General features: G+C 42.4%; 1 long non-coding RNA gene across 1 annotated transcript; it reads left to right on the top strand.

Annotated features, from left to right (window-relative positions):
• Positions 1 to 53,330: 53,330 nt before the first annotated feature.
• Positions 53,331 to 117,559, top strand: LOC140728717 (uncharacterized). Its single transcript, XR_012099163.1, has 2 exons — positions 53,331 to 53,366; positions 117,171 to 117,559. It is a non-coding gene; the product is annotated as an uncharacterized lncRNA (long non-coding RNA).
• The last annotated feature ends 26,620 nt before the right edge of the window (positions 117,560 to 144,179 follow it).

Raw genomic sequence — 144,179 nt, 5'->3', positions numbered from 1 at the left:
GGAGGATCTTCAGCATCTACCATGTTGTTTGGATCTGTTGTCACATAGAGGCCAGACTAGATAAGGATAGTGGAATATTTCCACCTCAGAAAGACTAAATGGATTTTTACAACACTGGTTGTTTTGTGGTTGATTTTACTTTACAGGAGCTTTTAAGATTTTAGCTTTTAATTAATCAGTTGAGTGCAATTTGAGTATGTCCTGAGGTGGGATCTGAACACAGGTCAATAGTCTAGACCTCTGTTAATAATCTAGTAATTTAACCACTGCACTGCTCTACCATCCTCTCTATTTTATAGTCTTCTCACCAGAGCATTGAAAGAAGTGTGACACCCAGCTGGTGCTAATCAGAAAACTATGTAGCCAAGCAAGTGGTTGAATTTTCACTGGGAGAATAATTTTAGAAATAGTGACCATAATTCTGTAAGATTTTAAGGTAAATTTGGAAATGTTTAAGCATGATTTGGAAATTAAGGTCCAGTTTCAATATCATAACATGACATCTGACAGAAGTTTGGGACAGGTCCAGAGACCTAGGTTCGATCCTGACCTATTGTCTATGTGGAGTCTGCATAGTTTCCCCACGAGTGTATAGATTTCCTCTGGGTACTCTATTCTATGTCCAAATATATGGTGACTGGACCATCACACAATGCTGCAAATGTCCTGGTAACTGACGCGTGTGTCCAATTTGGAACTGTCCTCTCTGCCATTATTTCAACTGAAACGGCAAATCAAATAATCAGCTTATTTGGCTGCTGTACCTCACCCCTAGGTGAGAGGTAGAATCTGGGGGAAGTTAATAGTAATATGGAGAGAATAAAAATTTATTAGTGTAGGGTTAATGTAAATGCACGGTTGTAGATTTCATTACTAACCTCTTTAGTGAAACACAATGTCTAAAGCTTAGTTACTGAGATCCCAGTTTGAGAATCACTCCTTTGGCAACATTTTCCACCTCCTCCCTTCCCCAGTCTCTCTTCCACATCTTTCAGTCTGGTCTTCTCCGTGTGGCTTCTCATCAGCACTGTTGTTGTGATCAATGACAAATGAAACGCTAACTGATTGGAAGCAGTGAGGTTGTGCCTCTAGCTGAGTGTAACCTTGGCCCAGACGGTGCTGATCTTGCAGTCAGTATGTCTGCTGGTCCAACAATGGGACTAAAACCTTCTCTCCTTGAGGGTTCTAGACTATTACCACAGTGACCCATCCATCTGTACCCCATGGCCCATGAATGGCAACTCAGCTGCGTACAACAAGGGCTGAAGCCCTGTCCACACATGCGTACTAGCGGCCTCATGTCAATAAATGCCTTCAAGCATCAGCATCAGGGCCTTGCTGGAGAGTGGAAGCACTTGGAAATAAATTAAAGCAATGAAAACTTAAAAATGTGTGAAATTGCTGTTAATCAAATCAAATAATAAATATACTATAAACTAAAGAAAAATAAACATTTTGCTTAAACCTACGTATATAAAAAATAAATAAATACAATAAAACTATGCCATAACTACTTATCTGATCATTACATCTCCACAAAGTGCATCGAGCTGCAGCTCCTGAGAAGCCATGTTAAGGAAATGGAGCTGCAGCTCGATCATCCTGGGCTCATATGGGAGAATGAGGAGGTGACAGGTAGGAGCTACCGGGAGGTAGTCAGGAGTCAGGTGCCTGGGTGGCTGTCAGGAGAGGGAAAGGGAATACATAGCCAGTACGGAGTACCCCTGTGGCTGTTCACATCAATGATAAGTATACTGCTTTGGGTACTGTTGGGAATGACCTACCATGGGAAGCCAGAGCAACCTGGTCTCTGGACTGAGCCTTGAAGGGGAGGGAGGAGAAGAGGAGTGTGGTAATGATAGGGCATTCCATAGCTCAAGGGGCAGACAGAATATTCTGTAGACGTGAAAAGAAAACAGACGGATGCACTGTTCCCTCTAAGCTGTGTGGGTGTGTGGCCACACACTAACTGAAATACTCCCACGCGCATAGCCTTTGTTACTGCACAGCAGGAATTTTCATAACATTAATATATAAAGTGCTGCACAGTTCTCAGGCCGTGTAAAAATGTCCTGTTCAGAGCAATGATTGGTCCATGCAGCTGTGAAAGAAGATAGAGGGAACCTTGCCCAGATTATGTTGCCTCCCAGATGCCAGGGTCAGAGCTGTTTCGGAGCCAGAAGCTATGGTACGTATTGGTACTAACAAAATAGGTAGGATAAGGGAGGAGGTCTTGAAGAGAGAATATAGGGAGTTGGGTAGAAAGTTGCAAAGCAGAACTTTACTGTGAGCCTACTCATCAGATCAAAGAATAGTAACTATAAGAGGATTGACGAAAGATCAACTAGAATGCAGAAACAACAAACTGTGTTGACTGTATTTTTTCCATAGATGCTGCCTGGCCTTCTGAGTTCCTCTAGCATTTTGTGTGTGTTGCTTGGATTTCCAGTATCTGCAAATTCTCTCTTGTTGGTGAAGCTGTGCGAATGCAAATACAAATAAATAGCAATAAATAAAGAGAACATGAAATAACAAGATCTGGAGTCTTTAAAGTGAGGTCATTGGTTGTGGGAATCTAGTGATATAGGAATAATGGTGCATAGTTCCCTGAAGGTGGAATCTCATGTGGATAGGGTGGTGAAGAAAGCTTTTGGTATGCTGGCCTTTATAAATTAGAGCATTGTGTATAGGAGTTGGGATGTAATGTTAAAATTGTAAGAGGCATTGGTGAGGCCAAATTTGGAGTATTGTGTACAGTTCTGGTCACTGAATTATTTAGATTCAGATTCAGATTCAGTTTATTGTCATTTAAAAACCACAAATGCAATGCAGTTAAAAAATGAGACAACGTTCTTCCAGAATGATATCAACAAAGCACATGACAAAATAGACTACACCAGAAAATCCACATAATGTTTGGCAATCCCCAATCCAGAGTCCGGAGAGGCTGCTGCATATTAATATTGCGCTACCGTCTAGCGCGTTCCCCGGAAAGGAGCTCCAAATCCACCAGACAAAACAAGACCAAAAACTAAAGCTACAAGACCTGCACAAAGCCACATAGTTACAACATATAATTACAACAGTGCAAACTATACCATCATTTGATAAAAAACAGACCATGGGCACAGTAAAAATAGTCCAAAGATGTTAAAAGACTATAAGTTCGAAAGAAACCACCACACAGTATCCACAAGTCCTCAGGGTCCCGATAGACTCTTCATCTCATGCCGGTGGTAGAAGGGAATAGCCCCGCTATGGACTTCCACGGCGCCACCTGACTCAGCCTCACAGACGCAGCACAGAATGAAAACTCCATCGAACCTCCGAGCCTCCAACCATCCCCTCTGGCACAGCTTCTCCGAGCACCACCCTCTGCCGAGCATATTAAGACACCACCACCAACGGCCACCGGCAACGCGACCCTGAGGACTGGGGGTCTGTTCTTCTCAGCAGAGACTCGGACCTCACAGCAGCAGCAGCAACAAAGAGAATTATAGGAAATATGTCAACAAAATAGAGAGAGTACAGGGGAGATTTACTAGAATGTTACCTGGGTTTCAGCACCTAAATTACAGAGAAAGGTTGAAAAAGTTAAGTCTTTATTCTTTGGAGTGTAGAAGGTTGATAGAGGTATTTAAAATTAAGAAGGGGATAGATAGAGTTAATGTGGATAGGCTTTTTCCATTGAGAGTAGGGGAGATTCAATCAAGAGGACATGAGTTGAGAATTACGGGGCAAAAGTTTAGGGGTAACACGAGGGGGAACTTCTTTACTCAAAGAATCATAGCTGTGTGGAACGAGCTTCCAGTGGAAGTGGTAGAGGAAGGTTTGGTGTTGTCATTTAAAAAACAATTGGATCAGTATATGGATAGGAAAGGAATGGAGGGTTATGGGCTGAGTGCAGGTCGGTGGGACTAGGTGAGAGTAAGTGTTCAGCACAGACTAGAAGGGCCAAGATGGCCTGTTTCAGTGCTGTAATTGTTATATGGTTATATAACATCACAAAGGATAGGCAAGTGAGTGTAGTTAACCCCTTTGTTCAAGAGCCTGATGATTGTGGGGTAGTAAACATTTTTGAAACTGATGATGTGAGTCCTGAGGCTCCTATACCTTCTACCTGATGGGAGCAACAAGAAAAGAGCATGGCCTGGGTGGTGAGGATCTCTGATGATGGATGTTGCTTTCCTATGACAGTATTTCAGTATTTCATGTAGATGTTCTTAATGGTTGCGAGGGCTTTACCTATGACGTAATGGGCCAAATCCACAGTCTTTTGTAGGATCTTCCATTCAAAGGCATTTGTGTTTCCATATCAGGAGGTTGAACCCACAGAAAGCATTCAGCCCAGATGGGGTACCAAGCTGGAGTTCAACTAGCTGGAGTATATAAACTGGCTTTAGATGGACACATGTATACCCAGGGAAAGAAGGGATATGCATCAAGCGAAGGGAATTTATTGAGTTTGGCATCTTACTCAGCACGGAGAGCGTGGGCCTGTCCTGAGCTGTACTTACTAGGTTCTATGTCCATCTGACAGGGATTCCATATCCAATGCTTTCATACAAATTCCTGATGACTGATGAAAGTTTAAACTATCATCAAAAGTACACAATTCAATGCAGCAATGGCCAGTTGCATTAAACTAACTACTAGACCACACTAGTTTTAAAAGTTTGATGTTCAACGTTCAAACTGAATTTATTATCAAAGTACGTATATGTTACCATATATAACCTTGAGATTCATTTTCTTCCAGGCATATACAAAAAAGAGAAAGAAATGCAACAGAAATTCATGAAAGACTGTACATGAACAAAGACTGACTAACACCAATGTGCAAGAGAAAGTGTGCAAAAAGCTGCAAATAAAATATTATTGAGGACATGAGTGTTAAAGAATCCTTGAAAGTAAGCCTGTAGAGCATACAATTACTTCAGAGTAGTTGTGAATGAAGTTATTCACAGAAGTCCATGTATTCAATGGTTCTTGCTTCTAACACATTCAATGACACAAGAGGCAGTTGAGGCTGCAACATAGACTTGCAATATAGCAGGGCTGGTGTCAGATCAGTGTAGCTCACAGACTGGCAGCATGCTTTGTCTCTTACTCTGCCTGTTGCGAGTAGACATAGGGCACATGTGCAAATATCCTTTGGGTCAGGTAGAGTTTACATTGGAAGTTTGCTGCTAAATGTCATAGGTTATTACCACTTGGGCAGCTCATACCATCCAAAAGTGGTTATCATGGTGTCAGCTCTGCCCCAGGAGGGTTCTGCATTAAATGTACAGACCAATAGATTAAACTAAACTTCAATCAAAGTTGTATTTAGATATGGTTACAACTTTATGGATTTGAGATATTGGAAAATTTTCAAAAGTTATTCAAAAATAAGACAAGTGTTAATGGAAAACCACAATAAGTCACTGTAAGGGAGAAAAACAGCTATAAACAGAGGAATGAGCCAACGAGTGTAAAAGTCAAGATCTCAATCAATAAGTACCTAGAACTCTGAACTGAGATGAGAAGTCTGGGGCCGAATCTGGCTGTCAAGCCGCTGCTGTTGGTGTTCTTTCTGACAAGTCCTGTACGACCATTGGATCTTGAGGAGAAATATACAAACCTCTGTGGCTATTCATACCTAAAGAAAGCTGTGTATGTTTGTGAAAAGATCAGACATAAATCTCTGCATCCCCGTGAATATGGTGAGTATTGATATCTGCAGTTACTTAGGGTTAAGAAATGGTTTTTTACTCTAACAAGGCAAGCATTGTTACCATTAAAATGTGAAGTTTTTTTAATCATTGAAATAAGAATACAGTAATCATAGACTGTCTCAAAAAGGCACTAAATGTCCAAGGATATAGGGTAAACAAGCCTCCTTTGTAAAGTACATTCACTCATGCTGTAGGTGGCACAGGGGCACAGCTAGTAGATCTGCTGCCTCACAGCACCGGAGATTTGGGTTGAATCCTGACTTCCGTGTGGAGTTTGCATGTTGTTTCTATCGGGTGCTCTGGTTTCCTCCTACAACTTGCAGAAGAAGATTTCACACTAAAATTACAGCACAGGAGCCGCTCTGGGAATGTTTAATGGATGTGATTAAACTAATGAAAGCGTTAACCGGATGAACGGGAAAGCTGAAGGTGGAGAGGTCAGTAGCAAGACGGCTTTGACTAAAACAGGAGGAAGTCACTGGACAGTACAGTATCTGTTGTAGGGAAGGAAAATGTTGACAGTTCGGGTTGAAACCTTTCAAAATACTCTGTCCTCCAGCATCCACAGTATATTGTGCATCCATTTTACTATGCTGGATTTTGAACTGGAATGCCCACAGCTTCTTCCTTCACCCCCACAACCAATTCTGCTCAACATGCAGATCGTTTGTCGCTGCAGATTCCAGTGCCAATAGGGTCTTGTGCTGGCATCAATTAAAGGTTAATCAAACTCAAAGTACTGCAGATGCCAAAATAATGGCTGGAAATGCTCAGCTGGTCAGGTAGCATCTGTGGAAAGAGAAATAACGCTACTGTTCTATTTTTAGATCCAGGACCTTTCATCAAAACTGGAAAAAAGAGAAGAAAACTGAAAATTGCAGAATAACAGGGGCAGGGAGGAGAGAGCAAGAGAGGTAGTCTAGGACAGCATGGAAGCTGTGAGAGACTGAAGGACACAGTGGTGGTGGCATGGGTTGGGGGAAGGTGAGACAGACCAGTGAACTATTTTTACTGAGTCTGGGGGAAGGTGAAAGTAGGAGGATCTGTTTTAAGATAACTTAATGGAAGGTTTAGAGGTGAGATGAGGGAAAAGTAATTTCACCGATAGAGGGGTTTAAGGTTGTAGAGTGCAGTGAGTGAAAGCTTCATTACAGTTAAAAGGTACGTGTTTAACCTAGAAAGCTACGGGTGAAGATCTGGGAAGTGTGATTGGTCTGGTTAGTTCTTCTGTTGATTGGGGAGGACTCTGTGGTTTAAATAGTCCTTTTCACATCTAAGTTTCCATAATTCTATGATTCCATAGGCGTGAATAACTTTTGTAAGTGCTCTGGGTGTCATTTGATTTGTTGCCCAAAATCCAAACTTATTTTGGGACCACCCAAAGCTTTCTCTAGCAATCTGAACTAGATCCATGCATCATCTATTATGTCTTTCCTAGAACATACTATGTTTTGTGGGAGTGGAGGTGGTAGAAGTAAAGTAAAGTAATTATGCCTTGGAGGCTTCAGGCTCTGGTACCTCCTGCCTGATAGTAGCTGTGAGAAGATGGCACAACCTGGATGTTTGGGGATCTTTGATGATAGATGCTACCTTTTTGAAGCTGTGCCTCCAGTAGATATTTCTGATGGTGGGGAGGGTTTTACCCATGATATATTGGGCTTTGTAAACCACTTTCTGCAGCTTCTTGCAACCCTGCTCATTTGAGTTGTACCTGGCCATGATGCAACCAGTCAGATTAGGTACATCAGGAGAAGTTTGTTAAAGTGTTTGGTGATAGACTGACCTTCCTTCAGTGAAGTGTAGATAGGCAAAAAGATCGGCGTGGACATAGTGGACAGAAGGGCCTGTTTCTGTGCTGTACAACTTATGAATTAATCACTGTTGTCATTTTATTTCTACTCCAGATAACTCTCAGACCTCAGGTGCTGAAGGCATCGTCAGGGTGGAAGATGAGAAGAATCCTCGTTCGATCATTGTGAACGATCAGATTCAGAAGCCTGAACCTCTTCACGAGTGGCAAATGCTTCACACCAAATGGCTGTCCCGGCAAATGCCAGGGAGCATCCAGAACGATAAATATAAGATGATGCAACCTACTTCTTTAAACAGTTCCAGGCGCTGGCTTTTCACTCGAGGCAGGCACGCAATTAGAAAGCGATGTTGCCGCAGCAGCTGCACTGCCAGGGAGATATCTGAGTCTTGCCGCACCGGTTGATTTCAGGCTCCTCCCTGTGAGCCGTTTGCACATGTTGATTCCAAATCAGAGCAGTTACAATTCAGTAAGTAAATTTTATGACTTCAAAGTGCTGCCCAAAATACTGGGCACTGAATTGGGGGATCAGAATTCTGAGATCAGCAACCTCACAGCATTCTTCTTAGCAACATTGAATGGATAACCCTTTGCAGTTTAACAGCCTCCACAAGCAAATTCCCACAGGTGGTGTTTGCAGGAGAATATTCTGTGCAAGTTCATCAGATATACGGTATCTCATTGTCTTCAGTCTTCATCTTGAGAATTGGTAATCTTGAATTTCTAAAATCAATAAATATATTGCAACTCTAAAGGCTTACTGTATATCTTTTCATTTCTTAAGAAAAATATTGTAGCAATCCATCTAAATGTTGGGAAAGAGAACCATTTTCTACATGCATCAGTATATCCACATTTAAGAAAGCCTCTGATGGGAGTCTAGGATCAAACTAATAGATTATTGATCACAACACCAACTGCCGCCATTATTCCTGCATACATTATTCATCCCACTGAAGTAACATAATTGCTTTAAGAAACTCCATTGATCAAAGGCAGCAAAAAATATTCTGGAGGAACACAGCAGGTTGAAAAGGGAGGAAAGGAAAGGAATGATCAAAACTCTGCAAAACACTGTTTTCCAGAATCTGCAATCTCTTAAGTCTCTATTTTGCTATGCAAGGCTGAAACATCAATGATTGCTTTCCTCCCTTAGATACTACTTGACTCACTGAGTTCCTCCAGCAGATTGTTTGCTGTTCTGCATTCCAGCATCTGCAGTCTCTTCTGTCTCAGTTATTGATTGAAACTTGATTCCCAGTCACATAGTCAGCTATTTGTACGAAGTTTGGCCATGGGATTAGGTGTGGAGAAGTATCTAAAAGGATGAAAGGGAGAGGGTTGTGTTATACAGCTAAAGTCACAGCCACTAGTGTGGAATAGAATTAGAGGAGCGCAGATGCCTTACAGAATTGTCGGCCCGCATGAGAGTGTAGGAGATGGGCAAGTGTGATGCCATGTGGGAATTTGAATTGCAGAAAGCAAGTTCTAAAATTAAAGATTTATTTATCTGAGAGCTAGTTGAAACACACAACCAATGATACAGTGAGACTTTTTTCTATATGGGGAGTATCTAAGGCATGAAGGCATTAAGATGAGTAAAACTGAAAGTCAAAGTCAAGCTTATGTAGAATCGGCTCAGGCACAGTAACAAGGCGGTAGAAGCCACCCCAGATCTAACACCTCTGTGGATTGTCTGGAGGATTGCAGGGAATAGTGCTGGAGTGTTCAAGGTGGAAGAAACTTTAACAGCAACAGAGAAACAGATACATAGAAACATAGAAACGTAGAAAATAGGTGCAGGAGTAGGCCCTTCGGCCCTTCGAGCCTGCACCGCCATTCAGTATGATCATGGCTGATCATCCAACTCAGAACCCTGTACCTGCTTTCTCTCCATATCCCCTGATCCCTTTAGCCACAAGGGCCATATCTAACTCCCTCTTAAATATAGCCAATGAACCGGCCTCAACTGTTTCCTATGGCAGAGAATTCCACAGATTCATCACTCTCTGTGTGAAGAAGTTTTTCCTCATCTTGGTCCTAAAAGGCTTCCCCTTTATCCTTAAACTGTGACCCCTCGTTCTGGACTTCCCCAGCATCGGGAACAATCTTCCTGCATCTAGCCTGTCCAATCCCTTTAGAATTTTATACGTTTCAATAAGATCCCCCCTCAATCTTCTAAATTCCAGTGAGTATAAGCCTAGTCGATCCAGTCTTTTTTCATATGAAAGTCCTGCCATCCCAGGAATCAATCTGGTGAAACTTCTCTGTACTCCCTCTATGGCAAGAATGTCTTTCCTCAGATTAGGGGACCAAAACTGCACACAATATTCTAGGTGCGGTCTCACCAAGGCCTTGTACAACTGCAGTAGAACCTCCCTGCTCCTGTACTCAAATCCTTTTGCTATGAATGCCAACATACCATTTGCCTTTTTCACCGCCTACTGTACCTGCATGCCCACCTTCAATGACTGGTGTACAATGACACCCAGGTCTCGTTGCACCTCCCCTTTTCCTAATCGGCCACCATTCAGATAATAATCTGTTTTCCTGTTCTTGCAACCAAAGTGGATAACCTCACATTTGTCCACATTAAATTGCATCTGCCATGAATTTGCCCACTCACCTAACCTATCCAAGTCACCCTGCATCCTCTTAGCATCCTCCTCACAGCTAACACCGCCGCCCAGCTTCGTGTCATCCACAAACTTGGAGATGCTGCATTTAATTCCCTCGTCTAAATCATTAATATATATTGTAAACAACTGGGGTCCCAGCACTGAGCCTTGTGGTACCTCACTAGTCACTGCCTGCCATTCTGAAAAGGTCCCGTTTACTCCCACTCTTTGCTTCCTGTCTGCCAACCAATTCTCTATCCACATCAATACCATACCCCCAATACCGTGTGCTTTAAGTTTGCACACTAATCTCCTGTGTGGGACCTTGTCAAAAGCCTTTTGAAAATCTAAATATACCACATCCACTGGCTCTCCCCTATTCACTCTACTAGTTACATCTTCAAAAAATTCTATAAGATTCGTCAGACATGATTTTCCTTTCACAAATCCATGCTGACTTTGTCCAATGATTTCACCTCTCTCCAAGTGTGCTGTTATCACATCTTTGATAACCAACTCTAGCATTTTCCCCACCACCGATGTCAGACTAACCAGTCTATAATTCCCCGGTTTCTCTCTCCCTCCTTTTTTAAAAAGTGGGGTTACATAAGCCACCTTCCAATCCTCAGGAACTAATCCAGAATTTAAGGAGTTTTGAAAAATTATCACTAATGCATCCACTATTTCTTGGGCTACTTCCTTAAGCACTCTGGGATGCAGACCATCTGGCCCTGGGGATTTATCTGCCTTTAATCCCTTCAATTTACCTAACACCACTTCCCTACTAACATGTATTTCCCTCAGTTCCTCCATCTCACTAGACCCTCGGTCCCTTACTATTTCCGGAAGATTATTTATGTCCTCCTTAGTGAAGGAGGACAGCCTCCTTACTGCTGAATGAGTTACCCACTGTCAAACATAACAAAGGTAATATGCTTTTTGACAAAATTAAGGGAGGCTCACCATCTGAGTCGATGATACGTACATCCTTTTAAAGGCTATTCACTCAGACAGGTCTGGCCATATCCAAAATAAAAATTGGATTAAAGGGAGAAACAAATCCCCAGAATACAAACTGGGCGACTTTACTGAGGCAGTTAAGGAAGAGATAGGTATAGAATAGGTGAATTAGATCATGATTACTTTAATTAAGCAAGAACTAAAGGAGAAAGTTGAGGATTATGCTCAGTGAAAATATCAGTCTTTTAAGCAACATAGTAGCCTAAGTGGGACAATGACATGTTCTTACAAGTTTTGAAAGATGGAATGAATTCACATCTGACCTGGATAATAAAATTGGGGCTACCCGTTGGCCACAGATGTATTCAAATTTTGACTTGGGCAACAAGAGCAGGAATAGAGAGGGGGTAAACAAGAGAATGTGCAGCCATAGTGGTGGGATTAACAGAGGACAGATCAGGTGATTTTCAATGTTTCAGGTGCAGAAAGAGGGGGCATGTGCCCCTGGATTGTAAGAACAGGGGGAGAAGCCAGGTTAAAAAAGCAGTAATTGTGGGACATTCCATACTTGCTCAATTAAGAGGACCCATTACAATACAGATTGAGGACACAAGTACTACGGTACATAGATACAGGTTATTGAAAATGTGGGACTACCAGGTACAGTTTGGACAGTCTGAGGTAGTGCATTTTGGACACAAGATTAGACAAGGTAAGGAAGTAACACCCAATGGAAATAAAGAAGAAATCCACTGATGTAGATGGAGAAGTGAACCGAAAGGAGGAAGCCACAGGTAAACAAGAATGGTAGAACTAAAAGCACCACTGGAGGCCCTTAAAATAGGCAAGAGACAAGGTGAACATACTCACAGACAGAAGGTACACTTTTGGAGTAATATGTGCTTGCATGGCAGCCTGGTCAAGGAGAAGGTAGCTAACCTCATCAGGAGGACTTATACAACATGAAGAAATGGGGATGGAGTTTAATGAAGTTACTGAATTGCCCTAGGAAGCAGCAGTTATAAAGAATAAGGTGCACAGAAGGGTAGACACCTCTGAGAAAAGAAATAAAGCATTTGCTGATTATGCAGTTAAGACAACTGTGGTGAAAAAAGGAAGTAGCAATAGTCAAAGAGGCAAAGGAGGAAATTTTAAGGTGAAATAAGAAAGGCTGTCATCTAAGGAAAAGCAAATTTGGGAATAAGCAGGAGCAGTGAAAAGGGAGATTGGCTAGAAAGTGAATGTTTGGTAGCCCCCGAATGCATCACACATACATTGCTAAAAACCCACCATACATAGGACAGGATAAGATGAAGATGAAGCTTAGAAAGATGCTGCTGGTGGCCAGAGAAGGGGAGAAATATTGCTAAATTCTGCTGACAGCGTATAACATGTGATCTAAGAAAAGAGATAAAATCTGACCAAGTTATCAGCCACTGCCTAAAAGCCCATGGGAGTAACTTCAGTTGGATTTCACAGGGTCATTACCCCAGTCTAGGGGTAAATAGCATTGCTTTGTGATCATTGATTGCTTCAACAAGTAGGTGGAAACATTCCCATGTCGGGATTGCTTTGCCGAGATGGTAGCCCATGTGCTAGCTGAGAAAGTAATACTCATAATGTGAAAAATATGAATTAAAAATACAAATTGTGGGTTAGTAAAAACTACAATTTTAATCTTGCTAAACCCATTCTTAATTCAAATACTACCTTATTAAAAGCATTAAAAAAATTGATTTCAACAACCCCCATTTGATTCTAAATCACACATTTAGAATCATTATATCTGAAAATATTAAGGCAGAAAAACTTAAAGTATCTACATTATAGAGTAATCAAAACTACTTCAGTTGTATAATATCAAATATACATAGTACATGTTCTTAAAAGTATTAATAGCATAATGTCATGATTGAATACATCAGGAACACCTATACAGCTTGGATTATTCTGGTGATGATTGACTTTAACCAAACACAAACTGGAAAAATGAGAAGAAAACTGAAAATTGCACAATAAGAGGGGTGGGGAGGAGAAAGCAAGTTTAAAGTAAATTTATTATCAAAGTTTGTGTGTGTGTATACACACACACACACACACACACACACACACACACACACACACACACACACACACACACACACACACACACACACACACACACACACACACACACACACACACACGTGTGAGGTGTACCCATGGTATGCCTGGGGACGTGATGTGAAATTGACATTTGAAAACTGCATAGTGCTCAGGAGATGATATCTGGTGTGGATTGGACATGTGTGAGAGGAGGATTCTATACTAATATTTGTCATGATGAGACGTGGGATCTACGGACCACTCATGCTGCATCTGGGAACTGATCTCCGTGGGATCCCCTATTACCACAAGAACATCACATTGTAGCAAGGGCTAGAGCGGCATTGGAGGAGAAATAGGGTTAGAATTAAGATGTAGCCAAAAGGATTACACCAGTACCAGGCTACAGGTAGTTTTTAACCTGAATGTTTTATGACTCCCCAGTTTTTGCAGAATCAGAACTAATTGTCTGTAGGCAAGTTACTCATAGTAAGTTTAGTACAGAAAGACAGAAAAAGAAAAGAGGTTCAATAGAGTTGTTAGGGTCAGGACGTTCAGTGGGTGCGCCCATTGTCGATATTTAGATATAGCAAAAATAAGTACACAAACTTTGACAAAATTTAAGGTGATCATCAGACAGAACTATGGTGTCTTGGGGAAAACTAGTAGCTTAGAGAAGCAAAGGGCAAAACTGGAGTTGGAAACTATCCAGTAATTGCAGCCATTAAAGGATATAACTAATGAGGTTATTGATAGAATGAATAATGGCACCCAACGCTGTGATAAAAATGCAGCCTGTACTCTAAGCTGTCTGGCTCTTACCTGCAGTAGGGACAAATTTTCTTCAGTTAGAAGGCTACAGTGTCCTGGACTGGACTGGACATCAGACAACTAGCTGAAAGCATGGGTAGGTAATGGTACCCTTGTGTGCCACACTTGAGGTCTCACTCTGATTATTCATGTCCCGAGAGACTGTGGAGAGAAGTTCACTATAAATTGCAGCAGCCCCACCCCTCCCCCACGGTGACAATCAGACGTACTCTCTTATGTGAGCGCATAATGTCAGAAAATACCATGAGGGAACTCGGATCTCTCCAAGCAACCTGCTGCCTGATGTAGTTGTGATACACAAGTTGAAAAGAGGGTGAACCTGATGCAAAGTCAGCAAAGGAGGGATCACTGGTACATCCAGAGGAGACTGCACCAAGAGCCCTACTACACATGGTAACTGTTCCCTCTTCATATTGCTTCTTAAAAATAAAACCTTCTTGAAGTTTACTTTGGTGACCAACATCTACCAACTTGTAACATCAGCAAGAGCACATTACAAGGGCCAGTTACAAAGCAATTTGACTGGATATAACGTGGCAATCAGAGACATTTCAACTGAATTAACGGATGTGGGGCAAAGCCTGCCGAACAAGGGACACTAAAGCTGGAGCTTCCTTTTTATGGACACAGACACAGACAAGTGTTTTTAGAAATATGGAGCCACAGAACTACCACCCATTCCACATTTTACTGCTGATTGATAAAAGATCATTTGGGGGATGAGGGCTGTGGGGTATAAGGAAATCATTAAGAAATGGGATGCACTGTTGAAAAAAGGATAATGGATCATTAGACTAGGGCCAAAGTAGTTCTAGGGAACCCTTCCTTTTGGGACAACATTTGGAATTAGGGTTTGAATGTACAAATCTATCCCTAGATTCGATTTTCATTGTTGTTGTACAGCTGAGTATTTTAATGATAGTTATTATTTTAGTGTGCAGCTAAAGCATTGGTGTTAGGGGAATTGTCATTTAGTAAGCCAGACAAGGGTACAGTTAGAGACCTAATCTTTAGGCCCTGTTGGCCATTCTCGGTCAAGAATCTCAATGCAAGGACTGTTGTAGGGGAAGGAATTTGGAGGGCTAATAATTAGTAAATAGAGAGGTGGACATGATAACAGGCAACTGCAGACAAAAGTGGAGACATGGAATGCAGCAGTGACAACACCCAAGATTCAGGATTTTCGCTAATTTTGTTACAGCATGCATCCATTATTGCAATAGAAAATTGGATTTACTGCTAGACCTGTGGAGATCATTTTATTCTCCAATCAGGACCTGCTCTACTTAACTAACTCTTCCTGTAGCCCCCATTGTTATTAAAACACTGCTTTATTGGTAACCTCATCTGCATATTTGTGTGATACCCGTAAGTATACATCATGAGTCATTTCAACCCAAACATTATGAGTAAGGGAAGTAGGTAAGCATATAACAACAACAAACACCTCAGGGTTGTACATGGTGACATGTATGTACTCTGATAATAAACTTTACTTTGAACTTTGAAATCCATAAAATCCAATAATTATATCTGTGTTTGAAGTCTTCCCACAACACTTAATCTGGTGTCACTTTTGCTTGCTTGCAGTGGCTGACCTGTGTCCATTTACTTTTACCTTGGTTGCCAAATTGGTAATTAACAGTACTGGGCAAGGACCTTCCTACTGAGCTCCCAGTTGTTCCTTTTGTGGTTTCTTGACCAGGACCCACTCATCAGGAAACAGACTGAACACATACCCCAGTTAATAATGCATTGTTCCAAACATAGATTAAGAGATATAAAATGATTATGTCAAGTATTAGAGTTTGCTGACAACAAAATATTTCAGGTGTTCCCAGCACTGCAACATGTTAGCTGCTATATCAGGGGTCCAACATCAGTTATCAACACTGAATGGTTAAAGCACACATTAATCAAAGGGAAGGCTTCAGCTATATCTGATTAGGTAATCAGAAATTTAAGACATTGGAAAAATGTCAAAAGTCACCAGTGAATGGGAGAAAAGTTAATGAAAAACCAATGAACCACGGTTAGGGTGAGTGCAAAACCATTTTAAAGGAAGAAGGAGCAGGTAAATGCAAAGGTTAGTGACTGGAAAGATACAGTGAAATACCCAGAATCTACCAAAGAGTCCAGACAAGTGGGAGTTTGAGACAGTAAAGTAAATTATCCTGCTGGAAAAATTCAGCAACAGTTTCTGTTGTAGAAAGGTCAGGGAGACACCCTGTAAGTTGAAACGAGGAGTCTGCTGTCCACCCTGTCAATGGGGCTGCTGCTCACCACTCTTGTCGGCTCTACAGAGGCCACAGCAGTAAACCTTGATAAGAAATTCACAAAACTCTGTGGCTGTGACTTTGTGGTGCAGGGAAACCAGCTGGATAGATCTTCTTCCCCAGCTCGACAGTAAGTGCTCACTCTCCTCTGCTCTGTATGGGAATTGTCTGTTGATCTTTTGTTTTTCATTTATTCGAGCCAGCATTTAATTGCCCATCCCTAGCTGCTCTTCAGAAAGTGCAGAGAACTTTCTTGAATCTCTGTAATCTTGAGATGTGGGTATACCAACAATGTTGTTAAGGAGAAAGTGTCGGGAATCTGACCAATGATGGTGAAGGATGTTATTTGGCTTGGAGACCAACTTCTAGGTTGTCATGTTCATATTTTTTGCTGTTTTGTTTATTTTTCGGTTTCAATTGTGTTCTTTCTTGTACAATTATTACATAATTTTGATAGAATAATCATGCTTTTCTTCTGAATTTTGTGCCTCTAATGTTTTGCACCTATGATACTGCTGCAAGTAAATGTTTCATCCACGTATTTGTGAAATGACAATATTTTGACTTGACTTGACCTAGTCCTTCTAAGTGGTAATGAGTTTGGAAGATGTTGTTCGGGTCAGGGTTTAGAAACTGTAATTAAGATTTGATGCAATTTTATTGGTCAGTAGTAGATAAATTCAACGATAAAATTGACATCAATATAATTGATGGATATGCTCCTTGTTCTATATGTGGGGCCATTCAGTTACATTAGGCGTGATAGTGAGTTAAAAAAACATTAATATTCAAAGAACAAAATTAATGATTATATTTTGCATTTTTAGGAATATTAGTGGAGAATATCATTAACTATAGCTAACCTAATGCAAAGGGAATAATTCTACATAAATCAGAAGATAGACACAATCCATATGAACTGTAGTAAAGAAAATTAATACATCAATCAAAATATTAATTGTGGAAATGAAATTGAAGAAAAACAATTAAGAAAATTTAATAAAAGATATCAAAATTTGTCCACAGTATAAATCATCTACCACAGGTAAACTAGTAGAATGGGATAATAGAAAGGATATGAATAGCATATTGTGTATGTACTGTTTCCTATTTATGTAGTGGGTACAAAATTAAATAGAAATGAACTCAGTGCCTGACCTAACAACAGCAATTGATGCAGATCAAAGACGAAAAGTAATCATTAGGAACATTGAGGCAATAACAATCACAGCATAATGTTTATTAAAATGATTGGAAAAGTTACAAGTCAGTATGGGACAAAATCAATAGGCTGGACAAAAATACTGATTTTGATGGTTTGTGAATTAAACTAGGGAAGATGATCAGGAAAAATATCATTGAAGAGGTAGATAATCTGTAGAAAATGTTTAAAAAGTGTAATCAATGAGTTCAAGAAATATTCAACTAAAAGATGGAGAGACAATAGGCATGAGTGGATATGGAAAATTCAGACTATGGAAAAAAATATATTGATTAAACAATGCCGGAAATAATGATTACAAACACATTCGGAAATATGTAAAAATGTAATTTGTAAAAGCTGGAAATGAAATTGGGAAGTTTTTAGAATTACATTAAAAAAAAGCAAACAGCTAAATGAGGAAGGCATCAGGACCACTTTATAATATACAAACTCATCTCCTAGGTGTTAACAATTCACAGCAATACAGTAAAAATACCAATATAATGTTTTTTTTCACTAGAGATGAACAAAGCGGACAATATATTGGACAAGCAGACCACATTGGTATAGGAACTTCCAAAACAGAGTGAAGGAGATGATTCTTAAAATTATAAAATATAAAAGAAGCAGGAATAATAACAGACATATAGAGATTTAAGCTATTCCCAAAGCCAGCTATGAGGGGTGATTGATAAGTTCATGGCCTAAGGTAGAAGGAGTCAATTTTAGAAAACCTAGCACATTTATTTTTCAACATAGTCCTCGCCTACATTTACACACTTAGTCCAGCGGTTGTGGAGCATACGGATCTTGGACCTCCAGAAAGTGTCCACAGCAGGGGTGATTGATAAGTTTGTGTGTGGCCTAAGGTAGAGAAGATCACTCCAAGAGTTGACCTGCATGTGCATGTAACAAGAACTCATCTCCTTCTACCTTAGACCACGAATTTATCAATCATCCCTCGTACATTCTGTTTACACTGGACAATGATATCTTAATGTGCATGATCTACATTGGGAATGTGAATACTGGGTCTCCTCATGCAATTGTGATCAAGGCACTGTTGCGTAGTGGTTAGCAGAAGGCTTTATAGTACCAACAACACGGGCTCAATTCCCATCACTGTCTGTAAGAAGTTTGTGCGTTTTCCCCATGACTGCGTGGGTTTCCTCCGGGTGTTCTGGTTTCCTCCCACAGTCCAAAGACGTACTTGGTCTTATAAATTGTCCAGTGATTACGCTAGTGTTAAATCAGGGATTGCAGGGCGGTATGGCTCCCAATAAATAAATAATAGAGGAGAAACATGTTAGAGTAAATCTGCACTCTTGAAATCTGGAGGGCTGTCCTATTATTGTTACTGCACTGCGGAAGACTGCACTCAGGTAACAGATGGGCACGGGGCATAGTAATTACAGTAGGTCAAGCAGCATCTGTGGAGGTAAGAGATTCCAGTTAAGGCCTTTCACCAAGTCCTGATGTGGCATCTCAATGCAAAACAGCTTTCTGTTTCTCTGTTCCATATTCTAGCATCAAAGTCAAAGTCAAAATCAATTTCATTGTTATATGCATAAACAAATAGTATATCAAGTTTAATTTCAAGTTTATTGCCAGTCAACCATATACATACAGTATATACCACCAAATGAAGCAACTTTCCTCTGGATAAAGGTGAACAACACAGTACATATAACATATAACTCACACTCAACACAAAGGTTTTATTACCCCCCCCAAAAATTAACAAATTATAAGGTGCATTTTGCAATGCAAGTCAGAAAGTAAGCAGTATACCTACTGACACTTCTTATATGATGACACATGGGTGGTGACAGGGGTGCAGTGGCCTCACAGCCTGAGAGAAGAAGCTGTTTCCCATCCTAACAGTTCTTGTCCGAATACTACAGTACCTTCTGCCTGATGGTTGGGGGTTCAAAAAGATTTTTAGATGGATAGGAGGCATCACTGACAATGCACTCAACACTCCTGACAAATATCTTGGATGGGTGGGAGGGAGACACTAATGATCCTCTCACCAGTCCATCCAATCCTTTGTAGGTTCTTGTGATCAGAGATCTTGCAATTCCCCTGATGTAGCCGGTAATGACACTCTCAATAGTGTTCTTGTTAAAATTGGTTAAAATGGGCCGGTGGAAGGGAGGCCTTGCCCCAATCCCCTCAAAAATTGGAGACGCTACTGTGCTTTCTTGGCTAAACATATTATGTTAACGAGCCTGGTGAGATCATCAGTTATGTGCACTCCCAGAAAATCGGTGGCCCTAACTCTCTCCAACGAGAAGCTGTTTATGTGTAGTGAGGAGTCAGTGTGCACCTTCCTAAAAGTACAGAATCATCTCTTTGTGCTTGTCTACATCGAGACTCAAGTTGTTGTGCTCACACCATTCAACCAGCCACTCTTCATCCTCTCTGTATGCCATCTCATCATTGTTGTTGATGAGGCCTGTCACTGTTGTGTCATCAGCGAACTTGCTGATTCAGTTTGAACTGGGTCTAGCAGCACTATCATGCATCAGCAATGTGACCAGTGGGTGCTGAGCACACACCCTGAGGGACGCTGGTTCTCAGCGTGATGGACAATGAAAATATATGTGTACAATGAAAAAACTTACTTACAGCAGTATCACAGGCAAATATCATCTGATACATAATGTTCACAAGAAAAAAAACATAAATTATGCACAATTATGAAAAAAGAACACAACTGGAACAGGAAAAAATACTTTGTAAAGGGATCAAAATATTGAATGTATTGCTATTGAGGTAGTGATTAACGTTGTGCATGTTGGTTCAGGATCTGAATGATTGAAGGAAAGTAACTGTTTCTAAGCCTAGTGGTGTGGGATTTCAGTTTTCTGTATCTACCTCCTGCCCAATGGTAGCTAAGAGAAGATGGGATAGCCCAAATGGTGGGAATTTTTGATGACGAGTGTTGCCTTTTTGTAGCAACGTCTCATGCCGATAGTACAAATGGTGAGAAGGGATGTGCCTGTGATGCTTTGGGATAAGCCCACTATCTCTGCTGCTTCTTATAGTTCTCCACATTTGAATTACCATACCTGATCATAATGCAACCAGCCAGGATACTTCTGTCTATAATTATAGTTACTGAATATTCAATAGAAGTTGTAGCGGTGTCAGGGGGAAGGAAAATAAAACTGATTTTAATAGTCTCTCAGTATTGATAAATTGGATTCTACTTTTGTTCCAGGTCCCTCTCAAGCTTCGGGAGATGATGACAACTTGAAAGGCGTGATGAAGGCTGGAAGGTTGCTCCCCCATAATGGGACTCAGAAACCTGACAAGTACATTAGAGACCAAGGATTGTACCAATAACTCAAGAACAATGAGCACACGACGGCAGATATTCAGGGGTTTGTTCCCAAGGGTGAGGGAGATCGCAAGGCACAACCAGCTCTTGAGAAAAGGTCAATCCATCCCAAAGTGAGCAAATGGCAGATTTCAACCAGTGATCGTTGCTGCCAGAGCAGCTGTACAGTGAAGCAGATCCATCGACTGTGTTTTCAAATGAAATGATGCTGACCGTATCTTAGTGTTCGTAGAATATTCCATGTGTGTGGATTCAGAATCACTCAGAGCTGAAGACTGAAACTTAGAACGTAGAACATAGAACTATAGAACAGCTCAGCACAGAAAGTTCAAAGTTCAAAGTAAATTTTATTATCAAAGTATATATATATCTATATATAAAACCATATACAACCCTGAGATTCATGTTCTTTTGAGCATAGTCAGCAAATTTATAGAATAGTAACTATAATGGAAGATCAACCAGAGTGCAGAAGACAACAAGCTGTGCAAATGCAAAGATAAATAAATAGCAATGAATAATGAGAATATGAGAAAATGAGATAATGAGTTTCTGAAAGTGAGATAATTGGTTGTGGGCAAGTGAAGTTGAGTGTCGTTATCCCTTTTCATTCAAGAGCCTGAAGGTTGAGGGGTAGGAATTGTTCATGAGCCTGGTGCGAGTCCTGAGGCTCTTGTACCTCCATTCTGATGGCAGCAGTGAGCAGGGAGCATTTCCTGGGTGGAGGGGATCTCTGATGATAGATGCTGCTTTCCTACGATAGCATTTCATGTAGATGTGTTCACTGGCAGAAAAGGCCTTACCTGTGATGTACTGGGCCGAATTCACTAATTATCGGATAGTGGACTACTTGACAGATAGACCTCAGTATGTGTGGTTGGGAGACTGTAGGTCTGACACGGTGGTCAGCAGCACAGGAGCGCCGCAGGGAACCGTACTCTCTCCGGTCCTGTTCACCCTGTACACATCAGACTTCCAATATAACTCGGAGTCCTGCCATGTGCAGAAGTTCGCTGATGACACGGCCATAGTGGGGTGTGTCAGGAATGGACAGGAGGAGGAGTATAGGAAACTGATACAGGACTTAGTGATATGGTGCAACTCAAACTACCTGCGTCTCAATATCACCAAGACCAAGGAGATGGTGGTGGACTTTAAGAGATCTAGGCCTCATATGGAGCCAGTGATCATTAATGGAGAACGTGTGGAGCGGTTAAGACCTACAAGTATCTGGGAGTACAATTAGACGAGAAGCTAGACTGGACTGCCAACACAGATGCCTTGTGCAGGAAGGCACAGAGTCGACTGTACTTCCTTAGAAGGTTGGCGTCATTCAATGTCTGTAGTGAGATGCTGAAGATGTTCTATAGGTCAGTTGTGGAGAGCGCCCTCTTCTTTGTGGTGGCGTGTTGGGGAGGAAGCATTAGGAAGAGGGACGCCTCACGTCTTAATAAGCTGGTAAGGAAGGCGGGCTCTGTCGTGGACAAAGTACTGGAGAGTTTAACATCGGTAGCTGAGCGAAGGGCGCTGAGTAGGCTACGGTCAATTATGGATAACTCTGAACATCCTCTACATAGCACCATCCAGAGACAGAGAAGCAGTTTCAGCCACAGGTTACTATCGATGCAATGCTCCTCAGACAGGATGAAGAGGTCAATACTCCCCAATGTCATTAGGCTTTACAATTCTACCGCCAGGACTTAAGAACTTTTTAAAAGCTATTATTAATGCTTTTTGAGATAGTGATTTAGATGCATATCATATTTTTTTACTGAGTTAAGTATTGTATGTAATTAGTTTTGCTACAACAAGTGTATGGGACATTGGAAAAAAGTTGAATTTCCCCATGGGGATGAATAAAGTATCTATCTATCTATCTATCTATCTATCTCTGCCATGCAAGGTAGCAAATTAAACTGAGCCTTTCTGCCTGTACCAAATCCATAACCCTCCATTCCCTGCATAATCATGTCACTATAGAACAGACTCTTAAATGCCACTGTGGTATTGGCTTCCACAGCTCTCCCTAGCAGCTTGTTCTTGGCAAACTCTGTGTATAAAGCTTGCCTCCAAACATCACCTTTATGCTTCTCTTTTCTCACCATAAAATTGTCCTTTAATATTTAATGTCCGCCCTATCCTCACCTCTCCTGATGAGGAGAGACTTCCATCAGGTCCTTCCCCAGACTCTGATGGTCCAGAGAAAGCAACCCAAGCTTGTTCAATCTGGCGTGTAGCTCATACCCTCTAATCCGGGAAACTTCAGTAATTCAGGGCCCTGGCAGAGAACTTGATCAATGATCAATCAAGTTCCTGCAAGATTTTCAAGCTGCAGGAGTATCTAATGAAAACCCCTTCACTGTTTGATGACCTCAGCTCCTAAATTCAAATTCCTTCAAGGACTGGAGCAATTCAATGCTGTAAACACCAGTTTTCCGCACAAGCAGTGGGTTAGGCCCAGTATATTACAGGTAAAGCCCTTTCCACTGGTGAGTAGATCTACATGAAAGGCTGTCGTAGGAAAGCAGCATCCAACGGCGAGTCTCTCCACCCAGGAAATGCTCTCTTCTCACTGCTGCCATTGGGTGGACGGTACAAGAGCCTCAGGACTTGCACCACCAGGTTCAAGAACAATTACTATCCCCCAACCATTAGGCTCCTGAATAAAAAAGGGTAACTACATTCAACTTACATAAGAACATGAGAAATAGGAGCAGGAGTAGCCCAACTGTCCAGAAAATCCAGAAAGAATCTTGTAGTCACGCTGAAGTGATATGTTTTTTATATAAATTGCCACACTCTTTATTTCATTTGAATTCAACAGCCATTTTGATAAAAATCTATTTTTGAATGATCTGATTTCTTATATGAACGTTAAAGATTTTGAAATCAATAAAGCAGATTGTCAACTGTATCAACTTGCATTGATCAAGTGCATTCAGAGTGCAGAAAACATCTCCCGCAGGTTTCAGACAAAAGACAGGGAGGCAAACATTATGTTGACTGAAAGTTTGTTAAAAATTATTTATCTTTAGTGATGTCTATGAAAATAGAGAGCTTTAATGGGACGTAGAATATTTACAGGAGATTTGAGAGGGAAAGCTTTCTCACAGAGACAATTGGTGGAATCTGGAATGTGCCAGTTGAAGATGTGATGGAAATAGAAGTATGTATAACGTACAAAGTACAAGTGCAAAATGGATTTATTATCAAAGTATGTACTGCATACCATACACAACCTTGAGTCTCATCCTCTTGCAGGCAGCCACAACATATAGAAACACAATTGAATTCACAAAACACTCCGCTCCTCAAAGACAGTCATACATCCAAAGAAAAAGAAAGAACAAAGTGTGCAAACAATTAAAAAAGAGCAAACAAACAATCCACAGAACATGAATTACAGAGTCCTGGGAAGTAAGTTTAGCGCTGCAGCCGGTCCAAGAGCCTGAGAGTCGGTTCAGTGCTGAGCTGAGTGCCGATGGTGGCAGGCCGCAGCCCCAGAGTCGGTTCGGTGCTGAGCTGAGTGCCGATGACGGCAGGCCGCAGCCCCAGAGTCGGTTCAGTGCTGAGCTGAGTGCCGATGGCAACAGGCCGCAGCCCCAGAGTCGGTTCGGTGCTGAGCTGAGTGCCGATGACGGCAGGCCGCAGCCCCAGAGTCGGTTCGGTGCTGAGCTGAGTGCCGATGGCGGCAGGCCGCAGCCCCAGAGTCGGTTCGGTGCTGAGCTGAGTGCCGATGGCAACAGGCCGCAGCCCCAGAGTCGGTTCAGTGCTGAGCTGAGTGCCGATGATGGCAGGCCGCAGCCCCAGAGTCGGTTCGGTGCTGAGCTGAGTGCCGATGGCAACAGGCCGCAGCCCCAGAGTCGGTTCAGTGCTGAGCTGAGTGCCGATGGCAACAGGCCACAGCCCCAGAGTCAGTTCAGTGCTGAGCTGAGTGCCGATGACGGCAGACCGCAGCCCCAGAGTCGGTTCAGTGCTGAGCTGAGTGCTGATGGTGGCAGGCCACAGCCCCAGAGTCGGTTCAGTGCTGAGCTGAGTGCCGATGGCAACAGGCCACAGCCCCAGAGTCGGTTCAGTGCTGAGCTGAGTGCCGATGACGGCAGGCCGCAGCCCCAGAGTCGGTTCGGTGCTGAGCTGAGTGCCGATGGCAACAGGCCGCAGCCCCAGAGTCGGTTCGGTGCTGAGCTGAGTGCCGATGGCGACAGGCCGCAGCCCCAGAGTCGATTCAGTGCTGAGCTGAGTGCCGATGACGGCAGGCTGCAGCCCCAGAGTCGGTTCAGTGCTGAGCTGAGTGCCGATGGCAACAGGCCGCAGCCCCAGAGTCGGTTCAGTGCTGAGCTGAGTGCCGATGGCAACAGGCCACAGCCCCAGAGTCGGTTCGGTGCTGAGCTGAGTGCCGATGGCAACAGGCTGCAGCCCCAGAGTCGGTTCAGTGCTGAGCTGAGTGCTGATGGTGGCAGGCCGCAGCCCCAGAGTCGGTTCAGTGCTGAGCTGAGTGCCGATGGCAACAGGCCGCAGCCCCAGAGTCGGTTCAGTGCTGAGCTGAGTGCCGATGGCAACAGGCCACAGCCCCAGAGTCGGTTCGGTGCTGAGCTGAGTGCCGATGGCAACAGGCTGCAGCCCCAGAGTCGGTTCAGTGCTGAGCTGAGTGCTGATGGTGGCAGGCCGCAGCCCCAGAGTCGGTTCAGTGCTGAGCTGAGTGCCGATGGCAACAGGCCACAGCCCCAGAGTCGGTTCGGTGCTGAGCTGAGTGCCGATGGCAACAGGCTGCAGCCCCAGAGTCGGTTCAGTGCTGAGCTGAGTGCTGATGGTGGCAGGCCGCAGCCCCAGAGTCGGTTCGGTGCTGAGCTGAGTGCCGATGGCAACAGGCCACAGCCCCAGAGTCGGTTCGGTGCTGAGATGAGTGCCGATGGCAACAGGCCGCAGCCCCAGAGTCGGTTCAGTGCTGAGCTGAGTGCCGATGACGGCAGGCTGCAGCCCCAGAGTCGGTTCAGTGCTGAGCTGAGTGCCGATGGCAACAGACCGCAGCCCCAGAGTCGGTTCAGTGCTGAACTGAGTGCTGATGGGGGCAGGCCGCAGCCCCAGAGTCGGTTCAGTGCTGAGCTGAGTGCCGAAGACGGCAGGCCGCAGCCCCAGAGTCGGTTTAGTGCTGAGCTGAGTGCCGATGGTGTCAGGCCGCAGCCCCAGAGTCGGTTCAGTGCTGAGCTGAGTGCCGATGGCTGCAGGCTGCAGCCCCAGAGTCGGTTCAGTGCTGAGCTGAGTGCCGATGGCTGCAGGCTGCAGCCCCAGAGTCGGTTCAGTGCTGAGCTGAGTGCCGATGGCAACAGGCCGCAGCCCTAGAGTCGGTTCAGTGCTGAGCTGAGTGCCGATGACGGCAGGCCGCAGCCCCAGAATCGGTTCAGTGCTGAGCTGAGTGCCGATGGCAACAGGCCGCAGCCCCAGAGTCGGTTCGGTGCTGAGCTGAGTGCCGATGGCAACAGGCCGCAGCCCCAGAGTCGGTTCAGTGCTGAGCTGAGTGCCGATGGCAACAGGCCGCAGCCCCAGAGTCGGTTCGGTGCTGAGCTGAGTGCCGATGGCAACAGGCCGCAGCCCCAGAGTCGGTTCGGTGCTGAGCTGAGTGCCGATGGCAACAGGCCGCAGCCCCAGAGTCAGTTCGGTGCTGAGCTGAGTGCCGATGGTGGCAGGCCGCAGCCCCAGAGTCAATTCAGTGCTGAGCTGAGTGCCGATGGCAACAGGCCGCAGCCCCAGAGTCGGTTCAGTGCTGAGCTGAGTGCCAATGACGGCAGGCCGCAGCCCCAGAGTCGGTTCAGTGCTGAGCTGAGTGCCGATGGCAACAGGCCGCAGCCCCAGAGTCGGTTCAGTGCTGAGCTGAGTGTCGATGGTGGCAGGCCGCAGCCCCAGAGTCGGTTCACTGCTGAGCTGAGTGCCGATGGCAACAGGCCGCAGCCCCAGAGTCGGTTCAGTGCTGAGCTGAGTGCTGATGACGGCAGGCCGCAGCCCCAGAGTCGGTTCGGTGCTGAGCTGAGTGCCGATGACGGCAGGCCGCAGCCCCAGAGTCGGTTCGGTGCTGAGCTGAGTGCTGATGACGGCAGGCCGCAGCCCCAGAGTCGGTTCGGTGCTGAGCTGAGTGCCGATGGCAACAGGCCGCAGCCCCAGAGTCGGTTCAGTGCTGAGCTGAGTGCCGATGGCGGCAGGCCGCAGCCCCAGAGTCGGTTCGGTGCTGAGCTGAGTGCCGATGACGGCAGGCCGCAGCCCCAGAGTCGGTTCGGTGCTGAGCTGAGTGCCGATGACGGCAGGCCGCAGCCCCAGAGTCGGTTCTGTGCTGAGGTAAGTAAAGCCTGCTGGAGTAGAGAGCAGGCTGTTCACCCTCTGCCAGATTAAAAAGAATAAGGGTTTAAAAATTGATTCTTTTTAATCTGGCTCAGTGCTTCAATCGGCCAAAGATCAGCTCAGAGTTTGTATTTCCCCATCTGAAATGTAACCTAATTGTGAATGTGCTAATCTATTGTGACTATCTTCTCATTTAAACTCAAAAATCTTTTTAAGTGTAATCCTATTGCAATTGTTGAAAACGTTTATTGCCTGGTATGTAATGGAGATTGTGACTTTATAACATAATAAACATAACACTGCATCAAAAAGCTGAGACACAGGTGTGCAGACTGAACTGAAATTCCTTCCCCCTTGTCCGCCTGGTTTATTCACTTAATACTCACACATTGCATCCATCTTCCTTTCCGCTACCCTCTTCTCTTCCCCATCTGGTTCTAGCTCCATTTGTGCTTTGCCTCTGATTCAGCTCCAGTAGACTTTCTGTTCCTGCCTATCTCTCTCCTAGTTGTCTCCACCTTCACCCTCCCCCTCCCTCACCTGGCTTTATCTGCCCATCATCTTTCACCCCTCCTTAGTCCACCAATCTAACATTGGCCCCTGTCTATCCACTCCCACCTCTGCTTTTCATACTGGCCATCTCCCCTCTCTTCTCTTAATCCTGATGCAGAGTTTTGACCTAAAGTGTCATCAATCCCTTTCCTCTTACAGATGCTACTTGATTTGCTGAGTTTCTCTTTGTGTGTTGCTCTAGACTCCAGCAACTCTGGTCTCTGAAGTACAATCTTCTCAGATGGAAGCATGAAACCTGGTAAAAGATTAGAAGAAAGTCTACAGTACAGCTGATAGTAGCTAGTGGGGCTCTACCTTAAAAATAAAACCTTTCAAAGATGAGACACTTCAGACAGGGTAGAGTAACCTGGGCATTCAACAGAAGTCAAGACATTGGATAGTTGGGGGATTGACTATTGAGACAGATATGAAGATATGTCACTCATCTTGGAGGAGAGGGAGAGAGATATGTGCGTGGTGTGTGCGGTGGCTTATTTAATCATGAAAAGATTTTTAATTCATTTTTGAAACATGAGCATTGTTAGCAACAATTGCCCTTCCAGAAAAGCCCTTAAAAAGAATGAGTTGAAAGGTCAATAGACAAGTTAACGACAATCGTAGTGTCGAGGGCCAGAATGGGCAATGGCTCAGAGTTCTACAGAGAAAGTGACTGGAGGTTTCAAGGTCAATTTTGCTGGTACTAACATTTTTTCTCTCTCTCTCTCTCCGTCTTGTTTTATGGCGGTTGGCACCCAGCTTAATGGTGCATTACTGCCACCTTCTGCTCCAGAGTATGCAGTAGACTGACATTCTAAATCCCTTCACCCAATCGCACACACACGCATACCATAACCTACACTTTATCCTCCCATCTTTGGCCATCCTAGTACCCTATTCCTGTTTATCCATCATATCCTATAAAAAAACCACTGTACCCCTTAAGAAAGCTAAAAATACCCTAACCTGTGTTCTCTCACCCATGCCCAGCAACCCTTTTAATGTGAATTCCTGCACCCCCAATTCCCTTAGATTAATTCTCATCATCTCTCTCTGTATCCCATACTTCCTGCAACTCAGAACTACATGTTCTACTGACTCCTCTTCCTGACATTCCTCACGCAGTCCTGTCTGGTGTTTCCCTATCAATTTCAATGTTTGGTTTAGTGCACAGTGCCCCAGCCTTAACCTAGTCCACACAATTTCCTCTCTTCTGCATCTACTACCTACCCTAGTACCTGCAACACTTTTTTGTATTTGATATAAATGCCTCCCTTTCCCCTCCCTGTCCCATCTTTCTTGCCACATTTGGTTGATTTTTTTCCCAGATTGCACACCTAACCTCTGCTTTACTGATACTAATGTGCTTTTCTATATTTTCTTTCTTTAATGCCCTCTTTGCCAACTCATCCACCCTTTCATTCCCCTTCACCCCTACATGAGCTGGAACCCATAGATATTTAACCTGACCTCCCTGATTTGCAACTCTTGTGACTGACTGAAGAACTTCATGAAGTACATCTTGCCGGCTGTTTGTGTGAGAAGACCTTAAACTTGCTGGAACTGAAGATGAATCTGAGCATATCAACGCTTTGACTAGTCTAGCTTTCTCCACCTAATGCAACGCAACCTACACTGCCATCATCTCCACTGTATACACCGCTAACTTATCAGATATTCTTCTGCTGATTGCAATTGCTTTTGTTGGTATAGCCAAACCCTGTCACTCCTGTTTCAGGTTCCTTAGCACCATCTGTATAGACCTGAGTATAATCACTATACTTTTCCATCACATGACAGTTAAATGCACTTACCAAATCAGTTTTATATTTTCCTTTCCCTTTTACCTCTAACAAATGCCAGTCTACGTCAGGCCATACAAGCTTCCATGGAGCTACAACCAGATAAACTACTGAAGGACTTACCCTTAGATCAAACATTCCACATGATCTAGCAATATCATTCCCTACCTGACTAAAGTTATCCCTCTGAAACCTCCCATTTTCCCAAGACTCCTGCAACACTCCTTTAGCAGGGTGAGAATCATTGTGTCCCTGCAAATTAGCCCAGTAGTTTGCCATCAATTGCATCCTTCTTAATTCCAAAGGCATTACTCCCATTTCTACCTGCAGGGCTGATACTGGTGATGTTTTAAAAGCCCCACTGCACACTCTCAAAACCTGAGCCTGAATCACATCCAGTTTCCTTATAAGAGACCTAGCTGCTGATCTATATGCTATATTTCCATATTCCAACACAGATCTTACTAAAGCCACATACATTCTCTTCAATGCTGAACAACTTGCTCCCCATTCCCCACCAGTCAAACATCTCATCATGTTAATTATTTTTTTACATTTCTCCTCAACTTTCCTGATATGGTCTGCCCACGTTAATCGTGAATCAAATATAACTCCCAGAAATTTAAATAATCCAATCCTTTCTAATTCAATCCCATACATCCTTAACTTCTTCCCTACCTCAATTCTTTTCCTGGTTAAAAATACAGTTTGAGTTTTTTCTACTAAAAATCTACATCCTCAATCATAACCCCACTCTACCACTTCATCAATTGCTCCTTGTAGTTTCCTGATTATATGCTCCGTGTTCCTGCCTCTTTTCCACAAGGCCCCATCATCCACAAACAGTGACCTACCTATATCCACTGGTACCTTTGTGAAGACATCATCAATCATAATGATGAAAAGTAACGGGCTAATCACACTACCCTGAGGTGTGCCATTTCCCACGATGTACTGTTTTCATCATTCTGATCCAATCCGAACTTGAATTTTTCTACCAAACAAAAAATCTTTAATCCAATTAAAAACTCTCCCCCCAACCCCCGCCTTGTGCAGTTTAATTAATAATCCTTCCTTCCACATCATATCATAGGCTTTTTCAATGTCAAAAAACACTGCAACTACTGATTCTTTATTTGCCTGGGCCTTTCTTATTTCAGTCTCTAACCTTATCACTGAGTCCATGGAATTTCTTCCCTTCCTAAAACCACTCTGATAACTTGCCAGCATTCCTCTCTTCTCAAGATCATATGATAACATTTCTGTTATCATCCTTTCCATTACCTTACATATATTTGATGTTAGTGCTATTGGCCTGTAGCTAGTGGGTTCTGACGGATCTTTGCCAGGTTTCCTTATTGGAATTGCTACTGCTTCTTTCCATGCACTTGGTAATCTTCCCTCCTCCCACACTCTGATATAAAAATGCAGTAACTTCAAGAGCGCTCCTTCTCCTAGATTTTTTAGCATAACATAGCATTTTAGATCTTTCCCTGGGGAGGTTGTTCTCAATCTCTTTATTACTCTCACCATTTCTGCCAAAGTAAATGGATCATCAATTATTTCATCTGTTTCTTCCCTCCTGTTTAACACACCTGGGTATTGATTCATTGTTCTTTCCCTTCACCTTCCCCCTTCTTCAGACAAGTTTTCTGAACTATGTATCTTTACAAATGACTTGGCCATGATCTCAGCCTTATCCCTGCTGGAGACTGCTGTTTCCTCCTCAGATATCATTACTGGATATTCCCAATCCCTTCTATCTCCCCCCCATCCTCTTAATCATTCCCCATACCTCTCCCACAGGCGTTGTTCTTCCTATTTTGTTGCAAAAACTCCTCCAACTTGCCCTTTTAGCTTGACATATAGTTCTTCTCACCACTGCCTGTGCCTTCTTATATTGAATCAAATGCTGCATATTATGGGTTCTTTTAACTAGCCTGAATGCTCTATTTCTGTTTTTTACAGCCTGACAACATTCCTCTGTCCACCATGGTACTATTTTTCTATTCATCCTATTTTTACTCCTGGGTATAGATCCTTCTGCTGCCATAATAATTGCTGAAGTCACCTGTTTAATTCATCTATACTTCCAGAAATGTCAATCTTTGTCAATGCTTCTTCACTTAACTTCTGGAACTTACCCCAATCTGCTTTTCCAAACACCCACTTTGGGATTCCACCACCTGGTCTTACTTCAACTCTTTCACCCACTGAACATAAAACTGGGTAGTGATCACTGCCTACTGTTGAAGCAGTCCAAACTCCCCAGTTACTAATGCCAGCCAAGGTATTAGACATTAACGTAATATCTAATACCGACTCAGTTCCTGTTGTTATGTTTATCCTTGTTCCTCTACCATTATTCATACATACCAAATCCCTTTCTTCCATCAAATCTTCATTTACTGTTCCATTTGAATCTGTAATTGGATCCCCCCATATTGTGCTGTGAGCATTGAAATCTGCACACCACACTACTTTATGTCTGTTTTGTCCTTGTATCCTTAATTGGCTGTCCAAATCCAACCTTTTACATGGATTGTAGTAGTTAATTATAACCACTCCCTCCCTTCTCTCCCACATTTCCACCACTATGTATTCCTGATCGTCTCCTTTTTCCAGTGCCCTATATGGTATACCTTGCTTGATTAACATAGCACAACCCCCTCCTCCCACTAGATTTCTATCTTTCCTTATCATTATATACCCATATACCACAAAGTCTAAAGCTGGTTTCAAACAAGTTTCCTGAATACACACTACATCCAGTTTTACAACAATTTCCTTAATAAAGTCCTTAAATTCCTGGCCATTGGCCAGTAAACTCCTTGCATTCCATTGCAAAAGAATCACCATACTGAGTATTAACCAACCCACGACACTTCCTGGCTTGACTGATTAGTGAGGTTCACCCTCACTTCTTCCCATGTCAGTCCTACTAACCCTAAATGGTTTACTTCTGCTTTGACCACCAGCTGAATTTTGTCACTTTTTGACTTTACCTCAGCCGTACTATTAATCACTCCTGCAATGAATGTTACTAGGGTTTTTTTTTCTACATAAATCCTGTCATTTATTCTTTGCTGCATCTCTTGCATCCCTATTGCTCCCTGTTCATTAGGAGCATTATTCTGTTCTCTTGACATTCTTACAGCTTCTGCATAAGTGATCTTTCTTTTCACTCTTATTTCTTGAATTTTATTCTCCCGTCTCATAACCTCACACCCACTATACGCCACATTATGAGCTCCTCCACAATTACAGCATTTTGGTTGCACTCCTGTTCCGCACTTTCCATATTCATGATCATCCCCACATCTAGCACATCTCCTCTGCCTTTTACAGTTTTTAGCTATGTGTCCAAACCTTTGACAATTATAGCACCTCAATGGCTTTGGCACATACACCCTTACTGGGTAACTCATGAAACCCAGGAACACTTTCCTTGGCACTCCTTCTTCTTCAGATTCAATCAATACTGATTCACTTTCCTTTTTCATTCCCTCCTTTGTTGCTTTCAGTCTTAGAACATTAATTACTTTTCCCCCTTTGATATTCCTCTTTAACTCCTCCATGTTTATACTCATTGGTACACCCGTGATCACTCCTTTACAACCACCATTTCGTGCTCCCACCCTCCCTGTATATTCCACCTTGCATTTTCCTATCTCTTTTAGCTTGAATGCTTTCTCAAGTTGTTCCTCATTCGCACATCTTACTAATAGATTGCCATCATGAAGGACTTTTGCAAATACTATTTCCCCTATCTTATTTGCCAGAGTTGTTGTTAGCACAAACGGGTTAATTTTCTTCATGTGTCCTTGTGCCTTCTCATTAAACCTAATTATGACAACACCTCCTCTCTGAACTTGTTCATCTTCCTCACTTTCAGAACTCTCTCCATTGTCATTTCTTATTCTTTTATTCCCTTTGTCTCGGTTTTCATTCATCCATCCCCTCACTATCTCCTCATTCCCTTTATTTCTCCCTTCACAATAATCCATTTCTCCCCAGCTGCCTACCTCTGATCCCAAATCCCTATCCCGCTCCTTCTCCACTCTCTTTCCCTCAGCCCCTCCTCTCGCCTTGTCTGCCATTACCAGACCAGGGCAACCCCCTCCCAGCAATTCCCACTCCTTCCCCACTCTCTTTCCCTCAACAAGTTCCAAACCACATTGACGCATGCACCAACCATCTCCATGTCTGATTCCGTACTAACATTTTGTTCTAGTTTAATTGAATTAAATGAGGTGGGACTTTGAGTCAGTTAGTACAGGCCTCTAGATAATTGGCTCTAGATCATTAGCAATGTGTCATTGCAGAACAGCTGAGGTGCATTGGGCACATAATTTAACTACTGATTGTCATTTGCCAGTTCTTAAGACATCTTTCTCCATAACAGAAAAAGAATTTGAAATATTAAAACATAGTGCTACTGGAAAAATAGATTTTAAGCGGAGAAGAATGGGAAGTTTTGGATAATGCTGTGGTTTTTAGGGGTGGAGAGGTGAAGGTCTCTTGAGGTGGATGGTTTGTTAGAGAGGGGCAGTATCTGAAGGGAGGGAAACATTTACCCTGTCAACTATCAGAGGAAACAAGAGGGCAAATTGCATGGTTGATTATGTAAGAGGAATTAGGTGACTGGAGTAGACTTCATACAAGAAAAGTGGGGAGGGTATGAAGAACAGAAGCTGGAATGAGGTGCAATACAGGGCCAAGGTGAGGATAGTCCAGCAGAAAATACAACCTTACATTTGACTTCAATCCATTTTGAGTATGACCCCTTTCTTCCTCAGCCAGCAGAGGCACATTGGAAGGGTTGAGTCATCCATTTCTACAGTTGTAATAGGGAAAGCATGGTGTTGTTATGCATTGCTGACCGACTGTCCACACAGACACATCTTCCTGCAGTCAGCATTCAATCAATGTACTCTCGACAACAGCCTTCACATTGACTATTCCTGTGCAATCAGCAGATGGCCCATCTGCAGTTCTTCTGAGATCTCATGGGAGCTCTCAGTCCATTTTATCAGTCCATTTTAATCATCCATAGTTAATGATTGACCAAACAAACCTGTGATTAAAGTTTAGTTGGACACATACCAGGTTGCTGTAATCCCTTAAACTATGTTTGTCGACCTGTTTTGCACTGAGGTCCATGAAAACTCTCTTTGGCTGTTCCTAGGAAAGCATCATTGACAAGAAACTGTGTGGAACTCAGATTGTCCCTGCTAATATCTTACCACAAGCTGGGCAGAGCTGCAGTGTTTGCACAAAACACTTCTGTCCAGTCAGTTAACATTCTTGTGAGCCAGTTTTTGCTCATCTCACACTGTAGTCAGTTATCTCAAAGGGTATTATAGTTATAATATATTATACCTGTCTTCAAAACTCTCAAATCTTGTCTTGATTATGACTGACCTTATTCTTTACAAAAGGTAAATGACCAAATTTTCCCTCCCCTTTCTTGATCCATTTCTGACACCTTCCTTCCTTTTCTCAATCTCTTTGTCTCCATCTCTGGAGACAAGCTGTTGATTGACATCTTTTATAAACCTATTGATTCCCTTGACTACACCTCTTCCCACCCTGTCATCCCTCTTCCCCACTCTCGAGTTCAGGTATAACCTATCCCATTTACACAGATCATATGTTCCCTCTTCCACAAATCTGTAACCATGCTCCCTGAACCAATTTTTCAGGTACACAATTATTTGCCATATCATCCTATTCTTACCCTCACGGGGAAGTGACACAGGCAGCACTCCAGAGATTACTACCCTGGAAATCCCACTTTTCAGCTTCCTACCTAGCTTTCTGTATTCCTTCTTCAGATAAGTACACCTGTATACCTGCTCATTAATGCCAATATCTGATCAACCAATCATGTAGCAACAACTCAATGTGTAAAATCACGTAGACATGGTCAAGACCAAACATCAGAATGGGGAAGAAATGTGATCTGTGACTTTGACCATGGAACGAATGTTACTGACGGATGTGATGGTTTGATTATAGCTGGTCTCCTGGAATATTCGTACACAGCAGTCTCTAGAATTTACAGAGAATGGTGTGAAAACTTTAAAAAAAAGATCAGTGTGTGTCAGTTACATGGGCAAAAATGTCTTGTTAATGAGAGAGATCATAGGAGAATGGCCAGAATTATTCAAGCTAATAGGAAGGTGACAATAACTTAATTAACCAATGTGTTACAACAGTGGTGTGGAGAAGAGCATCTCTGAGGCTACATCCACACTAGACGGATAATTTTGAAAACGCTAGTTTCATGTAAAAACGATAGGCGTCCACACTATGCGTTTTGAAAAATATCTCTGTCCACATTGAAATGGAGGTTTTGGCGAATCTCCTCCTACTGAGCATGCGCAGGACACGTCTACCGAAAACAAGCGACATGTTTGGTGTCAAATCTCGCTGTGAAAGTGCGCATTTGTGTAGTTACAGTCTAGAAAAACTTAAAACGACAGGCAGCTGTTGGCTGTCACGCAGGAGAATTTAAAAGTAAAAAAAAAACAAATACTGGAGCGTACGGAGGCAACCGACAGGGAGTTCACGGCTGACGATGAATGTCGAAAAACTGACTAATTCTGTTGCATTAATAAAGCACCTTGTTAAATGTATTAAAAATGTCTGCATCAGTATTATCTTGTATTTCCATACAATGTTACATTAGGCTTTTACACATCTACTGTCAGAGAAGCACTTGCATAAATAGGTAAACCACCTTCATACGAGCAAAGACAGAAAACAGGGCAAAGTGAGTATACTTATTTATTCAGTAAGTTATGGGTCAAAGTATTTGGTGAGTACATTTCTAACCCTTCTGGCTTCAGTCTCGTCGCCATCTGTTCTGAAATTGTTAGGTTGCGTTCAGGAAAACAATGAAATAGCGCACTGCCGTCTGACAGCGTTTTCAGATTTCTCCGGTTACCCCGTCCACACTGATCTGCCCAAGCAGCGTTTTCAAAATTACACACTTTGGAGAGTGTTTCCAAAAAGCTTTTTCCCCGGTTTCTGGGGATGAAAATGCCATTTTAGTGTGGACAGAGGGCAAAACGAAGAGAAAGACCTTCGGTTACAGATTTATCCAGTGTAGTGTGGATGTAGCCTGAATGCACAAGTTGAGCCTTGCAGTGGAAGCAGAAAACCATGAACATACACTCAATTGCCACTTTATTAGGTACAGGGATACCTGATACATTGTCTCCTAATGTATGTTGTTGTTACTAATACGTACTACAGCATTTGGCTGCTCAACTTTTCCCTTTAGAATGCTGAGAATTCAATCTGAATTGACCATGAGTCTGGCACCTGGGAGGCAACATGTCATCTGGGAGTCCCTTTCATGTCTACCAATGTGTCTGCTCCATTAACTATTGAATCCCCTATCACCACCTCTTCTCCCCCACTTTCCCTTCTGAGCCACAGAGCCAGACTCAGTACCAGAGACCTGGTCACTGTGGCTTTCCCCTGGTAGATTGTCCCTCCAACAATATCAAAGTGGTATGCCTGTTATTGAGGGGAATGGCCACAAGGATACTCTGGATTATCTGCCTCTTTCCTTTCTCTCTCCTGACAGTACCCAGTTACCTGCCTCCTGCAACCTAAGAGTGACCACCTCCTCATTCTCCTAAGTGAGCTGAAGGTCATCCATCTCCTGCTTCCTAGCACGGTGCTGCACCCAGATGCACTTCTATCACTAAAATCCGCAAGTAAATCTGACTGCAATTTCAATCTTCACAGAAAGGTGTCTGTGTCTCTAAAACCACTCATGTTGTTTGACTTTCCACTCATCTTAGACAGATCTGCTAGGTATCTTCTCCCCTAACATGAGAAACATATTGACAAGAATGACTGCTGATACACCTTTATCAATCACCTGTATCACTTGTTATGGTGCTTACAATAACATGTACAAGACATAGGAAGTTCAAACAAGGATATTTACCTATCCACAGGACTCTGGTCCCAGTATAGTTCAGGAGGATCCCATCTCCCCATCGGAATAGGTCCCTTCTTCTCAAATACTTGTGCCAATATCCCACAAACTCAAACCCACACCAATGATTGTGCTGCCTTAAATACAGAAAAGTGATGTAAATTGTGTATAAACTAGGTGTTGTTGTTGTTGTTGTTCGTCCTTTGGAGTCGAAGACGACCGCAACTTCTGTCAGGTGGAGGGTTTGTGACTGGTGAGGCCAATCCGGGCCCTGAAAGCTCGCCCACATGTGGGACACATGAGGGTAGGTGCTGCAGTGGAAGTGGAGGTAGCTCGAGCCTTGCGCGTGGCGCGTTTCCTCTGAGCCTCTGCGGTGCGTCTGATTTCTGCTGCATACTCTCCTTTAGTGGTCCTGCTCCACCAGGTTGGGCGGTTCAGAGCAAGCAATTCCCAGCTACTGGGATTGATGTTGAGGTCTTTGAGGGACACTTTGAGGCAGTCTTTGAAATGTTTCTTCTGTCCTCCAGCTGAGCGCTTGCCCTGGCTCAGCTCTCCATACAGCAGCTGTTTTGGTAGTCAGACATCCTGATGAGGGAGTAGGAGGGTGTAGACGCTGTGGGTGCTAGCCCGCTCCAGGACCTCCATGTCTGGGACTTTGTCCTGCCATCGTACGTGGAGAAGTCTGCGGAGGCAGCTCAAGTGGAAGTGGTTGAGCTGATTAGCGTGTCTGCTGTAGACAGTCCAGGTCTCGCTGGCATAGAGGAGGGTGGTGAGAACCACTGCTCGGTAGACCTTCAGCTTGGTGGTAAAGCTGAGTCCTCTCCGCTCCCATACATTCTCATGGAGTCTCCCAAAGGCGGCACTGGCTTTGGCAATTCTGTTGCTGATCTCTGCATCTATGTTCACCGCTTGTGATAGAGTACTGCCCAGATAAGTAAAGCTGTCGACTGCCAATAGCTTCTGCCCCTTTACTGTGATGTGTGGTTCCTGGTAGGGCTTTCCGGGTGCAGGCTGGTACATAACTTTGGTCTTTTTGGTGCTGATTGTAAGTCCAAAGTTGTCACAGGCTCGTGAGAAGCAGTCCATTTCTCGCTGCATCTTCTGCTCTGTGCTGGCGTTGAGGGCGCAATCATCAGCGAATAAGAGGTCTCTGACGACGGTCTCCTTTACCTTTGTAACAGCCTGTAGACGCCAAAGGTTGAATAGCCCACCGCCAGTCCTGTATCTGACGTGTATACCATCCTGACAATCGTGGAAGGCATCATTCAGCATAGCAGAGAAGACCATGCTAAAGAGTGTAGGGGCAAGAATGCATCCTTGCTTTCATTCGTCACTGGGAAGGCTTCTGACTCGTCACCATCATCCAAAACTTTCACCATCATGCCATCGTGGAACTGCCGAACAATCGTGATGAACCTGCTAGGGCAGCCAAACCTCTCCATTATCTTCCATAAGCCATCTCTGCTGACCGTATCAAATGCCTTGGTCAGATCGACGAAGATCATAAAGAGGTCGCTGTGCTGCTCTTGACATTTTTCCTCAAGTTGGGGTGCAGTAAATATCATGTCGACAGTTCCACGCTCTGCACGGAAGCCACACTGGCTTTCTGGGAGGAGACCTTGCTCAAGGTGTTGGAGAAGGCAATTAAGCAGGACGCGAGCCAAGATCTTCCCAGCTATGGACAGGAGGGAGATGCCTCGGTGATTGTCACAAGAATGGCGGTTGCCTTTCCTCTTGTAGATATGGACTATACTGGCATCTTTCAACTGTTGCGGGACCTTTCCTTCATTCCACATAGACTGGAAGAGCTCAGTCAGCTTCTGCATCATGAATGGGCCTCCTGCTTTGTAGACTTCAGCAGGGATTGCATCTGATCCTGGTGCTTTGCCACAAGAAAGTTGCCCGATGGCTTTTCTGACTTCTTCTTCTGTGGGGAGGTTGTCAAGGTCCAGGTTGATCTCCACCTGATGTAGGCAAGCAATAGCCTCATCATTGATTTCTGCAGGGCGGTTGAGGACCTGGTTGAAGTGTTCAGCCCATCTCTCCAAAATCTGCTTTTTCTCTGTCAGCAGCTGAGTCTCATCTGCACTGAGGAGGGGGGAGGAGCCAGAAGACTGAGGTCCATACATAGCCTTCAAAACGTCGTAGAAACGCTTGGTGTCATGACTGTCTGCGTAGCTATATATATAGCGAGATAGCTTGGGGATTGGCCTAAAGTCTAAACACGGAACCTGCTCAGCTCGGCCCTGTCATTGTCCAACATCATCTCGGCCTCCCTCACATACACCTTTTTGGAATTTTTGCTGTCATCTTTGGCCTGGGAGGGATCTGAAACAGAAGTAAAAATCCAGCTGTGAATACTGAGGGTTTATAGTGGTTGAATTGATGTTTTTTGCTTCTGCCTCAAGTGTATGTTGCTCCTTTTTCTCATGGACATCCTGGGCCTTGTCAGTAACTTCTACACCTCAGTTATGGGCTTGAAATCTGATTCAGTCCATGGGCTGGTGATCTGAATCCTAACTGATATCCAAACCAGCAAACTATGCACATCCAAGAGATCAAAAGGAGTGCCAAGATTAGGTAGTTCACAAAATTCTAGTGATTCTTGTGGAAGTAATACCTTAAAATGGAAGACATGATGTTGCATGGGACTGCAATATTTCCCAGAGGAAATGGCTTTGGGGTTTGAGGCCAGGTCACTGATGAAGGGAAGAACCACAATGGAGTACAATGGTATCTCATTCTTTAACCAAAAAAGACAGAAATGTGAATATTGTTCAGCTAAAATGTTCTTTTTAGATAGAGAACAATGTCAAGACTGAGGGACAAGGTGTCCATGACCGAACCAAACTTTAAGAGGCAGCCTGAAGCATCCATTAGATCTCTAATCAATATAGCTCTAGCTTGAAGCCTGCTTCAGGCAAGGACTCTTGTTAACATTTCTTTCTTCTTTTTTCATTATGGTAGATTGAGACCAGGGCCTAGAGTTGACTGAATGATAGAGGCATAGAGTAACATTGTGCAGAAACTGGTCATTTGGCTCAGCTAGTCCCTGTTAACTAAAATATCCAACTAAGCTAGTCTCATTTGCCTGCATTTAGCTGTTAACTCTCCAAACCCTTTCATACATGTATCTGACGAAGTTTCTTTTAAACATTTACCTGTCTGAACCACTTCTTCTATCAGCTTGTTCTATATATGTACCCTACTCTGTCCCTCATGTTCCCTTTATTAAGTGCACCTGTACACATGCTCATAATGAAAATATATAATCAGCCAATCATGTTGCAGCAACTCAGTGCATAAAAGCATGCAGACATGGTCAAGAGGTTCAATTGTTGTTTACACTAAACATCAGAATGGGGAAGTAATGTTATCAAAGTGACTTTGACCGTGGGATGATTGTCGGTGCGAGAGGGGTGGTTTAACTATGTCAGAAATAGCTGATCTCCTGGGATTTTCATGCACAACTGTGTCTCTAGAGTTTCTGAGAATTGTACAAAAAACAAAAAAAAAATCCAGTGAGCAGTAGTTCTGTGGGCAAAAGTCTGAGATCAGAGGAGAATGGCCAGACTGGTTCAATCTGACAGGAAGGCAACAGCAACTCATATAACCACATGTTCCAACAGTGGAGTGCAGGAGAGCATCTCTGAATGCACAACATGTCAAACCTTGTAAGTGGATGCGCTACAGTGGCAAAGGCATTAAACACTTAGTAGTTAACTAATAAAGTGGCCATTGAGTGAATGAGCAGTGAACGGTGACTACGTCTGGTTTGACAGAATCGTTAATGGCACTTTCCATCACTTCGCTGATGATTGAAGATAGACTCTTTCGATAGCAATTGGCTGAATTAATTTTGTCTTGCATCATGTAAACACGACACCTCTGGGCAATGTATCACATTGTCAGGTAGCTGTCAGTGTGGTAACATTAAAAGGTTCTGCTGGATCTACAAAACATACCTTCAACAGGAATCAAACAAGATGGTGTGGTTGAGGCCAACCAACAGGTCAACCATGATCTTACTGAGTGATGAAAAGACTTTGAGGGGCTGGATAATCTATTCCTTTCCATATTCCTTATTTTCTTGTTCTATATTTGTAGGCAGCATTGGCGCATGGACAAGTGGTTAAGGTGTTCATCTAGTGATCTGAAGGTCGTTAGTTCGAGCCTTGGCTGAGGCTTGCGTGTGTGTCCTTGAGCAAGGCACTTAACCACACATTGCTCTGCAACGACACCAGTGCCAAGCTGTATGAGTCATAATGCCCTTCCCTTGGACAACATCGGTGGCATGGAGAGGGGAGACTGGCAGCTTGGGCAACTGCCAGTCTTCCATAAAAAACCCTGCCCAGGCTTGTGCCCTGGAAACTTTCCAAGGCGCAAATCCACGGTCTATCGAGACTAACGGAGTCCTACTACTACTATTTGTAGGCAGAGTGAGCTATCAGGATCATTCTTTATAATCAGAATGGGCAAAAGATTTTGCACTTATCTTGTTGGAGACCAATGACTGTTTTGCAGTATAAAAGATGGTGGCAATCACTGTGTGGATTGGGAACATGAACTCACCATTATTTCTTTCTGCAGATGTGAATTATTTAAATCTGTAAATCCTTACTGCACAGTTCATATAGATGGCTTGCAGGCTTTGCAGGGGTTATAAAGCAGGAGAACAACAGCAAGAACAGCAGAATAACTGCCGGCTGCTTCATCTCAGTCGACACCCATTAGTTTCAGCCACTCCAGCACTCTACAGGACGTCAGAACCAGCAGTCCTGATTTCTCCCTCATGTTTCCAGTACACAAACTGTAGACGACTTTTGCAAAAAAATTGTCCTCCTCCAAAACTGACAGTTACAACTGAATTTCCCATTTGACTCTGATCATCTTATTATTTCTTCTCTATCCTTTAACTTTTACATTTATTTGTCTGTTCTCTCTTTATAGCCATTTTGGTCCCATTCTATGATTCACTGCTAATTCATTAACTATTGTTCCTCATAATATTGTCTTTTGCCATTTTTCAAATAACTCCAGTCCGCAGGGTTCTCACCATGTTTAACCACAAGACTTTCTTCATGTTGAATCTAACCAGTTAGTGTTCATTGGTATGGAGAAATACAACACGAATCAAGCCTTTCAGCCCATTGATCCTCTGACAACCCAATTTTAGATAGATAGATATCTTATTGATTCCAAAGGAAATTGCAGTATCACAGTAACATTACAAGTGCACAAATATACAATATTAGAAAAGAACTAGAAAGAATAAAAAATAAGTTAACACAAGCAGTCTAACAGGAGAGAGTCATCACTTCCCTGGCTATAGGTTAACTCATTATAAAGTCTAATGGCTGACGGTAAAAATTACCTCATATAGCTCTCTGGAGCAGCACAGCTGTCTTACAAAAATCCTGCTCAAATCCATTTTATTCTCCCCACATTTCCTTTAAATTCCCCTAGAATCTGCCACTCACCTACAAGCTAGGGGTAGTTTAGAGCAGCTAATTAAATTACCAACCTGGTAGTTGGGAAATGGAAAGATACCTGAGCGCCTGTGGGAAATCCATGCAGACACAGGGAAATTATGCAAACTACATACAAAGAGTACTTGAGGTAGTGCTGAATTAGGTTACTTGAGCTGTGATACAGAAGTTCTAATCACTGTGCTTCTGTGCCATCCATTTGGGGAGGAACGGTCACATAGTGCTTTATAGTACCAACCGACCTGGGTTCAATTCCCACCACTGCCTGTAAGGGGTTTGTATGTTCTCACTGTGACCACGTGTGTTCCCTTCACGTGCTCCATTTTCCTCTCACATTCCAAAAACATACCAGTTGACAGGTTAATTGGACATTGTGATTTGTCCTGTGATCAGGCTAGGTTAAATTGGGGATTGTTGGGCAGCATGGCTTGAAGGACTGTAAGGGTCTACTCCAGACTGTATGCCAAAAATAATATATCTGATGGAGACATACAAGACTCAGGTGCTGACATCTAAAGCACCACACTCAGAGGGTCAGGAAACAGACTTCAGCATTTCAGGTCGAGACCCTTCAACTGGACCAAAATGTCTCATCTTGAAACATAAACTGTTAACTTCTCTCCATAAATGCTGCCTGACCTGCTAAAGTACTTTGTGTGTTGCAATTGATGTCTAACACCTCTTAAGGAGTTGCAAGTTCTGTTATACGTTTGAAATGGCTTGGCATTGCTGCGGGCAGTTTCCAATTGAAATTATTATCTAGTTAACATACGTATTAACATGTTCCTTGAAAGTAACTTCACTGGTAGATAGGTTGGTGAAGAATGCTTTTAGCATGCTGACCTCCATCAGACAGGACTTGAGTATTAAAATTGGGATATTATGATGCAGTTGTACAAGATATTGGTGAGGCATATTGCGTTCAATTTTTGTTTCCCTGCTAGAGGAAAGCTGGAACAAGGACAGAAAAGACTTACAAATATGCTGCTAGGATTCAAGGGGCTGTGCTATAGAGAGGCGTTGGACAGGCTAGGACTTTATTCACTGGAGCATAAGGGAATGAAAAATATATAAAATCAAAAGGAACATCAAGAGGGTGAATGTGCACTATCTTTTTCTTAGAGTTGGGATTCAAGAACTAGAAGTCATTGGTAAGGGAGGAGAGATTCAATATGAACTTGGAAGGGAACTTGCTCACCAGAGGATGGTCCCTAAATAGACTGAGCTACCAGAGGAAGTGGCTGAGGTGGGTGCAATGACAACATTTAAAAAACACTTGGACAGGTACATAGATGGAAAGGATAAGGTCCAAACAAGGGGAAATGGGACCAGATCTGATGGACATCTTGGTCAGTATGCTGTATGACTATGATATATTCTATTATTTATTGGGATGCAAATGCCAAAAACTATTAAACTCCTTAATACCTCCTGAGAAGATCATGATGAAAGGTTTAGAATTGCTTTATGCTATTCACACAAGGCTGTTAGATAGTTCAAAGACTGAGATCCAGTAACAATTAAGGAACAATGATACACTTCAGGTTAGTATGATGTCTGATTTGAAAAGAATGTTGCTTCCTTGCTTTTATTGGTGTCATCCATCTTTGTGGTGGAAGTAGTCTGTTTGTGAATGCTGTCATGGTAAAACTGATGAGTGACAGCAGTAGGTTTCCCCTCAAATTGGGTGAAACTAGAACTAGAAGTCATAGGTTTAGTGTGAAATTCGAAATTGAAGTATTGAAATTGAAATTGAAAAATTGAAATATTCAAAGATAACCTGAGGGAAAATTCTTCACTCAGAGGGTGTTGCAAGAGTGGAATGAACTGCCAGCAGAATTGGTAGATGTGAGTTCAATTGTAACATTTAAGAGAAATTTGGATAGGTACATGGATGGGAGGGGTGTGGGATGACTAGGCAGATAATAAAGTCAGCATGGACTATATAGACAAAGAGCCTGTTTTCAGTGCTGTAGTAGTCTATGAATTCTGAAGATGGTGTACTTTTAAGATAAAGAATCTTGACACTGGGGGAGTGGGAAAAAAATTATTAACCATATAACAATTACAGCACGGAAACAAACCATCTCAGCCCTTTTAGCCCATGCCGAATGTTTACTCTCACCTAGTCCCACCGGCCCGCACTCAGCCCATAACCCTCCATTCCTTTCCTGTCCATATACCTATCCAATTTTACTTTAAATGACAATACCGAACCTGCCTCTACCACTTCTACTGGAAGCTCGTTCCACACAGCTATCACTCTCTGAGTAAAGAACTTCCCCCTCGTGTTACCCTTAAACTTTTGCCCCCTAACTCTCAACTCATGTCCTCTTCTTTGTTTCTCCCAATGGAAAAAGCCTATCCACGTCAACTTTATCTATCCCCCTCATAATTTTAAGTACCTCAACCTTCTACGCTCCAAAGAATAAAGACCTAACTTGTTCATATTTTCCCTGTAACTTAGTTGCTGAAACCCAGGCAACATTCTAGTAAATCTTCTCTGTACTCACTCTATTTTGTTGACATCTTTCCTATAATTCGGTGACCAGCACTGTACACAATACTCCAAATTCGGCCTTACCAATGCCTTGTACAATTTTAACATTACATCCCAACTCCTATACTCAATGCTCTGATTTATAAAGGCCAGCATACCAAAAGCTTTCTTCACCACCCTATCCACATGAGTTTCCACCTTCAGGGAACTGTGCACCATTATTCCTAGATCACTCTGTTCTGCTGCATTCTTCGATGCCCTACCATTTACCATGTATGTCCTACTTGGATTATTCCTACGAAAATGTATCACCTCAAACTTCTCAGCATTAAACTCCATCTGCCATCGTTCAGCCCATTCTTCTAACTGGCCTAAATCTCTCTGCAAGCTTTGAAAACCTACTTCATTATCCACAATGCCATCTACTTTAGTATCATCTGCATACTTACTAGTCCAATTTACCACCCCATCATCCAGGTCATTAATGTATATGACAAACAACATTGGACCCTGTACAGATCCCTGAGGCACACCACTAGTCACCGGGCCTCCAACCTGACAAACAGTTATCCACCACTACTCTCTGGCATCTCCCATCCAGCCACTGTTGAATCCATTTTACTACTTCAATATTAATACCTAACGATTGAACCTTCCTAACTAACATTCCGTGCGGAACCTTGTCAAAGGCCTTACTGAAGTCCATATAGACAACATCTACTGCTTTACCCTCGTCAACTTTCCTCGTAACCTCTTCAAAAAATTCAATAAGATTTGTCAAACATGACCCTCCACGCACAAATCCATGTTGACTGTTCCTAATCAGATCCTGTCTATCCAGATAATTATATACACCATCTCTAAGAATACTTTCCATTAATTTACCCACCACTGATATCAAACTGACAGGCCTATTATTGCTAGGTTTACTCTTAGAACTCTTTTTAAACAATGGAACCACATGAGCAATATGCCAATCCTCCGGCACCATCCCCATTTCTAATGACATTTGAAATATTTCTGTCAGAGCCCCTGCTATTTCTACACTAACTTCCCTCAAGGTCCTAGGGAATATCCTGTCGGGACCTGGAAATTTATCCACTTTTATATTCCTTAAAAGCACCAGAGCGCTCGCCAGAACAATGCCTCAGAGTCCCATCATTCTGGGTTTGATTCTGTCCTCTGTTGTGTGGAATTTGCACAATCTCTCTGTGTTTGCATAGGCCTGCACTTTGTGATCCAATTTTCCCCTGCATCCCAGTGATGTGCATGCAGTCAGATACCTGGCTACCTTAAAATACCTTTCACGTAGGTGTCTGTTGGGAGAATCAGGAGTATGTTAATGATTATGTGAAAGAGGATAGACTGAGTGAATGGGACTGATGGAATTGCCCTGTGATTCAGCATGGGTCTGATGGGCTAAATGGCCTCCTCTGCCATGTCAAAGCACAATACTGTTTAGGGTTCCTATTATCTAGGTGTTTGAACCTATCATGTCATTTATTTAGGAATGTAAAATAAGTTTTTAAAAAAATATGTTTCCAGATCTGTGTTTGTCTTCATACAATTTCAATAGTTTCAGTACAGAAGAAAATGCCAGCACCATTGGTCAGACACCTTCATCTCTCTCTCCGGTATATTGGTGGCATTGATTTGTCAGCATAAAGAAGGTCAAATCTACCTTGTGGTCTTCCTTCTGCTTTATTCTGGACTATCCCCATTAGATATAATGTTCTGACACTGCACTGAACTTTCAAACTAAATGTTAGACAGGCTTCAGGAAGAAGCTAGAACACACAAACTTAGTCTGAGCAAACTTGGAACAATTGTGTCTGAATGGAAAATGATCCCACTATCAATAATATTTCGAGGTTTAACATAAATGATAAGTACGCTATCAGTCTTATCCAAAGTATTCTTCGAATTGTGGCTACCAGAAGACTTAAGTATTCAATCAAGTAAAAAGTGTGTCTATTCAGTCATTTTCTTGGAGGGATAACACCACTTTTAACACAACACTCCCTTATTTAAGCTTATAGTATAAAATAATTCAAATAACCACCTGCAGCAATAAAGGTTATTGCCCTGATCAGCTGTACATACCATACTAAGCATGCTACAGTGAAAATATATTAACACTGGAGAAACATCATCTCTACTCTTTCAATAAGAATGTTTGAATCTAATTTAAATTTTGAAGAAAACTCTTCAGTAGCTGACAGGTGTAATTTATCAGACTTGTGGAGAACATTTTAAACTTTCACAGCACCTGAAATGGCATTGCTCAGCACCTTTGAACAAGAATAAACACTTCACCACTGAGTGAAATATGCGTATAACACCTAGTGTTATGGAATGCAACATGGAGACAGGCCCTTTAAACCACTGAGTTCACGCCAACCAACAATTAAGAATTTACACAATTCCTTTACTAAATCCCATGTTTTTATTCTCCCCATGCTCCCGTCAATTCCCACCGTATTCTGCCATTCACTTACTCACTAAGGTTAACTTACAGTGGCCAATTCGCCCACCAACCCATACATTTTTGAGCTGTGGGAGCAAACCAGAGCGTCTGGAGGAAACCCACACAATCACAGGGAGAACATGCAAACTCCCCACAGAGAGATCAAATGTTAAGATTGAACTGGGATGTCCGGTGTTATGGAGCTCTGTGCTACAGATTTTGTGAAGCATTATATAGAAAATGATTAATGGGAATGAAGTATTTTTTGTTTTCCATCCTGTTCATCACAGACATAGTTTCAGATTGAATGACCGCAAGTTGCAAAGGATTAAAACTTTGCTGTATGAAATTTCTATTTACACTGACAAAATCCAAAGCATCATCTACAAGTTCTGCTGCCATTACCAACCAAAGCACCACAGGGTACATTAAAAGATAGTCAGCGAGTCATGGAGCAATATCAGAAACAGGTTTAATATATTGGCATATGTTTTGAGATATGTTGTTTTGTGGCAGCAGTACATTGCAATACATAATTTTTTTAAAACTATAAATTATAATAAGAAATATATACAAAAATTAAATTATTTAAATAGTGCAAAAAGAGAGGAAAAGTAGTGAGGTAGTGTGCATGGCTTCTTTGTCTGTTCAGAAATCTGATGGTTTGGGGAAGAAGCTGTTCCTAAAATGTTGAGTGTGTGTCTTTAGGCTCCTGTACCTTCTTGATGGTAGCAATGAGAAGAAAGCATGTTCTGGGTAATGGGAGTCCTTAATGATGGATGCTTCCTTGTTCGAGGCATCACATTTTGAACATGTCCTCACTGGTGGGGAAGCTAATGCCCAGAATGGAGCTGGATGACTTTGCAACAAACTGCTGCTTTTTCCGACTGGCCCCATTGCGCTGACTGTGGTCTCCCAGTGTGAAAGTCAAGGATTCGGTTGCAGAGGGAGGTACAGAGGCCCAGGTTTTGGAGCTTGTTGATTAATGTAGAGGGTAAGATGGTGTTGAATGCTGAGCTGTAATTAATAAAGAGCAGACTGATGTAGATATTGCTATTATCAAGGTGAGTGGAGAGCCAGTGAAATTGCATCTGCTGTAGACATAGTGGCGAAAGACAACTTGTAGCGGGTCCAGGACTTTGCTTAGGCAGGAGCTGACTCCAGCCATGACCATCCTCTTAAGCACTTTATCAAAGTAGATGTGAATGCCACTGAGTGATAGTCATTGAGGCAGCTCACCCTGCTCCTCTTGGGCACTGGTATGATTGTCGCCCTTTTGAAGCAGGTGGGAACCTCCGACTGCAGCAGTGAGGAATTGAAGATGTCCTTAAAAACTCCTGTGAGTTGGTTGGCGCAGAGTTTTGGAGCCCTACTAGGTACACTATCATGTCTTGATGCCTTGCGAAGGTTTATCCTCATGAAAGCTATTCTGATGTCCGCCTCTGAGTCAGAGATTACAAGGTTAACAGATGCTGCAGGGATTCACACAGGAGTAGTTTTATTCTCTCTTTCATAACATGCATAAAAGGCATTGAGCTCTTCTGGGAGTGAAGCATAACAGCCATTCATGATGCTAGGCTTTGCCTTGTAGGAAGTAATGGCCTGCATACTCTGCCAGAGTTGACTTGCATCTGATTCCATCTCTAACTTCAATTGGAACTGTTTATTCACTTTTGAAATAGCATTTTATAGGACATACATGGACTTCTTAAATAGTTCAGGATCACCGTCTTGAATACCTCAGTACTATGAGTCTCCTGGTTCATCCATGGCTTTTGGTTTGGGTATGTCCAGTATATTCTCGAAGGCACACACTCATCGACTGAAGTCGGTGAGAACTGTGTGTATTCATTCAGATCCAAAGACTGAAGGGAATACAGCATAGAAACTGGCCCTTTGGCCCATCTCACTGATGGTGGCAGAGATGCTCATGGAAGGTTGTCCTAGTTGTCTATATTTGGCCCTTCTGAATCTTTCATATCCATGTACCTGTCCAAAATCTTTGAAATTAGATTATTTTACCTGCCTCAACCACTTCCCCGGCAGCTCATTCCATATGCCCACCACACTCTGCATAAGGAAGTTGTCTCTTGGATCCCTTTTAATTCTTTACCCTCTCAATGTAAACAATTTACAATGTAAAAAATTTAGTTCAGAAACATCAAACAAAATAAGGGCTTGACAGTTCCCAGTATTTTTGTGTTACTTTCTTTCGATAGCTAGTGTGAAAACAGAAATTACTGACTTTCCTTCTCTTTCATGAGAAACTTCTGACTTATGATGTGCAAGAGGATATCAAGGGAGAGGGTAGGACCACACAAGAATAAAGGAAGGAACATTTGCTTGGATTTGGAGAATATGATTGAGGTACTTAATGAGTACTTTGCTTCAGTATTTACCAAGGAAAATGATATGGAGAACCAGGTGATCAATGCTGAGGATAAATACGTTAGGGCATTTAGAGATCAAGGAGGAGGAAGTGTTGGGCCTCCTAATGAGTATTAAGGAGGATAAATCCTCAGTATCTGATGGGATTTACCTCAGATTATTGACTGAGGCAAGAAATGAGATTGCTGGGCCTTGACCAGTACCTTTGTGTCCTCTCTAGCCAGAGGCAAGTTTCTGATGATCTGGTGAGTATCTCTATTTAAGAAGGGAACAAGGGCAAATCCTGGGAACTACAGACTGGTGAGTCTCATGTCAGTTGTAAGGAAATTGCTGGAGAAAATTCTTAGGCTTAGGATATACAAACATTTGGAAACCTATAGTCTAATTAGGGAGAGCTGGCACGGCTCTCTGAGGGGCAAATCATGCCTAATCAAATTGATAGACTTTTTTGACAAGGTGACGAGAGGGATTGATAAGGGTAAAGCAGTGGATGTTGTCTACATGGATTTTAGTAAGGTGTTTGACAAAGTCCCTCATGGGATGCTAATCCAGAAGATTAAGATACATGGGGTCCACAGCGTCTAGGCTGTTTGGATTCAGAACTGGCTTGCATATAGAATATAGAGGGTAGTAGTTGAAGGAGCTTATTTGAACTGGAGGTCTGCATTTAGTGGTGTTCCGCAGAGATCTGTGCTGGCACCTCTGCAGTTTGTGATGTCAAAGAATGACCTGGATGAAAATGTAGATATGCGGGTTAATAAATTTGCAGATTATACTAAGATTGGTGGAGTTGTGTATAGTGTAGAATACTGGCAAAGAATACAGTATGATATAGACCAATTGTATATATGGGCACAGAAATGGCAGATGGAGTTTAACCCAGATGAATGTGAGGTGTTGCACCTCAGTAGGGCAAATGAAAGTCCATTGTTAAGGGCAAAATCCTTAACAGCGTTGCTGAGCAGAGAGATCATGGGATCCAAGTTCATAGCCTCTTGGAAGTAGCTACACAGGTGGATAAGGTGATTAAGAATGGTTGCTTTTATCAGTCAAAGCATTGCGTTCAAAGGTCAAGAGGTTACATGTCAACTTAATAAAATTCTGATCAGACTACATCTGGAGTAGTGCACACACTTCTGGTTGCCCCACTATAGGAAGGATGTTGAGAATTGGAAAAAGGTGCAGAGGAGGTTTACCAGGATGCTGCCTGGTTTGGAAGGCAGGTGCTATCATGAGAGGCTGGATAAACTTGGGTTGTTTTCTCTGGAGCAGTGAAGGCTGAGGAGAGATCTGATAGAATTTTATAAGATTTTGAGAAGCATCGATAGAGTAAATGGGGAGTATCTCTTTCCCAGGGTTGAAATGTCTAATATCTAGGGCATGCATTGCAGGTGGGGGGGGGGGGGTTCAAGGGAGATGTGAGGAGTAAGTTGTTTACTTAGTGGTGGATGCTTGGAATGCACTACTAGTTATTGTGGTAGTAGTAAATATATTAGAAGCTTTTAAGAGACATTTGGATAGACACATGGATTCAGGGAAGATAGAGGGATTTGGATATGGTGTAGGTAGGGGGGATAAGTGTTTGGGTGTTTTTGATCTGCTTTTTAGCTGGCCTGTACTTCTGCTGCACTGTTCTATGTTTTATGAATGTCAACAACTGATTGACTGCAAAAGATTGATTTGATACATACAATTGTGGTGATATCAAGCAAAAGACGAAGGGATATTTGACACCCTCCATCCTGACAAAGGGTCTCGGCCCGAAACATCGACAGCGCTTCTCCCTATAGATGCTGCCTGGCCTGCTGTGTTCCACCAGCATTTTGTGTGTGTTGTTGTTTGAATTTCCAGCATCTGCAGATTTCCTCGTGAAGGGATATTTGATATTGTTTACAGTGCTCACATTATTCATTGCTGTCTCCAACTGCAGATAACCATCTGACTGACTTGGAGTACTTTGCTGTGAAAGATTATAACACTTCCTCATTTATATTGCTCATTTGGAAGATAAAGACCAATTTATAAACAACAAATATTCTGAACTGCTAGACTGTTGTAGCCCACTGTACCTCCCACTTGGATTGATACTGAGCAGAACTCAGTTGAGTTTTGAGGGATTGCAGTGGGTTTCTGTTACCTAAAACCATTGAAAAAATAATGGTCCATGTACAAAACTATGGTCTGCTTTTGCTAGTAAACAAAGAGCACCTTTCAGAAGACAGCAGAGGCCATTGAGAAAATGAACAGTGACTGAAAATTCTTCTGTAAAGGCATGCCCTTTCAAAAAACGTAGCAGAATGATTCAGAGAAAAGTTTGACACACTGGACACAAAGAAGCATGTGCAGTATTTGTGGATGGGAATATTGGTGAAGGAGAATTCTGTAATGCAGTGGAGATTTTTTTTCTCTCAACGGCCACAAGTTACCGTAGATTCCGGACTACAGAGCGCACCTGATTAAAAGCCGCTGGCTCTAATTTTAGAAATAAAATCAATTTTTTAATTGTAAAGGCCGCATCGGATTTTAGGCCGCATCGGATTTTAGGCCGCACCGGATTTTCGGCCGCAGGTGTCCCACGTTGTAATATGAGATATTTACACAGAAAGATATTACACGTGAGGATTTTTTTAACTTTTAATTAAATCCATATGGTAACAAAAACAAATACATATTGCAAATGCTTTTTTTTGAACCGTGCCCGTACGCGGCTACTTTTAAATATACGTTGCGTATACTTCTTTACTGAACAACATTCCAATATCTCCTAACGACTGGTAAAAAAATATATATATTGCAGCCTACCAGGAAAAGTTATTGATCACCTTTAACTTAAAAGCAGAATTCGCTCAGATCCAAAGCCGCTCGCGTAATGCGCTCCCCCCTCCTTTCCATTTATCGCAAACTGGCATTTTCCCACAAGACACCGCGAAACCGGGTGTGACGTCATAGCATCCCGCGATGTAGTACAGAAAACAAATATAGTTTAAACTAAGTAGGCAGCACAATGCTTCGAGTGTTTTCCATGTTGATGAGGGTGAGTACAAATGACTGATTTACAATAATTTAATTGTGAAAGTGCGCTTGATTTATCATACAATTTCATTGGACCTCTGTGAACTACTCATCAATTTTATTGGTCTACTGTTATGAGGCAAAATGTTTACGAGGCGGCATGAAAAAAATCATGCATTAGCCGCTTCGGATTATAGGCCGCAAAGTTCAAAGCTGTTCAAAATGTGGGAAAAAAGTAGCGGCTTAAAATCCGGAATCTACGGTAATTGTACCTTTAGAGCATCAGATTTGTGTGTACGTAAGAGCTCAAATGTACTCTGGTTGAAATGACTAACAAAGCACACTTGGCAATTGCCAAACAGAATTGACAAGAGGACAAACCCTTCCAAAGTGTAATAACTGTTTAAATATAAGATTTTTTCATATCTATCAATTTATTCTTAATGATGTAAAATGTTGGAATAATTAAGAGTTTCTTTTCAACGTTTTGTGGCGGATGGAAAATTTAGGATCCACTGTTGTGTTTTTCAACAATTTCAGAATCAGAATCAGGTTTAATATCACTGGCATATCTCATGAAATTTGTTGTTTTGCAGCAGCACCACAGTGCAATTCACACAAATGTGTATACGTACATTCAGTGGCCTCATTATTAGGTACTCTTGTACACCTGTTCATTAATGAAAATATCTAATCAGCCAATCATGTGGCAGCAAGTTAATGCATAAAAGCATGCTGACACAAGAACATAAGAACATAAGAAATAGGAGTAGGAGTAGGCCATCTGGCCCATCGAGCCTGCTCCACCATTCAATAAGATCATGGCTGATCTGGCCAGGAACTCACCTCCTTTTCCCCATAACCCTTAATTCCACTATTATGCAAAATGTATCCAACCTTGTCTTAAATGTATTTACTGAGGTAGCCTCCACTGGTTCATTGGGCAGAGAATTCCACAGATTCACCATCCTGTAGAGAAAAAAGTTCCTCCTCATCTCCGTCCTAAATCTACTCCCCCAAATCTTGAGGCTATGTCCCCTAGTTCTAGTCTCACTTATCAGTGGAAACAACTTTTCTGCCTCTATCTTATCTATTGACATGGACAAGAGATTCAGTTGTTTTTCAGACCGAACATCAGAATGGGGAAGAAATGTGATCCAAGTGAGTTTGGCCATGGAATGATTGAGCAGTAGTTCTGTAGATGAAAATGCCTTGTTAATGAGAGAGGTCGGAGGAGAATGGCCAGATTGGTTCAAGCTGACAGGAAGGCGACAGTAACTCAAATAACCATGCATTAGAACAGTGATGTGCAGAGAAGTGTCTCTGAATATACAACACGTCAAACTTTGAAGTGGATGGACTACAGCAGCAAAAGACCACGATCATGCACGCACACTCAGTAGTTACTTTATTAGGACCAGGAGTGGCCTGACTGTACTCTTTATTCTTACACCCAATTAAATAATTCAATTATACATTTTGGCTGTAAGTTGCAAAAATAGTGCAGTTTATCATGAAAACCAGCCTCTATGACTATGTCTACATTTTATGCTGCATTGCTAAACTATACAGTATAATCAAACACCCCTACAACCCCGATCATTCTCTCTTCTTTAGACTTCTTTCAGAAGCTTAAGAGCACATCAACCAGGCTCAAGGACAGCTTGTATCCTGCTGTTACAAGACCAGTGAACGGACCACTTATTCAATAAATATCAACTCTTGATCTTTCAATTTACATGGTCGTGCCTCTCGTAGTTTACTTGTCTTCCCTGTAACCGTAACACCATATTCTGCATCCTGAATTACTTGTTTCCCTTTTGTGCTACCTTGATGTGCTTCTGTGTGATCTGCTTGGGTGGTATGCAAACAGAAATTAAATTAACTAAGTAGTACAAAAAGACAGAAAAAAGATAGTGAGGTGGTATTCATGGGTTGATTCCTTGTCTGTTCATGAATCTGATGGCAGAGGGGAAGAAGATGTTCCTGAAACATTAAGTGCATGTTTTCAGTCTCCTCTACCTCCTTTCTGATGGTAGAAATGAGAAGAGAGCATGTCCTTGGTGCTGAGTGTTATTAATGATGAATGCCACTTTTAGAGGCATTGCCTTCTGAAGATGTCCTGGGTGCTGAGGAGGCTAGTGCCCGTAATAGAGCTGGCTGAGTTTGCAAATCTCTGTAGCTTTTTCCGATCCTTTGGGCCCTCCCTACCAGATGGTGATGCAACCTATTAGAATGCTCCCCACGGTACATTTGTAGAAATTTGCTAGAGTCTTTGGTAGAAGTTTAACCTGAGTGTTAGTCCTATCCTGCTTGTATCACAGATGCAACAATTATTAACAAACACAGGCTACAATTTTATGTATAGTTATTAACAAGATCAGACATTAAAGACAAGATTTCATTAACTAACAATTTGTAAAGTGAACTCACAAAAGATTGCAGATGCTGGAATCTGGAACAAAGAACAAACTGCTGGAGGAACTCAGCAAGTCAAGTTGCATATGTGGGACAAAAGGGATGGGCAGTGCATTGGGTCCAGACTCTGCATCAGAGTAATGCATTAGGACATCACTATCTCTCTCACTTGATCTGCAAATATAAGGCAGAACTACCTACAATTTTTATTTAATAAGGTCTGTTAGCAAATCTCCTAATATGGACACCATTACATCCCACCAACCTTCCATTACTATCTTTGTTCAAATAGTAAAGAACTTTTCAGCAGGAACAGTCCTCACATATTTTGACTTATAATTTATTTGTCAAGCAAACAGATTATACTAGCCATTGTATATTACTTGACTGCAGGTCAGGAAGGGGTGAAGGACAGCTGCTATCTGGAAATCAGTGTTGTGGAAGGAGGTAATGAGAATGGCAGGAGGGTGCAGGGGCAAGGAGAGCATGTGGGGTATTTCAAAGGTCTTTGGGCAGAGATTGGGCAGGGTGGCTAATTCCTTTAAAGAAGGCCAATGTTCGTTAGTGTAGCCAGAGGGAATTTGTGTTAATGGGAGTAGCTTCCATCAAATGAGGCCAAGTATGCTGTGAAATCCAATGTGGTTGTTAAGAAACCCAATGTTTCTAACCGCTAGTGGAGGGATGCCATGGGAACAGATGACGATGGGTAATGCTAATTAAGAGCTGTGGGAAGATAGTGATTGGCATTCAGGAAGTTCCAGAGGGAGCCATATTTTTCTGATTCATATAGAAAGTAATCACCGGAACCTTGTCTCAGTTCGTGAGCAGCATCTTTCACTGAATTACAACTGGCAGTTCGATCAGTCATACTAGTCTACACCAAGGACTGATGTGTGTTCATGTTCCTGCAAGGTGTGTTGACTTCTGTAACTAATTTCCAAAAATGCATGTTGGAAGATTAAGGGGATTCATCAACCTAGCTTATTTCTGAAAATTTATCCTCCAGCTTTTCATGAATTAATGTATTTAAGAATCCAGAAATGAAGATTTGTAGTCAACATTATTTTATTATTTGCAGTAATCATATAAATCATTTTTGGCACAGCCTTCAAAGCAACATCTAAATAAAACCGATATTTGTTTGCCTGACATATTTTTAAATCTGTGATTTTTTGGAGTAATGGTTTGTATTATGTTGTCACGTACACCTGCAGTCATGTAGTCCATAAAATCATTCACCATCTCATCTTCTTGACTGACTTCAGTCCGCAATTGTTGCTGGCCATTGTATGACTTCCACAGATGTTTCCCATGGATCACATTTATATCTGGAATCATCCTCACATCCTGCTTATTAGTATCGTCATTTGTATACAAGGCCTGAAAGTCAGCTGCAATAGAGATAGAATTCCAGCTGTGAACACTACAGGGTTATTGGGATTGGTTTTATTTTCCTTTGTATCATTACACTTTGCTGCTCTCTTTCTCTCTTTCAAAGGGGAGGGAGTCTGAGCTACTCTGTTGGAGTAAGCTCAGATACTATGCTTCAAGGTTCCTTCAGGTTGTCATTGCCAGGAGGAAGTAGTGAGGAATAAGCTGACACTGCCGATTAAATGCTCCCAATGGCGTGCATCTCAAATAGCCTCTGACCACCAAATCCTGACCTTCACATGTGGCTTAGTCCCTAAGCCTGGCAGAACCATTTCTACTGACAGGAGGAGGGACAAAGGTACGTTACTGGTGCCTTAAAACCAGTCACTTTGGGCAGATGGGGCTCATCAGCTGTAGATGGCAGCTCATCTAGGAGAAGCAAAACTCTGATCTCGAACCCCTGCTACCTTGTGGTTATACCCACTCATAGGGTAGGTTTTGGGAGTAAACGCTGAAGAAAAATCTGGGGCTGGAGTTCCTAAGGCAGTCATGTGCTGAGTTCAACACTGACTGGAAACTGCTGTGACTCCATTGGCGCCAAACTATATTGGTGTTGCTGGAGCGGCTGCGTGGAGAGGAGAGGGCAGCAGCTTGCTCTCCATATCATATTGCCTTGACTTGGGCACTGGCTTGCATATCATGTAGACAGCTTGAATGCAATACTCACAGTCCACTCCAACCAGTGGAGGACCTCAACTATACTTCAGATGTTTACTTATACAGAGAAAAAAACACATACGAACAATTATTCTATTACTTTGACACTCTAAGGTCTACATATGGAATGAGCTGCCAGAAGAGGTAGTTTAGCCATGTACATTTACAACACTTGGGCAAATCTACAGGTAGAAGAGGGTCAGAGGGACATGATCCAAATTGTACTAGCTTAGATCTGAGTTATGATCAGCATGAACCAGTTGGGCTGAAGGGCCTGTTTTTATGCTGTATTACTCTATGATTCATATCTGGTTAAGCTTTTGAATGTACAGAATAACATAGAAACCAATGGTAGTCATTTTTGCAACTTTTTCAAAGCTGTTCTGTGCTCCACTTGAGAGACTTAATTGACTAGTCTATGGATTGGGAGATCCATAAAGCAGGTTCACCATCCTTTTTACAGAGGCATATTCCTTCAATATTTTATTAAAGTTAATAATTTCACAATATATTTTTGACCCTTATTCTCTATATTTTCAATTGATATTCTTTTAAACCTCACCCTTCAAAGTCAAAGTCAAGTTTATTGTTACATGCATAAGTACACGTATGACAAGTGCAATGAAAAATTACTTGCATAAGCATCATAGCTACTTAGCATCATGTAAGCAGCATTCAGGAGAAAACAATTATTAAACAAATTATAAACAATATTTACAAGAAATATAACACAATTAAAACAAAAAAATGTCCATTTTAGTGAAAAGTGATCAGAGTGTTCAGAGTGTTGCTAAACTGTAGTAGTGATTAGGGTTTTGCAGGTAGGTTCAAGAAGTGAATGGTTAAAGGGAAATAACTGTTCTTGAAACCGATGGTGTGGGTCTTCTGGCATCTGTACCTCCTGCCCCATGGCAGCTGTGAAAGATGGTGGGAATCTTTCAATCAGAATCAGGTTTAATATCACTGACGTACGTCATGAAATTTGTTGTTCTGTGGCAGCAATACAGTGCAGCAACACATAAAAATTATAATAAAAATACATATGTAATAAAATAATTGTGGAAAAAAGAGCAAAGTAGTGAAGTAGAGTTCATGGGTTTATGGGCTGTTCAGAAATTTGATGGTGGCAGGGAAGAAGCTGTTCCTATTGATGGATTCTGCTTCCTTGAGGCAGCACCTCCTGCAGATGTCAGAATCAGGTTTAATATCAGTCGCATACGATATATATAATTAAATTAAATAAGCAGTGCAAAAAGAGAGAAAGGAAAACAAAAATAGTGAGGTAGTGTTCATGAGTTGGTTCATTGTCAGTTCAAAAATCTGATGGCAGAGGGAAAGAAGCTGTTACTAAGATGTTGAGTGTGTATCTTTAGGCTCCTATACCTCCTCCCTGATGGGAGCAATGAGAAGAAGGCATGTCCTGGGCAATGGGAGTCAACAATGGATGCTGCCTTTTTGAGGGATTACGTTTTGAAGATATCGTTGATGCTGGGGAGGCCAGTGCCCACGATGGAGCTGGATGACTTTGCAACCTTCTGCAGCATTTTCTGATCTTGTGCAGTGGCCCCTCCATACCAGACAGTGATGCAACCGGTTAGAATGCTCTCCATAGTACATCTGCAGAAATTTGCTAGAGTATCAATTTGATGGTGTATCAAATCTCCTGAAACTCCTAATAAAATATAGCCACTGCAGTGCCTTTGTAATTGCATCAATATGTTTGGCTCGGGATAGATCTTCAGAGACATTGACACCCAGGAACTTGAAACTGCTCACCCTTTGCATGCTACCCATGATAGGAAGGGATGTACCCCTGATGTATTGGGAAGAGCCAACTGCTTGGGTAAAGTCAACTACTCTGCATTTTCTACTGTTATGAATGTACCACAGCTCTGAGGGGCCGAAGGGTGCGGGGGTAGCCCCCTCCTTTTTGAGAATCGCAAGATCACTATTGAGTCAATTCAGGAGACCCAGGAAATGAGAGAAAGACATGCCGAATCCACAAGGCATTGGAATGTGTCTTGGCCTACGAGAGGCGGACCCATTGATGCCGGCTATTGTCTCTTGGAGACGGACTTGTGTATTGCATCCTGTACGATGCATCAACGCCCCAGGCAATGAAACGAGGGGGAGGTTGGTGGAGGGATTGCCTCATCCCAACCTGATTGACATCTGAGACCTTCTGAGTCAGGATAAAAAGAGGGTCTGGGAGGTCAGCGGGAGACGCTCATGGAGTGAGTACTGTTTCAGATCCGCTCCATAACCTTTACTTTTTTTAACCTTTGATCACCCTTATTCAACTTATTGTTACCTACACCAAAAGATTTTTGCTACTTTCTCGGGCTTATCGTTAAGATTTTATTGTGAATTTTGGAAGATATGCAAACAGAAATGGCTCTTAGATCCAAAGGACGAGAACCGGGGCGAAACCCGAACGGTAATGGAAAGAAGCTAGCTCAACCGCAACGCACTGAGTTAACTTATGAACTGCTTATGGAGGTTTTGGATAAAAAATTTGAGGAACAACATCAGGCTTTTCAACGAGATATAAAGGCTTTTCAAGATTATATGGTTAAGACGGATTCAGTAATTAACCAGCAGCAAGCGCTTATCGCGTCTCTGCAACATGAAGCGCGGAAACGAGATTTGACAATTGAAAAATTGCAACAGGATTTAATTTCGACCATTAAACTGGTGGAGACACTTAAGCCAAGAGTGTCAATTTGGAGAATCGGTCCAGAAGACAGAACCTACGCAAACTTGGTCTCCCAGATGGCATAGAAAAAGGCGATCCTTCGAAATACTTTGCTCAATTTCTAAAAGATGCGTTTCCGTCGGTTTTTCCAGAAAACTCCCCGGTACTTGACCGAGCACATAGAATTTGGAGTCGTTCACCGACGGTTTCAGATAAGCCCCCGGTGGTAATCGTCCGATTTCATTACGTACACGACAAAGAACAACTCATTCGTGAAGCTCGAAGGGCCGGGATGATTAAATTTCATGAGTATTGTTTTCGTTTGGTGCAAGATTTTAGCCCAGAAGTTATGAAGAAAAGGCTGCTTCTTAAACCTCTGATGTCTGAATGTTATGAGAAAAATCTAAAACCTGCGCTCTTATACCCGGCGAAGCTCAGGATTTCCCCCCCGAATGCTCCGCGTAAAGTATTTCTGTCTACCTTTGAGGCGAAAAAGTATTTGGAGGAGAACTTCCCTACTGATACAGTTACTACTCTCCATTAAATGAGTGATTCTGATCGTGAAAGATGGTTTTCGATTCCTTAAACCAGGGTTAGTCTCTGGTTATTGGTGTAGGTTTATCCTATACTTCATATTTAAGTTAAAGTGTGTTTTCGTTATATTAATCGCTTTGTCTTATACACTTTAACTACTATACTATATTCTTGTCTATTATTTTTGTTCCCTTGAAGGTATATTTTTAACCTTTCGAAGTGAATTTTTTGTTTAATATCAAGATAATGGTTTTTTGCAAAGTATTGGTTTTGTTTAAGATGGCGTTATTGTTTCTTTTTTTTCGTCTTCTTCCTATAATGCATCGCTTATCATAGTTTAAATACTTCTTGATTTGTTTGGGTTATAACCCGATTTATAAACTTTTAGTGATTATACTCCCTTTTTCTTTACAACTCAGCATATTAAGAAGCGTAGTTTTTAGTACTGCGATCATAATTCTTAAAATTCGGGTGGTTTTTTAAAATATATATCCTTTAAACACGGAGTGGTCTGCCGCTGATATGGGGGTAGAGTTAGTCTCATTTTTTCTTTTTTCTAGCCATATTTTGGCTTTTTTTCTTTTTCATGTGGGGGTGGGGGTTGGTCTGTTTTCCTTTTTAATTTTTCTCTTATCAATTTGTTTTAGTTTTTTTACTTGGGCTGTTCTCAAACTACAAATATGTCTACGATGTCGTCACTTCCGGGTCCGCTCTTTATTTTTGTTCCTCTTCCGGGTGCATGAGTTTATAACATGGTTAACCCTTTATATACCAAAGGGATGACTTTAGAAACACGGCTCAAACCATTAACTTTGTGTCTTGGAATACTAATGGATTAAACCATCCGATTAAATGAAAGAAGATTTTCAAAGTATTCCAAAGACTTAATGCTCATATCATTTTTGTACAAGAAACTCATGTGAGGAAGGAGGACAAATATCGCTTTTTTAGGTCTTGGCAGGGTCAACAGTATCATTTGAATTCGAATGCCAAAGTTAAGGGAGTTTCAATTTTTATTGACTCCTCTATTACATTTGTTCAACATGATATCCTTTCGGATCCGAATGGTAGATTTTTGTTAATTACGGGTTTACTCGGTAATAAAAAGGTTGCTATGGTTAATGTTTATGCCCCAAATGTGGATTGTCCTGATTTCTTTAAGTCCTTATTTACTTCTTTACCTAATTTAAATGAATATAAGTTAATAATGGGTGGTGACTTTAATTGTTGTCTAATTCCTTTGATGGACAAATCTACACCTAATCAGACTCTACCCAATAAGTCGGCCACTTGTATTAACTCCTTTTTGACTGATAATGGAGTTTTTGATATTTGGAGATTTCGTCATCCTAATGACAAAGAGTTTTCTTTTTTCTCACATGTTTATCACTCCTATTCGAGAATTGATTATTTTTTTATTGACTCTTGTTTTATTCCATCGGTAATTGGTTGTAATTATGATATTATAGCTATTTCCGACCATGCTCCATTAAAACTTTCTATTAATTTTACGGATACAGCTTTAAGTGCTAGACAATGGCGATTTGACTCTACCTTATTGCAAGAGCCGGACTTTATTAAATTTATGAAGGAACAGATCGATTTCTTCTTTTCAACTAATTCCACGGAGGATATCTCTTGCGGAATACTTTGGGACACTTTTAAAGCGTATATACGTGGACAGATTATCTCTTATTCTGCTGGTCTGAGAAAATGCATTAAGAAGGAAACTCTTTTATTGGTTGATAAAATTAAAGAGATTGACAAGAAATATTCGACTACTCCTAGCAAGGAGCTTTACAAACAAAGCTTCAAATGGAACATAGTTTATTACTCACATCTCCGATTGAAAATCAATTAATGAAAACCAGATCTGATTTTTATATACATAGTGATAAATCGGGAAAACTGTTAGCTAGTCAGCTGAAGAATGTTTCAGTTAAACGTCAAATCACTATGGTTCATCAGCAGAACGGGGATTTGACAGTTAACCATGATGAGATAAATAAGTCTTTTCAAGACTTTTATACCTCCCTGTATCAATCTGAATTCCCTCAGGATCATAATACCATGTGTGATTTTCTCGGGAAATTGAATTTTCCAAAACTATCATCTGATGATCTTTCAGTAATAAATACTCCGTTTACGGATGCGGAAATTAAAGGGGTCATTTCCTCAATGAATTCTGGGAAAGCACCAGGTCCAGATGGGTACACAGTAGAATTTTTTAAATGTTTTTCTGCTACTCTATCTCCTTGGCTATGCAAGGTTTTTGAAGAAGCAATTAGATTGGGGAATTTGCCTCAATCTTTTTATAGAGCTTCCATTTCCTTAATACTGAAGAAAGATAAAGACCCTACTGATTGTGCATCTTATAGACCAATATCTTTATTGAATGTGGATTCTAAGATTTTTTCCAAGTTACTGGCTTCCAGGCTGGAGAAGATACTACCCCAAATTATTTCGGAAGACCAAACCGGTTTTATTAAAAATCGCTATTCTTTTTTCAATGTTAGGAGATTATTGAATATTGTTTATACTCCTTCACACAATACTTCAGAATGTGTTATTTCATTAGATGCGGAGAAAGCATTTGATAGAGTTGAATGGCCTTACTTATTTTATGTGCTGGAGAAGTTTAATTTCAGTCCGACCTTTATTTCTTGGATTAAACTGATATATCAAACTCCAGTAGCCTCGGTGTTTACTAATAATCAAAGATCTCCATTTTTTCGTTTATTTCGGGGCACTAGACAAGGTTGTCCTCTTAGTCCATTACTATTTAACATCGCTTTAGAACCTTTGGCAATTGCCATCAGAGGATATTTTGGGTATTAATCGTGGAACAGATATTCATAAGGTATCTTTATACGCAGATGATTTATTATTATTCATCTCTAACCCTGAGAAATCTATTCCAGCAGTCTTATCATTGTTGGCTCAATTTAGTGAGTTTTCTGGGTATAAGTTAAATCTTAATAAGAGTGAATTGTTTCCTTTGAATAGACAGGTCCCAAACTATGGTATTTTACCGTTTAAATTAGTTAAAGACTCTTTTACTTACTTAGGGATTAAAATTACAAAAAACCATAAAGAATTATTTAGGTTTAATTTTCTACCCTTAATTGATCAGATTAAAGGCTTGTTTACTAAGTGGTCACCATTATCTTTGTCTCTGATAGGTAGGATTAATGCTATTAAGATGGTTATTTTACCTAAATTTTTATATATTTTTCAAGCGGTACCAATTTTTATTCCGAAATCCTTTTTTACTAATGTTGATTCAAAAATTTCCTCATATATATGGCAGAATAAAAATCCCAGGTTAGGTAAAATATACTTACAGAAGACAAGGAAGGATGGTGGGTTGGCATTACCCAATTTCAGATTTTACTATTGGGCAGTTAATATTAGATATTTGATATGTTGGTTGAAAGAATGGGATGGTCCTTTTGGCCCTCATTGGGTGAGTTTGGAAACTAAATCGGTATCTGCTTATGCTCTGGGTTCTATTTTAGGGACATCTCTCCCTTTTGCTCTTTCTAAATTGCCGAATCGAATCGACAACCCGATAGTTAAATATACCTTACGTATATGGTTTCAATTTCGGAAATTTTTCGGGTTGACTCAATTCGTGTTAAATAGTCCTATTGTATCTAATTGTTTTTTCCACCCCTCAATTATAGATCAAGCTTTTTTGGCTTGGAAAACTAAGGGATTATTAAGATTTTCTGACTTATTTTTGGACAACTGTTTTATGTCTTTTGAGCAATTAGCAAATAAATATAATTTGCCTAGATTTCATTTTTTTAGATACTTACAGGTTAGGCATTTTTTAAGTACGGTACTTCCTTCATTCCCAAATTTTGTGTCTTCAGATATTTTGGAGAGTTTGTTTGAATTAAACCCTTTTCAAAAAGGGCTTATATCAAAACTTTATAATATAATTATGAAGATACGTTCAGTGCCCTTTGACAAGACCAAAAATGATTGGGAAAGAGAGCTTAATCTTATTATTTCTATTGAGAATTGGGATAGAATTCTTCAATTAGTTAATACATCATCTATATGTGCCAAACATTCATTAATACAATTTAAGGTTGTGCATAGGGCCCATATGTCCAAGGATAAATTAGCTCATTTTTATTCTCATATAAACCCTATTTGTGACAGATGTCAATCAGAAATTGCGTCTTTAACTCATATGTTTTGGTCATGTCCGATTTTGGAAAAATATTGGAAAGATATTTTTGATATTATTTCGGCGGTACTGAACATTGATTTACAACCCCATCCTATTACCGCAATTTTTGGTTTACCGATGATGGTCTCACTTCACTTATCTCCTTCCGCCTGTCGAATGATTCCTTTTCTCACTTTGATGGCTAGAAGATCTATTTTGTTGAATTGGAAGGAAATTAATCCTCCCACGGTATTTCATTGGCTTTCTCAAACTATGTTATGTCTAAATTTAGAAAAAATTAGAAGTGCTGTATTTGATACTTCTATTAAATTTGAAAAGATATGGAGACCATTTATTCAATATTTTCATATGATGTAATGGCCCTGTGCCAGGCTTATTGGTTTTTTCAGCCTTAATCGTATGTATGTTGAAAGGATCGGAGTTGACGACATTGATGTTTATGTATGCTTGTGAGATACTATGAACAGCCCTTTTTTTTTTCTTCTCTTTTTTTTTAGTTTTTTTAAAAGTTTTTTTCTTCCTTTTTTGTTTTTTTTTCTTAGATATTAGATTAGTAGATTAGTTAACTTTCATATATAGATTTATTTTTTTTCTCTTTTTTTAATATTATATATTATGGAATATCTAGACTTAACTTGTTCATATATACACTATATGGTTTATGTTTTGGGAAAGCTTACTTATACTGTATTCATTGTTTATGTATTCCTTCATGTGTAATGGGAGTTTATATGTTTGTAATCCATTATTAATATTTTAATTGTATTTTGTTCATAATATTTTTAATACTAATAAAAAGATTAAAAGAGATAATGCAATATCAACAACCAAAAAAAAAAAAAGAGGGTCTGTAGGAACAGCCCCTCAGACGCACCAGAAGAAACGCTAGCGATCCCATAATAGCGGGAAGCCATTTGAAGGAGGCCACGTGCGTTCAGTTCCGTTGCCTGGGACTGGTGGCTGGTACCACGGAAAACGGCTTTTAGCTAGCAACGGGGAAATCAACTCCCCCGACTCAAAGGACTGGCATCATAAAAGACCTGGGCAAGTTTAAACCGTCTCTCTCTTAAACCCAAAACGCTGCAGCTTGAATGAACTAACAGTGACTGTTATATTTCCATCGGACAATACATTATCCCCTAGACAACGATAGAGCTATTTCTTATTGATTATTATTATACCCGCGCTTTTAGATTTAGTATTGACGACGTATATTATCTGTATGTTTGCATTAATCTTATTTTTGTGCCCCTTTATCAATAAATACTTTTAAAAATAGTACCATCAGACTTCAACGGACCTCTCTATCTTTGCTGGTAAGTGACCCAGTTACGGGGTACGTAACACTACCAGCTACTTCACAGTGCTGCCCCTTTAATGTTTTTTACAATCTATTTTCAATCAATGCCCTTATATACTTCACACTTCCACATACATGAGAGAAGTGATCCCGAGGAGATGTGCTGTGGTGTTGCATCTTGCAGAGTAGGAAAACAACTAAGGCTGGAATTGGAAGAAAAGACAGAAATGCTGGAAGAACTTCGGTGAAGCAGAAATAAGTCAGCATTTCAGGTCAAAGACCCTTCATCAGAACTAAGAAATGTAGAAGGCAAGTTGATCTAACTAACCAAAGTGGTAGGAGAGGCAATTAATAGAATGTCTGTTATAGGGTGACATGATGGACAGAGATTGAATGGAGAGTTGTCTGTGCAATGTGTTGCCAGTGTTGTGAAGACTACGTGATATTGTATAGACTGGCCTATTGGAATGTGCTGTACATGGCAATGAGAATAAAGGGAGAGGAATGGTATGTACAGTGGAAAGAAACAGCAAAATAGCTAAGGTTGGAAAATCCATTACTGCAACATACCAGATGAAAAATTAGGTATTGTTCCCAGCTTGTTAGGCCTTATTGCAATAGTGCAGGGGGCCACAGAGAGTTCAGGGTGAGAGTGGGACGGGGAATCAAAATGACAGACAGCCAGAAGCGCATAGTCACCTCTGTGAATTGAGTGCACTTGTGGAGCACTGGCCAGGTCACTAAGCATTTCATTGCATGATGTCATCAACCTTTGTCTGCAGGCTGTTGCATTGTTACTTTTCATTTGTGGCATAGATTGGATGAGATTTTCCTCTGGGTGAGTGGTTCAGTGTCTACCCTTTCCCTGTCTGGAAGCTACTCCTGCCTAGTGACTCACCATTTGCAGATGTCTCCTCTAGGCTGCTCCCTTCTGGGTCTGAAGTGTCTGAATCCAAGCTGATGGCTGCAGGGTCCAGAACAAGAGGCAGGGTGTTTTTTTTGCTGCTTGACTGGGCAGACAGGGTTTCAAGATCTGAAACAGAAAATACGAAAAGTAGAATAACAGTAATCTATAAAAACACAAAATGCCGACAGAACTCAGCAGGCCAGACAGCATCTATGGGAGGAGGTAGTGACAACGTTTCAGGCCAAAACCTTTCATCAGGAGTGAAGTAACATGGGATGGTCGAGGGGGATAAGAAGTGGGGGGAGGGATGAAGTAGAGAGCTGAGAAGTGATAGGCTGGAGGGAAATGGGCTGGGGAAAGGTGGAGAATTACGGGAAATAAAAGAGAAAGAAAGGTAGGGCTGGGGGGAGATTATAATGAGGGGGGAAAGAGAGAGAAAGAGAATCAGACTAAAATTATAGATAGAGATGGGGTAAGGGGGGAGGCAGGGGTATCAACGGAGGTCTGTGAGTTGAATGTTCATGCCGGCAGGTAGGAGGCTACCTAGGCGGGAGATAAGGTGTTGCTCCATCGACCTGCGTGAGGTCTCATCTTGACGGTAGAGGAGGCCATGGACAGACATATCAGAGTGGGAGTGGTCTGTGGAATTAAAGTGTGTGGCCACAGGGAGATCCCGCCACTGCTGGAGGATGGAGCGCCGGTGTTCGGCGAAACGGTCTCCCAGTCTGTGGCGGGTCTCCCCAATGTATAAGTGGCCACATCGGGAGCACCGGATACAGTATATCAGCCCAGTTGACTCGCAGGTGAAGTGGTGCCTCACCTGAAAGGTCTGTCTGGGGCCTAGGATGGTGGTGAGGGAAGAAGTGTGGGGGCAGGTGTAGCACTTCTACTGTTTGCAGGGATAAGTGCCTGGAGGGAGGTCGGTGGGGAGGGAGGGGGGTGATGAATGGACAAGGGAGTCGCGTAGGGAGCAATCCCTGCGGAAAGCCGAGAGTGGGGGGGAGGGGAAGATGTGGCTGGTGGTGGGACCACATAGGAGGTGGCGGAAGTTACGGAGGATTATACGTTGGATCTGTAGGCTGGTAAGGTGATAGGTGCGGACCAGGGGGACTATCCCTGGTGGGTTGACGGGGGACGGGGTGAGGGCAGAGGTGCGTGAAATACGGGAGATGCGATGGAGGGCAGAGTTGATAGTGGACAAAGGGAAGCCCCTTTCTTCAAAAAAGGAAGACATCTCCTTTGTCCTAGAATGAAAGGCCTCATCCTGAGAGCAGATGCGGCGGAGGTGGAGGAATTGAGAGAAAGGGATAGCATTTTTGCAGGAGACAGGGTGGGAGGAGGAATAGTCTAGATAGCTGTGAGAGTCTGTAGGTTTATAGTAGACATCGGTGGATAGGCTGTCTCCAGAGATAGAAACAGAAAGATCTAGAAAGGGGAGGGAGGTGTTGGAAATAGACCAGATGAGTTTGAGGGTGGGGTGAAAGTTGGAGGCGAAGTTAATGAAGTCGACGAGCTCAGCATGTGTGCAGGAAGCAGCGCCGATGCAGTCGTCGATATAACGTAAGAAAAGAGGAGGACAGATACCGGTGTAGGCTTGGAACATAGACTGTTCCACAAAGCCAACAAAAAGGCAAGCGTAGCTAGGACCCATACAGGTGCCCATGGCTACACCTTTAGTTTGGAGGAAGTGGGAGGAGCCAAAGGAGAAATTGTTAAGGGTGAGGACTAATTCCGCAAGGCGGAGAAGAGTGGTGGGAGAGGGTGACTGGCTGGGTCTGGAATCCAGGAAGAAATGGAGAGCTTGGAGACCTTCCTGGTGGGGGATAGAGGTGATAGATAGATAGATAGATAGATAGATAGATAGATAGATAGATAGATAGATAGATAGATAGATAGATAGATAGATAGATACTTTATTCATCCCCATGGGGAAATTCAACATTTTTTCCAATGTCCCATACACTTATTGTAGCAAAACTAATTACATACAATACTTAACTCAGTATAAATATGATATGCATCTAAAATCACCCTCTCAAAAAGCATTAATAAATAGCTTTTAAAAAGTTCTTAAATAGTTTATTAAAATACATTGAATGGTAACTTAAGCTCAGTCCTAACCCCGGCACTTTAACATATCTTACCCCAGGCGGTTGAATTGTAAAGCCGAATGGCATTGGGGAGTAATGATCTCTTCATCCTGTCTGAGGAGCATTGCATCAATAGCAACCTGCCGCTGAAGCTGCTTCTCTGTCTCTGGATGGTGCTATGCAGAGGATGTTCAGGGTTTTCCATGATTGACCGTAGCCTACTCAGCGCCCTTCGCTCTACTACCAATGTCATACTCTCCAGTTCTGTGCCCACGATAGAGCCCGCCTTCCTTACCAGCTTATTAAGACGTGTTTAGGGTTTAGGTATTTAGGGACTGGACGTCCATGGTGAAAATAAGGCGGTGGGGGCCAGGGAACTTGAAATCTTTGAAGAGATGTAAAGCATGGGAAGTATCACGGACATAGGTGGGAAGGGATTGAACAAGGGGAGATAAAACAGAGTCGAGATAGGCAGAAATGAGTTCAGTGGGGCAGGAGCAAGTAGAGAAAATGGGTCTGCCTGGACAGGCAGGTTTGTGAATCTTAGGTAGGAGGTAGAAACGGGAAGTGTGGGGTGTGGGAACTATAAGTTTGGTGGCCGTGGATGGGAGATCTCCCAAGCTGATGAGATTGGAAATGGTTTGGGAGACAATGGACTGGTGCTCCCTAGTGGGGTCATGGTCCAGGGGTAGATAAGAGGAGGTATCAGCGAGTTGTCGTCGTGCCTCCGCTATGTACAGGTCGGTAGCCTGTGATTGCAGTAAGTGGGTGATTGCAATATTACTTCTATAATTTATAAATCACAAGAGACTTGGGTGAAGGAGAAGCAGGATGTGTGAAGGAAGATGAAAGATGATCATATTGTTCCTTATGCAGTGCAACCAACTTCAGAATTAGAATCAAATTTATTACTGATTAAATAATGAATATTTTAATTTTGCAACAGCTGTACACAAAGATGGAAAATTAATATAAATCATAAAAATAAATAATAATGCAACAAAGAAGAAACAATGAGGAAATTCTTGAGTTCATGGACTATTCAGAAATCTGATGGTGAAGGGGAAGAAGCTGTTTCTGAATCATTGAGTGTGGGTCTTGCCTGATGGTAGTTATGAGAAGAAAGCATGCCCAATGGTGATGCATGTCACCTGTTGAGGCACAGCCTCTTGAGAATGCCCTCAGTGGTGGGGAGGGATAGGCACATCTTCTGTTATGTGGTCCACCTTAGCTTTCATCAACCTTCTCAGCCATAGGCAATGACTTCCACTTTGACTCACTTGCAATCAGAACCTCCCCTTTAAGTTGACTTGAACTGATACCGATGACTTTTTCTGATTGGTCTTCATGTACTTGTGCTTGAACAATGAAGACAATTAGCCCAGCACAACCCTAATCAATAGAATTAAGCAATGCCATGACCACATTGATCACTTTGCACCAAAACAGATGTATTTTGTTCCAGCAATACACACAAAATTCTGGAGGAATTCAGCAAGCCAGTTAGGATCTATGGATAAGAGTAAACGTTCAATGTTTCAAGCTGGGACACTTCACCGTGACTGGAAAAAATGGTGAGAAGTGAGATCAAGGAAGTGGGGGAGGGGAGGAAGAAGTACATGGTGGTAGGTGAAACTGGGAGAGGGGGAGGGGTGAAAAAATGGAGTCGGGCAGTTGATTGGTGAACAAGATAAAGGGCTGGAGAAGGAGCAATCTGATAGAGAGGATAGAAGTCCAAGGAAGAAAGGGAAGGTGTTGGGGCACAAAGAGAGGTGGTGGGGCGGTAAGGAGATAAGGTGAATGGTGAAGGGGGGGGGAGCAATTACCAAAAGTTCAAGACATCAATGTTTATGCCATCAGTTTGGAGGCTACACACATGCCTCTTCCTTCACCATTCCCCCATTCCCATCTCCCTCTCTCATCGTATCTCCTTACCTGCCCACTTATCTTTCTCCCCTCCCCCACCTTCTTACTCTGACTTCTCATAATTTTTTCCAGTCCTGATGAAGGGTCTCGGCCCGAAATGACATCTGTTTATTCTTTTCCATAGATGCTGCCTGGTCTGCTGTGTTCTTCCAGTATTTTGTGTGCATTGCTTGGATTTCCAGCATCTGCAGATTTTCTCGTGTATATTTTGTTCTAATTGTCTCGTTCTTAAAAATGTTGCATTTATGTTTTTCTTGTGATACTGCTTACATGATGCAATATGGCTGTGATATTGTTACAAGTAAGTTTGTCATTGCCCCTGTGCAAACCTCTTCTTATGCATATGACAATAAACTTAACTTTAACTTTGGACATTGAAAGGTAAAACTGTGATAATGCTGTTGGAATACAATATTTGCCTGTATATTTCATCAAATGGGTGTGCCTTCATTTCACACCATGATGCCAGCAGTGACCAATTACTTCATTTCCTTTTTCACTGGAACCCAATGTTGCTAAAAAGTGAACATTTACAATGCATCCTAACTGCTTCTGAACATTGGAGCAAGTTAAAAATGAAAGCCAGCGACAGGCATGGTGTCACAGATAGGTCAGGCAGGGCAAAGATGGCAGATTTCATGGCCTTTAGGATATTATTGTCTATATAACAGCACAATCAGAAACAGAATCAGAATCTCCTTATTGCCATAACAGAATTGACTGCGGTTCAGTGCCAAGCATGAAACACAGGACAATACCATAACAGACAACACAATGGAAACCAACAATTTACAAGAGAATAGTCCAAACAGCCATGAAAAATCAACAATTAGAAGAATGGCCACAAATGCAAACATCAACAAACTAAAATAAATGTGAACATATGAGCAGACTCAGTAGTTATCAACAGAACAAGGAGAGCAGGGAAGAAGCTCTGGAGATGGTGTGTAATCCTGGTGGTCATGGACTTGTGGTGTCTCCATGAAGGCAACTTGGTGAATAGGTGACTGTTAAGATGGGTGGAGTTAGCATTAATTTTCCAACTCTTTTCTTTGCTCTGGCAATAAACAAGTCTTTTGATATCAGTAGCTGACAGCCAAATGATCTTCTACACTAAGTGAACCACTCACTGCAACCTGGACATGGAGAGGGAGGAGGCAGCAGGAAACTAAATGGTGATAGATGTGGTCACAACACTCTCAATGATGGCTGAGTAAAAATTTACCAGAATAGCCCTTGAGATGTTAAATTTCCTAATCTGGCATAGGAAGAACAATCCTTGCTGGGCTTTCTAGAGATGAATGTAACATACTTGTCCCACTTCAATATATTGATAATGGTCATCTCCAGAAATTTCAATGACTTGACACAGATACAGCAAGTGCAGGGGCAAGATAGGAGGTTGTCATTAGTCAATCCTCTTTTTCACTCTCTTGATAACATTAAGCTCCAAACTGTTATGAACACATCATGCTGCAAGACAGTCTACCTCCCTTTGAGGCAGATCACATCGTTATTAGAGATGAGTGAGACCAACTACAGCTATGACAACCATGAACTTCAGGATTTTAACATACTTGTCTCTGGAGGTTGAGTAATTTGTATAAAGTGACTACAGGAGGGGTGAAAGAACGAAGCCCTGGGGAGAGCCTGTGCTTATAGACATTATGTCTAACAAGTGGGAGTGCAGCCTTCCTGTAAGGAAGTTTGACAGATACTATAGGGTTTAGTTGGCTGGGTTAGCTTTCTGTGGAGCAACTCCAGAACAATAGCGTTGAAGGTGGAGTTAAAATCCACAAACAAGGTGTCAAGGAGTCCAAATGTTGAAGACTGTAGTGACGGCACAAATGAACTGCATCCTTAATCGAGCGATTTGGTCCACAAGCAGCAGGTCAAGAAGTGGATCAGTAATGGACTTAAAGGTAGGCCATTCAGCAAGTATTCAAGGGGTTCATGACTACTGAAGTCAGAGCGACTGACTTACAATCATCAAGTCCAACAAAAAGTTTTCTTGGGAACTCGAATGATTGTTCGAGTTTAAAGCAGCCCAACCCTGCATAATTACAGGGATGTGTTAAATATCTCAGTGGAGACAGGTGCAGGCTGATTCGCCTAGTGTTGAGTACCAGTTGAGACACCATCAGAGCCTACAGCTTTCCTGATGTTCTGTTTATCAGATAGTTTGCGCATGTCTTCTTGCTTCACAGAAAGTGTAGGGTGAGATGAAATGAGAGGGCAAGAGGGGGAGGAAGCTGAAAAAGGTGAATGGGGCTGGGGTGAAGGGGGGATAATGACATTAGAATGGTTGTGAAAGGGAAGTGGAGTAAGAGCTCAGCACATCAGGATCAGAGGAAGTGAGAAGAGATAGAGGTTGATTTTCTTTTTCAAACTGATAATAAAACTGATTGGCTGATGGCCGAGGTAGGGGAGGGGTACACTTGGGAGCACTTCTGTTTGAAGTTTGTAAGTCTTTGTAGGGAACTCCAAACTCGCCAGCTACTGTTGTTAAAGTCTTTCTCTAGCCGATCCTTGCAAGTGGCTTTCACCACTTTCAGTGCTTTATCAAACTGCTGTTTGGCAGAGCTCTAGTTCCAGACCTGTAGGCATGATCCTTTGTAGATGTGTGGATCCTCAACTCCCTAGTGACCCACAGTTTGTCATTGTTATACCTGACAATGATCTTTTTAGGACGACACATGTCTTCACTAAAGGATACGTTGGACGTTACAGTGTCAGCATATTCATCTATACTGCGACACCGACCTTCTATGGCTTTCCAATCCGTGGAGCCTAGGCAGTCTGTCAGCCTTCCAACAGCATCAGGAGTCCATCACCATTTGATGGTGCTGGTTGGTTTAGAGTGTTTCAGTTTGCAATTATAGCTGGCAACTAACACAATCATGCCATGGTCAGAGTTGACAAGTAGTGCCCTGGATTAGGACAGAATGCCCCTTTAATGTTGGTATGGAAGTGATGTAAAGTTCTGTCCTCAGGTGTGGGGCAGCGAATGCTCTGGTGGCACTTGGGCAGATAGTTTCATCTTCCAAAGGTTAAAATCCCCCATAATGAAAATGAAGGTATTGGGAAATTTATTTTCCAAATCATTAATGTTAAGAGCCAACAGCCATTGTGCGCATTGAGAGTTCACGTGAGCAGAAAATGTAAATACCAGCCAGGATGACAGAGTGCAATTCCCAGCGTAGATAGAATGGTTTACAATAAATGAAAAGAACCTCTAAGTCAGCAGAGGAAACATAAAGAATGACAGACACGATCCTGCACTATTTATTACTTATAAACATGAATAAACCACCACCACATGAATTGCCGCATAGTGTAATATTACCATCCGCTCTAAATCGCTGGCATCCTGGCATTTGAACCAAGTTGTCTGGTTTGTTTGAGTTAAGCCATGCTTTAACAAACCAAAAGGCAGAAATATATGCACAATCCTTGTTAGTCCTGATGAGTAGCACTAACTCGTTCCTCTCAATTGCAAGAGCGAGGACTGCCGGGAGATTGGCAGATTGCCGGGGGAGCAGTATGGAAGCCTGTGAGTTACCAGCGTGACAGAGCGACCACACGTTTACATCTATATCTTCTGGAGGTGTGCATTTTTCCAGCCGCCATCATTGCTCTTGAGTCGGAAGAAGCTTTAGTGGTAAATTTTCTAAACCGCAGACAAACACAGGAAATACCACAATGGCATTGAATCGCTTATATTCATGAGCATTTCATGACAATAAGTAATCCTTGAATTTGACAAAAAAAACACCTATTTAACTACACAATATAAACAAGAATCCTATTCGCCTACACATGATTAATATCCCTCTTTATTCTGCCTGTTCATGTGTCTATCTAAATGTCTCTTAAATGTAGTGCTTCTACCACCTCCCATGTTCATGGATTCTAAACACATTTCAGTCTCTGGTAAAAAAAAACTTGTCTCGCGAGCTTCCCCCTTCACTTACTAAATTTTAGTATTTGACATTTCCACTCTGGGAAAAAATGGGTTCTTCAGTCTTCAGTCTTCTGGGACCTTACCTGTGGCTAAAAGGGACACATCAGTGAAATCAGTCTTATGACAATCCATTAACTTCATGGATAAAATTGCTGATACCAGATTCATTTCATAATTTCTCCAATTGTCATATTGTGATTCAAACTTGTGTCTTTGCATCAAAGGTCTCGATCTCTTAATGTCAGTTGAGTAAACAAGCACTAGTACTATTTCAATCTTGTGTTAATATAGATTAAGTGCCTTTTTTTTGTACCTACGTAGATCAACACTTATTAAATGACATTAAGTGATAATGCCAATATGCAAACTGAATTCATGATCATGATGTCACATTTCAATAACTATGACACCTACAGTAAATACCTTGTTGGTGGCTGACTATTTCTCCACTCTCAACTAGAGAAGATGTTTCAATACTCACCAGGTTGATAGGAACTGACAAAAATCCAGTTGGTAGAATAACGTCCACACATGATGTCCATCATTATTTGTGTGTTCTGTAGGCAGTTCTTTACTGTTTCAGCATTGATTCTTCTAGAAGATGAAAGTGAGTGCAGTGACAGACCTACTGCCAGGATAAGCACCAGGTACATCATTTTATTCTTTGTATAAGAACCAAGTACAGGTGTCCCAATCTCTCTCAGTTTCCTCTACAATACAAACTGAAGCTGTCCTAAATTTCTTTTTCTCTCTCAAACTCCTACTTGATTGAATTTCTCAATTCATTCTGAACATCTTTTTTTCTCTCTGGCTTTTGCAATTATTTACCTTAATGGTAATTGTGCTGTTTTCTTGCGTCTCGCCTGTGTTTTCTATTAACATTTGTTCCTTTTCTGAGTGATGGAGAAGTTTCTCCAACATGATAGATCCATTATGTCTCAATTAAATGTAACGACAACTCTTTCCTTGATTAATCTTTACTCAAACCAGTTAACCTAAGAACATTTGAGGAAAAAGTCAGGAACAGCCAATCTGCCTTCACTACCATTCAGTCAGATCCTGGCTGATCAGTTACTTCAGCTGAGTGGTGCAGTAGAGCCTCTGTCTCACAGTTCTAGTGATCTAGGTTCAATTCTGACCCCCTGCCCTGTCTGAGTGGAGTCTGAACATTCTCCCCATTGTGCACGAGTTTCTTCCATGTGCTCCAGTTTCCTTCCACATCCTGAAGACAAGCTGGTAGTTTAATTGGCCTCTGCAGGATTCTCTTGTTTTGTGGGTATGTGGTAGAAGCTTTGAGAAAATGATGAGAATGTGGGTAGAATTAAAAATGCAATCAATGCAGTATTAATGTTAATGATCACATGCAGAATGCAATATTAATTTTGCAATATATTAGATTGAGTCATTTTAACTTCAAAGTGCTGGAATGATGTTACACTGACACAGTAGGCCTTGTGCTGGTACAATAGTGCATGTTGATGATATGTTCTTTGATGGTCAGCCTGCTCTTAACTTCCAGCCCATTGCAAGGCAGAGGTCACAAATGAACTAGAGGTCAGATATGTGCGTATCTAACCTCCAGCCCTAGCATTGGACTCTGCATGGATCTTGTATCCATTCCCTTGGTTGTGGCTAAAGCGGTGTGACCCATCTCATGTGAATGGGATATAAGTGTAAAATGCAGTTAAATTTGATTTTTCTTTGCTAATTTTTGAAAGTTTTTAGCAGACACAATTAAAGCAGTCAAATATTTATCATCAGCACTAAGATGTTGAAAGGTCATGAGGTGGTTTGAGCAGGGCCTCTGATTTCACCATTTTTCATAAACAAACTAACATCTGAAACAAGACCGTAACACACAGGAACAGAATTAGGCCATTCAGCCCATCAAGTCTGCTCTGCCGTTCCATCATGGCTGATGCTGGATCCCACTCAACCCCATACACCTGTCTTCTCACCATATCCTTTAAAAACCTGGCTGATCAAGTTCCATCTTAAATATACCCATGGAACTGGTCTCCACTGCAGTCTGTGGCAGATTCACCACTCTGGCTAAAAATCTTCCTCCTTACCTCCATCTAAAAGGTCACCCTCAATTTTAAGGCTGTGCCCTCCAGTTCTGCATACCCCTACCACAGGAAACATCCTCTCCACCTCCACCCTATCTAATCCTTTCAACATTCAGTAGGTTTCAATGAAATCCCCATGGATTCTTCTAAATTCCAGAGAGTACAGCCAAAGCTGCCAAATGCTCCTCATATGTTAACCCCTTCAATCCCAGAATTCTCTTTGTGAACTTCCTCTGGACTCTCTCCAATAACAACACATCCTTTCTGAGATATGGGACCCAAAACTGTTGACAATACTCCAAGTGTGGCCTGACTGGTGTCTTATAAAGCCTCAGCATTATCTCCTTGCTTTTATATTCTATTCCCCTTGAAATGAATACCAACATTGCATTTGCCTTCTTTACCACAAACTCAACCTGTAAATGAATATTCTAGGACCCCTAAGTCCCTCTGCACTTTTGATGTTTGAATCTTCTCCCCATTTAGATAATAGTCTGCATTATTTTTCCTTTTACCAAAATGTGTTATCATACATTTCCCAACACTGTATTCCATCTGCCACTTTTTTGTCCATTCTTCTAATTTGCCTATGTCCTGCTGCAATTGCACTGCTTCCTCAGCACTACCTACCCCTCCACCTACCTTCATATCATCCACAAGCTTTGCCACAAAACCATCAACTCCATTATCCAAGTTACTGACAAACAATGTGGAAAATAATGGTCCCAATACTGACCCCTGAGGAACACCACTTGTCACTGGCAACCAACCAGAAAAAGTCCATTTTATTCCCACTCACTTTTTCCTGCCTGTCAGCCATTCCTCTATCCATGCCAGTATCTTTCTTGTACTGCCATTGGATTTTATCTTATTAAGCAGCCTCATGTGTGGCAACTTATCAAATACCTCCTGAGAATCCAAGTAAATGTCATCCACTGCCTCTCCTTTGTTCACCCTGCTCCTCGAAGAACGGTAACAGATTTGTCAGGTAACATTTCCCTTCAAAGAAACCATGCTGACTTTGACTTATTTTATCATTAGTCTCATAGTACCCCCAAAACCTCATCCTCAATAACAGACTCCAACAATTTCCTAACCATTGAGCATAGGCTAACTGGTCTATAATTTCCTTCCTTTTGCTTTCTTCCCTTCTTGAAGAGTGGAGTGACATTTGCAATCTTCCAGTCCTGCAGGACCATGTCAGAATCAAGTGATTCTTGAAATATCATGACCAACGCATCCATTATCTCTTCAGCACCTTCTCTCAGGACTCTGGGATGTAGTCCATCTGGCTCAGGTGACTTATCCACCTTAAGACCTTTGAGTTTGCCTTTTGCCATTTTTCTTTGTAATAGCAATGGCACTCACTCCTGTTCTCTGACACTCACGGAACTCTGGCACACTGCAATGTCTTCCATAGTAAAGATTGATGCAAAGTACCCAATTAGTTCATCTGCCATTTCGTTGCCCCCCATTACTACCTCACCAGAATCATTTTTCAGTGGTCCATTATCAACTTTCACCTCCCTTTTACTTCTTTATATAATTGAAAAAGCTTTTAATATCCTGTTTAATATTATTGGCTAGCTTGCCCTCATCTTTCATCTTTTCCATTCTTATAGCTGTTTTAGTTGCCTTTTGTTGGATTTTAAAAGCTTCCCAATCAGCCAACTTCACACTCACTTTTGCTACCTTTTCTGCCCTTTCCTTGGCTTTTATGCAGCCCTTAACTTCCCTTGTCAGCCACGGTTGCCTAGCCCTGCCATCTGAGAAATTCTTCTGTGGAACATATCTATCCAGTGCCTTGTGATCTATTCCCAGAAACTTCAGCCACCTCTGCTCTGCTGTCACCCCTGCCAGTATTTTCCTCCAATCCACCAGGGCAAGATCGTCTCTCATGCCTCTGTGAATCCCTTTATTCCATTGCAATATATGTGACTTATGCTTCTCCCTCTCAAAATACAGTATGTATTCAATTATGTTATGATCATTGTCTCCCAAGGGTTCCTTTACATTAAGCTCCCTAATAAGATCTGGGTTATTACATAACACCCAATCTAAGATGGCCTTTCCCAGAGCAGGATTGAGCACAAGCTACTCTAAAAAGCCATCTCGTAGGCATTTAACAAATTCTGTCTCTTGCTATCTGACACCAACCCAGTTTTTCCCAATCCCATTTGCATATTGAAGTTGCCCATTACAATTGTGTCATTACCTTTATTACATGCCTTTTCCAACTCCCTTTGCAATCTCAACTTGGCTACTGTTTGGAGGTCTATATATGATTCCATTATGGTTTTTTTAACCCTTGCATTTTCATAATTCCACCCACAAATATACATCTTTCTCTGGCCCTATGTCACCTCTTTCTAAAAATGTAATTCCATCTCTTACCAACAGAGCCACACCACCGCCTATGCCTTCCTGCCTGTCCTTTCAACACAAAGTATATCCTTTGATGTTAAGCTCCCAAGTATGGCCTTCTTTCAGCCACGACACAGTGATGCCCACAATGTCATACCAACCAATCTCTAATTGAACCACAAGTTCATCCACCTTATTCTGAATGCTATGCACATTTAAATACAGCACCTTCAGTCCTACATTTTTGCCCTTTTGAATTTTGCATCTGTGGTACAATTTAACTCTTTGCTCTGTCTGCCTTTGTACCCAATCATTGGCTTGTCCTTCCTTACATTCTTGTTACATCCATCATCTACTTGTAAACTTTCTGGCTCATCCTCAGCTCTATCATATTGGTTTCCACCCCACTAGCATAACAACTCCCAACAGCTCTAGCAAACCGTTCCACAAGAATATTGGTCCCCCTCGGATTCAAATGCAACCCATTCCCTTTGTACATGTCCCACCTGCCCCAGAAGAGGTGCCAGTTATCCAGAAATCTGAATCCCTGCCCCCTGCTCCAATTCTTCAGCCACATATTTATCCACGCCTCATTCTATTCCTGTACTCACTGTTACTTTGCACAGGCAGCAGCTTCTCAGCCTCCTTCCTAACTCCCTGTATTCTGCTTTCAGGACCTCCTCCCTTTTCCTACCTATGTCAAGGGTACCAATATGTACCATGACTTCTGGCTGCACAGTCTGCCTTTTCAGCATATTGTGGATGTACTCAGAAATATCTTGGACCCTGGCACCCTGGAGGCAAACTAGCATCCTTGTTTTTTATTCATATCCACAGAATCACCTATCTGTCCCCCTGACTATAAAGTCTCCTATTACCACTGCCCTTCTCTTCAGTTCCCTGTCATACTGAGCCACAGGATCAGACTCTGTACACGAGGCACAGCCACTGTTACTTACCTCAGGTAGTTCGCCCCCTCCAAACAGTACTCAAAATGGAGTACTTATTGTTGAGGGGGACAACCACAGAGGTGCTCTGTACTATCTTACATGCTCTCTTCCCTTTCCAATCATCTATTTATCTGTCTTGGGGGATTACCTCCTTGTAGCTCCTGTCTATCACCTCTTCTCTTTCCTTAACAAGCCAAAGATCATTGAGCTGCAGCTCCAGTTCCTTAACACGGTCTCTAAGGAGCTGCATCTCGATGCACCTGGTGCAGATGTGGCCATCAGGGAGGCGGGAAATCTCCTTGAAATCCCACATCTGACGCCCAGAGCAGACATGCCTGTGGCCCTGTAGACATACCTGCTATTCATTCAAGGAAAAAGGAATGAACTTACCTACTTACCCCTTGCCAAATCCCGGTTCAGCCAAAGCCTTTCCATTCTGACTCAGACCACTCGGATGCCGACCGCTCCCACGAAGACCACTCTGCTAGACGGGACCCTCTTTTATGGAGACTGGGTTTTTAAAGCTCTTCGCCAGACCTGCACAGCAACGCTTCAACTGTGTCTGCGCAGCACTCCAATCAACAACTCTGGCTGAAAAAACTTCTTGCTTTTTAAAGCTCTTCACTGGACCAGCGCAGGAACACTTCAACTGTGTCTGTGCAGCACTCCAGTCAAGACCAAATCTTGTTGACTTAATTTCAGTACAATAGTGATATGATGATCATAAACATTTAAATGTCAGTGTTTTGACATTGTGTATTTCCTTCACAAAATTGTATTCATCAGTGGTTCCCACTCTCATATCTTTAACTTATCTGATTCCAAAACTGGTACCTCCTCCAGCAGCTGTCTCCACCCTTCACGCTCCCAGCTTCCACTTTGCTCCATCTGTATTTTCCCCCTTTTTCTCTTTCCTTTCTCTCAGTTTGCCTTCATCAATCATTCATCTGGCACTTGCTCCACCCTCACTCTCATCCTCATCCTCATCCCCCCCTCCCCCCCCCTTCCCCACCACCTGACACAATCTGCCTGTCATATTACATCCCTCTTCAATCCACCAATCATCACAGATTCCTTTCTTACCATGCCCTTTCTCTTTATAGTAACCATCTTGGCTCTCCACTGTCAGTCTTGATGCCAGGTCTTGACCTGAACCATCAACAGTTCCTTTCCTCCCACACATGCTATTGACACCCATTGAGTTCCTCCAGCAGATTATTTGCTGCTCCATATTAAAGCATCTCTGGTGTTTTTTTTTGTTTTCATATCCTTTTTTTTTTGCTATTTTAGGATCATCTGAATTCTCTGCCCAATGAAGCAGTGGAGGCTACCTCAGTAAATATATTTAAGACAGTTGTGGATGGATTTTTACATAGTAGGGGGATTAAGGGTGATGGGGAAAAGGCTGGTAGGTGACGATGAGTCCATGGTCAGATCAGCCATGATCTTATTGAATGGCAGAACAGGCTCGATGGGCCAGATGGCCTACTCCTGCTCATGTTTCTTATGTTTTTATTATGAAGAATATCCAGGCTCCATCCAACTGGAAGTCACCTTGGTCAGCATGGACATGCTGGGCCAATAGGCCTCTTTCTGTGCTATATAACTTAAGAATTAGGTAATGTTTCCTTTGAGAAGTGTTGTAACTTTCTTAGGCTGCTCCATTAACAATGGGCATAACAGGCACCAGCTCTGACATGAGCACAGCTGGCATGTCATTTGAGAATTAATGAAGTTGAACAGGGTGTGGTGGTGGGGCTGCTATGGAGAGTTTAGATCTGGGTATTGTCGCCAATCTCTGTTCCACTAGTCAGTGTTGCTGAACTTGTGGGACGCTCAATGAAATGGAGAATGTTAGAAGATCCTTACAAAATCATCAGTGTCCCCAACTCTGATCCTCTCAACATATATATAATCATATATATCATATATATATATAATTTTGTTTTGTTTATATGATATTTATATCATTCATGATTTGGGAAGACTTAACTATATTGTACTTATTGCTTGTGTATCCTTTTATGTTCATTTTAATTTTGTAAGTTTGTAATCCCATTATCTATGTACTAATCTTATCATGTTGATATTAATAAAAAGATTGAAAAAGAAAAAAAAAGATCCATACACATTCTTTCCACAAGGTAACAAGCTGAATCCAGATCAAACACTGGTTAAATGGCAAAACACAGGTGAGGGCATAATTGGTGTGTGGTTCTGGTCACCACACAACTGGAAGAATGTGGCTGTACTGGAGAGAGTGCAGAGGGAATTCATCAGGGTTTGCCTAATTGGAAGAATTTAATTATGGGGTAGGGCTTTTTTCCCTGGAGGGACGATGGCTGAGGCAGAGGTATATCACTTTATGAGAGGCATAAATAAAGTAGATGGAAGGGATATCATAAATAGGAAGGGATCTGAGGGGAGAGAGTTTAACAGAGTGATTGATATCTGGAATGTACTGCCAGGGGAGTTGGTGGGGGTTTCACTCAGGTCCACTGCCCAAATAAAAAAGCCAGCATGGGTTGCTACAGCAAAACAGAGCTTTGACCAGTGATCAATCCAGACATTGGAAGGAGGTCTCACGGGGGGTTCCGGTGATGTCATCGTCGAGAATGGCAGCTTAAGTCACAAGCTCCTCCGGAAAAACGCATATTAAGCCCCGTTATCCCATCAAATATAATATTTTTCAAAAAATATTTGAACTGAAAAGAGGGGCAAGAATGGGGAGAAGAAATGGAAATAAAAAAAGCAACACTGCGAAGCCTGCGTCTGAGAGGAGTGCAGCGAGCAGCTCTCCGACCCGACCGCATGCGAGCGAGGCGGCTGCTGGGCCTCGTTCAGGTGAAGCGGCGAATATCTTTGAAATCCTGAAAGAAATAATGGAGGTCCAGAAGATATAAAGCAGCAGCTCCATGATATTAAGGCAGATCTCGCCAGCGTTAATCAAAAAATAGCGGTGGCAAAGACTCGAATTGAGAAGGTGGAAGATCACATTCAGATAGTGGAACAGATACTGAGCAAGACAATAAAAATAATACATCATCAAGAAGGTAAACTGCTTGACCTGGAGGGAAGATCACGGCAGAAAAATATCAGAATCTACAACGTTCCCGAAGGAGTGGAGGGCTCGTCTATGACAGAGTTTCATGGAAAGTTACTGCAGGACGCGCTGGATCTTCCCTTGGCTATGGAGCTGGAAGTCAAAAAAGCCCACCGCGCTTTAGTCCCAAAACCTACCCAGGATAGAAAGCCATGCTCAATAATAATTAAATTCCTTCGGTACAGCACCAAGGCGGAGATTCTACTAAGGGCCTGGGGTAAGAAGAGAGTGTTTATCGACGATAAATTAATATATTTCAACCAAGATTACCCCCCCACCCCGCAGTCCTGCAGAAAAGCAAAGAATACTCTGAAGTAAAGCGAGTACTAAAGCAAACAAAGATTAGATTTCAAACCCCATACCCTGCTAAACTTTGAGTATTTTATGACAACGGGATGCGGTTGTACCAGACAGTGGAAGAGGCGACTACAGACATGAAGGCCAGAGGTTTGCCCGTCAGCGTGACCAAAACGAGGGTAAGCCTGGCTGAGGAATTATCCCGCACTGCTTGGGAAATAGTGTGAGAATTGAGAAGGCAGGAGATGGGAGGAGGCTGTGAGAAATATATCAGGAAGAGACCGGGAGTTTCCCAAAGACATTCCTCACCCCCTACAGAAGAGCCATAAGGTTTGGCTAACTTTAAAAACGTTGAGAAGCTAAACGGAAGCAAAAGTACATGGTGATACACCTATCTCGAGAAATACTTATTATAATGTGGATTTTATATTACTTAGTTGTTATTCTTTATTTGCTCACTTACTCCTTTTTCCTCACCAAAATGAGAATATATATATGTATATGTAATGTGTGTGTATGGGTATGTATGTGTGTATGTATGTATATGTGTGTGTGTATCTATATATATGTGTGTGTGTGTATATGTATGTATATATATAGGAGGAGTACACAGGGAAATCTTTTCTGTGTAATGGATTTGTTCACTGACTTTTATGAATACTGCAATGGGAGCCCTCAACACACAAGTAGGAGGGATTATCCTCCAGAGTTGGACATTTCCTCTAGCTCAACGCAGGGTCATCTACTAGAGACCTCAGCCTTGGAATCACAGGTTCGTTGCCATTTTTGTTATTATCTGCGTTTCTTGGTTCTTATTTGTTCAGGGAGTAGATCGATTAAGTTTTATTCTAATTTCAATGGTACATTGACAGATAAATACAGATGGCTAAGAACAAGGTAAAATTCATTTCTTTTAATGTCAATGGGCTATTAAATCCAATCAAACGTAAGAAAATTTTATCCAATTTGGAACAATTTGATTCATACTGGGAAAAATGGTTTAACTACATAATGCCTCATAGGCCTGATTTTATTCTCACAAATCAATGAATCTGTTGTTAAAAAAAAAGATCACTCCCTACTTGTACATAGTTCTTCCCTTTGGCTTGTTTTTTCTTTCCACTCTTTTCTATGAGTGTGTACCTCAGATAAATACTTTGTGGAGATTTGTGATATATATGATTATATGATGTATATGTACAATGTCTGAAATACATCTTATGAAAATGTTTGTTTGATGATGAACTTCAATAAAAAAATAAATTACAAAAAAAAAGAAAATGTAATTACAGAAATCAAGCATTTTCAGGAGTTATGGACTATTGGTGGCAGCTAACTACTCAAAAGATGTTACAAGTCTGTTTACATGAAGTCTTCTTTCATTAATCGGACAGACACCATTGTCTGCTGGTTCACAGTGGGAGGTCACTTAAGTGATGTGCTTTGGAAGCTAGAAAGATAATCTGTTCTATGATATTTTTGTAAAATACTTGTCAAACGTACTGTCCATTGATAATTTAAGGTAATCAAAACTAGTCAATGAATGTGGGATATTCTGATTCTGTACCTTTGTAACTACACAGAGAAAGACAATAAACATTTATGATAACCAAAAAAAAAGGAAGGAGGTCTCAGGTCCGCTGCCTGAAAAACGAGTAGTGGGTTGTTACAATGAAAAAGAGCTTTGGCCAGCATTTCAGATTGATTAGCAAGAGCAAATTAAAGGAAGACAGTGGCTATCTCAGTAGCCATTGTCTGAGTGGACAGAGTCAGAGAGGTGATCTTGAGGTTTTAGCTCGTCGAGGTTACAGTTACACAAAGCAAAGAAAAGAAAAGTTCTAGATTAAGTTTTTTTTCCTTCTCTTCTTTATACCTACTCAGCTGGGGCAGTAAAGATGCCAGCAAGGGTAGTTGAATGCTCCTCTTGCAGGATGTGGCTGAGAGAAGATTATAGTTGGGAGCTTAATGTCCAAGTATATACGTTGTATTGAAAAGACAGGCAGGAAGACAGAGAGGGTGGCATTGCTCTGTTGGTAAAAATGAAATCAAATCATTAGAAAGAGATGACATAGGGTTGGAAGATATTGAATCACTAAGGAACTACAGGGGTGAAAATACTCTGATGGGAATTGTATACAGACCTCCAATCAGTAGTAAGGACGTGGCTTCCAAATTAAAATGGGAGATAGAAAGTGAAGGCCAAAAGGACAATATTGCAATAGTCATGGTGGATTTCAATATGCAGGCAGGTTGGAAAAATCAGGTTGGTGCTGGATTTCATGAGGGGGAATTTCTAGAGTACCTATGAGATTACTTTTTAGTACAGCTTGTGGTTGAGCCCACCAAGGGTTGGCAATGAACTGGAATTGATTAGAGGCCTTAAGGTAAAAAGAATCCTTAGGAACAAGTGATCAAAATATGATCAAATTCACCCTGAAATTCGAAAAGGAGAAGCTAAAGTCAGAGGTATCAGTATTACAGTGGAGTAAAGGGGATTGCAGAGTCATGAGAGAGGAGTTGGCCAGAATTGATTGGAAAAGAACACTGGCAGGGATGACAACAGAGCAGCAATGGCTGGAATTTCTGGAAGCAATTTGGAAGGCACAAGATATAGTCATTCCAAAGAGGAAGAAGTATTCTAAATGCATGATGACATAACCATGGCTAACAAGAGAACTCAAAACCAGCATAAAAACCAAGAGGGGGCATATAATAGAGCAAAAGTTAGTGGGAAGTTAGAGGATTGGGAGGCTTGTAAAAACCAACTGAAGGCAACTAAGAAAATCATTAAGAAGCTAAAGATGGAATACAAAAGTAAGCTAGCCAGTAATATAAAAGAGGATACCAAAATTTTCCTCAGATACATAAAGTGTAAAAGAGAGGTGAGGGTAGATATTGGATCGCTGGAAGAATGATGCTGGAGAGGTAGTAATGGGGGACAAGGAAATGGTGGATGAAATTAATAAGTATTTTGCATCAGGCTTCACTGTGGAAGACACTAGTAGTATGGTGTCAGGGGTGTGAAGTTACCATTACTAGAGAGAAAGTTCTTGGGAAACTGTAAGTCAGAAGGTAGACAAGTCAACCGGGCCAGATGGTATACACCTCAGGGTTCAGACAGATGTGGCTGAAGAAATTGTGGAGGCATTAGTAATGATCCTCCAAGAATCACTAGATTCTGGAATTGTTTCAGTAGACTGGAAACTAAAAATGTCACTTCACTGTTCAATAAAGGAGAGAAGCAGAAGAAAGGAAACTTTAGGCCAGTTAGTCTACCCTTAGCGGTTGTGAAGATGTTTGAGTTGGATATAAGAATGAGGTCACAGGGTACTTGGAGGCATATGATAAAATAGGCTGTAGTCAGCATGGTTTTCTCAAGGGAAAATGCTGCCTGACAAATCTCTTGGAATTCTTTGAAGAAATAACAGGCAGTATAGACAAAGGAGAATCAATTGATGTTGTGTATTTAGGTTTTCAGAATGCCTTTGACAAGCTGCCACATTGAGGCTAATTAACAAGCCCATGGTATTACAGGAAAGATTCAAGCATAGAGAAAGCAGAGGCTGATTGGGAATAAAGGAAGACTTTTCTGGTTGGATGCCAGTGACTAGTGTTTTGAGATCGATTCTTTTTACGTTACATGTTAGTGATTTGAATGATGGAATTGATGGCTTTATTGCAAAGTTTGCAGACAGTATGAAGATAGATGGAGAGGCAAGTAGTCTTGAGGAAGTAGAGGGGCTACAGAAGGACTTGGACAGATTAGGAGAATGGACAAAGAAATGGCAGTTTACAGTGCATGGTCCTCACTTTGGTAGAAGAAATGAAAGGATTGACTATTTTTTAAATGGAGAGAAAATACAAATAAAATTAGGTGTAAAGGGACTTGGGAGTTCTTGTGCAGGATTTCCTAAAGGTTAATTTGCAGGTTGAGCCTCTGGTGAGGAAGGCAGATGCAATGGTAGCATTCATTTCAAGAGGACTCGTATATAAATGCAAGGATGTACTGTTGAGACTTTAAAAAGCACTGGTGAGACCTCACTTGAAGTACTGTGAACAATTTAGGGCCTCTTATCTTAGAAAGGATGTACTGAAATGAGAGGTTTCAAAGGAGGTTCACAAAAATGATTCCAGGATTGATTAGCTCTGGGCCTGTATTCACTGGAATTCAGAAGAATGATAGATAGATAGATAGATAGATAGATAGATAGATAGATAGATAGATAGATAGATAGATAGATAGATACTTTATTCATCCCAATGGGGAAATTCAACTTTTTTTCCAATGTCCCATACACTTGTTGTAGCAAAACTAATTACATACAATACTTAACTCAGTAAAAAATATGATATGCATCTAAATCACTATCTCAAAAAGCATTAATAATAGCTTTTAAAAAGTTCTTAAGTCCTGGCGGTAGAATTGTAAAGCCTAATGGCATTGGGGAGTATTGACCTCTTCATCCTGTCTGAGGAGCATTGCATCGATAGTAACCTGTTGCTGAAACTGCTTCTCTGTCTCTGGATGGTGCTATGTAGAGGATGTTCAGAGTTATCTATAATTGACCGTAGCCTACTCAGCGCCCTTCGCTCAGCTACCGATGTTAAACTCTCAAGTACTTTGCCCCACATTGAAACCTATCAAATGGAGAAAGACCTTGATAGAGTGGATGTGGAGAGGATGTTTCCTATGATGGGTGAGTCTAAGATCAGAGGACACAGACTCAGAATAGAGGAGCACCCTTTTAGAATGGAGATGAAAAGGAATTTCTTTAGCCAGAGAGTGGTGAATCTGTGCAATTCTTTGCCACAGGCAGCTGTGGAGGCCAAGTCCTTTTGTATAATTAAGGCAGAGGCTAATTGGTTAGTCAGGGCATGAAGGGATACAGAGAGAAGGCAGAAGATTGGGGCTGAGAGGAACATTGGATCAGCCATGACAAAATGGTGGAGCAGACTAGCTAGGCCCATTGGCCTAATTCTACTCATGGTCTTATTATCCCGTGTGACACCTAGTGTTTATCAAAATATAGTACTAAACAAGACAATGAATTAATTAGAGGATTTGGTGCCTATGTTGTAATGGTAGAAAACACTGGCTATTTACAATACAGTCTCAATTCAATTAATATGTCAACAATAAGACTGTTTTATTTCATAATGAATAGCAGACCTTATCATCTCTTCCATTTCCAGTCCAAAAAAAGCTCTCTTCATTAAAATCTCATTCTTTTATACACATGATCAAATGAACTTCAGGTCACGTGATAAGTCCTTTCTGTCACATCACAAATCACTACAGCACTGTATCATACCACAAGTAGGTAGATAATTGTCATCAGGTGCTACAAGTGATGGTTATGTTGTTGTCTAAATTGCTTGACAATGAGGTTAGGAGCCCTTGAAAGAAACAATCATAGCAGTTAAATCAATTAAAGACATCGATTGAAAACCATATTTCTGGCACAGGAAAATAAGAATCTCTCTCTCTCTCTCTCTCTCTCTCTCTCTCTCTCTCTCTCTCTCTCTCTCTCTCTCTCTCTCTCTCTCTCTCTCTCTCTCTCTCTCCCTCCCTCCCTCTCCCTCTCCCTCTCCCTCTCCCTCTCCCTCTCCCTCTCCCCCTCCCCCTCTCCCTCTCCCTCTCCCTCTCCCTCTCCCCCTCCCCCTTCTCTCCATCTAAATTTCACTATTTCACTTTGCCTTGAGTGCAGATTCCTTCCTTAACCCATACTCAAATACTTGAGGAAGCCAAACAATGGCATTTCTTGTGTCAGTTTTTCTTATCCCGTTGTTCTTGGCTGTCTGAACAGACAGCACTGAATTAATAACTCTCTGGTCCCAGGTCTTTTGAAACATCCACATTGATCTGATATCCCTAGTAGGCTTTACCAAGTTAGGTTATAGCATTTTAACATACGGTAGTAGAGTATACTTTTAGCTGTAGCCTGGACAATCTGTTGTTTGTGTAATTAGTGATTAGGCACTGTGAAATCGTCCTGCTCAAACACAATTACTACTCTATAAAGTTGCCGAGTATGCCCAGAGAAAAATAAGTCTCTGGGTCATATATGGTGATATATCTGTACTTAGATAATAAAATTAACTGAACTTTGATTAATTAAGAATAAGTATATTGGAAATGGAAGCTTATGGTGGTATATTTCTAAACTCTATCTTCTTTTTACCCTACATTTATAACCAATGGCTAATACTAACAGTTGACTTAGGATGCAAAACAAATTATCTGGATAGCGCAGTATACGAGATGTGAGAGTTACTTTGATCTTGTAGGTTTGACTGATTATACCTTGGTAGATTAGGGAAGAGCAGGGTCAGTCTGGCAAGTTAAGTAAAGATAGAAGCAAGCTTGTTAGGAGGAACACACACAATGCTGGAGGAACTCAGCACATTACACATTATCTATGGAGGGAAATGGTTCATCAACAGTTTAGATTGAAACCTTTCCTTCTGGAAGAAAGAAACAGTCAACATTTCATGTTAGGACTCTGCTTCAGGATACCTGATCCAAAGCAGACACCTCCACAAATGCTGCTTAACTCACTGAGTTGCTCCATCAGAACTGCCCTAAACTACCCTGTGGGAATTCAATATGACTGCATCAGCCATTCCATTCTTCACTCAGATTTCAATCAAGAATTGCTATTTATTACTGTCAAATGTATTTCTATTTCTATTGAACAATAGTCAGAAGTAAACAATTTCACCTGGATCACTTGTTTTTGGAAGGAACATGCACTAAAACATTTAACAAGTTGCTAGTTCTCAAGAACATGTTTTTTAATAGGCTTTCCTATGATAAAAGATGTATAAAGGTGTATTTGACTGTTTTTCCTTAATGCATGTAATATTCTATTAATAATAATATTCTAATAATATAATAATAAAATAATATTATAATAATATTCTATATTGTTATATTATATATTATATTTTATATATTATAATATTCTATAGTATTGTATTATATATTATATTATATATTATAATATTCTATATTATTATAAATAATTATATCTATAATAATAATCTATTAATATTCTATAATAATATCTATTATTGGCTAGTAATGATGAAGCATTATAGATTTGTAATGCATACCATACATTGCACAGCTTGGAGGTTGAAGATTTGGACCTGGTGACACAGTAGCAGGTACATTCACAAGAGGAACACTGAGAGGGGCAAGTGGACCCAGGGGAAGTCAGCAGCATTGTTGAGAGTCATTTAATAAACACCTGAAAATACTGCGTCCAATAAAACAGCCGTGTTCTTCCCACTATTATCTTTGACCCATGAAATTAAACATTGGCAAACACGTCACACAGAACAAGACATCTCCCTCCTGGGAACAATCATATGGCTTATTGTTCACTCATTAACAGATCAATTAAGTACCAGAGTGGAAATGTAATGCTCTGATTTTTTTTCATTCAATACCAACTCCCATTTTCTTCAGGAATAACACACTAGAGGCTTGAGTTATTGGAAAAGTATCCAGTGTCCTGAACTATTGATTTGGAGACCACCATAGTATTTGAGAATTTAAATTCCATTAACCTGGAATTAAAACCTATCAGTTATCAATTTTCTTTTTTTGTAAATGCAAAAGAAACCTCTATGCAGAGCTTAACACTTGTAAGCAACTATGTGGCTTTTTTTCAGAGAGGCAAGTTCCCTCATGAACATGGAGAACATGATGTGCTGATAGGATCCGTTGCTTCATCTGAGTATTCACATTCAAGACCAGCTTCTTCCCCATTATTATCAGATCTCCAAATCAATCATCTCTCCACTTCTCCTTTCTGGTATGCTGGCACATTCTCAGACTCTTTGTTCTACCTCTCTCAGTTATTCCACGTGTGTCTCTTTAGAATTGTTTTGCACTAATTCAATTGTCATTACATTCTGAATACCATCCTGCTGTTTTGCACGGATTGCTGTATTTATTGTTGCATCTAATATTACCATGCATACTCTTTTTTCTCTGAGCTTCATGTGTGCAAGGAATTGCATTGCATCTGGAGCTACTTGACAATGAACTCATCTGAAATCAGGTGACCACATTGACATGCCTCTGACAATCAAATCTAGCTCCTGGGTTTCACATGTGGCTACTAAGCCCAGCAAAACTGTTTCTACTAACTGGAGAAGTGGCAAAGGCGGGTTAATACTGCCTTAAAACCAGTTGCTTCAGTCAGATTGGGCTTGTCAGCCATGGTTGACAGCTCATCAGAGAAGGAAAACTCAGATCTCAAACCTTCACTCATAGGAAGGGCTTCGGGAGTAAACCCCGAGGGTAAGTTCTGCAGCTGGAGTCCCTAAGGCAGTCCTACGTTGAGTTCAATGCTGACTGGCAACTCCTGCAATGCTGCTGGTACCAAACTGTATTGGTCTCTGCCATTCCTTTGGGCTCATCAGATGTGTGGAGAGGGGGAGCTTACTCATGGGCAACAGCTTGCTCTCCCTATCGTACTGCCCAGGCTTGCATATCGACAGATGGAATTAAATATCCATGGCTAAACCTGGTCGATGGAGGCCTCATTCACTCACCCACTGGCATTACATTGCTCATATTCAATTAAACCCTACTCAGCCCATCTCCTTTAAGATTGATGGGATACTGGGACAATTGCCATGGAGCATTGAATGAGTTCCATTCTTTTTGGCCCAGTCTTAATTCCATTAGGCATCATTGTTAAGACAGATGAAGTGGGAGAAACATAAAGGGAAAGATTCTTGAATTCATGCAGCAAGTATCGAGGTTAGTGAGAATAGTAATTATGTAATTACCTCATTGTTGTAAAACAATCCTGAAAGGAGAATATAGGGAGTTAGGAAGGGAGTTGAGAAGAAGGACTTCAAAAGTAGTAATCTTGGGATTACTGCCTGTGCCACGTGACAGTGAGAGTAGGAATGGAATGAGGTGGAGGATAAATGCGTGGCTGAGGAATTGGAGAAAGAGGCAGGGATTCAAGTTTCTGGATCATTGGGACCTCTTTTGGGGCAGGTGTGACCTGTCCAAAAAGGACGGGTTGCACTTGAATCCTAGGGGGACCAATATCCTGGCGGGGAGGCTTGCTGTGGCTACTGGGGAGACTTTAAACTAGAATGGTTAGGGGGTGGGAATCGAATTGAAGAGACTAGGAGAGAGGAGGTTAGTTCACAAATAGAGAAAGCTTGTAGACAGTGTGTGAGGAAGGATAGGCAGGTGATAGAGAAGGGGAGTGCTCAGACCAAAAATGTAGGGGAGAAGGAAGAAAAAGAAGATAGTAAAGTTGTTTACACTGTTAGGGATAAACAGAGAGTAAGAGGTGGAGAGTTTCTTAAATGCATTTATTTTAATGCTAGGAGCATTGTAAGAAAGGTGGATGAGCTTAAAGCATGGATTGATACCTGGAAATATGATGTTGCAGCTATTAGTGAAACATGGTTGCAAGAGGGGTGTGATTGGCAGCTAATTATTCCTGGATTTCGTTGCTTCAGGTGTGATAGAATTGGAAGGACACGGGGGGGGGGGGGGGGGAGGTGTTACATTGCTTGTCAGAGAAAATATTACAGCGGTGCTTTGGCAGGATAGATTAGAGAGCTCATCTAGGGAGACTATTTGGGTGGAATTGAGGAATGGGAAAGGTGTAGTAACACTTAGAGGGGTGTATTATAGACCACCTAATGGGGAGCGAGAATTGGAGGAGCAAATTTGTTAGGGGATAGCAGATATTTGTAGTAAGCACAAGGTTGTGGTTGTGGGAGATTTTAATTTTCCACACATTGACTGGGAAGCCCACTCTGTAAAAGGGCTGGATGGTTTGCAGTTTGTAAAATGTGTGCAGGTTAGTTTTTTGCAGCAATACATAGAGGTACCAACTAGAGAAGGGGCAGTGTTGGATCTCCTGTTAGGGAATGAGATAGGTCAGGTGATGGAGGTATGTGTTGGGGAGCACTTCGGGTCCAGTGATCACAATGCCATTAGTTTCAATATAATTGTGGAGAAGGATAGGTCTGGACCCAGGGTTGAGATTTTTGATTGGAGAAAGGCTATCTTTGAGGAGATGTGAAAGGATTTAGAAAGAGTGGATTGGGACAATTTGTTTTATAGGAAGGATGTAATAGAGAAATGGAGGTCATTTAAATGTGAAATTTTGAGGGTACAGAATCTTTATGTTCCTGTTAGGTTGAAAGAAAAGGTTAAAAGTTTGAGAGAGCCATGGTTTTCAAGGGATATTGGAAACTTGGTTCTGAAAAAGAGAGAGATCTACAATAAATATAGGCAGCATGGAGTAAATGAGATGCTCGAGGAATATAAAGAATGTAAAAAGAATCTTAAGAAATAAATTAGAAAAGCTAAAAGAAGATATGAGGTTGCTTTGGCAAGTAAGGTGAAAATAAATCCAAAGGGTTTCTACAGTTATATTAATAGCAAAAGGATAGTGAGGGATAAAATTGGTCCCTTAGAGAATCAGAGTGGACAGCTATGTGTGAAGCCAAAAGCGATGGGGGAGATTTTGAACAATTTCTTTTCTTCGGTATTCACTAAGGAGAAGGATATTGAATTGTGTATGGTAAGGGAAACAAGTAGGGATGTTATGGAAACTATGATGATTAAAGAAGAGGAATTACTGGCGCTTTTAAAGAATATAAAAGTGGATAAGTCTCCGGATCCTGACAGGATATTCCCTCGGACCTTGAGGGAAGTTAGTGTAGAAATAGCAGGGGCTCTGACAGAAATATTTCAAAAGTCATTAGAAATGGGGATGGTGCCGGAGGATTGGCGTATTGCTCATGTGGTTCCATTGTTTAAAAAAGGTTCTAAGAGTAAACCTAGTAATTAATGGCCTGTAAGTTTGACATCAGTGGTGGGTAAATTAATGGAAAGTATTCTTAGAAATGGTATATGTAATTATCTGGATAGTCTGATTAGGAACAGTAAACATGGATTTGTGTGTGGAAGGTCATATTTGACAAATCTTATTGAATTTTTTGAAGAGGTTACTAGGAAAGTTGATGGGGGTAAAGCAGTGGATGTTGTCTATATGGACTTCAGTAAGGTCTTTGACAAGGTTCCACATGGAAAGTTAGTTAGGAAGTTTCAATCGTTGGATATTAATATTGAAGTAGTAAAATGGATTCAACATTGGCTGGATGGGAGATTCCACAGAGTAATGGTGGATAAAAATCAGGAGTCACTCCTGATGAAGGGTTTCGGCCCGAAACGTCATCACTACCTCCTCCCATAGATGCTGTCTGGCCTGCTGAGTTCTGCCAGCATTTTGTGATTTTATTTATTTCCAGCATCTGCAGATTCACTCGTGTTGCCTTTGAGTAGTGGTGGATAACTGTTTGTCAGGTTGGAGGCCCGGTGACTAGTGGTGTGCCTCAGGGATCTGTACAGGGTCCAATGTTGTTTGTCATTTACATTAATAATCTGGATGATGGGGTAGTAAATTGTATTAGTAAGTATGCAGATGATACTAAGGTAGGTGGCGCTGTGGATAATGAAGTAGGTTTTCAAAGCTTGCAGAGAGATTTAGGCCAGTTAGAAGAGTGGACGGAAAGATGGCAGATGGAGTTTAATGCTGATAAGTTTGAGGTGCTACATTTTGGTAGGACTAATCCAAATAGGACATACATGGTAAATGGTAGGGCATTGAAAAATGCAGTAGAACAGAGTGATCTAGGAATAATGGTGCATAGTCCCCTGAAGGTAGAATCTCATGTGGATAGGGTGGTGAAGAAAGCTTTTGGTATGCTGGCCTTTATAAATCAGAGCATTGGGTATAGGAGTTGGGATGTATGTTAAAATTGTACAAGGCATTGGTGAGGCCAAATTTGGAGTATTGTGTTCAGTTCTGGTCACCGAATTATAGGAAAGATGTCAACAAAATAGAGAGAGTACAGAGGAGATTTACTAGAACATTACCTGGGTTTCAGAACCTAAGTTACAGAGAAAGGTTGAACAAGTTAGGTCTTTATTGTTTGGAGCGTAGAAGGTTGAGGGGGGACTTGATAGAGGTATTTCAAATTATGAGGGGGATGGATAGAGTTGATGTGGATAGGCTTTTTCCATTGAGAGTAGGGGAGATTCAAACAAGAGGACATGAGTTGAGAGTTAGGGGGCAAAAGTGTAGGGGTAACACGAGAGGGAACTTCTTTACTCAGAGAGTGATAGCTGCGTGGAACAAGCTTCCAGTAGAAGTGGTAGAGGTAGGTTCGATATTGTCATTATAAAAAATTGGATAGGTTAGGACAGGAAAGGAATGGAGAGTTATGGGCTGAGTGCAGGTCGATGGGACTAGGTGAGAGTAAGTGTTCGGCATGGACTAGAAGGGCCGAGATGGCCTGTTTCCGTGCTGTAGTTGTTATATGGTTAAAAGCCCTTCTGTGAAACCGATGAAAGCCTTGGAAAAGTAATCCCTTCTGCAGGACCTGCAAATGTAGTATCTAGTGGTGTGAGTCAGTGGCTGGACTGCCACTGGCTTTGGGTTTTTCGGGAAGAATAGTATGTTGAAGGCCTCTTGCAGTCTTTCACTGCCCTGGAGCAGGGCATAGTCAGTGAATAAGGAAAGGGTGTGGTCGGTTACACCTTCTTGTAGGGGACACTTGCTTTCTGTTGTTTGCACACTGAATGGAAAAAATGTGCCATGTCATTTCCAGATTTGGTATACACTGACCTGATGTGATGTTCAAGGTCAAATGACTTAGGTCCTCATTAAATAGTTCTTACTATTCATAATCACTGTGCAGTTCCTAAATCCACCTGGCTAATCATCACACCGGGTAACTGAACTTGTAGATAAAGGAAAATCCAAATTTTAAGATCAGGTAATGTGAAGGGAACATGGGGCTATTACACAGAAAATCACTTCTTTGTCTTGCTGTTAAATTTATGCCTTCAGTTGAACAACCAAGAAAATACCAGTTAGTAATGAAATGTGATGGGGAACCTGCTGCTAAGGCTAATTTTGTTGTCTGTTGTTCCAGAAGAAATGGATCAGCGTGGCTGCCAACTTTCCTTCCGCTATTACAATTCATTATCCGGGTCAGATTCCAGGAGCTAACTGCTCCTCAATGAATTTCATCTGGGCAATGTCTATGTGTACTTAGCAGCTAGTGATTAAGGTATATCCAGCTGCTTTAATTCTTGCAAGGATTTGGCAATTTGTTCCTGTTATCTTTGCTCCTCCTTCTCCATCTGCACCCTAGTTCCGGTTTTATTGAAAGGCACATCATCTCTCCTGCTTTGTTTATATGGTAAACAGTGCCAGCAACATTTCTGACCTTTACTTCCATCTCAAATGGTGGAAATAGATCTCAAACAGACTTGCTGTTAACTTATTATTGAAAGGAATAATGTATTTAAACATGGAACATTTCTATTTAAATGTACTTGTTAATTATTGGAGATTAGGTTGAATAGAGATGCCATTTAATTAATTCCAATGTTAACATTTTCCGCATCATTGCATAACTCACATGTGAGTCTAGAGAGAAACAAGGACTATGAGCTACTGAGCAACAGGAAGCAAAGATTGACCCATTTTTGCATGCTAGGCAGCTTCCTAGTACTGTACTCCAATATAGGATCAATACAACCTCCAAGTTAATTACTCACATTAGACTCAACTCATTTTGATCATTTAGGAAATCCAATACAGTGAGTGTTAACAGCAGATACGCCTTCTGCTTTTAGAAATCAATCACAGAAACAGATTAGGCTTAATAATCAAAGGAAGAAATGTAGTTATAGCCTTTGGACATTGGGCAATTCAAGTTCTGGAAGAAATTCAATACCTTGCTGGAAGATAATGAACACTGTTAATGGAAACATTGTGATTGATTGGTTGTTCGACATACCCAAAGATGACAGTCAGATGTGCAGTTCTTCTGTTGTGCTTTCAATGGTGGATATAAACTGTGGGAGGAAACCTGTGCAAGAGTTTTTAAAGTGGAAAAGTCATTGCACTTGGCAGTTTCACTCTCTTGACCTCAGAGTTCCAGATCCAGTGGTACAAAACGTCATTACCACTGTGTTGGTGAGGGTGACAATGACTTCTTCTGTGCCTTGAAATGCCCACAAAGCATTTTGGAACTGGTTTCCTGTCCATTGAATCTCATCTGCCCTGGAATTGACTGCATGCTGAGACAGGCTATCTTACTGGGGTATTAAGCCCACCAGCTCCCCTTACCTGACCTGTTGAAGTGGTGTGCCAGGGAGTGGCTAATTTCACATGCATACAGCTAACCAAAGCCACAGGTGAGAGCTGAGTGTCCACTGGAGTGAGCTGCCTTAAGTTGGATACAGCAAATCCCTTCACTAGAGGCACTGCCCCTTCCTGAGCACCCTTTGCATTCCACTGTATACGGTACAGAAGAGAACAACAAAACACTGCTGTAAGGATACATAGTTACAGGCAAGCAATGGAAACCTACTCAAAATCATTCAAGAAATCTGGCCATATAGGAGAAACATAAGGGGGGCAGTAGGCAGTTGTGCTCAGTCAGAGTTGTTGAAACTGAATACATTGAATTAGAATGAAGTGTGTGTGTATTGTTACGTACCCCGTAACTGGGTGTCTGACCAGCAGAGAAAGAAGAATCCGTTGGAGTCTGGTGGTACCAAACTAAAGGTGTTTATTAGTAAACTACACAATACAATATCAAAAATGCAAATATACATATAAAACAAGTTAGCAGTAATAAACCTAAAAGTGTAGGAATAACAATAATCACTAATAAACAAGCTCTATCGATGTCTAGAGGTAAATGAATTGACATAGAAAGTATAAAGTTCAGTTCATAAATGCTGAAGTAGTTATGGTTGTTGTGTTGAAATCATTGGAGAGAGAGATAGAGAGAGCAAGCGAGAGGTAACAGCTACAGCAGCCAAACCTTCCTTTGCTTTCTTAATCCGTCGTATTGTTGTGGTCATTCAGTTATGACCCCTCTGGTCTTCAGCTAGACCGTTCTTCTGTGGTGGACTCGTCACTCTGGCATGAGTGGACACACACACAAGTCCCCACCTTTCCTGTTGTAACACTGTGAGCTTTACTGACCGATCTCTTGGTTCGGTTTTTGAAGCCCCCACCTTTCTGTGGGTTCCCAACACTCAATCAGTGTCCACTGGTGTGTCTGAAGGGCGTCTCTCCAGACCTGTCTTTTTATCCCCACTCACGGGGTCTCAGCTATTACCATCAACTCTGAATGACCGTGTCCATCAAATCAGGCCACTCCTGCTATCTCCTGAGGAATGTTAACGAGCCAAGTACAGTCCTTGTAGTAGAAAGTAAATGATCCAGGAAGAGTCATAATACAGTTAATCAACAGTCTCTCTCCCCCTCTTATCTGTAGCAAATGTTCTTGCCTGTGTTTCGTCTCTAACATGAGCAGCATAGCAACAGCAATAGTTCATGGTTCTCGGGGGGGGGGGGGGTTGGGTAACTCTGCACCCCATTGTCCATCAGGTCTGTTCATCACTCTTAACAGTATATATATATATATATGTGTATATATTGCTGTTTCTTCATCATCACTGGATCTCAATCTGTGAAGGTATTGTAGGATGCTTCAACCAGAAGGAATGCAACAGTCCAGAAGGTGGCTCACTACCACTTTTTCATGACCAATTAGGAATGGACAATAAATTCTGAGATTGCCAAATATGCACAAATATCAGTCAGTGAATAATTTTAAAAAGTGCTGGGGAAATGCTTTTCATCGCTGTACTGTGGAGCATAATCACAGTCATCAACAGACCTCTGCTGGGAAGTTTGGGGATAATGGCTCTCACTCATACTTAATGAGGAATCCCTACACACTAGTGCCTTAGTACAGAAGAACCAATAATCCATGTAAAATGCAGCCTTTTATTCTTCCTACTAATTGCTCGCTGCATGGAGTTATATATTAAAACCAGCTGTCTCTTGTTTAGATTTAAATTTTTTAATTCCTGGGAACTCCCATGGCAGTCACCATTTGTGGGAAGAAAAAAGTTGTCATTTCAGGTCCTGGAATGAAATCTCACATAAACTGCTTCTCCTTCCACAAAAACTGCCTCAAATGATTAGTGCTTCCAAGAATATCTGTTTTTATTTTGGATTTCTGAGCAACAGAAGTTGTTTCTGATTTTCATTATCTATTAATCAGCATTGGTTAAGATATTTAACCTTAAAACCAGATTATTTCTGATTCTGTAGGTTTCAGAACCTTTATGGTTAATTCCTGTACATAGTTGGAGTTACCAAGGAAATATGAGCCTGGAGATATGACCACCAATTGGCCAGACTAATGATTAATCAAAGAGGTCTAGTTTAGCCTTCTCGGAACATCTTGGAAATAAGGCTTTGGACAGATTTCAAAAGTCATTCAGAAAAAGGACAAAAGTTAATCAGAAATAGTAACAATTCATCGTAATGGAGCAAAAGTGTTATAAATGCAAGAAGGGATGGAGAATCAGGGACAAATAAGGAATAGTGAGGTACTCAGAACTGGTCAGGAAATCCACCCAAAAAAGAGCAGGTGACAAAACGTCTTTTGATGAACTGGATACAGGCAACTACAGATCTCTAAGAGTGGGTGTGGCATCTGGCACTTGGCTCCTCTGCAAAGAAAGGGTGACTGAAACGGATCGCTTGGAGCTGAAGTGAAGTGCACTCTGTCCATCTTGCTAACTGAACTGTGGCTGTCCTGCTTCACAAGCTCTGTAACCTCTAAAGATGAAGTGATAAAGCTCTGTGAGCCAAACTACGCAATAAAACTTAACAGACTCTGTCAAAAACTGAAAAGGATTGAAGGTTCCTATGCTGAGTACTGAAATCCCTCCTGATGAGTAAGCTTGCCAGCTACTTATTGACTTTTAATGAAGTGGGTGTTTTAAAATCATGACCAGTAGATTCTGAGGTTATTTATCAGTTGACCGATCAGAAATAGATGCATTGTATTAGCTTTAATCCAAATGTCGTGTTGTTTTGCAGCAGCAGTACAGTGTAATATATTTTTTAAAATACATACTACATTATTATTGTAGTCATCTGCTCATGTCGGAATGTGGTTGCAGGAATTCAAGTCAATAAGCATCTGATATGAGGTTTATTGGGGTTCATAGACTTCCAAATGGCAAGGTGAAAATTTATCTGTCCAGGATATTCCATACTCCATCTTCAGTTCTGGGATAGACGAGTTGAAACAGTCCGTCACAAATTCCCACCACAATCCTGAGAAAGAGAAGGACATAAATTAGTTGGTTTCTGCTGCCTGATAACTGAGAAGCGAATCATGTTGAAAGTGAGCCTTTCTGAGCCTTCCTTTCTGAGGTGAAGATGCAATCAGAATTCCACTGCATCTATCCCAGTTACTACTGCTTACCGGGTGACTCAGTTCAACAAATGGGAGTTTATATCTGTAATAGCTGCAGTATATGTCCAAAATATGCCAGCTCTCCTAAATTCATCTATTGTTGGCTAAGCAGGACATTACAGATCATGGAGTTATACAAAAAATTGTCAAAGAACCAAACCCTTTGGCTTCAGTTATCAACAGTTATGGGCTAACAATCCCTTAAGCATTGAAAGTTCATCTTTTCATAAGGGCTATCAGCCTACAACTAGTTCCAGCTTCAGACAAGTGGTTGTTGTCCAAATCTTGATATTTCTACAATTTTGTTTTCAATACAATTTGGCAACATTGAGGCATCTAGCGGACCCTCAACTGTGGTTGAGCAATTTGTGAGTTCCATGCAAAGAAAGCAATACATAATTATAAATTAAGTATGTTACCTCTTTGTTGATGAAAAAGATTACCATAGTATGAATATAGACCAGGAAGCAGGTGGATTGACATATAATGTCCTCCATTTAAAACTATGACGGGTACATTTCTTGCCAGCTTTCTCCAGCAGTGGATTGATGAGTCAAAGTATAAGCCAAGATTGAAGAGATTTGGTATGCTATCAATATTCTAGTAAATTTCTACAGATGTATGATGGTGACCATTTTGACTAGTTGCATCACCTCCTAACATGGGGCCTCCAGTGCACAAGATCAAAAGTGGTTGCAGAGGCCTGTAGACTCAAGCAGTTTTACTCTGATAAAACCCTTCCCACCATAGAGGACACCTTCAAGAAGGCAGCATCAGTCGTTAAGGATCCTCAACACTCAATACAACGTTTTAGGAACAGCTTTTACCCTCTGTCATGAAATTTCTGAATGGTTCATGACTCTATAAACACTACCTTGCTATTTTTATTTTGCATTCTTTATTTGTCTTTTGTTATTCTAAGATATAATAATTGTTTATGTTTCACACTGTACTGCTGCGACAGAACAACAAATTTCATGACAGGTTTGCAGGTGTATGAAAAATGCTTGGATGAAATTAGACAGGTTCTTCAAAGATGCACGTCAGTAGGTGGCCTCTTCTGTGCTTTAATATTGTCTGGTCCTATTCTCCTATGAAGGACACGAGTTGTAGAAACACGGCTGGATGTTTTCTCAGATTTGATCACGCTCCACCATATATAAAGTTTCCAATATGCCTTTAGTGACAGTTGACAGTGATACACTGCTCCATAAACATGCTATCTTTGTCAAGGCTTAATAGAGTAATGGAAATGAAACAGCAGATAAACTATATATACATTGTCTTTAACCTCTCTACAATGTTATTGTTGGAGTAATAATGATATGCTAATGAAGATCATGTTATTCATGAACAAATTAGACAGCAGAATTTACTGCTGTCCAGGGAACTGTGATTCTTCAGAATTTGCTGGTTGATTGACCTGCTCCACTGTTTACATAAAATCAGAATCAGGTTTAATATCACTGGCAAATAGAAACATAGAAAACCTACAGCACAATACAGGCCCTTCGGCCTACAAAGCTGTGCCGAACATGTCCTTACCTTAGAAATTACCTAGAGTTAGCCATAACCCTTTATTTTTCTAAGCTCCATGTACCTATCCAGGAGTCTCTTAAAAGACCCTTTTGTATCTGCCTCCACAACAGTTGCCAACAGCCCATTCCATGCACTCACCATTCTCTGCGTAAAAGACTTACCCCTGACATCTCCAAATGCCGTGAAATTTGTTGTTTTGCAGCAGCAGTACAGTGCAATAAATTTTTAAAAAACACATACTACAGTATTGGCGCGTGGCCAAGTGGTTAAGGCATTGGTCTAGTGATCTGAAAATCGCTGAGACAGCGTGATGTGTCCTTGAGCAAGGCACTTAATCACACATTGTTCTGCGACGACACCGGTGCCAAGCTGTATCAGCCCTTTCCCTTCCCTTGGACAACATCGGTGGTGTGGAGAAGGGAGACTTGCAGCATGGGCAACTGGCCAGTCTCCCATACAACCCTGCCCAGGACTGCGCCCTGGAAACTTTCCAAGGCTCAAATCCATGGTCCCTAGAGACTAACATACTACAATATTTATGGTTTGGCTATGTCAGGTATGTCTGAAAGGTACATACTCATCTGCACAGGTCTTGATGAAGTCAATAACAATTGTCGCATATTCATTCAGATTCAAAGATGAATCCCTGAACATTGTTGAATCCACTGGTTTACAGTAGTCCTGAAAGCACTCCTCTGACTCCTTTGACTGCTGTGTATTTAATATTTCAGTAATAGTTGAGTAATATTGTAAATATATTGTTTGATTAAGCCTGTTGTTTAAATAATTTGTTATGGTCATATATAAAAGTGCAAGAATGGCATACGTCATCATGCCACCACGTTATACATGTGTGCTTCACTTAAAGTAAAGAAATGAAGCGTATGCTGTACGTTCTTCCGATCTCCTTGTGTTTTTTTTTTCAATTCGTTTTTTGATTTGGAGTTACAAAACATAACATTGACCATACCTTCTTATTCTTCACTACTGGTGCTGTGGTCCTCAGTCTCTGCCTATACGCCAGGAAAAGAAGAATAGCCAGGTGACTGGACTTAGCAAAGTGCAGGTTGATGGTGTTATAACAGTGGTCAAGAGTGTTGGCTCCTCTCGTTCCACAGGTGATATGTTGGTAGTAGTTGGTCAAGTACTTGGTTAGAATTCTCTGAAATGATCTGGAAGTCATCAGGGTTCGCTGTTTCATGAATGCTGATCTTGGTGCTCCGCTCCTCCAGTGCCTGCCAGACGTTGGCCAGAATGTGCACCACTACCAGGATGATGGCAGAAAACTCCCTCAATAGATAAAATGGATGACCACTATACCACTATATGTTACAGGTCGAGAGAGCAGGACTGAGACAGAGCCACCATGTCTGTGCATGATGAGTTAATCATGTAGCACACTCTTTAGACTCTACCTTTGAGACTTATTGGTTCTGTCCATGGGGTTGACGTTGAAACCCTCAGGCTGCAGCCCTGCATCTGAACTGGTAGGGGTGAGCCAAGTTCCATGAAGCAAAGTGCTCCTTCGTAATACTAACTTTTTCTTTAAAGAACTTAATGGACTTGTGCATTCATTTCCTATTAAAGTTACTTATTGGACAAAGTTAAATCTGGTAATTAATGGCCGTTATTACCTGATATTGGTTAATGTGAAACTTATCCATCTTACCGCCAGTGTAAGCAAACAGGCATAACTAATTGTTCTTAGATTTTAAAAAGAACATCTGACTGTAAATGGGTTTAGGATAGATGTCTGGCATGGTCTTGGTGGCCAGAAGGGTCTTTATCTGTGCTGTGTATAGTTGTACCACATGGAAACAGGCTCTTTGATCCTTCTTGTTCATGCTGACCAAGCTGTCTACTTCAGCTAGTACATCCCATTTCCCTGTATGGCTCACATCCTTCCAAGCCACTTCTATTAAAATTGTAATTGTATCCCTGGCACTTACACTGGCAGCATGTTCCATATACCCACCTCCCTTTGAGTGAAAAAGTTGGTCATTAGATCCCATTTAAATCTTTCCCCTTTCACTTTAAAGCTATTCTCTTTTGATTTGGATTAAAAAAAGACTGTGTTCCTCCATCTTATCTACGCCCCTCATGATTTTATATACCTTCATAATGTCACTATGCTCTAGAGGAAAAAGTATATACAGCCTATCCAGTCTCTCCTTATAGATCTTGTGCTCTGATCCAGGTGACATCCTTGAAAATCTTTTCTACACCTTTTCCAACTTAACAACATTCCTCCTATGCCCAGGAAGTGCACACAGTGTTCCAAGTGTAGTCTCGCCACCCTCTTGTACAGCTTTTATATAATGTTCCAATCTTATAGCCCATGCCCTGACCAATGAAGGTAAGCAGGTGAAACATATTTACCATCTTGTCTGTGTATGCATTTTCAAGCAATTATGTGCCCGTACCCCTAGGACCCTTTGTTCAATAATGCTTTCCAGGATCTTAACATTTGAGCAATTTCTGCCAGGTTTAATTTCCCAAAGTGTAGCACTTGTCCAAATTAAATTCAATTTGTCATTCCCTGTCCTACTTCCCACTTTCATATGATTCTATGCCTCAAACCTTTTGTCTTAGTTTTTAGTCCCTGAATATAACTTCTATCTCTCTTTTAAAAAAACTATGTATAGTTTTCTTTCTGGTTTTAATTCCATTTTCTTTGTTCAGCAACGTGCTCTAGAATTTGTTTCCCAGATTTGTTCAGGGGCGGCATTTACACATATAATTCTTGAAGGATGACGTGTGTGTGTGTGTGCTTCTGTAGCTTCAAGCTTCCTTGTAGGTGACTATTGAGGAGCAAGTGACTCCACTTGGTCCACTTTGCACACAAACCTATCTCTGGTTTATCCTGTTTCTTTGTCAAGCCATAAGTCTCACTGGTTAATGATACGCAGATTTGGTCCCATTGATCAATGCCTCTTGCCTTTGCTTAACTAACCAGTGGCCCACCACTCACCACAGATGGAGTTTAAATGGTGAAGTGCAGGTCCTTCTACTTACCAAGGGAGTCCACTGCCATTGTGATTATTGCTGTTTACATCCCCCCTCCCCCATCCCCGTGCTGGTACTGGGGAAGCGCCGCAGAGATCCACGGTGCAATCTGCAACCTTGAGGTCACTCAACCCGATGGTGTCTTCACTGTTGCTGGTGACATCAATCATGCCAACTTAAAAACAATCCTACCAAAGTTCTACCAACAAGTCAACTTTGCACCAGATGAGAGAGTATATTAGACCTGGTTTGTACCAACGTTTGTGGAGCCTGCAAGGCTACCCCATTAGACCAAAAGACATAGGAGAAGAATTAGGCCATTCAGCCCATTGAGTCTGCTCCGTCATTCCATCATGGCTGATGCCGGATTCCACTCAACCCCATACACCTGCCTTCTCGCCATATCCTTTGATGCCCTGACCAAACAGGAAATGATCAATTACGCCTTAAATATTCGCATGGACTTGGCTTCCATCACTGTCTGGGGCAGAGCTTTCACTACTTCCTGGTTAAAAAAAAAATCCTCCTTACCTCTGTTATAAAAGGTCTCCCCTCAATTTTGAGGCTCTGCCCTCTAGTTCTGGATACCCCTGATGCACCATCAATAACTCTCTCTGAGACGTGAAGGCGAGATATCGGCTTTTATTGACTGGAAGAAAGAACAAGCAGTAGTTGACCACCATACTACATCCTGGAGACTGAGAGCCGGGCTCAGGCCTCAATCGCCTTTATACCGGGGTCTGTGGGAGGAGCCACAGGAGCAGTCAGCAGGGGGCGTGTCCAGACAGGTATATGTAGTTCACCACATTCAGCCCCCCTTTGTTTTAAAAGAGAGTCCCCATGGGGCGAAGTTTCTTACAAGTATATTTACAGGTTAAGTCTATCAGGTGGTCGAATCTGTCGCTGCGATCTACGTAGCACTGGCTGTGATTGCACAGGTGCCGGTGGTGATTGCACCGGAGACGCTGGTTGTGCTGGTTCTGGCCTAACTGGAGGTGTCAGCCCACTAGGCGTCAGTGATCCCTCATGCATGTGCGAGGCGCCTGGTATATGCGTGTGCGAGGCGCCCGGTATGGGAGTGTCGTGAGGAGTCTGTGTAGGGCTCGGTGTGCACAGTGTCACCTCGGGTACAGGGTTCATAGTTACTGTGGAGTGTTCGGGGTAGTGGTCTGCTGCTCCTGTGGGCGCCAGGTCGCGGACGGAGACCGTGTCCTCCTGCCCATCAGGTAAGACCACGTAGGCATACTGGGGGTTCGCATGTAGAAGGTGAACCCTCTCGACCAGCGGGGAGTATTTATTACTCCTCACATGTTTCCAGAGCAGCACTGGCCCTGGGGATGTCAGCCAAGCTGGTAGGGTGGTCCCAGTGGCAGACTTCCTGGGAAAAGAGAATAGGCGCTCATGAGGGGTGGCATTGGTGGACGTACATAACGGAGTGGATAGAGTGGAGTGCCTCAGGGAGGACCTCCTGCCATCGAGAGACCGGCAACCCTTTTGACTTAAGGGCTAGAAGTGTGGCCTTCCACACTGTGGCATTCTCCCTCTCCACCTGTCTATTTCCCCGGGGATTATAACTCGTGGTCCGACTAGTAGCAATGCCCCTAGCCAGCAGGTACTGGCGCAGCTCGTCACTCATAAAGAAGGACCCTCTATCACTATGGATATACCAGGGATATCCAAACAGAGTGAAGAGCTGGCGCAGGGCTTTTATGATGGACATGGCAGTGGTGTCGGGGCAGGGGATGGCAAAGGGGAACTGCGAGTACTCGTCCATAATGTTGAGAAAGTAGACATTGCGGTCGGTGGAGGGAAGGGGGCCCTTAAAGTCAACACTCAGTCGCTCAAAGGGGCGGGTGGCCTTGATAAGTTGCGCCTTTTCAGGACGGTAGAAGTGCGGTTTGCACTCAGCGCAGACTTGGCAGTCCCTGGTCATCGTCCTGATGTCCTCAAGGGAGTACGGCAGGTTCCGGGCTTTCACGAAATGGTAAAATCGGGTGACCCCCGGATGGCAAAGATGTGCATGGAGGGCGTATAGCTGGTCGAGCTGTGTGCTGGCACACACTCCCCGGGATAGGGCATCAGGGGGCTCATTGAGCCTTCCAGGCCAGTACAGGATATCATAGTTGTAGGTGGAGAGTTCTATTCTCCACCACAAAATTTTTATCATTTTTGATTTTGCCCCGCTGTTGGTTGCTAAACATGAACGCAACTGAGCGCTGGTCGGTCAGCAAGGTGAACCTTTTGCCGGTGAGATAGTGCCTCCAGTGCCTAATAGCTTCCACTATGGCCTGGGCTTCTTTCTCCACCGCAGAGTGCCGAATTTCAGGGCCTTGAAGGGTACGAGAAAAGAATGCTACTGGCCTGCCTGCCTGATTGAGGGTAGCAGCAAGCGCGAAATCGGAGGCGTCACTCTCTACTTGGAATGGAATGGTCTCGTCCACCGCATGCATCGTTGCTTTGGCAATGTCCCCTTTAATGCAGCTGAAGTCCGCGCGGACCTCGGCTGAGAGGGGAAAAGTGGTAGACTTGACAAGGGAGCAGGCCTTGTCTGCGTAATGGGGGACCCATTGGGCGTAATAGGAAGAGAAGCCCAGGCACCGTCTGAGGACTTTGAGAGTGGTGGGAAGAGGGAGTTCTAACAAGGGGCGCATATGGTCGGGATCAGGGCCAATGTCCCCGTTTTCCACGACATACCCAAGGATAGTGAATCAGGTGGTTCCGAACACACACTTGTCCCTATTATTAGTAAGGTTCAGGGCTTTGGCCACTTGGAAAAATTATTGGAGGTTGGCGTTGTGATCCGGCCAGTCGTGACCACAGATGGTGATGTTATCCAGATAGGGAAATGTGGCCTTCAGTTGGCACTGGTCCACCATCCGGTCCATTTCCCTCTGGAAGACTGAGACAACATTTGTGACACCGAATGGGACGTGCAGGAAGTGATAGAGCCTGCCGCCCACCTCGAAGGCGGTGTAGGGGGGGTCCTCTGGGCGGATGGGGAGCTGGTGATAAGCGGATTTCAGATCTATTGTCGAGTACACCTTATACTGAGCTATCTGGTTGACCATATCCGCGATGCGGGGTAGGGGGTACATGTCAAGCTGCGTGAACCTATTGATGGTTTGACTATAGTCCGCGACCATCCTCTTTTTCACCCTGGTCCGAACACCAACCACCTGGGCCCTCCAAGGGCTTGTGCTTGGCTCAATGATCCTCTCCCTGAGCAGCCGCTGCACCTCCGACTGAAAGAAGGCCCTGTCCCCCGCGCTGTACCTCCTGCTTTTAGTTGCCACAGGTTTACAGTCGGGGGTCAGGTTGGCTAACAGCGGTGGGGGAGGGATCTTGAGGGTGGAGAGGCTGCAAGTGGTGTCAGTGGCGCAGCTGTCGGCATGGTGCTGGGTGGGATGTGTGGGTTGGTGTGTGTGTGTGGTCAGTAGCGGGGTATATGACGAAGTCCCACAAAACTGAGGATTCCTGACAGTGAGTGGTGGGAGGGGCCCGTCATATGCCATAGTCACACTTTCGAGATGGCTCTGGAAGTCCAGCCCCAATAGCACAGGCGCGCACAGTTGAGGCGTGACCAGTAGCGCAAAGTTCCGATATTCTGTGCCCTGCACCACCAATGTCGCTACACAACCCACCCGGATGTCTGTGGAATACGACCCAGAAGCCATGGTGACCCTCTGGCTTACCGGCCGTGTCACGAATCCGCAGCGTTGCACTGTGTCCGGGTCAATAAAATTCTGTGCTGCCCGTGTCAAACAGGCAGCTAGTCCTGTGCCCCTCCACCAGGATGTCCATCATTGACCTTGCAAGCTGGTGTGGGGCGCTTTGGTCGAAGGTTACGGAAGCCAGAGTTGAACCGCCGTCTTGGTGCCCAGTAAGCACCGGTGGGTAGGGGGCGGGGCATGTTGGCGCCGACAAAGATGGCCGCCCCCATCCGGGCATGCAAGATGGCGGCCCCCATGCCTCGCACGAGGCGGGCAGGCAAGATGGCAGCCCCCATGCCTCACACGTAGCGCTGCCCGACCCCGCTCGTGGTTTAGACTTACAGACCTTGGCGAAATGGCCCTTCTTCCTGCAGCTGGAGCAGGTCGCTTCTCGGGCCAGACAGCGTTTTCAGGGGTGTTTTTCGAGTCCGCAGAAGTAACACTGCGCGGGCTTGCGACTGGCAGCAGCTGTGGTCGGGTTCGGGAGTTCGTGGAATCGCGACTGGCAGCGCCGTTGGCAAATTCGCTCGCGAGAACTGGCGGCGGCGGGGTCTGAGGTGTCCACGGAACCGGCGGGGGATCACGCGGCTGGACAGCATCAGCATTGTGCAGAGCAGCCTCCAGCGTGTCGGCCGTCTCAATCGCCGAGCGTAAGGTAAGATCGGCATTTTCCAGCAGCCGCTGGCGCACGTACACTGACCTGATTCCTGTAACAAAGGCATCTCGTACGAGGAGCTCTGCATGCAGTTCCGCAGTGAGAGTTTTGCAGTCGCAAGTCCGCATGAGTGTCTGTAGGGCTCGGAGAAACTCGGCGCTCGATTCTCCAGGCCGCTGCCGTCGCGTCGCTAAGCGATATCTTGCGTAGACGGTGTTCACCTGCCGCAGGTACTGTCTTTTGAGGGCGTCCAGTGCCCCTTCGTAGGTCGACAGGTCCCTGATAAGTGAGTAAACCTTCGGGGTGACCCTCGAGTGGAGAATTCGGTGCATAACAGCGGGTTCAGTTGCACGAACCTCCTCCAAGTATGATTGGAAGCATGCAAGCCAGAGTTCAAAGGCAAGAGCTGCTTCAGGGGCTTGGGGGTCCAAATCCAATCTTTCCGGACGTAAAACGGTTTCCATGTTTTAAAACTTCCAGTCAATAAAATTGATGCACCATCAATAACTCTCTCTGAGACGTGAAGGCGAGATATCGGCTTTTATTGACTGGAAGAAAGAACAAGCAGTAGTTGACCACCATACTACATCCTGGAGACTGAGAGCCGGGCTCAGGCCTCAATCGCCTTTATACCGGGGTCAGTGGGAGGAGCCACAGGAGCAGTCAGCAGGGGGCGTGTCCAGACAGGTATATGTAGTTCACTACAACCCCCACCATAGGAAACATCATCACCACATCCACCCTATCTAGTCCTTTCAACATTTGGTAGGTTTCAATGAGATCCCCCCCACCACCCCATTCTTCTAAATTCCAGTGAGTACAGGCCCAAAGCTGCCAAACACTCCTCATATGTTAACCCCTTCATTCTCAAAATAATCTTTGTGAACCTCCTCTGGACTTTCTCCAATGACAACATATTCTTCCTGACAAATGAGGCCCAAAACTGTTGACAACACTCTAAGTGTGGATCACAGTCTGTGCGGATTGGTGATAACATCTTCTCCTCACTAATGATCAACACTGTTGCACCTCAGGGGTGTGTGCTTAGCCCACTGCTCTGCTCTCTCTATACTCATGACTGTGTATAGTTCAAATACCCTCTATAACTTTGCTGATGATACAACCACTTTAGAACCTCAGATGGAGACAAGGAGCGAGATATGCCAACTAGTGGAATTGTGTCGGAGCCAACAAACTTACACTCAACATCAATAAGATGAAAGAGCTGATTGTGGAATTCAGGAAGGGTAAGATGAAGGAACACATAGAGGGATCAGAAGTGGAGAGAGTGAACATTTTCAAGTTCCTGGGTGTCAAGATCTCTGAGGACCTTAGCTGGCCCATATTGACGCTGTTATAAAGAAGGCAAGACAGATTAATGAAGGCAAACTTCATTAGGAGTTTGAAGGGATTTGGTATGCCAGCAAATACATTCAAAAACTTCTACAGATGTATCATGGAGAGCATTCTGACAGGCTGCATCACTGTCTGGTATGGGGGTCTACTGCACAGGACTGAAAGAAGCTGCAGAGGGTTGTAAATTTAGTCAGCTCCATCTTGTGTACTGGTCTACAAGGTACCAAGGACATCTTCAAGGAGCGGTGTCTCAGAAAGGCAGCGTCCATTATTAAGGACCTCCAGCAGCCAGGGCATGCCCTTTTCTCACTGTTACCATCAGGTAGGAGGTACAGAAGCCTGAAGGTGACACTCAGCGATTCAGGAACAGCTTCTTACCTTGGCCATCCAATTCCTAAATGGACATTGAACCTGTGAACACTACCTCACTTTTTAATATAAATTATTTCTGTTTTTTGCATGATTTTTAATCTATTCAATATATGTATACTGTAATTTATTTATTTATTTAGTTTTGTATTTTATTTATCATTTTTTTCTCTTCTAGATTATGTATTGCATTGAACTGCTGCTGCTAAGTTAACAAATTTCACGACACATGCCGGTGATAATAAACCTGATTCTGATTCTGATTCTGAAGTGCGGCCTGATTGGTTTCTTATAAAGGCTTAGCATTATCTCTTTGCTTTTATAATCTATTCTCCTTGAAATTATGCCAACGTTGCGTTTATCTTCTTTACCACAGATGCAACCTGTGAATTAACCTTCTGGGAGCCTTGCACGAGGACTCCTAAGTCCCTCTGCACCTCTGATGTTTGAAACTTCTCCCATTTAGATAGCAGATAACTATTGTTCCTTTTACCAAAATACATTATTAAACATGTCACAACACTGTATTCCATCTGCCACATTTTTGCCCATTCTTCCAATTTGTTTAAGTCCTGCTGCAATCGCATTGCTTCCTCGGCACTACCTACTCCTCCTCCTATTTTCGTATCATCCGCAAACTTTGCCACAAAGCCATCAATATCATTGATGAACAATGTGAAAAGTAGTGGTCCCGATACTGACCCCTGAGAAACACCACTAGTCGTTAGCAGACAACCAGAAAAGGTCCCTTTTATTCCCATTTGCTGCCTCCTGCCTGTCAGCCATTCCGCAAGCTATGCCAGTATCTTTCCTGTAACATCATAGGATTTTACTCAGATACTCAGAGCACATATCCATTTTGTTAATCCCTGCATAAAGTCAAACCATTTCACAGGGAGATCAGGAACTGGCCAGACGGTGCCACCTCAGCGCTGCAGGACAACTTCAAAATCACGGAATGGAGCATGTTCAGGAAGGTCAGCATTGATGAGTATGATGGACTGGTGGTTGGCTACATAGCAAAGTCTAATAAAGATGTTACTGTGATTAAATATTACACTGCCCGGGCAAATCAGAAACCATGGCTGAATGCAGGGGTTTGTACACTGCTTAGGAATCAGGATGCTGTACTCAGATTGAAGGATAGGATGACTCCAATGTCAGCAAGAGCCACGCTCTCCTGTACCATCAAAGTGTGAATACGCATAGAAAACCCACAGACACCTTCGTGACACCAACGATGTGCAATGCAGGTGGCAAGGGATACAAACCATAACCAATTATAAGTGCATCCTGTGCGTCAACGGCAGTGACGCCTCCCTTCCTGATAGGCTGAATGCTTTCCTTGCATTATTTGACCAATTGAATATAATGTAATATTTTCATTTATATTTATCATTATTATTGTTATGAGCAGAGAGACAACATCTGCCGGAAGTAAATTCCTTGTATGTGCATAAGTACTTGGCGATTAAAGTCTGATTCTGATTCTGATTCTGATTGAGAGATGTGACGTCAAGGAAACCCCCTCTCTTCCGGAGGAACAGGCCACTGCCGGGGTGAGGAGGACCCTAGCCAGGGCAAACCCACACAACACTGCAGGCCGGACAACATACCTGATTAGGTGCTGAGGGACTTTGCAACCCAGCTAACAGAGGACTTAATGGACATCTTTAATATCTCTCTGAAACAGTCCACTATTTCTGTGGGCTTTGAGGCAGCTACCCACGAGAGCAATAGTAACTGGTCTAAGTGATTAGCATGCAAATGCACTAACTTGAACAATTATAGAATACTTTGAGTGGCAGCTAAAGGATCATATAAAATTCTACCTTTCAGCTATACTGGAACCTCTTCCAGTTCACCAACCTCTCAACTGGTCCACAGATAATTCCATAGCCTTGCCCCCCCCCCCATTCTATCCTGTCCCACCTAGAAAATGATGCCCCATATGCCAGGATTTGTTCATCGACTTCAGCTTGGCGTTTAACATGATCATCCCTCAGAGGCTGGTGGGTAAACTGTCCTTGTTGGGATTCAGCAACTCTCTCTGTAACTGCATCTTGGAGTTCTTGACAGGAAGACCCCAGTCAGCCTATGTCGGCAGCAACATCTCAAGCTCCATCACACTGAGCTCTGGTGCCCACACAGGGTTGTGTGCTCAGCCTGCTGCTGTTCACACTGCTGACTCACAACTGCCCTGCCAGACTCAGCTCAAACTATACCATCAAGTTCACTGACATGTTTGTGACATGTATGCACTCTGATTATAAATTTTACTTTGGATGTTGATCTGATGATGCTAGAGTGTTGGCCTTATCATCAACAATGCTGAGTTGGCACACAGAGAGGAGGAAGAGAGCCTTGTCAAATGGTGTGAGAACATTAACCTGAGTCTCAACATGGACAAGACAAAAGATGATTGTGGACTTCTGGAAAGCACATCAATGGTTCTGCCATGTAAAGAGTGAAGAGCACAAAGTTCCTTGGTGTGCCCATAGTGGATGATCTAACCTGGACCCACAACACTTCATCACTAGTCAAGAAAGCATAGCAGAGCCTACACTTTCTGAGGAGGCTGAGGCATGCACGACTCTCCGATCCCATTCTAACAACTTTCTACCGGAGCACCATTGAGAGTGGCCTGTCTGGCAGCATCATTGTGTGGTATTGAAACTGCAAAGCATCTACAAAGGAGAGTAAAAACCACCGAGAGGATCACCACGGTCCCCCTCTCCAATATTTGTGACACTTACCTTGAATGTTACAGATTCAGGGCACAAAACATTGTTGAAGATCCTTGCCATCCATCCCACAATCTCGTCAACCCACTATCTTTGGGAAAGAGGGGCAGAAGCATCAGGCCTAAGACTACCAGACTGACTTCTTCCCTTGGGCTGTGAGACTAACCAATACCCTGCTATCACCAAGGTCTCATCACTAGGGCAATGAGCTGTTTACTGTCTTACCTGTGCTGCCCACTAAATGCATTTTGAATTATATTTTATTAAATTATATATTGTATAATATTTTGCTTTCTGTGCTGTGTCTGATGTATGTTTTGTTGGGTTCACTGAGATCTGGAGACACTTGCTTCATTTAGTTGTATATATGCACAGCCAGATGACGATAAACTTGAACTTGATTATATAGTCAGCCACTGTCCTCAAACTGAAAGGTGCAGCAGGATGAATCTGTAGCCGAGAAATCTCCCATCTCAGCAAAGCTTTGTATCATGCTGCCCTTATGATTGTACTTATGATGCACAGGTCAGTAAGCTCGCAGATGACACAAAGATTGGTGACATTATGGTTAGTGTAAATGGTTGCCAAAGGACATGGTGGGATATGTGGGTGGAGAAATAGCAAATAGAGTTTAATCTGAGCAAGAGTGAGTTTTTGCACTTTGAGAGTTCAAATGTAATGGCAGGACCCTTGAGAGCATTAATGTACTGAAGGATGTTGGGGTCAAAGTTGAAAGCTCAGCGGAAGTGGCCGCACAAGTTGACAGAGTTGTAAAGAAAGTAAATAGCATTCTTACCTTTATTAGCCGAGGCAGTGGGTTTAAGAGACAGGAAGTTATGTGGCAGTGTTATTAAACTCTAGTTGGGTTGTATCTGGAGTATTGCATTCAATTCTTGTTGCCTCATTTTGGGGACAATGTGAAGGCTATGGTGAGAGTGGAGAAGAGGTTTACCAGGATTCTGCCCGGATTACATACTGTAAGTAAAGGTTGGACAAACCTAGAGCTGTTTTCTCTAGAGCCGTGGAAGTAGAGAGGAGACCTAATAGTGGTCTATGAAATTATGTGTGGCACAGATAGGGCAGAAAAAGGTACTTTCTTCCCAGGGTTGAAATGCCTGATGCTGAGGGGTCCTCTGTTGTTTGAGGTCAACCATGGACATCACTGTCAATGTAATACACAAGCCATGGCAGTACGATATGGAGAGCAAACTGTTGCCCATGCAAGCTCCCACTACCTCTCCTGTCTATGACAACCTGGAAGGTCTGTATTTAAAATAAGAAGGAGAAAGTTCACCTCAAAGGAGACGTGCAGGCAGGATTTTTTTTTTTGCCAGTAAATGCTAGAATGTTCAGTCAGGGGTGGTGATAGAGGCAGATACAATAGAGGAATCCAAGAAGCTCTTGGATGGACACATGAAAATGCAGCAAATGGAGGAATATGGAACATATACAGACAGGAAAAAAATAGGTTTCATTAGCTAAATTGGTATGGCAAAACATTATGGGCCAAAGGGCCTGTTCGTGAGCTGTACAGTTCTGTGTTCTATGTTCTATAACTTTCTATCTACTGGACCAGTTCATCTCACATCTCATCCTGCACACCTTACATTTCCTACGTTTATTCTATGAACTTGATATACATCACAAATCAAGGAACATACTGCAAAGCATGAGAAAAAGATAAATGATTTAACGTTTTGATCAAAATCAGTGAGTGTAAAGTTGGTAAAGAAGGGTTCTAGTGTTGTACTTCTCTCCCAGCCTCAAACCTACTCTGAGGTAACTTCCCTACTACAACAGTGGCATTGCACAACCATTCCACTTGTTTCTACTGGACTTGTTGATAGATCTATGTGGTGAATCGAATTTTAAAAACTGAGACCACCATCCCTATTTGCTACGGCTCCATGCGCTTTCAAACTGAACAGAAAGTTTGTAACTGGGTAGTTGCAGCAATGTATTGTGAAAATGGGAGGAGCCAAAAGAGAAATTGTTGAGAGTAAGAAGATGTTCTGCCAGATGGAGGAGGGTGGTGGTGGTGCAGGGGAACTTTCTGTTCTCTAGAAAGAAGCAAAAAGTTTGAATGCCTTCCTGATGGGGCATAGAAGTGTATGGGAGCAGTACACAATAATCCCTCAGTTTCCAAAGATGATATTTTATTTCTGTTCCAGAATCCTCCCAGGACTCCGAAGGAGATGATCTCTTTAATGAGACAATGGAGGAACAGAACATTCAATGGATATTGGACAAATACCAAAATGAGCTGCTTGACTCTCTCCAAGGACAGGAACAATTTCCTGATGCATACAACCAGTACGAACAGTTGATGGATTACTTCAATGCAGATCTCTCTCGGATTGAAAGAGCTGAGCAGATTCAGCCTGCTCGAGCAAGAAAGTACAAGCATAAAAAACAGACCAGAGAACAAGTATCTTACGTTGAAGTATGTTGTGAAAGAGGTGCACCAAAAATGAGATTCTTACTGAACTTTGCTTCTGGGTGGAATAAAGCTGATCATATTAATAAAACATTTGAATATATGAATTCAAAATAAGTCGCATTTTAACTGAAGCAAGTATTATAAATTAATCTCCTGATAGGGTCCTTACCCTGCCATTAGTCTGGCTGGTGATCTAGAGACAGGTCTCAGCAGTTGGCACAGGATTTTCTACCCAGAATGTTTGGTAAATCCTGCACTGTTTGATGATCTTTTTCTCTGAATTCCTATCATCTCTCCAAGCGGAGAAAGTTTTATATTAGAAGATTATGTCCATTTATTTTGGTCTTCAGTCAATGCAGGGTAATCTATGTTTGGTTTATATCAATGACTTATCATCTTCCCATCATGTTTGTCAAAGGTAATACTACCATGCCTTTTCATTTTTTGAATAAAGTTATTTTAGTAAACAATCAGTTTTTTGGCAGTAGCCAAAAAGGCTATTGCAGTTACATGGAAATCGGATTCATACTTAAGTATGGACCGTTGGAATAATGAAATTTTTAGCTGCATTCCACTTGAAAAAATTACTTATAATTTAAGAAACAAATATGACATATTTTTGAAAATTTGGCACCCTTACAAAAGATAGGATTAAATATATAGGTCCTCTGAAGATAAAGTTATTAGCTATCTGGGGAAAGAAATAAATATATATATTAAAGCTATTTTGAATTCCATGGAGCATGTGGGGATCTTCCGATATCCAGGCAATCTTTCTTTCTTCTTTCTTTCTTTTCCTCTTTTTTTTTCTCTCTTTTTTTAGATAGGGAAGTTAAGGGGAGGAGGGTCAAGGGGAGGGGGAGGGCTGATATTATATTACATTATTCTATCATTCTATTCATTTGATGTAATTATCTTAAAAATTGAATAGAAAATATATATTAAAAAAACAATCAGTTTTGGGATTATAGTGCCACAGAACACTACAGCAACAGAAACAGGTCCTTCAGCCCCTCTAGACCATGCCAAACTATTTATCTGCCTAGTACCATAAGTTAACAAATTTCATGACACATGGCAGTGATAATAAACCGATTCTGATTCTGACCATCAATCTGCATCCAGACCATAGCCCTCCATACCCCTCCCATCCATTATTCGATCCAAATTTTCTTAAGTCTTGAAATTGAACCCAAATCCAACATTTCTGCAGCTTGTTCCACCCTCTCACCAACTTTTGAGTGAGGAAGTTCCTCCTCATGTTCCCTTGCATATTTCACCTTTCATCACTTAACCCATAACCTCTAGTTATAGTCTCACCCAACCTCAGTGGAAAATGTCTGCTGGCATTTACCCTATTTATACCTCTAATAATTTTGATAACCTCTTTCCTCATTCTCCTACTCTCCAGGGAAAAAAGTCCTAACCTATTCAACTACATACAGTCTTTCCTGTACGTAGGTGACCAAAACTGGATACAATACTCCAATTTGGGCCTCACCAATATCTTAAACAACTTCAACATGATATCCCAATGCCTGTGCTCATTACTTTGATTCATGAAGGCCAATGTGCCAAAAGTGCTCTTTATGGCCCTATCTAGTGTACCTGTGATGCCACTTTCAAGGAATTATGGATCTGTATTCCCGATCCCTCTGTTCTACTGCACTCCTCAGAGCCCTACTCCTCATCATCCAAGTCCTATCCTTGTTTGTCTTCCCAAAGTGCAACACCTCCCACTTGTCTATATTGAATTCCATCTGCCATTTTTCACCCCATTTTTTCCAGCTGGTCCAGATCCCACTGCAAGCTTTGATAGTCTTCCTCACTATCCACTACTCCCCCAGTCTTGTTATTACCTGCAAATTTGCTGAACCAGTTTACCACCTTATAATCCAGATTGTTGATATAGATGACAAACAACAATGGATCCTGCACCGATCCCTGTGGTTCACCATTTGTCACAGGCCTCTAGTCAGAGACACAACCATCTATTACCACTCTATGGGTTCTCCCGCATAGCAGCTGTCTAATTCAATTTACCAGTTCATCCTAAATGCCAAGCAAATGAACGTTCTTGAGCAATGTCCCATTGCTGCCTTGTCTTCATCAACTTTCCTGGTAACTTCCTTGAAAAACCCTATAAGATTGATTTGACATGACTTACCACATATAAAGCCATGCCTGTCTATCCAAATGCTTATGTATCTAGTCACTTAGAACATGTTCCAATAACTTACCCACTACTGATGTCAGGCTCACCGGCCTTTGACTTTCTGGTTTATTCTTAGAGCCTTTCTTGAACAATGGAGAATGTTAGTTATTCCCCAATTTCCCCGCACCTCACCCGTGGCTAAGGACTTTTTAAATATATCTGCTTGGGCCTCAGCAATTTCTGCACTAGCCTCCCACTACGTCCAAGGGAACACCTTGTTAGGTCCTGGGAATTTTCCACACTAATATTGATCAAGACAGAAAACACCTCTGTAATTTGTACATGGTCCATGATCTTACTGCTGCTTTCCCACTACTGATGTCAGGCTCCCCGGCCTATAATTTCCTGGTTTATTTTTACAGCCTTTCTCGAACAGCGGTACAACATTGGCTATCCTCCAGACCTATTATCACAACCTTGTATTTCTTGAAACAGTCTGTGATCTCTACAAATTTGCTCCTTGAAATCCCATGGATTGTTGCACGGTGCATTGAGCTAGAAAGAGGTAAAACAATAACAATATAGAATGAAGTGTGAAAGCTATGGAGGAAGTACAGTGCAGGTAGGTAATGGGGTACAGGATCATGGTGATGTAGATTGTGAGGCCAAGAATCCATCTTGTACAAGAGGTCTATTCAAGAGTCTGATCACAATGTGATAGAAGTTCACTCATATCTTCATCCCCATGTAAGAAGATCTACTCCATGTACAAAACTCCCAATAAAGCCGTGCTTTGTGCTCCAATTGCACTATTTTTGTTTTGAAGACTCCAGGTGGCAAGTATTATTAGAAATTTAAGTTGGATTTGAATTCAGCTGTGATGAATTAATTTTAACATCAGCAACTGAGTGATCACCCACCATTGATCTATAAAGGATAGAATGTAGTACCTTTTAAATGAAAGACAATTAGAGGCATTGGAGGTCCAAGCAGGCTTAGCATGCATGCTTTTCAAAAGCCATAGGGAGACAAAGACTTTCATCATGAATGCTAATGGAATTTTGGCTTTTATACCTTGTGTATAAAGGAATAAACTTTGCACTACATCAGTGCATCCTTTAGAATAGATTTGAGGAAGGATTTCTTTAGCCAGAGGGTGGTGAATCTGTAGAATTCATTGTCATGGATGACTGTGGAGGCCAAGTCATTGGGTATATTTAAAGCAGGGCTTGACAGGTTCTTGATTAGTAAGGGCGACAGAAGTTATGGGGGAAAGGCAGGTGAATGGAGTTGAGAGGGATAATTAATAAGCGGAGGGGAAAATGGCGGTGCGGCGCAGCGTGCGCGGCCTCTCCGGAGAATGGATATCTATTCCGTGTTAAGTAGGGATCCGTGCACAATCCTGATTTGATGGAGGCAGACGTGAGAGCGTGGAGGAACATCTGGAGAAACTTCTGAAATGCCTGCTTCGCTGCTGCTGCTACTGTGCGGTCCCGAATCTCCGGAGGAGAAGGCCTCTGAGACCTCGGCTTTGCTTGTTTCGGCAGCCGGGACAAAGTCGAAAGACTCGACAGAGGATGGCACTCGGGAGGCTGTATTGGAGGGGCTGGTCAGAGGCTCGAAGTCTTCAGACGGACAGAGTCTGCTGTTGTCAGGTGCTTCTGAGGCACTGTCAGTGCCTGGAAGTTTATGGCAGGGAGAGTTCTCCCGTTTGCTGCCTGATATCGGGACGATTGGAGTCGATCGGGACTTGAGACTTTTAAACCGCGTCCATGGTCTGCGTTTATCGAATTACGGTATTGCTTTGCACTGTTGTAACTATATGCTATAATTATGTGGTTTTGTCAGTGTGAGTCTTGGTTTGTCCTTCTTTTTATTTTGTGATATCACTCCGGAGGACCATTGTAATATTTTTTATTGCATGTATGTATTTCTAAATGACAATAAACGAGGACTGAGTGTCCTCATAATCTAAATCAGCCTTGATGGAAAGGTGGAGTAGACTCAATGGCACCTATGTCTTATAGAGTTATGGTTTCATATTTAGGTTAGATACATGCAGACTATTCCCCCTGTGGTTGGGTGAGATTAGAACTGGAGGTCACAAGTTAAAGGTGAAATGTAACATATTTGGGGAACTTCATCACCCAGAAAATGGTGTGTGTATGGAATGAGCACCAGTGCAATTGGTGGTTGCAGAATCATTTGCAAATGTTAGAAGTTTGGATAGGTACATGAATGAGATAGGTATATAGGGCTATGGTACTGGTGAAAGTGGTCTACCCTGGGACAAGGCAGTGAAACAGATCAACTCAGACGAGGTGGGCCAACAGCACTGCTTCTGCGCTGCAGTGTTCTGTGGCTCGATATTACAAACGGAAGCCCCTGCACTGATCATTTATTATTTCATCTCTCCTCTCAGCATTCTTTCCTTTGATTATTGTATTTCATCACCAACACCTTCTGGTTCTGACAAAAGCTAAAAGTTAGAAGTAAGTTTATGATCAATGTACGTACATGCAGCTATTCACGGTATGGAGATCTTGGGATGCCCAGTCATCGAGATCCTCCTCGTGGCCTCACTGGTGTAGTCCAAAGGAAAGCAAAGCAATACGCTTGGCACCAGCTTGGCTGCAGCAGCGGTAGGAAGGATGTTCAGTGACGTCCAGCCGCCTTAGGGGCTCCACTCTGGATTTTCTGGCTGGATTTATTCCCATAACCTACTTCTCTCCCAGGGCTGCCCACAATGCAGTGAGGCTATTTACTCATAGTGGGATCTTTTAGAAAGAGCTATGGATATTTAAGAAACTCTTGATTGCTCAAATGGATGAAAGAAAAATGGAGGACTATATGGGAAGTAAGAGTGAGAGTGGGGGGGGGCAGTGAAAGATTGGAGTGTGAGTGTGTCGATATGTTTGTAGTGTAGGCTTAGGGACTCAAGCATTTGAATGTGCAGAGAATGGAGCAACGTGGATGTTGTGAAGGCAGAAGTGATTAGTTTAGATTGGCATACAATGGCGAGTTTAATTAGTTCATCGTGAAGTGTTGGGCCTGTTACTGTGCTGTGCTATGTCCTATGTTGTATGTTCTCTCCTCCTCTCTCCCTGCACCCTAACTACCCCCTTTGTGTGGCAGCTATGTAATGTCATGGAGAGGTAGTTGTCCTTTTGAGAGCTCACTGGGGAGTGGGGGTAAGGGGGGCTTATGGGGGAGCAGTCCCAACACTTCCTCCCAACCCCTTTAAAACATTGTATGAACCTGCCCTTTGCCCCCCCCCCCCCATCCCTTCCCTGTGTTGTCTGCCCCACTCAGCATGGGACAAGGCACGTCATTCTCTCTTCGCCCTCCTCCTATTGGGCAGAAGATACAAAATCCTGTAGCTGTGTTCTGCTGTTGTTTTCCCTTATAGTACCTTAATGAACGGTGTTAATGGAAGATCTGTATACATGCCATACAGAACAATGAGTTCCACTGGGCCTTGGTACATGTAAGAATAATAAAGCACTCTATATGGATATTGTGTAGGCAGAAAGAATAGTTTAGTGAGTAGTTCAGCACAGCCCTGTGGGCCAATGGGCCTGTTCCTACACTGTACTTCTCTATGTTCTGTGATTTATGTTTATATTTTTGTCTTACGTGTGAACGCTGCTTATCTGATGCCGTGTGCATGTGATGCTGCTGCCAGTCAGGTTTTCATTGCTCCAGTGCATACTCAGACTTGGCACAGACAACAAACTTGACTTTGACCACCAATACCCTGTCTAGCTGAAACAGGATGTCCTAACTTGTGTGCTGTGTCCCAGCATCCCTCTTACATCAGGAGACGAAAGCTGAGGGCAGTTCCCAGGTGAGGTCTCTCCAGTATCGCAGAGAAAGAGATCGCCCAAGAATCTAGACATCCCAGCTCATTCCTGGATGGATCCTGCCCCAGATTATTCACCTCTATATTGATGGCACCTGAACTGAAGTTTGTTCCTGTCCTGTGGGACAATTGGGTGACAACAATAAACTGATTCAACAAGTTGTGGGTAAGTACTCTCCCCCCTCTCTGTCTCTTCCCTGTCCCATTTCTCTCACCCTCCCTCTCTGGGTTCCCGCTCCCTCAATCTGATTTCCGATCTCTCCATCTTCCTTCCCTCTTGCTCTCCACCTCTGGGAAATGGGGTGGGGATGTCTCATTCCTTTCCAAATGTTGAAATCGAACCCAAATCCACCCCTTCCGCAGGCAGCTCATTCCACACTTATACCACCCTCTGGGTGAAGAAGTTGCCCCTCCTGTTCTCCTTAAACATTTCACCTTTCACTCTTAACCTATGACCTCTAGTTCTCGTCTCACCGAACCTCAAAGGGAAAAGCCTGCTTACATTGCCCTATCTATTCCTTCATAATTTTGTACATCTCTGTCAAATCTCTTCTCATTCTCCTACGCTCTAGGGAATAAAATCCTAACTTATTCAACCTTTTCCTGTAACTCAGATCAGCAACTCTCAGCAATATCCTTGTAAATTTTCTCTGTACTCTTTCAAACGTATTGTTATACTCCATGTTTGGCCTCACAAATGTCTTCTACAGCTTCACCATAACAGCCCAACCTCTGTAGCCAATATGTTAGGTGGTAGTGATTTGGTGAGGGGGTTTGAGAGGAGTGGTGATATGACTGAAGTTCCTGATGATATGGCAGTAGAAATTGGAGAAGCCCAATAAGCACCATTGCTGTTTGAGGTAGTGTGGTTGGGACTATTCAATGATGGCATGCACTTTCTTTGAATCAATAGTGATGCCTTGGGGTTAAAGGACGTAACCCAGGAAGGAAATGACTAGGGTGTGGAGCAGACATTTCTTAAACTTGCAGTACAGTTGGTTTTTGAGGAGCCACTGAAGGACTGAATGGATGTGACAGACATGGTCTTGGGGGTCCTTGGAGAAGATTAGGATGCCACTGAGGTAGAGCACTTAACTGTGTAGCATGTCTTGGAGGATCTTGTTGATGAAGGCTTGGAAAATGACAGGACTATTGGAAAGTCTGAAAGGCATCACCAAGTATTTATAGCTGCCAGTGGGTTTTTTGAAAGCTGTCTTTCAATCATCCCGCTGGTGGAGCGGATCAGATTGTGTGCATCGGCAGATCCAGTTTGGTGAGGAAATGGGACTTGTGGAGTGTTTTGAATGTGCTATCCATCAAGGGGAGTTGGTAACAGTTCTTAATGGTGATTTGTATTGAGTCCATGTTAGTTGTTGCATGGAGTCCCCCATCTTTCTTTTTGACCAGCTGAGGACTGGGACGGTTACATTAAACCATGCTGTAGTGCTTGGCAATGTAGTCATTCATGGCTTGGGTCTCAGGAGGGGAGAGGGAGAACGGAGGATCTCAGGGAGGCGTGGTGCCCAGGAGGAGGTCGCTCATGAGGTCTGTGAGGGGCAGGGTGCTGGCTTCCCTTTTACTGGAGGCAATGCTAAGTTGTAGTATTCCTGTAGGCATTTCATGAGGTTGAGGATTTCCTCCATCTCCACAGATTTATGGGATGAATTCAACTGAGGTTGCAGGTAGGTGGTCTGGCAGGGGGTCCCCAACACAGCAGTGGACTGGATGACCAGGCAAAGTGAGGGTTATGGGTGGTAACCCAAGATGAGAGAAGAATTGGGTGAGTCGATAAGGAGGAATTGGATAGACTCGCGTTATCGCCAATGCTTATCTGCACAGTTCGTGTGTGCGTTCTGAACATCCCAGGTCCCAAGGGACGTCTGTCAAGAACCGTGATACAGAAGGGGTGAGAGATGGCTTGGGAAGGAGTCCAAGCTGCACACACCGTGTCCAGTCTAAAAAGTTGTCTGCTGTGCTAGAATTTGTGCCACCTATGCAACTAGAGCTGCCAGGGTGTGTAGGAGTGAGTCAGGCTATGGTGCTGGAACAAACTTACCAGATAAAAGGCAGCTGGTGGTGCCATTTCCTAGAGCTGTGGGTATTTGACGCGTGGGTGATCGGCTGCTCTGCAGTAAGCACTCAAGTTATTTCTCCACCAACACTCACACTTTTGCAGGGTTAGGGGAGCTCTTTCTAAATGCATGGGTTCTGGAGGCATTACTGCTGAAGTTCCTGCAGCTGAAATGGAACTGGAAATGGGACTGGGGTTCTGGATGGTGATCTGGAGAATGTTCCATAAGACATTTGTCAATAAGGAGGGTCAGAGTAATGAGTCTTTTGAAGTCAATGGACATCCCTCAAGTAGAATGGGTAGCCCGTCTTACAAGTGTTTTGAGAGGATGTGATAGTAATGGGCCAGCAGCGCTTCACATTGCAGCTGCACTCTGCCGCAAGGGTCTTGAATTCCATGGTGTAATCAGGCAGCAAGTATCAGCCTTGACTCTGGTCAAGAATCCGAACCACTGCCTCCCTTCCACTTCCTGGATGGTTGAAAACCTAAAGCATCTCAGCAGTGAATTCCTCATATTTATTGTAAATTGTTGTTTTATTTTCCCAGTTAGCAGTGACGCAGGTAAGAGCTCGCCCAGTGAAGAGAGAGGAAATCTTGGCTTGGTCCGTAGAATACAGTGATGGCTGGAGCAAAAAGTGTAAGATGCACTGGGACAGGAAGTTGGGCTTCGGGTTGGAGATCCAGTGAAGAGTTGGGGGACTGGAAACCAGGACTCAGTGAGGAGGCTGACTGGTACAGGGTTGCTGTATCGGGATGCAGAGTTGGTTGAGGGTGCTGAGCAGGTGGTCAATGGCTTCCAGATGATTCTGAATCATGTACTCGTGTCGTTGGGTGACTTCCTTTAGGTGAGCAAACTCTGGTGGGTCACTTGCTGCTTCGACCATCCTGTCAGGAAATGTAAAGAACGCTTGACCCAAATGTAGAGCAGTGGAGACAAGTTAGCAGTGAGTGATAATTTTAATTACAAACTGCAAAATAACAAGCCACAAGGGGCCACAAAACAAGAGAGGGCAGATACTTAACATGAAAAGGCAACAAGGTAACAGAAGGCTAGGGGCAACTGGGTGAGGCTGATTGGTTGAACGGGCGAACAAGGACTGTGGATGAGAGCTGGGTTTAAATAGGCTGCAGGTGATGAGTTGGAAATGAGTGGCAGGTGATTCCTGTCACCTGGGTGGAAACTGGGAGGTGCCTGCTTGACATCAGCTGTGATTCTATCTCAAGGGTATTGATGTGGGATCCATGCACAATGATATAAGTGCCAGTGTGACTGAGGGTACAGAGATGGGAACTGAATATGGTATTCCCACTGTGGGTCTGTTCCAGGGTATGGGGGGAAAGAAACTGTATTTGGTGCTCCTTGTGTGGACCTGATCCAGCCCTTTTCAGATTAACCCACCATTGACAATCCCACTGATCATTGCTCAGTTTCTGTGACTGATACACCATGAGCCACTTGAGTTGTTGCCATTTTCCCTGAGGGTTGGTGGAAGATAGGTGATTTTTTTTTTGAAAGGAAAAATGCCTTACCTGGGTCCTCTGCTGTTCCTTCTCAGGAACTGTCGATGGATACAGAAGGACAGGAATAATCATGCCTTGACAACACTTATGTGGATCATCAATTTATATTACTGATTCATGATGATTATTAGAGTGTTTATCATAGGAGATTCAACAATGGAAGTGGCTTTTAATATCAAGGAAACATATTTATTAATTAATTGTAGGAATCCCCTTCTAAGCATGTCAATCCGAGGAGTGGTAGTGGGGACAAGCTCCCACTACCTAAAAGGCTCCTCACGGCATGCGCCTCAAGTAGCCTCTGACAACCAAGTCCAACTCCTGGCCTTCTTGTGGGGCTTAGACTCTAAGCCTGGTGGAACTGTTTCTACTGACAGGAGAAGGGGTGAAGGCTGGTCCTGGTGCCTGAAAACCAGTGCTTCGGGTAGATGGAGCTCATCAGCTCCAAGGCAGTCCATCTAAGAGAGGGAAAACTCTGATTTCAAACCTCTGCTGCCTTGCGGCCATACCCACTCATGGGAAAGGCTTCAGGAGTAAACCCCGAGGACAAATTCGGAGCCTGAGTCCCTAAGGCAGTCCAACGTTGTCTTCAACCTCGCTCTGGAAACTGCTGCGACGTCACTGGTGCCAAGCTGTAGGGGAGACTTCTTGCTTGGGCAACTGCTGGTCATCCATACAACCTTGCCCAAGCCTGTGCCCTGGAGAGGACACTCGCAAGGCCTTCCAGGTGCAGATCCGTGGTCTCATGAGACTAATGGATGCCATCCAATCATTGCCTGCAATTTTGAGGCATTGACATTTTGTAGCACTCTTCAGCAAAAGCTGGATGTGATCTTAGCATCAAGTGATTGTCAAAATGAGGAGCTGTGAATGGAACTGAACTCTGTGCAATCAATAACTGATATTCGCACTTTTGCCTCTTCAGTGGATAAAAGTTTCTTTGAAATGTTTTGGCTCTAGATCAGTCTTGATGAATTCATGTGGCAAAACCCTGAGGATGAACCGGTTAGCCTCAAACTCTTTAACTATCCCTCCTTGAGTCAGGTGTAACAAGGCAGTGGGAGTTTTGTCATTCACTTTGATCTTACTAAGGATACCTAATGCTTTTCTTGGTCAAATATTATCTTGAAGTCAATGGAGTCACTGTTCCTAAAATTCAGCTCTTACGTTCATTCAATAACTAAGGTATCCCAAACCAGCATCAAGTTATTCATCTCCTGTCTGATTCTGGTTTCAACTACCATTCATTCATCTCTTTCCGAGCAGTTTCCATCCTCACCCACTTTACTTATCTGAGTCCGGTATAGGTAGCCCTTTGTACTCCTGCTTATCTCTCTTCACCAAGTGTCTCCAGTCTTCAGCTTCTCCCCCACCCCCAACTTGCTCCATCTGCCTCTCATTTTTTCCTCTCTCTTTGTCTGCCTCCGTCTATTATTCACCTGTCACTATGTTCCACCTCCACTGCAGCTCCCTGGTAGGGAGTATTCTAAAGTTATGTGAATATCGCAGATAGCAATTTAAACAAGAACCAGGCCCCAGTTCTTCTTGTAAATGCAAATAAATTCAGGAAACTTGCAATTAGCCTACAGTTGGTTTTTTTTTGTAAATTGCAAGCATTAAATCAAAGTTGAAAGCACAGACTGCTCCATAGACTAAGAGATTGTATATGCAAAAGCCAGACATTATGTTGTGTCAAACCAGGCAACATAGCAAAGTTACTTGCACCATTGTACAAGCTGGCAGACACCAGGCAAATGTCACTTAGCATATCAAACATTGTTACCTGTGCAGGCAATCAATAGTTTTTGTGTAGTTACCATATTTATGTGTTCAGAAATAGACCTGACGTGTTAATTTTGGGTATTTGGCTCTCTGTCATCAACTGTTGACCATAGTGAATCACGAAGGAACATTTAGGGGCTGAAGGCTTCCATTTGGTATTACCTCAGCTCCTGCCCTTTTAGAACGAGCAATGGGTCAGATCCTGAGCAGGTTTGACAGGGGTGCAATGCAGTTTGGATCACTTACTCATTACTGGGAAAAGTGAGTGTGAGCACCCTGAAAGCTTGGATAATACCCAAGAGATAGGGGTTAAGGGTCCAGAAGGACAAGTGCGGCTGAAGGAACAACTTCTTCCATATGCCGTCAAACCGATGGAAGAGACTGAACTGGAAAGACTGGTCTAGAGTAAGGTATTGGAACCAGTGTATGTAACCGGGCAACTCCAATGGCTCCTGTCCCAAGTTTCACCCCTTGACATCAATTTTTGGTCCAAGTGCAGGCAGTCCTTCCCTGGCTGTTAGTCGAATGCAACACTGAGCTCTGTTACTATCTGCACATCAGTATGATATAAAGCACAGGCGGTCCGAGCACCATCCAAATGCTGGTGAACTACCCAGACTTCTCCTAGCTGTTACAGCTTCACAGCCGTCCCTAAAAGAGATCTTTTACTTCAAGGAGCCACCTACAGCTTCGATAACAGCTGGACAAGTCCGGAAGCACACGCATACTGACCCTGTTCTAACTCATGAATAGAAAGGAGATCCAACCATAGAATTGAAACCTTACCAGGCTCAATGGATGGAGCTCCCAGTCCAAGCAGGATGTTCACTATGGGGTTACTGTGTTGCTATTCCTCCCCCATTAAGAAAGTAAGTGCTTGGTGAGTGTGAAGGACCAGGATAAGCATAAAACTGGGAGAGCAGGTAAAGGTGAAGAAAATAGGGGTTTTATTTACCCAAAATATTTACAAACTCAACAGAACTGTTCTACAGTCCAAACTTGAATCAGCTAAACAGAACTTGGTTACAACAACATAATAAATACTCCTCAAACCAAGTGACACCACTCATCTCCTGACTGCGGGTTTATATTCAATGCTGGCCAGTCCATAGTAAATTGCAGGGGAGAGAAAACGTTCCTCTCCTTAAAAAGATACGGGATAAATGAAGCAGCTACAGAGAACAGCCCTCTGGCTATAGCAGAATGGCACAAACCAATTACCCAGCCCTATCTACTTAGGCTGGTGCAATGCAACAGCTCAGTTGTTTACCAGATTATCAGGAGGATGGTCGGCTACAGGACACTTTAATATGCCTGGTTGATGGTGCGGCTGGTAATTGCAGCCACCACAGTGAGCTATGTGCAGAGAACTACGGCATAGTGTGCATGAAAGAAGTTGCACACAGCCACCTCTGATGACGAGGACTGGATGTAACCATTGAAGAGAATGCCAAAGCATGACCGCATTGTCAGTGAGTGAGAAATATTCCTCAGCTTGCTCCTCTGTGTCCATGGGAATGGCCTGAAGAACCACGGCAGAGGGTTCACGTTGATTTTGCAGGACCTGTAGAAGACCACATTTCTTGGCTGTAGTAGACAGACACGGCAAATAGCCTGAAGTCACCATCCTGAAGAGCTCTACATCTGAAAAATGCATTGAGATGCTATGTTCCATCTCTAGTTGTTTTGGGCTTAACAGCTTTAAGTGACAATTGCTCACAGCTTCTGTCTGAGGAGTTCAAGGCATTTATGGAAGCACATCAAGTCAGCACCATATCATACAGCCATTAATAGCCTTGCTGAATGATTCATACAAACAATGAACAAACCTTCAAGACTTCAGTGGGAATGGATCCCACAACCAGCATCTTAGCGCTATCTTGCTGACATACCACCATACACCTGACACCACCATCAAAATGGTTCCAGGTTCTGTCCAGATGGAAGGACAGCTTCGCACCTGGCTTGACTTGCTTAGACCCCCAAACTCAAAACAGATTGTGCTAAATGAAGCAGGGAGATGTGCCAAAGTGCGGTACAGAAGTTCCACAGCAGGAGAGAGAGTACTTGCCCAGAACTACATCTACATCTACATTTACACCTACATCTCTGGACAAAGTGGATATCTGTGACAGTGGTGGCACAAGCTGGTCCTGTGTCATACGCAGTGGAAGCTAGTAACCACAGCATCTGGAGAAGGTGTGTTGATCAGCTGTTGCCCTCTTCTGGAGCTACTGGAAACCGTCACAAATTGACCAATCCAGACTCAGCTGTAGAAATGACAGAATTCTGAGACAAGGACTGTGCAACCTCTGTTAGGATCAAATGACACAGCCAGTACTCCCCCATCACACGTGCTTTCTGAGGTGTCCCCTACTGACAATGCAGTGCCCAAGCCAAGATCTATACATACAGTACCAAAGGATAAAACAACTTTGGAGTCATACCCAGGTTGTTGGTACCCTCACAGGATGAGCAAAAGAGCACATCTCGGTGTGCTCTTTCTGAGGGCAGCATAGTTTATTGTTAACCGATATGATCCACCTGGTTTCTTTACTGGCCATATATGTGATTTAGAGTTTGACAAGGTCTATCTTAGTATCCCCTGGTGTTTTAGTTACTGCTCCATAATCTGGACAGCCTCCACACTGATTGAATCTCTGTTTTAATGATTACCCTTCAGCACATAGGGTAGACTAATTATGTCTGGGAATAGAGGCAGTCTACCCTCTTTCCCTAGTTTAGAAAGAAAAATGTTCTTTTTGTGGTTGGTTGAATTTGATGATTACTCTGTTGAATGTTAATAATTCCGCAGCGTGCGTGTGTGTGTCCTTTAAAAAATGCAAGGAGGAATATGTTATGTATTCATGTTTATTTTGACCCTTAAGGTTTGCTGACTTCCCTGGGTTACATTTTGAACATTCTGGGTGGATGACTTACAAGCAAAATAAACAGCTGCCAGTCTGTTCCTCACCTCTCTGCCACTTGTGTGTGTTATTTACTGCCACCTGGCTTCACAGTATCACAAACAGAACATACTCTACAATAGTTTCACAGGCCAGGGAAATAGGTCAATAGAGAGGAAGAAGAGTTGTAAGGTGCAGTAACAGACACAGTCGCTGTGAAGACATTGGGACCCTGCTTTGTTTGCCACTGACCAGGGCACTTAGTAAGGCACTGCCACATTAGACATAAGAGATAATATGTGACAGCTGTGGTCTCCCAGGCCATGGTTGGAGACAGTGTCCTAACAGGGGAAGGAGACATGAAAGTCTCCTCAAGAGTCCCAAGACTGGTAGAGAGCACATCTGCACCCCAACAGCTCCCTCTCTGTCAAATCTGACTGCTGACCAGATCACAGAACTAGTAAGTTCAGACAAGTGGCTGGCAGCGGACCCGATTGTCAGCACTGGTGACTCATGGATGTACACAACAGCATTGCTTGAGGGCCAGCAATGCGATATGTTAATGGACACAGTATCATCAGTATCGATACCTTGCTCATGACTGGAGAGGCTATTTGAATTATGGGTGTAGGGAGAAGAACAGTGAAGGCAGAAAAATGTGAGTCACAGATACTCAAAATGCGTGGAGTGCAGCTGCCAGTGTATTTTGGGGTCTATCCAAATAATGAGGAATTCCTTGGAATAGACATAGTGAGGAAGGCGGGGACTGTGACAGACTCTGGAAAAGGAGAAATAACATGGACAAGTCAGGGGCTGTGAACATGGATGTCCAATAGAGTATGCAACCTAGCCAGCACAGCTGCAGGCACTCCAATCATCTGGGCCTATGAGTTACTTTGTCAGCAGTTCCCGGAGGTGTGGGCAAGACATAGCAAGTCTGTGGTGGGGTGAAGATAAACCCAATTAAAATAGAGAGGGATCTGCTTAAACACTGTAAGCAGTATCCTATAAAAACTGATGCAGTGACAGCTGTCCAGATTATGGAGAAGGAGCTAAAACACCAGGGGATACTAAGATAGACCTTGTCAACCACTAAATCACGTATATGGCCAGTAAAGAAACCAGGTGGATCATATCATAGAAACATAGAAACATAGAAAATAGGTACAGGAGTAGGCCATTCGTCCCTTCGAGCCTGCACCACCATTCAGTATGATCATGGCTGATCATCCAACTCAGAACTCTGTACCTGCTTTCTCTCCATACCCCCGATCCCTTTAGCCACAAGGGCCATATCTAACTTCCTCTTAAATATAGCCAATGAACTGGCCTCAACTGTTTCCTGTGGCAGAGAATTCCACAGATTCACCACTCTCTGTGTGAAGAGGTTTCTCCTCATCTCGGTCCTAAAAGGCTTCCCCTTTATCCTTAAACTGTGGCCCCTCGTTCTAGACTTCCCCAACATCAGAAACAATCTTCCTGCATCTAGCCTGTCCAATCCCTTTAGAATTTTATATGTTTCAATAAGATCCCCCCTCAATCTTCTAAATTCCAGTGAGTATAAGCCTAGTCGATCCAGTCTTTCTTCATATGAAAGTCCTGCCATCCCAGGAATCAATCTGGTGAACCTTCTCTGTACTCCCTCTATGGCAAGAATGTCTTTCCTCAGATTAGGGGACCAAAACTGCACACCATATTCTGGGTGCGGTCTCACCAAGGCCTTGTACAACTGCAGTAGAACCTCCCTGCTCCTGTACTCAAATCCTTTTGCTATGAATGCCAACATACCATTTGCCTTTTTCACCGCCTGCTGTACCTGCATGCCCACCTTCAATGACTGGTGTACAATGGCACCCAGGCCTCGTTGCATCTCCCCTTTTCCTAATCAGCCACCGTTCAGATAATAATCTGTTTTCCTGTTCTTGCAACCTCACATTTATCCACATTAAATTGCATCTGCCATGAATTTGCCCACTCACCTAACCTATTCAAGTCACCCTGCATCCTCTTAGCATCCTCCTCACAGCAAACACTGCCGCCCAGCTTTGTGTCACCCGCAAACTTGGAGATGCTGCATTTAATTCCCTCGTCTAATTCATTAATATATATTGTAAACAACTGGGGTCCCAGCACTGAGCCTTGCGGTACCCCATTAGTCACTGCCTGCCATTCTGAAAAGGTCCTGTTTACTCCTACTCTTTGCTTCCTGTCTGCCAACCAATTCTCTATCCACATCAATACCATGCCCCCAATACCATGTGCTTTAAGTTTGCACACTAATCTCCTGTGTGGGACCTTGTCAAAAGCCTTTTGAAAATCTAAATATACCACATCCACTGGCTCTCCCCTATCCACTCTACTAGTTACATCTTCAAAAAATTCTATAAGATTTGTCAGACATGATTTTCCTTTCACAAATCCATGCTGACTTTCTCCGATGATTTCACCTCTTTCCAAATGTGCTGTTATCACATCTTTGATAACCGACTCTAGCATTTTCCCCACCACCGATGTCAGACTAACCGGTCTATAATTCCCCGGTTTCTCTCTCCCTCCTTTTTTAAAAAGTGGGGTTATATTAGCCTCCCTCCAATCCTCAGGAACTAACCCAGAATCTAAGGAGTTTTGAAAAATTATCACTAATGCATCCACTATTTCTTGGGCTACTTCCTTAAGCACTCTGGGATGCAAACCATCTGGCCCTGGGGATTTATCTGCCTTTAATCCCTTCAATTTACCTAACACCACTTCCCTACTAACATGTATTTCCCTCAGTTCCTCCATCTCACTAGACCCTCAGTCCCCTACTATTTCCGGAAAATTATTTATGTCCTCCTTAGTGAAGACAGAACCAAAGTAGTTATTCAATTGGTCTGCCATGTCTTTGTTCCCTATGATCAATTCACCTGTTTCTGACTGTAAAGGACCTACATTTGTCTTGACCAATCTTTTTCTTTTCACCTATCTATAGAAGCTATTACAGTCAGTTTTTATGTTCCCTGCCAGCTTTCTCTCATAATCTTTTTTACCTTTCCTAATTAAGCCCTTTGTCCTCCTCTGCTGGTCTCTGAATTTCTCCCAGTCCTCAGGTGTGCCGCTTTTTTTTGCTAATTTATATGTTTCTTCTTTGGACTTGATACTATCCCTAATTTCCCTTGTCAGCCAGGGGTGCACTACCTTCCCTGGTTTATTCTTTTGCCAAACTGGGATGAACAACTGTTGTAGTTATCGGTTAACAATAGACTATGCTGCCCACAAAAAGACCACACTGAGAAGGCAAACCATTGGGACCAGACCTGCCACAATCCTGAATGGCCTCTCTCCAGACTGAAGTCACTGTAGGGACACCGAAGCTGGTGATATAGACGTCTTTATTCAGAACAACAAGCAGGCATCATGCTGGAGACACTCTCGGTGGAGGATCACAAACCCGAAAGGTACATCACATTTTTATACCCTTAAGATCATAGGTACCAGTAGGTAATTCAATACTATTTCAATAGTTACAATGATATTGTTTGCTTCAGTACTTGGGATTGATAAATGGTTCCTTTGAGATGCATAGTGGAAGCACATTGTAATTGATAAGACACCTCCCAAGGTCCAAATGCCTTTGGGAGAAATTAATTAAAGCAAATATTCTAAAACCAATTGATGACAAAGAGCCAGACACCCAAACTTAATGTTGTCAGGGCTGTATCTGAGTACACAAATCTAGTGATTGCCTATTCAAACTTCAAAGTAAATTTATTATATAAGTACATATATGTTGCCAAATACAACTCTGAGATTCATTTCCTTGCAGGCATAATCAATAAAATCACGATAGAGTCAATGGGAAAGAATGCACCAACATAGGGGAATAGATAACAAACTGTGTAAATGCAAAAGAAATAATAAATAAACAAATCAATAAATAAATCCATAGATGCATAAATAAATAAGTAAGGAGAAAATGCGAGGAAGGGTCCTTGAAAGTGACTCCATCGGTTGTGGGAATGGTTCAGTACTGAAGCAGGTGAAGTTATCTTCTCTGGTTCAAGAGCCTGATGGTTGAGGGGTAATAACTATTCCTGATGCTGGTGGTCTGATTCCTGAAACTTCTGATGGCAGTAGTGAGAAGAGAGCATGACCTGTGAGGTAGGCATCCCTGATGATGGAAGCTACTTTCCTTAGATAACATTCTGGGTAAATATGCTCCATGGTGGTGCCTATACCTGTGACCATGTTTGATATGCTAAGTGACAACATCCGTCTGGTCTGCCAGCTTGCACTCAAGTCACAATGGTGCAAATAACTTAGCCATGGTACCTGGTTTGATGCAAAGCAATTAACACAGCACCTTTGTTTTAACGTTTGGCTCTTACATATATAATATCTTGGTCTGTAGAGCAGTCTGTGCTTTTAGCATCAATTTACTGCTTGCAACTTACAAAAATATGAATGATAATTGGAAGCCTCTTGAACTTATTTATATTTACTATAAGAACTGAATCCTGGTTCTTATTTACATTAGTATCTGATATAGTCATATAACTCCAGAATACTCCCTAACACTCTCCTCCTTACCTGGTACAACTGCCTGTTATCTTACACCTCCCTTCAGTCCACCAATTACCTTGGATTCCTGCCTAACCTCTCCCCTTCCCCTCCCTATACAGGCTATCTCCTCCTTCCACACTCATTCGTGTTGGGGGTTTTGATCTGAAGTGGTGAAAATTCCTGTTCTCCCACAGATGCTACTCCAGCAGATTGTTTTCTCGCTCCAGTTTTCAGCATCTGCAGTCACGTGTGTCTCCTTTGTTACCTGCCACTTGATTGCAATGTCAAAGAAAATTTCCACAACTTTGTTGATTCAAAGATTCGAAGTACAATTATTATCAAAGTATATATGCAGTATACAACCATGGGATTTATCTTCCCCACAGAGAGCCCCAAAGCAAAGAAAACCAGAGAACCTGTTCAAAGAAAAACATCAAAACCTCCTCCATGTGCAAAAAGAAACACACACAAAAAATGAGCGAAAAACACAGAATATAAAACACAAAATCACAAGAAATCAGACATAATTCAAGCAACATCCACTAAATGCTGGAGGAACTCAGCAGGCTAGGCAGCATCTGTGGAAAAAAAGTACAGGTGACGTTTTGGGCCAAGACCCTTCATCAGGACTGGAAAAAAAGATGTGGAGTCAGAGTAAGAAAGTGGGGGGAGGGGAGGAAGAACCTCAGGGTGATAGGTGAAATGGGGAGGGGTGAAGTAAAGAGCAGGGAAGTTGATTGGTGAAAGAGATACAGGGCTGGAGAAGGAGGAATCTGCTAGAAGAGGACAGAAGGCCATGGAAGAAAGAAAAGGGGGAGGAACACCAGAGGGCAGACAAAGAGATAAGGTGAGAGAGGGAAATGGGAATGGGAAAGGTGGGGGGGGGGGGAGTGTATTACCAGAAGTTTGAGAAATCGATGTTCATGCCATTAGGCTGGAGGCCACCCAGACGGAATATAGGGTGTTGCTCCTCCAACCTGAGTTTGGCCTCATTGCGATAGTAGAGAAGGCTCTAGACTGACATGTTGGAATGGGAATGGGAAGTGGAATTAAAATGGTTGGCTACTGGGAGATCCCGCTTTCTCTGGCAGATGGAGCGTAGGTGCTTTGCAAAGTGGTTTTCCTATCAGTGTCAGGTTTTACCAATATACAAGAGGCCACACCGGGAGACCGACTACAGTAGGTGACCCTAACAGACTCACAGGTGAGGTGTCACCTCACCTGGAAGGACTGATTGGGGCCCAGAATGGTAGTAAGGGCAGAGGTGTAGGAGCAAGTGTAGTACCTGTTCTGCTTGTAAAGGTAAGTTCCAAGAGGGAGATCAATGGGGAGGAAAGAACAGACAATGGAGTTGTGAAGGAAGCTATCCCTGTGGAAAGTAGAAGGTTGGGGGTGGGGGGTGGAAAGATGTGCTTGGTGGGATCCAGCTCGAGAGGCTGGAAGTTATAGAAAATTATGTGTTGGACGTGGAGGCTGGTGGGTTAGTAGGTGAGGACAAGATGAACCCTATCCCAGGTGGCGGGAGGATAGAGTGAGGGCAGATGTGTGTGAGATTGAAGAAGTGTGGTTGAGAGTAGCTTTGATGGTAGAGGAAGGGAAGCCCCTTTCTTTGAAGAAGGAGAACCTCCTTAATTCTCAAATAAAACACTTCATCCTGAGAACAGATGCAGCAGAGATGAAGGAATTGAGAGAATTCAGTTCACCTCTGTGTTCATTATCTGCAGGCCTCCTGATTCAAAGTCCATCCAAAATAACAACAGAAAAAGGAGTGAGAAGAAACCAGACATCTATCATAACATGAACTATAGCCAATGCATACACTGCAGACCCAGAACTTGGGCACTATCCTCCAAAAAAAGAGGGGGAGGGGAAAGAGAGAGACGGCGTGTCAGAAGGGCAATGTCATGATAATCGCTGGGGATTTTAACATGAAAGTGGATTGGGAAAACCAGGCCAGTACTGGATCTCAAGAGAGAGAATTTGTAGAAAGTCTAAGGAATGGCTTTTTAGAACAGCGTATTGTTGAGTCCACTAGGGGATTGGCTATGCTGGATTGGATGTTGTACAATGATCCGGAGGTGATAAGAGAGCTTAAGGTTAAGGAACCCTTAGGGAACAACAATCACAATATGATCGAGTTCACTTTGAAATTTGAAAGAAACTAAATTCCAATGTGTCAGTATTTCAGTGGAATAAAAGAAATTACAATGGCACGAGAGGGGAACTGGCCAAGGTTGACTGGAAAGGGACACTAGCAGGAAGGACAGCAGAGCAGCAATAGTTGGAGTTACTGTGAAAAATGAGGGAAATGCAAGACAGATATATTCCAAATAAGAAGAAATTTTCAAATGGAAGAAGGACATTACCATGGTTGACAAGTGAAGTCAGAGCCAAAGTAAAAGCAAAATAGAGGACATATAAGGAAGCCAAAGCTAGTGGGAAGATAGAGGATTAGGAAGCTTTTAAAAATTTGCAGAAGGAAACTAAGGTCATTAGGAAGGAAAAGATAAATTATGAAAGGAAGCTAGCGAGTAATATCAAAGAAGATGTTAAAGCTTTTTAAATATTTAAAGGGGAAAAGAGAGTTGAGGATAGACATAGGACCAATGTAAAATGATGCTGGAGATATTGTAATGAGAGATGCAGAGATGGAAGAAGAACTGAATGTGTATTTCACAGTAGAAGACATTTGTAATATACTGGATATACAAGAGTGTCAGGGAAGTGAAGTAGATGCAGTGAAAATTATGACTGAGAAGGTGCTCAGGAAGCTTAATGGTCTCAGGGTGGATAAATCTCCTGGATCTGATTAAATGCACCCTCGGGTTATGAAGGAAGTAGCTGGAGAGATTGTGGAGGCAGTAACAATGATCTTTCAAAAATCGATAGATTCTGGCATTGTACTGGATGACTGGAAAATTGCAAATGTTACTCTGCTATTTAGGAAGGGTGGGAGGCTGCAGAAAGGAAACTATAGGCCTATTAGCCTGACATCAGCGGTTTGGAAGTTGTTGAAATCGATTACGGAGTACCAAGAGGCATATGCCAAGATAGGCCAAAGCCAGCATGGTTTCCTGAAAGGAAAATCCTGTCTGACTAACCTACTGCAATTTTTTGAGGAAATTATAAGCAGGATAGACAAAGGAGATGTAGTAGATGTGGTGTACTTGGATTTTCAGAAGGCCTTTGATGAGATGCCACACGTAGGCTGTTTAGCAAGATAAGAGCCCATAGAATTACAGGGAAGTTATTAGAATGGGTGGAGCATTGGCAGAAAACAGAGATGGAAATAAAGGGATCCTATTCTGGCTGGCTGCCAGTTACCAGTGAAGTTCCATGGGGTTGACGTTGGGACCGCTGCTTATTACACTGTATGTCAATGATTTGGACATTGGGATTAATGGATTTGTGGATAAATTTGCCGATGATACAAAGACAGGTGGAGGAGTGGGTAGTGTTGAGGAAACAGAGAGCCTGCAGAGAGACTTAGATAGTTTAGGGGAATGGGCAAAGAAGTGGCAAATGAAATACAATGTTGGAAAGTGTATGGTTATGCACTTTGGTGGAAGAAAAAAACGGGCAGATTATTATTTAGATGGGGAGAGAATTCAAAATGTAGAGATGCAAAGGGACTCCTTGTGTGGGATACCCTAAAGGTTAACCTCCAGGTTGAGTTGGTGGTGAAGAAGGCAAATGCAATGTTGGCATTCATTTCTAGAGGTATAGCATATAAGAGCAGGGATATAATGTTGAGGGTCTATAAGGCACTCGTGAGACCACACTTGGAGTATTGTGTGCAGTTTTGGGCTCCTTATTTTAGAAAGGATATACTGACATTGGAGAGGGTTCAGAAAAGATTCACGAGAATGATTCCAGGAATGAAAGGGTTACCATATGCGAATCGTCTGGCAGCTCTTGGGCTGTATTCCCTGGAGTTCAGGAGAATGGGAACATGTTTCATATGTTTCATAGAAACATACCGAATGTTAAAAGGCCTGAACAGATTAGATATGGCAAAGCTATTTCCCATGGTAGGGTAGTCTAGGACAAGAGGGCACAACTCAGGATTGAAGGACGTCCATTTAGAACAGAGATGCAGAGAAATTACTTTAGTCAGAGGGTGGTAAATCTGTAGAATTTGTTGCTACAAGTGGCTGTGGAGGCCAGGTTATTGGATGCATTTAAGGCAGAGATAGATAGGTTCTTGATTAGCCAGGGCAGCAAAGGGTATGGGGAGAAGGCAGGGGAGTGGGGATGACTGGAAGAATTGGATCAGCCCATGATTGAATGGTGGAGCAGACTCGATGGGCCGAATGACCGACTTCTGCTCCTATATCTTATGGTTTTATGGTCTTATGATTTCCTTCCTTCTAACTGTAAACCTCAAAGCTGTTGCTTTCCGCTTTGCTACTTGGTGAGAACAACCCACCCAGCGCTGGAGGAAAATAACAATCCTGGTGTTGTGTGACAAGCCTTTGTAGCAGCTCTCCTGCTTTACAAAAAGGACTTCCAACATTGACAGGGTTGGGCATGCTGCTTGTATTGAATATGACACCAAAGATATCATTGGGTTTTATTCTTTTCGAAATTTGTCAAAGGTACTTGAACAGCTGAGATGTACAGAACATTAGAAGAGGGAGCATCATTCTAATGATGGTTGGTTGGATGACAGATTTCCTTCACTGAAGATTTTGAAAATTAGCTTTATTTTTCATAGGTGCGTCAAAACATGCAATGGAATGTGTGATTTGTGTCCAATCAAATCAATGACGATTGTTCTGGGCAGCCCACAAAATATTCAGATATCATTTATACCGTAATCTGATTTATCCTCACTGCAGCTAATGCTAACATTTTAGCTGAGATTTACTTAAACTCATTTTAACTTCCACAATGACTTTGATGAGTTTTGAATTATTTTGGTTAAGGCAGTCCTCTGCTTAATTGGCAGAGTAAATGAACCTCTGCCTATGAGAAAATCCATTAAGAAAGCTCATTCTTTATTTTCTTAGAGTTTTTGTAGATTTCCTGGGAACAAAATATTGGACAATATATTCTAGTAATTGGCATTTGTGTAGAACCTTTTAAGCGGAAATTTTCTCTGTGTGCTTTGCACAGATGCAGTCTCATAATATGAATACACAATCACGTAAAATGAACTGCAGATTGCAGTACAAACTCTTGAGGAGGTGAGAGAAACTTGGTCGAACACTTTTAAAAGGAGAGATAACTGAGGACAAGGGCAGTGGAAGGCAAAGGGTTTGGGATGAACCTGGCCACGCACAGGGCTTAGATGAGCATGAAACTTGGGCGGCTGAGGTCAAAAGGAGAATCAAATATACCAAGGGCAGAGTGAGAGAGAAAGAGCTTTCAGGGTATCTGCGGAATTCTCTGCCAGTGAAGTAGTGGAGGTTACCTCAGTAAATATTTGGATAGTCTTTTGTACAGCAGGTGAATTAAAGTTATGGGAAAAGGCAGGCAGATGGAGATGAGCCAATGGCCAGATTAGCTATGATCTTATTGAATGGTGGAGCAGGCTCGATGGGCCAGATGGCCTACTCCTGCTCCTATTTCTTATGTTCGTATGTTCTTAGAACACAGAACATAGAAATTTACAGCACATTACAGGCCCTTCGGTCCACATTGTTGTGCCGACCATGTAACCTACTCTAGAAGCTGCCTAGAATTTCCCTAGCACATAGCCCTCTATTTTTCTCAGCTCCATGTACCTATCTAAGAGGCTCTTAAAAAATCCTATTGTATCTTCCTCCACCACCGCCACCGGCAGAGCATTCCACACACCCACCGCTCCCTGTGTGAAAAACTTACCCCATTATCCTCTTCGTACCTATTTCCAAGCACCTTAAAACTACATCCCCTCGTGTTAGCATTTTCAGCCCTGTGAAAGAGCCTCTGGCTATCCACACATCAATGCCCCTCATTATCTTATATACCTCTATCAGGTAATCTCTCATCCTCCATCACTCCAAGGAGAAAAAGGCTAAGTTCACTCAACCTATTCTCATAAGGTATGCCCTCCAATCCAGGTAACATCCTTGTAAATCTCCCCTGCACTCTCTCTATGGTTTCCACATCCTTCCTGCAGTGAGGTGCCCAGAACTGAACACAGTACTCCATGTGGGGTCTGACCAAGGTCTTGTATAGCTGTAACAATACCTCATGGCTCTTGAACTCAGTCCCATTGTTGATGAATGCCAACACACCATACGCCTTCTTAACAACACTGTCAACCTGTGCAGCAGCTTTGAGTATCCTATCGACACAAACCCCAAGATCTCTCAGACCCTCCACGCTGCCAAGAGTCTTTCCATTTATATTATATTCTGTCTTAAAATTGGACCTACCAAAATGAACCACTTCACACTTAACTGGGTTGAATTCCATCTGCCACTTCTCAGCCCAGTTCTGCATCCTATTGATGTCCCGCTGTAACCTCTGACAACCGTCCAGACTAACCATAATACCCCCAACCTTTGAGTAATCAGAAAACTTACTAACCCACCTTTCTACTTCTTTATCCAGATCTTTTATAAAATTCACAAAGAACCATCTACAACCACCCTTTGTCTTCTGTGAGCAAGCCACTTCTGGATCCACAAAGCAAAGTCGCCTTGGATTGCATGCCTCCTTACTTTCTGAAGCATCCTTGCATGGGGAACCTTATCAAATGCCTTACTGAAATCCATATACACTACATCCACTGGTTTACCTTTATCAAATGTGTTTTGTTCATCAACGTGTTCTTATGTAACATTGCTTAGTGATGGCAAGAGTAATCTGGAGTTGGATAGAATAGAAATAAAATTATTTTGTTACAAATGACTTTCATCTTGCTATTGTTTGCGTGATGGAATTTGAAGTTGACAAGACGACTGTGCATTCTAAGTTAAGGATAATCTTCGCTGACCTCCCTAAAGCATGCATTGCTCCAAACTACTTGAGTAACCCTTACTTTAAGTGGTTCTGCAATTTGCTGAAATGTCCCATATCAAAGACACCAAAAGCAAAACCCTGATCTAACTACATTATCTGACCTATCATCTTGTGCAGAAAGTTATCTTAATTACATTTGAAATTAGCCCAAAATTACCCAGTTATTACAGGGTTTAACTTCTTCATCTGATGTTCCTCTGTAATTTTAGAAAAATCTACTGAACAGAGTGCTAAAGCTATTTTCCAGGCTCCCCTTTCTGCTGAGTTGGTGCCAGACACTCACAAGAACCTATGTGGAAATTATAATTCTAAATTCCTAAATCATCTCTCATCACAGGAGCGAGAATAATGGAAAATAACATCAGAGTGAGATAATTTATCTTTTTGAGGCTGCTCTGACATTTAATGTGATCATGGTTGATAATCAATCTTAGTATCCGCTCTTCTATTCTTCCTTTTGTATTCAAAAATGCATTTCTCTTTCTAAATACAGGTGTACACCGCTTAATGTCCATTCGGACAATGTCCGATCGGATATACATCCATAGTTCAGATCAGAGAACTTGATGTAGCAGACGTAACCTATCTCGTGTATCGCGCGTCTCTTGAGGGTAGTAGCGTTATCTCTCTGTTTAATTTTCTTTTGAAAATATTACTGTAAAGTACATCATGGCTTCTAAATGCAGCAAAACTACTCCTAGTCACAGCAGCAGCAAGAGGCAAAGGAAAAGTATGGATTTGTAAGTGAAACAAAAGGTTATTAAACAATATGAAGGTGGAAAACCAGTGAATGCTACTGCTCGGGATTTCAGCACCTTCTGAAGAAGTGGAACACTATGAGGAAGTTGAGAACAGTGATGTGGATGATCCTGATCCTCTTTGATAAATTGTGTGTGATATAGGTTAAGAAAGTGTTTACATAAAAGTTTAAAAATCGAAAAAAATTA

The sequence above is a fragment of the Hemitrygon akajei genome, chromosome 6, assembly GCF_048418815.1.
Source record: "Hemitrygon akajei chromosome 6, sHemAka1.3, whole genome shotgun sequence".
Taxonomy (NCBI): domain Eukaryota; kingdom Metazoa; phylum Chordata; class Chondrichthyes; order Myliobatiformes; family Dasyatidae; genus Hemitrygon; species Hemitrygon akajei.
This window is presented reverse-complemented; position numbering and strand designations above follow the sequence as displayed.